Source organism: Bos indicus, chromosome 7 (assembly GCF_029378745.1).
Source record: "Bos indicus isolate NIAB-ARS_2022 breed Sahiwal x Tharparkar chromosome 7, NIAB-ARS_B.indTharparkar_mat_pri_1.0, whole genome shotgun sequence".
NCBI classification, from domain to species: Eukaryota; Metazoa; Chordata; class Mammalia; order Artiodactyla; family Bovidae; genus Bos; species Bos indicus.
In genome coordinates this window covers 101,011,336-101,133,231 of record NC_091766.1, presented here as the reverse complement: position 1 = coordinate 101,133,231, position 121,896 = coordinate 101,011,336, and the positions used below count along the sequence as shown (strand labels likewise).

Genomic DNA, 121,896 nt, shown 5'->3' with positions numbered 1-121,896 from the left:
AGGAAACAATTGCTTAATTAAACGTTAATTAAGGATATAAAGAGTAATAGAATGAGGATAGCTCAGTGAAGAAATTCAGTGGAGAAAAGAGGCTGAAATAAGGATAGCTCAGTGAGGAAATTCAGTGGAGAAAAGAGGCTGAATAATTCAGCCAGAAGGTAAGAGAAAGAACTACACGGGGAGACCAAGTTTCAGTGAACAAGGCCTGCACTTTATTTTTCAAAGTAGTTTTTATACCTTAAATTATGCATAGAGGATAATGGGGGAAGGGGTAGAGTCATGCAGCAAGCCAGGCTTTCTTCCTGCAAACTTATCATATGCAAAAGCTTAGGTGATTTGCATCATCTTCTGGCCTGGAGGCCTGTTAACATTTTAAGACCCTTTCTTCAGAAAACTTATTTTTCTCTAAAGGTGATAAGTCAAGCGCCACCCTCCAAAAGCATTAGATAAAGTTGCATTCCTACAGGGCAAAGGTGCGGTGGGCTATAACAAGAAAAAGAATTAACTCAAGGGTCCCAGGTTACAAACATTAAAGCTACTACTTACACCAATTATATTAATCAATACACTGCCAGGGACACAGCAGGTAAGGGATATGGAAACTTAGCAGCAAACATTGGCCCAGCAAGTGAAAATCCCTTCACCAATACAATTTCTAATCAATCTTTTAACTACTCAAAAGAATCTGTGTTTAGACAGTTTAGAACATCTCCTGCCTCTCACAGTTGGGAGGCTCTGAACAATCACATGTGGCCTGAAAAACCTATTCAGGCAGGCTAGAGGATTTCCAAAGGAGTTTGTAGGTTGAAACACTGTCACACCCAGGAACTATTAACTGGAGCTGTAAGCTAACTCTATTTTCAAAGAGGTAGTGGGGGACAGCCCCCCGTAAAGTCAGAGGTGTAGGTGAAAGCACAAAGCAGAAAGTAGGCAGACTCTGGTTTTGGGTGTAAATGCTCGAGAATTTCCAGGGGGACTCCTGAGGCTTGATCCCCCCTTTGCATGTGCCGAGCCTCCTTCCTCATGACCTTTGTCATGGGCGGAGCTCCTCACGCTGGCTACCGGCAGTGATAGAATTCCAGTTGAGCTATTCCAGATCCTGAAAGATGATGCTGTGGAAAGTGCTGCACTCAATATGCAATACGCAATATGCACTCAATATGCAATATGCCGGCTCCCGGCACTTTTTCATCCCTGAAATCCCTCGAACTCACTATGGAATCTTATAGAATGTCTGATTTTGTCTATCATTGCTGGGCTTCAGTTCAGTTCAGTCGATCATTCTCAAAAACTCGTGGTTTTGCTTTGACATTGTTTAGATGTTAAAGTCTATTTTTTTCTGAAATTTATTTGGTAATAGGTTCAGATGCTTTTAAAACTTTACTTTGTTTTAGATCAATTTCATTAACAGAAATATAACTGCTGTTATATTTATATGTAACTGTAAGGGACCTTGTGAGCACATTTTAATGCAGTGACTAAGACCATAGTCTTTGTCTCTGATAGACCAGTGTTTGAATTCCAGTTTTGTCACTTAATTATGTAAATTTGGGCAAGTTACTTAAGTTCTTTAAGCAACTTTTCTCTTTCCTGCAGAAAGCAAGAATAGTAATTGTATAGAACCATGGGTCTTACTTATCTATTATTGTGTAATACATTAATCTAAAATTTAGTGATTTTAAACGTTTATCACCCAGTTTCTGTGGGTCAGGAATCTGGGAGCAGTTCGCTTGGGTGGGCTTCCCTGGTGGCTCAGATGGTAAAGAATTCCTCTGCAATGTGGGAGACCTGGGTTCAATCCCTGGTTTGGGAAGATGCCCTGGATGGCAACCCCCTCCAGTATTCTTGCCTGGAGAATCCCCATGGACAGAAGAGGCTGGTGGCCTACAGTCCATGAGGTCACAGAGAACCGGACATGACTGAGCGACTAAGTGCACAGCACACAATCCTGGGTTCTATGGCTCAGGGTCTCAGGGGGGTGGTATCAGTGTGTCAGTTGTGACTGCAGTCAACTCATGTCTTACATAGAGAAGAACCTTCTTCCAAACTTAACCATGGTAATTATACTGTTTTTGTTTGTAGGATTCAGCTTCTCAAAGTATGTTGGACCAATGGCCTCAGTGACTCCACCGGCTTTTGACCAGAAGTCCTTTGCCATGTGGACCTCTCCATGTGGCTTATGCCATGAAAGTTGCTTCATCAGAGCAGCAAGCAGGAAGAGCCCAAGAGTAAGTACAAACTAGATGGAAGTCAGGGTCTTCTGTAGCATAGTCTCAGAATTGATAGCTCGTCCCTTAAAAAAAACAAAAAACAAACTAAACTACAACTTGATTCAGATTTCAACAGTTCCTCCACCTGGGGTCCAATTCAGAGTAGTCATGTCTCCTTAGTCTCTTTGTAACCCTTCATCTCTTAGTAACCATTCCTCAGTCTTTCTTTGGGTTTTGTAATCTTGACTTTTTCAGAAGAGCTAGTTATTTTGTAGGATTGCCCCTTAATTTTGAATTGTTGATATTTTCTCATGATTTTGTTGAGGTTTTGTATTATTAGAAGGATAACACAAAAGTGATATCCCTTTCCATTTTATCATAACATGGGTACAAGATGTCAATATATATTGCCAGTATCCATAAGTCTGATGGTTTGGTCAAGGTTGTATGCATCAGGCTTCACTTCAGTGAAGTTACTATTTTTTTTAATATCAACCTGCCACTACCACCAATTTTGACATATTCTGTTTGTTAGAGATAAGTCACTAAGTCTAGCCAGGACACACAAGGAAGGAGATGACATAATGGCATAAGTATCAGGAGGTAAGAGTCGTTGGGAGTCATTTCAGAAATTGCCCACGATACTACTATAGGTAAGTGTCCATCAACAGATGCGTGGGTAAAGAAGACGTGGTATATGTGTGTATGTGTATATACACACAGTGGAATATTATCTACCATTTAAAAGAATGAAATAATGCCATTTGCAGCAATGTAGATGGACCTGCAGATTATCATACTAAGTGAAGTTGGAGAAAGACAAATATCACATAATATGCTTATATGCAGAATCTAAAAAAAAAATGATACAAATAAACTTATTTACAAAACAGAAACACTCACAGACTTGGAGAACAAACTTATGATTACCAGGGGGAAAGGGATGAGGAGAGAAAAATTGGGAATTTGGGATTGATGTGAACACTCTATTATATTTAAAATAAATAACCAACAAGACCCTATTGCATAGCTCAAAGAACTCAGCTGTATTCTGTAATAAATTAAATGGGGAAAGAATTTGAAGAATACATACTTGTATGGGTATAATTGAATTACTTTGCTGTACACCTATAACTAATGCATCATTGGTAATTAACTATAATCCAATATAAAATAAAAATTTTGTTAAATAATAAAAAAGAAAGATAAGGATACAGTGGTCGGTAAAATAAGGTCACAAAAATGCCCATAAAGGACTTAGCACATCCCTGTCAATAATGATCGTTATAATAATTACTTTGTGGCTTTCTTTCAAATTGATTTACTTGACAAAAGTTTATTCAACTCTTATAATGCTAGAACGGGAAATACAAAATTATTTGGTTTAGGATAGCAATGATAATAAAAAGGTAAATAAAATATTTGTGAATTTTGATGAATAATATAAAGAAAGATATCAGAGCAGGTGATTGTGTGTGTGTGTGTGTGTGTGTGTGTGCGCGCGTGTGATGACTGTTTCAATTCAGACAGGGAAAGCCTACTTGATATAATACTTATGCAGAGATTGAACATGGAGAAAATATCAGCTTTATAAGATTCTGGAAAGTAATCTTGTAGGCAGAGAGATTAGCAAGTTCCAGGACAATGAGGCAGAGGAGAGTTTGGCATGTTAAGGATATAGGAGAAACTTAAGAATAAAGTACACTGCGTGTATGTGTGCTAAATCGCTTCAGTTGTGTCTGACTCTTTGTGACCCAATGGACTGTAGCACACCAGGCTCCTTTGATGTGGATTGTCCAGACAAGAATACTGGAGTGGGTTGCCATGTCCTCCTCCGGGGGATTTTCCCGACCTACGGATCAAACCAGCATCTCTTACGTCTCCTGCATTGGCAGGTGGGTTCTTTACCATTAGCACCACCTGGGAAGCCCAAAGTATACTGAGCAAGAGGTAGTGTCATAATGTTGGTGAGGTAGTCAGGGACTAAAGTATATAGGACCTCATAGGCTGTGGGAAGGATGCTATTTTATTCTAAGTATGATGGAAAGGATTGGACTGTTTTATGAAAGATCTTATTTTTTAAATTTTTATTCTAAATTTCTATTTCTACAAATTATAGACAACTTGCAAGAATAGTGTAAGGAAGTTCATATATGAGAGGTGAAGAATACAACAGTGTCAGTTCTCTCTGATGAAATCTATTGTCTTCAAAACATCTAAGACGGTATACTGGCTTTTCCTTTTCTAGGATTCAGAGAAGACAAGATTTCTATATACCAGGCACCATCAGAATAGGTCACTTTTCAAATATTCAGATAGTAAATGCAAAAATATTTGGGGACAACTGAAATTATCTCAAGTGTTTAAATTTGGGAGAGTCATAAAATGACACCTGTTGACCGGTAGGAAATTATATTTCAGATCAGTCTGGTGTCATTGCAGGTATCCTGTGCGCAATTTTATTTTACTGCTTGAATTTCACCTTAGGATTTTTGCCTTAACACTTAACATTTTTTTGGGGGGGGCAAGGAAATAATAGGCACAAGTTTCTGAGCCATGGCCATTTTAAAGGAATGTGTAATTGATCTAGAACTTTGGTCCCAACAATACTTGAATATTTTGACACATATATGATAGTACCTAATTAATATTTGTGCCTACAGTATCTCCATGCTTACACCATACCATACTTACTGATTTTTTACACTTACTTTAGAAAGTACTACATGACATTCATTGAATACATCTTTTATACTCAGGTTCATTGTTTGGGCAAGCATTTGTGGGCATACAATTGAACCTGCTTTACTGTTTCATGACTCATTCCACTCCATGGATGACCTCGAAACTAGGTAGTATTTCATCTGGCTTCTTTCTTGTTTTCTTCTCACCCACATCTCAGAACTGAATCTTTCTTTCTTGGCTAACATGTACCTTGAATGCCTTAGACATAAATAGAATAAACAGTAAACAGTACACCAGAAATCAAGAAGTCTATTGTCTATTCAGTCAAGGAGTGCTAAGAAAGGAAGGTGGTCACAATAAACAAACATCTTAGCTGGTGAGCTCATGAATGGTTCTAGTTAGAATAGAACATTTATTTGCCTGGCCAAGGCCTGGAAGTAAATATAAGGTTGCTAGCTATGGGAATAGGATCACAGGAAAAAAGCGGCAGAGTAGAAAGACAAAATTCTAAGTATGGCTCTGACACGAAATAGATGTTAGATGAAAAATTTTAATTGAGTTTATATTTTTATCAGTATTTTATGAAATGAATGGATGGCTGGAAAGGGGTTCAGTGGTTATCTAACCCAAATCTCTATAGTATGAATGCTAATACATTCCCACAATATCCCTATTAACTAACCAGCTAGCCCCTTCAGTGAAAGAGAATTTTTTACCTACTGAGGCAATCTGTCCCATTTTGTATACCTCTAATTCAATGGGTCAAATTTTTTTTTGTCTCAGGTCCATTTATTCTGTCAGAACTTACTGAATAGAATATCATAAACAGCTTTTTGTTTATATGGGATGCATCTATTGATAGTTATCATGTTACAAATTAAAATGAAGCTTTTAAAGAATTAGTTCATATAAAATAGTGACAATACACCCATTAAATATTAGCATAAATGTTTTTAAATTTTAATAATTATAAGCTAGACACAGGAAGGCAACTACGGCATGATCTCACTTACATGTGGCATTTTTTAAAAAGTTGAATTCATGGAGACAGAGAAAAGAGTGGGACCAGGGACTGGAAGACCTGGAGGAATAGGAGAGAGGTTGGTCAGAGTACAAGCTTTCAGTTATAAGATGAAGAAATTCTGGTGACCTAAGGTACACCACAGTGACTACAGTTAATGCATTGTATACTTGAAATTTGCTAAGAGAATAGATCTAAAGTGTTCTCATACACAACACACACACACACACACACACACACACACTAAGGTAACTATATAAATTGATGGGTATGTTAGCTTGTGAAGAAGGCAATGGCACCCCACTCCAGTACTCTTGCCTGGAGAATCCCAGGGACAGAGGAGCCTGGTGGGCTGCAGTCCATGGGGTTGCTAAGAGTCGGACACGACTGAGCGACTTCACTTTCACTTTTCACTTTGATGCATTGGAGAAGGAAATGGCAACCCACTCCAGTGTTCTTGCCTGGAGAATCCCAGGGACAGGGGACCCTGGTGGGCTACTGTCTGTGGGGTCGCACAGAGTCAGACACGACTGAAGTGACTCAGCAGCAGCAGCAGCATGTTAGCTTGGGGCTTCCTTGGTGGCCCAGATGGTAAAGAATCTGCCTGCAATGCAGGAGACCTGGGTTTGATCCTTGGGTTGGGAAGATCCTCTGGGGAAGGAAATGGCAACCCACTCAAGAACTATTCCTTAGGAAATATCGTGGACAGAGGAGCCCAGCAGGCTACAGTCCATGGGGTTGCAAGATTCGGATACAACTTAGAGACTAAACTACCACCACCACAACTTAAATATATACCACTTTTGTTACTACTATCTCAATAAAGTTTAAAAAATACATTTAAAGCAATGATAGTGAGGAGAATGAAATGGTTTTATCTCTTTTCAAATCTCTTTAATGTCTAGCTTAACAAGGGGTTCTTATGTCTTCTTTTTTGTGATATGTCAAACAGCCTCAAGAAAACTTCACTGTTCCTTTATAATACAATGGGAATCTAAAAGACAAAAAACATCCTAGTATTATTTAAATATAGCTGTGAACTTGCAGACCCCTTGAAAAGCTCTCAGATTTTCCTGGGGTTCCTGGATCACATTTTGAGAATCACTGTTCCAATTACTTATAAAGGATTTTCTTTATTTTGAACTCATGTTTTCCTTCAACATGAAAGGTCCTTTTACTAATCTTAAGAACCATAAAGAATAAACGTGATCTCTGTTTCAAATGGTCCCCTCATTGAAATATTGTATAACAGCTAATTATCCCTGTATCTTTCCTTCAGGATAAACTCTCATACTTTTTTCAACTAATTATCATGTGAAAATTTACAGTTTTTCATTCCATCTTATTTATAACATCATTGGGCCTGCTCCCATTAGTCATTTCTTTCTTTGGTGCATGAATCAGGGTAGTAAACAATATTTCAGGTCAGTCTGAATGATGCAGAGAGAAAATCTTAACCTGGATTTCATACTTCAATTAATGTTTCTTAAAACACACATTTGATCCATATTTTAACTAGCTGATGTTTAGTCAAATGTTTATTTTCCAGTTTTAAGTTTATTTATAGAATTTTTTTAGACCTATGTCATCTTGTTAGATATGGATCATGGTTTTAGTTTGTGAATCTTGATGCTGCTATACAAAGTTTTTATAATATTAATGGCAGATATAATGCAATATGTTCACCGAACTGTTTTATATACTGAGCTCCTTTGGCATTGAAGCATAGGTCTGAGTTTGATCAGTGACATATGGACAGACGTTCCCTATGATCTGTTTCAGTGCTAGCCAGGAACACGCAGTACGGAGGTGTACTCTCTCTCCAACTGACTGACTGCCAGGAAAGACTTCAGAGAGAACGAGAAAGTGGGAGGAACATGGATCCCTGAGTTCTTCATTGGAAGGAGAACATTCAGGAGATCCTCCTAAAGAGGAAAAGTCACACTGAACCTTTCATGAACTAGAAAAAATCTGTTATTTATGAACCAGAAAGAATCTGCTTTAAGTTCATGGAATTATTTGGCAGCCTATCCCAATACATATTCTCAGCTTCTATTAAAATTCTCTATGGTTGACATTTGTCTGTTATTCAAACACTGTTTTGCCAGAGTCATTCAACCAAAAACGGCCCTAATACCTCAACAATACTGAGGAGACTAACAGTACTGTCATTTGCCTCACAGTTATTTATCGAATCCATATAAGATAACTGTTGGTAGATGCTATAGTGAAATTTAGATAAATGATAAGTGACACTGGCCTCAGAGTAAGTTGGGTTGTGTTCCCTTATCTTTGATTTTCTGAAAGGATTTATGTAGAATTGCTTTGCTGTTTAGTTGCTAAGTTGTGTCTGACTCTTGCAACTCCATGGACTGTAGCCCACCAGGCTCCTCTATCCATGGGATTTCCCAGGCAAGAGTACTGGAGTGGGTTGCCATTTCCTCCTCCAGGGGGGTCTTCCTGACCCAGGGATTGAACCTGTGTCTCCTATGTTGCAGGAGGATTCTTTACTGCTGAGCCACCAGGGAAGTCTAGAATTGATACAAGTTCTTCCTTAAATGCTCAGTGGAATTCCTTACAGAAGTCGATGGGTCAAATAGCAAATTCCTATTGGCTACCTGTTTTACATATGGTAATGTATGTTCCATGTTACTCTCAGTGAACTCAAACCAGGGCTTGATAACAACCTAGAGGGATGGGATCAGGAGGAAGGTGGGAGGGATGTTCAAGTGGGAGGGGACATAGGTAAACCTATGGCTGATTCATGTTGATGTTTGGTAGAAACCAATGTAATACTGTAAAGCAATTATCTTTTAATTAAAAAAAAGTCAGTGGGACTGAAGTTTTCTTTGTGGGAAGATTTCTAATTACAAATTCAATTTCTTTAACAGACCTAGACTTGTTCAGATGATCTGTTACCCATTAAGAGTTCTTTTGTAATTTGTCTTATGGACTTCTGTTCATTTCACCCAAACTGTCAAATTTGTAGGCATAGGTTATTTATAACTATATCCTTTTGTACATGTAGAGTCTGTAATGATATCACCTCTCTTGTTCCAGATATTGGTGATTTGTGCCCTTCTGGTCAGTCGGACTAGAAATTTTTCAATTTTGTCTTCTTAAAAAATCGGTTTTAGTCTTGTTAAGTTCTCTATTGTTTTCCTGTTATCTATGCCATTAATTTCCTCTCCAGCCTTTATTATTCCTGTTGTTTTTTATTTGATACTTTACATTTAAATTGTTCTTTATTTTTCAGTTTCTTATGGTAGAACTGAAGTCACTGACTCAAGTCCTTTCTTCTTATAGGCATGTTATAAGCATTGTTTTACTAGCATCCTGCAAATTCGGATGCTTTTTATTTTTTCATTCAGTTATTTTCATTTTGATTTTGTTTTTGACCTGTGGGTTGTTTGAGCTGTGTTATTTGGTTTTCACACATTTGGAGATTTTCTACCTCTCTTTGTTACAGATTTCTGATTTGATTCCATTGTGATGAGAGAACATATTTTGTGTGGCTTGAATCTTTTAAAAATTACTGAGACTTTTTTCATGGCTCAAAGTCTATCTTGATAAACATTCCATGTGCACTTTGAAAGAATATGTATCCTACTGTTATTGGCGAGAAGTTCTATAAATGTTAATTAGATCAAGATTGCTTATAGTGTTGTTTGAATCTGGTATACTCTTGAGTTTTCTATTTGTTGGATTAATCATTGAGAGCATATTAATTATTCTGAGCATGATTGTAGATTTGTGTATTTTTCCTTGCAGTTCTATCAGTTTTAATTTTCATGCATTTTGACACTATTTTAAGTGCATAATTATTTGAGATGAAGTGCTATTGAGGAATTTACCCCTTTATCACTAAGAAATAAATTTATCTCAGATAATATTCTTCTCTGTGAAGTCTATTTGGACTGTTATTCATGTATCCATTCCAGCTTTCTTTTGATTAGTATAAGCATAATATATCATTTTCAATCTTCTACTTTTAGCATTTATATTTAAAGTATGTTACTTGTGGGCAGTATTTAATTGGTGCTTGCGTTTTGTATCAGACCTGATCATCTTTTCCTTTAAATTGTAATCTTTATTTACATTTAGTGTGATTATTAATATCAGTTCAGTTCAGTTCAGTCGCTCAGTCGTGTCCAACTCTTTGCGACCCGATGAATCGCAGCTCGCCAAGCCTCCCTGTCCATCACCAACTCCCAGAGTTCACCCAGACTCACGTCCACTGAGTCAGTGATGCCATCCAGCCATCTCATCCTCTGTCGTCCCCTTCTCCTCCTGCCCCCAATCCCTCCCAGCATCAGAGTCTTTTCCAATGAGTCAACTCTTTGCATGAGGTGGCCAAAGTACTGGAGTTTCAGCTTTAGCATCATTCCTTCCAAAGAAATCCCAGGGCTGATCTCCTTCAGAATGGACTGGTTGGATCTCCTTGATTATAAATATATTTAGGTGTAAATCATCACCTTGTTACTTGTTCTCTTTCTGTCTTATCCATTCTGTCCCCTTTCATCTCTTATTCTGCATTCCTTTAGATTAATTGAATGTATTTCCACTTTATTTTTTTCCCTTGGCTTTTTTATTATTGTTGCTATTTTAGAGGCTGCTCTATGCCTCATGGTGTAAGTCATCATATTAAACCTTTGACATGTTTTCACTTCACATATATGACATTTACAATAGCATACTTCCATTTCTTTTTATCTGGTCTTTGCATTATTGTTGGCATATGTTTTGCCTCTACACAACTATGAATCCCACAATACTTCTTTATTTTTGTTTAAACAATGAACTGTCTTTTAAAGAGACTGACATAATAAAATCACACATATTTCTCCATGGGTCTTAAGCTCCATCTCCTCATTTCTGGTGCTCTTTATGGCTTTGCACAAATCATTATTTTCACTTGTTATCATTTTCCTTTAGCCTGAAGGACTTCTATAACATAGCTGCAGGTGCTCTGGAAGATAAATTATTAATATTTCCTTTTTTAATGTCTGAAAACTTGTTTCACATTCATGTTGCCTTACTGGCCACTGTCCTTCTAATCTGTTAAGATGGTTCTTTTCCTGGACTAGCACCATTTCTTTACACATCTCTCTGGGCTCTGCTAAATACTATAGGGAATCCTCTGCCCATCAACCCAGTCCAGCTTTCCATTTCAGTGTTTTGTCTTGCACATTCTAGCTGTCTTGGACCTTCAGCTTTGTCTTCTCAACTCGAGAGAGTCTGCTGGGTTTTCTATGGATTTCACATCTTGTCCCACCCTACCCACACACACCATCACTTGAAAACTCTCTCAAGGCAGCAAACTGCTCACCTAGTTTGTTTCCCATCTCTTTGAGATTACTCCCCTTCATAATTTGGTATCAGGTGTCTTGAAAACATTTTTTCCCCCTTAGAGTCTTTCTTTTTGTCTTCTTCTTTTGGGTATTTCAAGAAGAGATTAAATCTAGTCTCTGTTACCCCATCCTGCCTAGAAGTGGAAGTCCCTTTACTGACTGTTCTTTTAATGCCAGTTTTTGTACTCCATTTTTCATATTTAAAAAAAAATGTTTTTGTTTCATGACTGCCTCAGAAGTTTTTACTTCTTATAGTTCTTCTGCATTTTTTTTCTTCTTCTGGTCTAGCAAATTTTCATCTCCCCTGATAAGTTGGAGTATGGAGAGGCTTGTACCTTCTCTTTAACTGAAGAGACAGTTAAATTGTGTTAAACTGTCTGTTAAATTGTGTTAAACTGACAGTTAAACTGTCAATCAATTGACAGTTGATTCTGTGTATTTCTTTGGATACTCAAGCAATTCTCTATTTTCATATCTCTTTTGCAGAGTGTACATTTTGTCCTTGCCCTATAGGACCATACTCTAAGAGCTTTTCACAAGTTGTAGAGTGGAAATGTAAGGGTTTTATTTTACCTGTGTCTACTGCCTTGAACTTTGTTTATTAAAGCTCTTAATTTATTTACAAGTAAATTATTATGCTAATAGCATCTTGCTAGCTCCCTTCATCTCACACTAGACGTTTCCTAACTCCCAGTGAATTCTAAAAAGATTATTGTGAAAGAATATATGAAAATTCCTCACTCACCACTGTCACTTTTTCTGTTACTGGCCTATTTCTGCCTCTGAATGCACTGAGATTTTGGGTGTATTGGACCTTAATCTTGATAGAAGCAGGCTGCTAGAACTAAAACCTTCATGTCTCATATAGTTTTATAAATCTAAATTCTAGTAACTTTCATTATCTCCTTTTGTTAAGAAGTGGAGAGTGGTTAAATCGTGGGTGTCATGGGGACTATCAAGAGTGGTAGGATGGCCATTTTTCTATTCAGTAAAGAAGGTATTTTGTAATGATTATGACACTGGTTGTGTAAATCCTATAGAACTGGACATGGAACAACAGATTGGTTCAAAATTGGAAAGAGAGTCAAGGCTGTATATTGTCACCCTGATTATTTAACTTATATGCAGAGTACATCATGAGAAATGCAGGGCTGGATGAAGCACAAGCTGCATTCAAGATTGTTGAGAGAAATATCAATAACCTCAGATATGCAGATGACACCACCCTTATGGCTGAAAGCAAAGAGGAACTAAAGAGCCTCTTGATGAAAGTGAAAGTGGAGAGTGAAAAAGTTGGTTTAAAACTCAACATTCAAAAAACTAAGATCATGGCATCTGGTCCCAGCACTTCATAGATGGGGAAACAATGGAAGCAGTGTCAGACTTTATTTTTTGGGCTCCAAAATCCCTGCAGATGGTGACTGCAGCCATGAAATTAAAAGACGCTTGCTCCTTGGAAGAAAAGCTATGACCCACCTAGACAGCATATTAAAAGGCAGGGACATTACTTTGCTAATGAAGGCCTGTCTAGTAAAAGCTATGGTTTTTCCAGTAGTCATGTATGGATGTGAGAGTTGCACTATAAAGAAAGCTGAGCACCGAAGAATTGATGCTTTTGAACTGTGGTGTTGGAGAAGATTCTTGAGGGTTCCTTGGAGTGCAAGGAGATCAAACCAGTCCATCCTAAAGGAAATCAGTCCTGAATATTCATTGGAAGGTTGATGCGAAAGCTGAAACTCTAATACTTTGGCCACCTGATGTGAAAAACTGACTTATTTGAAAAGACCCTGATGCTGGGAAAGATTGAAGGCAGGAGGAGAAGGGGATGACAGAGGGTGAGATGACTGGATGGCATCACCGACTCAATGGACATGAGTTTGAACAAGCTTCCGGAGTTGGTGATGGACAGGGAGGCCTGGTGTGCTGCAGTCCATGGGGTCACAAAGAGTCCGACACGACTGAGCAACTGAGTTGACTGATAGAATCACAGCATGTTGAAGACTGCTTCCAGGGATCGAAACCAGACCTTGAGTATAAAAACAATGTGTTATAGAAATAATATCATAATTACTAATTTGGTATGGTACAGTCTGAGGTTGTTGATATTTCTCCTGGCAATCTTGATTCCAGTTTATGGTTCATCCAGCCCAACATTTCACATAATGCACTCTGCATAGAAGTTAAATAATACAATATATAAGACAATATACAGCCGTGTTGTACTCCTTTCCTAATTTGGAACTAGTCCATTGTTCCATGTCTGGTTCTAACTGTTACTTCTTGACCAGCATACAGCTTTCTCAGGAGAGAATTAAAGTAGTCTAATAGTCCCATCTCTTTAAGAATTTTCCAGTTTGTTGTGATCCACACAGTCAAAGGCTTTAGAATAGTCAATGAAGCAGAAGTAGATGTTTTTCTGGAATTCCCTTGCTTTCTCCATGATCGGAGTGACTGAACTGAACTGAATGTTGTGATACTTGGCCATAAGTATGCTTTTAAGGAATTCAGTGTTTTGAATGAATTATAATAACAATCACTTATCAATGAAAGGCTTAACTTGATACTATATAGTAAATTTTATGCTAATAGTTCATTTTTCACTCCCTACTGAGTTTACTTTCTTATGAGAATTATTGTATTAAATGTTTACCTTTTTTATTTTAAAAATTATGATCAATCCTGTTTATAGATACTCTCATTGTGATTTATGATTTGTATTACTGAATGAAAAATATAGCTGTCTTCCTTATTAATATAAACATATTTTCCTGTGAAACTGCAATTCAAAGCAGTATTTTACAAATCTAGTCAGCATTAAATTTTTTCTTGGATATAATTTTTAATTATACATTTTGGAGAGAGTTTAAAGTGAAGAATACTAGGAGAATCACTAGTCTTCTTGAATGAGGCAATGAAACAATCTTTTCTGCTTTTGTTTAGTTAATATAAGATCTAGTGGTATAAATCTTTAATGCTGGGAATTTTTCTTAATTTTTTCTGGTGTTGCTTCACTCTGTTTTGTTCTGTCCTTTTAAAAAAGTTTGTTGGAGTATAGTTGATTTACAGTGTTGTGTTAGTTTCTGCTGTAGAGCAAAGTGAATCAGTTTTACATATACATATACCCACTCTTTTCCCATAAGGTCATTACAGAATATTGAGAAGTGTTTTCTGTGCTATACAGTAGGTCCCTACTAGTTACCCATTTTATATAGTAGTATGTATGTGAACGCTAGGATTTTAAGTTATTTAAAAAATATCTGCATCTGACCATCTTTCTCTTCAGGCTTCCTCAGGATCCCTCCAATTTTAACATTCTATAAGTCTTATAATGCTATACTGCCAAAGATTTCACATCCTGTCTGAAAGTGGAAGGGAACTGATGGGAGTATTACAATCAAATGAAGGAATATAAAATACTCTAGATAGGCAGATAAGTACATTTTCACCCTATAAGCATATCTACATAGAACACAAAAATATAATCATTAGAATGCTTTTAAGCATGGGATCAGAGCAAGGGGAGTTGGTGGGATCATCTCGAAAGCTTCTGTCCCTGGTCCAGTTCCCCTGGGTTCACCCAGCTCCTGATATGGAAGATCCGCTACTGCACATGCCAGAAAATGGAACTTGCAGGCAGGGACTTCTGCTCCTATGTACACTGGGGGGCGGTTTCTACTTTAAAATCTAGATGCTGTTCTTTCTCTCATTCTCCACAGTTAAAAAATATAGCAAATAAAATCTGCCAAAAGAATAGCAATTTATTAATTACTTCCTTAAAAATTAAGATGGCATTTTGAATATGCTCACTAGATTTACCCTAGGTTGAACAAAGAATTTTCAAATGACAATTTTCCACACAATTATCAGAGACAAAAATCTATGAAATTGTTTGGTTTTTGCAAACTTCAACCCCCTTCGTTTTAAAATTGCAGCATAAAGGATGTGAGGGAACAGGAAAGTACTTCTTGCATTTTCATGAAGAGCAAGAACTTAAGATGAAGCAATGGTACTTTTGCTAATCTTTCAGCAAAATTCTACTCTTCCTCACAGCAAGAGTGGCAAATTCTCCTTAGCCAGCATGGATTTAAGTGCATGAAGATTATGCTTCTTTGATTTTGATAGTTCGAATTTGTTCATTCAAAGCTGCAAAATAGTCTTAAACTACGAATGTACTTAAATCTCATCAAGCAAACTTTGCTGATTGGTTAAGTTAATTTGTATTTCAGAGATAAAATGGTGACCATATCTATTTATACATTTAAATACCACTTATTTTTGTCAAAAATTCTTTTTCAATGAGTCTAGAATGATTACATATCAATTCTAATTTGAATATTTGCAAAATCTGGGGAATTCAGAGCAGCATTAGTCTTCTAGACCTCATCAATATGAAGTAAATATGAGTTTTGATCTCTCAGAATTGCTATGCAATAATTGTAACCACAAATACAAGCTATAGCCATTACAAGAGAGAAAATGCAGAGGCCAGAGAAGAGATCTGAGAAAATTCATTCAAATCCTTAATAAGTGGTTGACTATTTATTAGTTATATGACTTTGGAAGAGTTGCTAATCCTTTCTGGAGTGTAGTTTCTTTAATATGTAAAATGAAGATGATAGTAGATACTGCTCTTAACTGGACACTGAACAACAGACTGGTTCCAAATAGGAAAAGGAGTATGTCAAGGCTGTATATTGTCATCCTGCTTATTTAACTTATATGCAGAGTACATCATGAGAAACGCTGGGCTGGATGAAGCACAAGCTGGAATCAAGATTGCCGGGAGAAATATCAATAACCTCAGATATGCAGATGACACCACCCTTATGGCAGAAAGTGAAGAGGAACTCAAAAGCCTCTTGATGAAAGTGAAAGTAGAGAGTGAAAAAGTTGGCTTAAAGCTCAACATTCAGAAAATGAAGATCATGGTATCTGGTCCCATCACTTCATGGGAAATAGATGGGGAAACAGTGGAAACAGTGTCAGACTTTATTTTTCTGGGCTCCAAAATCACTGCAGATGGTGACTGCAGCCATGAAATTAAAAGACGCTTACTCCTTGGAAGCAAAGTTATGACCAACCTAGATTGCATATTCAAAAGCAGAGACATTACTTTGCCAACAAAGATCCATCTCGTCAAGGCTATGGTTTTTCCAGTGGTCATGTATGGATGTGAGAGTTGGACTGTGAAGAAAGCTGAGTGCCAAAGAATGGATGCTTTTGAACTGTGGTGTTGGAGAAGACTCTTGAGAGTCCCTTGGGCTGCAAGGAGATCCAACAAGTCCATTCTGAAGGAGATCAGCCCTGGGATTTCTTTGGCGGGAATGATTCTGAAGCTGAAACTCCAGTACTTTGGCTACCTCATGCGAAGAGTTGACTCATTGGAAAAGACTCTGATTCTGGGAGAGATTGGGGGCAGGAGGAGAAGGGGATGACAGAGGATGAGATGGCTGGATGGTATCACCGACTCGATGGATGTGAGTCTGAGTGAACTCCGGGAGTTGGTGATGGACAGGGAGGCCTGGCGTGCTGCGATTCATGGGATCACAAAGAGTCAGACACGACTGAGGGACTGAACTCAAAATGATTGGACATTTAAAAAATCCTAGTTTCTACTTCTACTCTTTCCTTAGGTTTTAGGCCAGGGTAGACTTTTTTTGACTGTGAGAGGATAAAAAACAGAATGTACGTGTGTTTGTGCTCAGTTGCTTCAGTCGTGTTGAACTCTTTGTGACCCCATGGACTGTAGCCCACCAGGCTCCTCTGTCCATGGAATTCCCCAGGCAGGAATATTGGAGTGGGTTGATATGTCCTCCTCCAGGGGATCCTCCTGACCCAGGGGTTGAACATTCGTCTCTTATGTCTCTTGCATTGGCAGGTGGGTTCTTTACCCACTGAGCCACAAATGTGTGTCTGTTCAAAATAAGATAAATGTTTTATATCTCAATCCCTCATCAGTAAAATAGGCTTAGTATATATATAAGTGAGAAAAGTTTTACAAAATAGTACTTACATGTCATTCACTGTGAATTTTCTTCTAAATTCTAGTTTATTTTATTAAGAAGTAATAGTGTTTGACAAACATTCCTCCATGCTACATTAAGTGAGCCTACTGTCTATGGTTACAATAAATAAAACGTCTTGTTTCAGGATGAATGATAATCTTTCCATCACCATACTCTCATCTCTGGATGTAAGGATACACTTGGATAGGACCAGCATGCGCTACCGAATTATAGCTGTTTGAGAGGCATTAGCACATCCCATGGACGGAGGAGCCTGGTGGGCTACAGTCCATGGGGTCACTAGGAGTCGGACACGACTGAGTGACTTCACTTTCACTTTTCACTTTCATGCATTGGAGAAGGAAATGGCAACCCACTCCAGTGTCCTTGCCTGGAGAATCCCAGGGACAGGGGAGCCTGGTGGGCTGCCGTCTATGGGGTTGCACAGCGTTGGACACGACTGAAGCGACTTAGCAGCAGCAGCACTGAATCTAGAAGTAGCTTCTTTGGTAGGCAATTAACCTGAATGAGGATAGGAAGACTTGAAAACTGTCTCTAGAATTGGTTATAAAAAGCATGCACTTTTTATGGTTAGCACGTGCTAACTTTTTTATAACCAATTTGGCAGCACGCGCTACTGAATTACTGCCGTTTGAGAGGCACTAGCACTGAATCTAGAGGTAGCTTCTTGGGCGGGCAATTAGCCTAAATGAGGATAGGAAGACTTGAAAACTGTCTCTAGAATTTGTTATAAAAATTCTCAAACAATATGTCTGAACTACTTTTAGCAAAGTTAATAGAGGTCTCAGATATTACTGGATACTATACTGCTGTCATTGTTGTTCAGTCTCTCAATCATGTCCGACTCTTTGCAACCCCATGGACTATACAGTCTGTGGAATTCTCCAGGTCAGAATACTGGAGTACGTAGCCTTTCCCTTTTCCAGGGGATCTTACGAACCCAGGGATTGAACCCAGATCTCTATTATGGGTGGATTCTTTACCAGCTGAGCCACAGGGGAAGCCCAGAACTTAATAGCATGATTAATTAATATTTAGTGAAGTACTCCAACTTTCGATAAAAGGGCCCTTACAAATGAATAATAGTACTAATGTACTGAAAATGATATCATATAGCAGTGTAGTGGAAAAGACTCATTGGAAAAGATCCTGATGCTGGCAAAGATTGAACAGGGGGTGGTGGCAGAGGAAGGAGAAGTGGGTGGCAGAGGATAAGATGGTTAGATAGCATCACCAACTCAATCGACATGAATCTGAGCCAACTCAGGGAGATAGTGAAGGACAGGGAAGCCTGGCATGCTGCAGTCCATGGGGTCACAGAGGGTCTGACATGACTGAGAGACTGAACAACAATGACAGCAGTATAGTATCCAGTAATATCTGAGACCTCTATTAACTTTGCTAAACGTAGTTCAGACATATTGAGAATTTTTATAACCAACAACTGGGGTTTCCCTGGTAGCTCAGATGGTAAAGAATCCACCTGCAACTCAGGAGACCCCAATTTGATTCCTGTGTCGGGAAGATCCCCTGGAGAAGGAATAGGCTACCCACTCCAGTATTCTTGGGTTTCCCTGGTGGCTCAGACGGTAAAGAATCCGCTTGTCATGGGGGAGACCTGGGTTCCATCCCTGGGTTGGAAAGATCCCCTGGAGGAGGGCATGGCAACCCACTCCAGTATTCTTGCCTGCAGAATCCCCATGGACAGAGAAGCCTGGTGGGCTACAGTCCATGGGGTCTCAAAGACTCAGACACGACTGAGTGACTAAGCACAGCATAGCACAGCATAACCAATAGTCAGATCTGAAGAAGCTGGTTCCTTAACAGTCTGCAGTCTTATGAAGCCTAACAGCTTTGTGTACATAGCCCTGATTATGTAGCAAATAGACAGTATTTGTGGTTTTTTATTATGTTCCTTTTTGGAATAAGCATTTCATTTAGGGAAAGATGAACATTCCAAGATCATAATGTCTTTGTTTAAAATACATTACTTTCAGATGCATTAGTTTACCTTCGGAAGGGGAGAGAGAATGGGTTCTTTGAAAACCTAATCATACCATGATCAAGTCATGCCTCAACTCCAAACCTTCCTGTTTTAATCACAATAAAGCCAAAGTCCTTATAATGGCCTACAGGGTCTGGCCCCTGCCACTTCTCTCCCACCCCACCTGTACCCCTTTACACCCCTGCTGTGGCTTCTAGTGCTCTCCAACCATCTCATTTGAGCCCACTCTACTTCCCCAACATACCAGACTCCCTCCTTTACTTTCTTCAGGTTTTTGCTTAAAAACCTGAGGCCTTTCCTGTCCACCCTATTTAAAACTGCATCAAATTCTCCCCCTTCCCCAAAACACCCTTCCCAGCCTGTCCATAGCATTTTTTCTCCATAGCATTTGTAGAGATGTACTCCATTATTCTTGCCTGGAAAAGTCCATGGACAGAGACTGGTGGGCTAAAGTCCAGAGGATCTCAGAGTTAAACAGGACTGAGCACACCCAGGCACTACATATGTAGGGGTTTCCCAGGTGGGCTCAGTAGTAAAGAACCCACTTGCAGTGCAGGAGACAGGGGCTGCAGGTTCCATCCTTGAGTCAGGAAGATCCTCTGGCCAAGGAAATGGCAACCCACTCCAATATTCTTGTCGAGGAAAATCTTACAGTCCATAGGGTCAATCCCACAGTCCACAGGATGACAGTCACATATGTCTGAGAACACACGCACTGCATATTTATTACTTATTGTCCGTCTTCTATCAGAATGTAAGCACAGTAAGCCTAGGGGTATTTGTCCGTTTTTGCGCACTTTTTCACCACCAGGGCTTAAAACAGTATTTGGAGTCCGGAAAATAAATGTGTTTTGTTGAATGAATGAAAGGATGAATGAATGAATTGTAACTACAATTAGCATAATGGTATTCGGTTGTTCAAGGTGTTATTCTTATTTATTCCACAGATAGAAATTATTTACAGTGCTATCAGCATTGTTCATCTGAAGGTATGCAATGTACAGCAGAAAGAATATTATATATATACATGGCTTTAAAGTTTCCTAATTTGTATTCCTTCACTTTGGGGGAAGTGAAAGCTACAAAAAAGGTGGTTATCATGCCAATTGCTGTAGTGGTGAGGGCTGGTAGGTATTTCCGTTTCTAGGGAGGATGACAGGTACAAAGTCTTTTAGCAGGATGCTCACGGAATCCAAAATACTGTACCTGTGGCGGCTCAGATCCTTGGGAGTCCAGGCCGAAGCCTGATTCGCTAATCGGCAAAGGCAGGCTTCCCGGGTGGCTCAGCGGGTAAAGTGTCTGCCCGCAAAGCAAGAGACCCGGGTTCGATCCCTGGGTCGGGAAGATGCCCTGGAGAATGGAGACCCACTCCCGAAGTCTTGCCTGGAAAATTCCATGGACGGAGAAACCTGGTGGGCTATACAGTCCATGGGGTCGCAAAGAGGGGGACACGACTGAGCGACTGGTTCAAGGGTAGAAGTCCGCTGAAGAGTTTCTGGAATTTTCTCCTGAAGCAGGTGTGTTTCTTGTTGGTTCCCAGTCCCTGGGAAGGGGCGCGGGGGGAACCGGGGGCCCCCTCTCAGGCTCCTGAGGAGGCTGACGGGCCGCGCGACGAGAGAGCCCCTGAGGGGGACGCCGGGGAGGCGGGGACTCGCCCCGCGCGGGCGGCCACAGGCGGGGGAGGCCGAGGGCCGACCGCACCGCCGCGGGGCCGGCGGCCGCCGGCTCGCTGAGGAGGCTCCCGTCGACGACGACGACGAGAGAGCCCCTGAGGCGGACGCCCGGGAGGCGGGGACTCTCTCCGCGCGGGCGGGCGAGGCCGAGGGCCGACCGCACCGCCGCGGGGCCGGACGCCCGCGATCGGCGGCCGCCAGCTCGCGGAGGAGGCTCCGGGTGACGACGCCGGGGAGCCCTTGAGAGGGACGCCCGGGAGCCCTTGAGAGGGACGCCCGGGAGGCGTGGACTCCCTCCGCGCGGGCGGCCACAGGTGGGCGAGGCCGACGGCCGCCAGCTAGCTGAGGAAGCTCCCGGCGACGACGACGGCGGCGGCGGCGGCGGAGACAGAGCCCCTGAGAGGGACGCCGGGGAGGCGGGGACTCGCCCCGCGCGGGGGCGCTGCCACCTGCCCGGAGGAGGAGCCCCAGCGGAACCTTGGTGTATTTTTTATTTATTTTTATTATTATTGTTTTTTTTTTTTTTTTTCGGCTCCGGCAGCCCCGGGGAGTCGGGAGGACGCGCCCGGATCATGAAGAGCTGCAAAGGCATCGAGAACCCGGCTTTCGTCTCCTCCAGCCCAGACACCCCGCGCCGCGTCTGTGCGTCGTCGCCTTCCATCGACATCTCCGTCCTGCCCACCCCGGCCGCGGGCTCGCCGCCGCCGCCCGCGCCTCAGGAGCCCCTGGAGCCGCCTCAGCTCTCGGGGGTTCCCGGCGCCTCTGAGCTCGAGTCGCTGTCTGAGTATGAGGAGGGGCCCTGCGGCTGGGGCAGCTTCCAACCCCGGGCTCTCCAGCGCTGCAACACGCCCGGGGGCTTTCTGTTTCACTACTGCCTCCTGGCCCTCACGCAAGGTGAGGACCGGCGCCGGCTTCGGGAAGGAGGTGGGAGAGCCGGGGGCGTCGAGGGGCGCCGGCGAGGAGGAGGGGGGGCAGGTGCGCCGCCAGCCCCGGGGGTGAGGGGGTCTGCGCGCCTGAGGCGGGTGGTCCCCGGGCTCCGGGCTGGCAAGCGCTCGCACAGACGCCACCCAACCAGGTTCACGCTTCTGCATTTTTAGCTTCTCTTACAGCGAAACATTGAAAACTTGCCAGGCAAGCTCTTTTCTCTTCTAAGTGTTCTACCTCCAGCCTAGCAATTTCCTGCAGAGAAGGTGGAAATGAGGGGAGCCCTCCTTCGGGAACTGGGTGCAAAAAGCATGCATTTTGCTAAAAAACAACAACAACAACAAAAAAACAAACAAAAAAAAACAACTTATTAAAGGGATTTGTCTTTACATCGCTTCTGGAAGAGAGTGGATAAATGTGCACCTGAAGGTAGGGCGGTTCGCCAAGGAGAAACTTTTTGGACATACATAGGATTGGTCATATCTATGCATTCAGGTTTTTGTGAGTGTAATTGGAGAGCATTGGATGTTCTCCTGAGTCTAGGGAATATAAATCTGCAGAGGCTTCAGGCGTTATTAACTGGTAAGTGTAAGTCAAGTCACTCAGTCGTGTCCAACTCTTTCCCATGGACTGTAGTCTACCAGGCTCCTCTGTCCATGGGGTTTTCCAGGCAGTAGTACTGGAGTGCTACTGGAGTGCCATTTCCTTCTCCAGCGGATCTTCCCGACCCAGGGATCGAACCTGGGTCTCCCACATTGTAGACACACGCCTTACCGTCTGAGCCGTCAGGGAAGTCCTGTAAGTGAAGAGAAAGTCACTCGGTCTTTGCGACCCCCACGGACTGAGAAGTCGAAGTCCATGGAATTCTCCATATCAGAATACTGGAGTGGGTAGCCTTTCCCTTCTCCAGGGATCTTCCCAACCCAGAAATTGAACCCAGGTTTCCCGCATTGCTGGCAGATTCTTTACCAGCTGAGCCACAAGGGAACTGTTAAGGCACCTCAAACCCCGTATCTGTTTGTTCACGGATCTCTCTTAGATTCTCTTAGGAGTTACTGATGGAGAAGGCACTGGCAACCCACTCCAGTACTCTTGCCTGGAGAATCCCATGGACAGAGGAGCCTGGTAGGCTGCAGTCCATGTGGTCGCTAAGAGTCGGACACGACTGAGCGACTTCACTTTCACTTTTCACTTTCATGCATTGGAGAAGGAAATGGTAACCCACTCCAGTACTCTTGCCTGGAGAATCCCAGGGACGGTGGAGCCTGGTGGGCTGGCGTCTATGGGGTCGCACAGAGTCGGACACGACTGAAGCCACTTAGCAGCAGCAGCAGCAGGAGTTACTGATAAAAGCCCAGGTTTATACCCTCAGGAAGTTGCAATCTAAGTCTCTATTGGAGGGGTAGGTAGTGAGGCAGAGAGTCAGTGATTCTCACGAAGGAAGGCATGCAGAGAATGAAAGAAATGGAACTTATGCTAGGGCGACATTGAAATGGCACATCTTCAAGGACATGCAATAAGTTAGCTGGAATTTGATAGTATGTAGATTTTTTCTGGGGGGGGGGGAGTCACAGTTTAAAACTTTTGTAAAGGCAATTAAGTACTGATGGAAAGAAATGTAATCGGAAAAAAAAAATGGGTTTGAAATAGCTCTTTTTTAAGATTAACAGAAGACTGAATCGAAATATATTCTACCTGTTCCTATTCCTGCCCCACTGTCTTAAAGCAGCTCAGTGTTGCTTGCACAGGTTAGGTGCTGAGTAAATATTTGTTGATTGCGAAGCAGCTGCAGCTCTTCTCGGAAGGACAGTTTTGTGCTTGAGTTGCTTCCTTTTCCACCTTTCTTGTCCCAACCAAAGTTGGCCCTCTCTCAGCATCTTAACCTTAGTTGTCCAAAATCAGTGATTACCAAGCGTCTTAAGGTCAAATGCAAAGTTCAAAGAAATTAGTTCAGTTGCTCAGCCGTGTCCGACTCTTTCACAAGTAAAAATTTATCTTGTGTTTTAAGACATATTCTGAAACTGCAATATTATTCCAGAATATATCATTTTATGTTTAATATAAAATATTGTTGAAATTCTTAGAGAAATGTGTCAAGTTTAGCCTGGAGTTACCCTATCTAGAAATCTCCAACTTCAGAAGTGTAATCTGAGATGAAAATGATTCCATAAATTCTTATTTCAGCTTAAGTTTGAATGACTGAAAACATTATCATGTTTCTCAATCTTGATTCTTGGGAATACCATTTCCAAGATACAGTATTATAATAGGTGATTGGTGAAAAAAGAGCCAAAGCTTGTCAAATGAATTTACTTAACCCAGCCACTTATCAAAAATAAACAGTATTTCTCTTAGCACTGGCTTTCCTGGTGGCTCAGACTATAAAGTGTCTTCCTGCAGTGTGGGAGACCCAGGTTCTATCCTTGGTCTGGGAAGATCCCCTGGAGAAGGAAATGGCAACCCACTCCAGTACTCTTGCCTGGAAAATTCCATGGACAGAGGAGCCTTGTAGGCTACAGTCCATGGGGTCGTAGAGTCGGACACGACTGAGCGACTTCACTCATTTACTCACTCTCTCTTAGCACTTAATTTCCTAATGTACCTCCTAGCTTCGTGCATTTACAGTGGACATAGTATGTAGCCTTTCATGAGATTTCTTTTTTTAAAAAAGCAAAGTTCTTGGAGTTTATGTAGTGTAGAATTTACTTTGGGATCCTAGGCTTAAAATGCTGTCTTTCCGTAAGAGTCTACAAATTTACTTTCTCAGAAATTTTTTTTTACTGTAAAAACAATAATTCTAATGACTGATTTTTAATCAGTATAGCAAGGGTGTTGGGAAGTTGATTTTAGATGGGAACTTTTCAGATTCTCAGACAACCTTGGTGGTGGTGGTTTAGTCACCAAGTCTTGTTGATTCTTGTGACCCCATTGACTATAGCCTGCCAGGCTCGTCTATCCATGGGATTTTCCAGGCAAGAATACTGGAGTGGATTGCCATTTCCTTCTCCAGGGGATCTTCCTGACCCAGGAATCGAACCCAGGTCTCCTGCCATGCAGGCAGATTCTTTACCAACTAAGCTATCCCCCTTATAAATCTGTCATTCCTAGCTATTTAGAAATTATATCTTAAAACATCAAGAGCTATAAATTGCTGTATAGATTTATTAAATTGATATGAAAGTAAAAATCATGTTAGGACTTTTAAAATTTGTAAGAAGTTTCTTGCAATATATTCCCAGTTACAGTCTTGATAAAGCAAAATTTGAAGAGATTACAGAGATAATATCTTGGATGTACTCTTTATATTAATTAATGATTGAAAACAATTCATGGTAGCCTCTTAAGTAAAAAGAATAATCAGTTTGAAACTTTGTAATTTGATTAGATGGTTTTTTATTTTCACTTTATAGTAATATCTTGGAGAAGGCAATGGCACCCCACTCCAGTACTCTTGCCTGGAAAATCCCATGGATGGAGGAGTCTGGTGGACTGCAGTCCATGGGGTCACTAAGAGTCGGACATGACTGAGACTTCACTTTCACTTTTTAAAAAAAATTTTATTTTATTTTTAAACTTTACATAATTGTATTAGTTTTGCCAAATATCAAAATGAATCCGCCACAGGTATGCATGTGTTCCCCATCCTGAACCCTCCTCCCTCCTCCCTCCCCATACCATCCTTCTGGGTCATCCCAGTGCACTAGCCCCAAGCATCCAGTATCGTGCATCGAACCTGGATTGGCAACTCGTTTCTTACATGATATTTTACATGTTTCAATGCCATTCTCCCAAATCTTTCCACCCTCTCCCTCTCCCACAGAGTCCATAAGACTGTTCTATACATCAGTGTCTCTTTTGCTGTCTCATACACCGGGTTATTGTTACCATCTTTCTAAATTCCATATATATGCGTTAGTATACTGTATTGGTGTTTTTCCTTCTGGCTTACTTCACTCTGTATAATAGGCTCCAGTTTCATCCACCTCATTAGAACTGATTCAAATGTATTCTTTTTAATGGCTGAGTAATTTTTTTACTTTCATGCATTGGAGAAGGAAATGGCAACCCACTCCAGTGTTCTTGCCTGGAGAATCCCAGGGACGGGGGAGCCTGGTGGGCTGCCGTCTATGGGGTTGCACAGAGTCGGACACAACTGAAGTGACTTAGCAGCAGCAGCAACATAGTAATATCTAAACTTCTGTATAATCAGTATCCTAATTAGACATTTTTGTTGTTAGTCAGATTTGAATTTTCAGCTTTTTCTTGTTTATCTTATATTCTTTAATCACAGTTATAATGAGCAGATGAAGTGTAAGTTGTTATTTTCTGTCACGTTGCCTATGATTTAGAATGCTAGTAATTGAAATAGACTTTTTGTTTGTTTGTTTTTGCCCCAGGAACTTTTAAATGATGACTTTAATGACTCTAAGAGTGCTGGAAGAAGGTAGAGGTTTGAGAACTCAATTGCACCTTTCCTAAGACTAAGTCAAGGATTGAGTAATTTGAACAGTTTTAGCTTTTAACCTCTCAATCACCTATATGTTTTGTAGTCTTCCAAGTGAGGCCCATGGGAATATACTATACCTGGAAACTCTCTAATGAATCAGCTTCATGAGACTTTACCAGTCTCTTTTGTATTTAAAGAAACATGGTTAGCTGTAATTCAGTATGTGATAAACATCAACTTTACTTAATGACTGAAAATTTACAAATGTATAATTTAAAAGAGAATTGATTTGTAAAGGAAATATGTTTGGCTTGCTTAGTTTTGAAACGTTGAGATTTTTAAAATTGGACATTTAAAAATATCAATAGAAATGAACAAACTTTAGTAATGTCATGTTAATTATCATACTCTATATGGTAAAGTTGTAATAATGCACATAAATTTACTCTTTTCTCTTTTAGGTATTGTGGTGAATGGCCTAGTAAATATTAGCATTTCCACTATCGAGAAGCGCTATGAACTGCAGAGTTCCCTGACCGGCTTGATATCATCAAGCTATGACATTGCCTTCTGTTTGCTGTCTTTATTTGTATCGTTCATTGGTGAAAGAGGACACAAACCCAGATGGCTTGCGTTTGCATCCTTTATGTTAGGGCTGGGAGCGCTTGTGTTTTCACTGCCCAAATTTTTTAGTGGAAAATACCAATTTGGGTCTCTCTATGAAGGTAAGTTTCTGTTCCCTTCTTGCTTGTTTTAAGAAGTTGTATTGGCTCTGTACTGCACCTCACTTGTATGGTATTTAGGGTAAGGGCTTAGCTGTCTTCCAGTGTTCACTGCTTTGTTACGATGTGATTTGTGTGGAGCAGGAGATTATTGAGACAGATTGTGCATTGTTCATTGCTTCAGTGGATCTCCAAGTTTTTAATCTTCTAATACTCATTCCCCATATTATACACAATCTTCCTTAAAAAAAAACATGACCTTTTTGCTTTGCTGGTGGTGTGGCTTCGCTGGGGCTTTAAGATCTAGTTTTTCCCCTTAGTTCTGTGCTGTGCTTACAGCTCTGCACCCTGGACCTGTTGACTCCTGATTTGAGAATGAGAGGTGAAACTTACAGGAGTAGGGCCTTTTCTGAGTACTGAAACCAGTTTCACTTTTGACTCTGATTTAGAGACGCAGAACTTAGTTACCTAAAGTGTTGCTCTGCTCAGTACATTATTTAAAGGCTCAGAAAAAGGAAGTTTGATTAATTATATTCCTTCTCCTTTTTTCCCCCAAAGTATCTTTTTTTAATGGAAAACCAATTATGGGAGAACCCGAGAAATGTACAAATGAAAGTAGACATTTTTGTCCTTCCTGAGACTTTTAATAGCAAATATTGAAATAAAATCAGAAAGCCACAAAATCAGAAGCTTTCAGAGGTTAGGTAAATGAAAAAAAGGCTTATAGTAAGAAGAAAGGGGAACTGGGGCCTGCTGCATGACAGTCATTATTTTCAAAAAGTTAAGATTTTTATATTTGTATTATATTGAAGATTCATATTAAAGTGTTAACATTTCCCAAGATCTATTTCCCAGTTGTAGACTGACAATAGGACAGTATTTTCAATAACAAAGTATATATATCATACAGTGTGGTTTTAGGGATGTACATACTAAGTAAGCAAACTTCATTTTAGAAGTAAAAATAGAATTTGCAAGTATATGGATCAAGAGAAGATATATTAAAAAGGTGATAAAGCTTGAAATGAATGAGATAAGGTGAATGTGTTATCTATAGAAAGAACAGTTACTGGGTTCTAGTATATTATCTAAGATTCCATAAAATTTTATTAGCTCAACTGCACATACTTTCTCTGGGAGTAGTTTTATAAATAAGACATGCAGGATTTCGTATAGTATCTTTGATATCCTAATGGTAAGGGAAAAGCTGAATTTTTGTCTGTCACAAGAAATACAAAACTGATTCTGTGATAGCAAAAACAGTATTGTATTGATAGCCTTTAGGTGGTGATCTTTGTCCGGATTTTAATCCCTCATTTTTCCAGTTGATCAGATACCCTACTGTTCTTAAAGTATACAGACTTTGTTAAAAAAAAAAAATACAACTTTAACTCTTTGAACTAAAATATAAACACCTGCTCCAAGTGCAAAAGCCTGATCTGTCCTCAGCCATCTTCTTTGCTTCCTCTCTTCCATACACCCGTTGTGTCGCAGCCAGTTTGAATAATTTCTATTCCCCAAAGGGAAATTGCCACAAATTAAGAAGTGTGTGGCCAGAGATGAAGCCAAAAAGGTTCTTGAAACCAGATTATAAACTTTCAGTACATTATTGTATATCATGCAAGTTTTCACCACATTCATGTTGATGTTTTCCATGATTTTAGTTGAAGTAGATTAGGTAGAGGAATTGGAGGAGCTGTAAATTTTTTACTCTAAATTTACTAATAATTTAAATAACAATTTCTCTATGGAAAATAAAAATAAAAATTCAGTTTGCCCTTATTCTGCCATTGGTATGATGAATATTTATTGATATGGACTCTACCTGATGCCGAAATAATAGCAGTGAAACAGTTTCATGCCCTCTGGATTGTATATACTAGTGGGAGGAAATACAAAATAAAGCAACAAACACTATTGAGGTGAGTGTATAAGGGAAGAAATAGTATGAAGTAATAGTGCACACACGGGAAAATACATGGGCAAGGGAAGGCTATTGTGATAAAAACTGGATAATGAGGAGCCAGTCCTGAAAGATGATTTCCAGGCAGGAGAAAAAATGATTGCAGGCTTTGGAGCAGGAGACAGCTTGGTAGATTTTAGGAAGTGTCAATTTTGGCCAGCATTCTCAAAGGTAGGGAGAAAGTAGCTGAGATAAACTTGAGAGGCAGGCAGACCACAGCGTGAGTCATTTGGATTTGTCTTTAAATGCAGTGGGAATTCATGAGAGAGTTTTACACAGGGGATTACATGATCTTATTTATGTTTTTAAATGATCATTTGGCGTCTGTTGTTCTGAGGGACAAGAGTATTTGTGAGAAAATCACCCAGGAGATTTTCACTATAGTTCAGGTGAGCAATAAAGGTGGTTGGGGTGGGATTGGTAACAGTAGAAATTTAGAGGAGTGATTGATTTTCAATCTGCTTTGGAGGAAAAAGAGATGGGTCTTTATAGTGGATTGATTGTGAAGAAAGAATGGATAATGACTCCTTCATATTTGGTTTGGCCAACTAGAGCCATTTACTCTTGTGTGGAAGACTGGGTAGAACAGAATTGGGAGTGCAAATCAAGAATTCAGGTTTGGACTTAAGTATGAACTGCATACTATATATCCAGTGTTGCAATATATCTCTCTAGACATGAATGTTTATGTAAATGTTCAAGTCATTCTTTAGTCTTCATTCCTAGAAATGAAAACACTGGTTAGAAGGGCTTCCTTATTCTAATTTTTGATAGGTAATGTCACACTGACTTTTAGGAAAGAATATACCAGTTACTCTTCCGCAGTCAATATATGAAAAATGCCTGGTTGCTATTTTGAAATTTTTACATTCTTTTTTTCCTGAAACTTTTCCTTAATAGAAATGTCACTGGGCTGTGTTTGGTGTAAGTGGAGGTGTTTACAATGTAACAGATAAAAAACTCAGGGTTGAAATTACATTATATATGTAAAGGAAACTGGACACTTGCAAATAGAAAGAATGTTAGAAGTTGTGAATCCCTTCTTTTACCATGAAGAACCTTAGGACAGGGCTTCCCTTGTGTCTCAGATGGTAAAGAATCCACCTGCAATTCAGAAGACCTGGATTCTATCCCTGGAATGAGAAGATCCCCTGGAGAAGGAAATGGCAACCCACTGGAGTATTCTTGCCTGAAGAATTCCATGGACAGAGGAGCCTGGCGGGCTACAATCCATGGGGTTGCAAAAAGTCAGATACAACTGAGTGACTAACACGCACACACACACACACACACACACACACACACACACACACATACACACCCCCTAGGAAAATAGGTGAAGTGAATTTCTGGTGATTTCATAGGTGGTCAATAACAGCTAAAATTAATACTAGTTTTTATGCTTTGTTTAGGTTTTTAAAATTTTTTATTTATTACTGGTGGTTAATTAAGTATATAAAATAATTACAACATTTTTAAGAAATTATGCCATTTCTTCCCTAAGTTCATATAGCCAGTTTTATTTTAATTTTTATTAAAGTTGATTTGCAATGTTGTGTTAGTTTCTGCTGTACAGCAAGGTGGAGCATGTATGTGTGTGTGTGAGTTTTCAGTGTGTCTGACTCTTTGCGACCCCATGGACTATAGCCCGCCAGGATCCTTTACCCATGGAATTCTCCAAGCAAGAATACTGGAGTGGGTTGCCATTCCCTTCTCTGGGGGTCTTTCTGACCCAGGGATTGAACCCAGGTCTCCTGTCAGCAGATTCTTCACTGTCTGAGCCACCAGAGAATCCCACATTTACATATATCCACTCTTTTTTAGATTCTTTTACCACATAGGTCATTACAGAATATTGAATAGAGTTTCCTGTGCTATACAGTAGGTCCTTATTAGTTACCTATTTTATATATAGCAGTGTGTATATGTCGGTTCCAGTCTCCAAACTTATCCCTTCCCCCTTCTCCCTTGTGAAAGTTGCTCAGTTGTGTCTGACTCTTTGCAACCCCATGAACTATACAGTCCATGGAATTCTCCAGGCCAGAATACTGGAGTGGGTAGCCTTTCCCTTCTCCAGGGGATCTTCCCAACCCAGGGATCTAATCCAGTTCTCCCTCATTGCGGGTGGATTCTTTACCAACTGATTTGTCAGAGAAGCCCCTTGGTAACCATAAGTTTGTTTTCTACATCTGTGACTATTTCTGTTTTGTAAATAGGCTCATCTGTACCATTTTTTTAGATTCCACAAGTAAGTAATATCAAATGATATTTCTTTCTCTGACTTACTTCACTCAGTATGACAGTATCTAGGTCCATCCATGTTGTTGCAAATGGTGTTATTTTGTTCTTTTTTGTGGCTGAGTAATATTCCATTGTACACACGTACCACATCTTTATCCATTCCTCTGTCAATGGACATTTAGGTTGCTTCCATGTCCTTTCTATTGTAAACAGTGTTGCTTTGAACATTGGAGTAGATGTCTATTTTTGAATTATAGTTTTCTCCATAGATACGTCCAGAAGTAGGATTGCTGGATTATATGGTAGTTCTGTTGTTAGTTTCTTAAGGAACCTCCATGTTCTCCATAGTGGCTTTACCAATTTACATTGCCGTGAACAGTGTAGGAGGGTTCCCTTTTCTCCACACCCTCTCCAGTATTTATTGTTTGTAAATTTGTTGATGATGACTATTCTGAACTGCGAGTGGTAATACCTCATTGTAGATTTAATTTGCATCTGTATACTAGTTAGTGTTGTTGACCATCCTTTTGTGTGCTTTTGGGCCATCTGTAACAGATAGCCAGTTTTAATGGTCTGCACTAACTTGTCTGCTCAAGTGAATTAATCCACTTTTGTAAATACAGGATCGTGTAACCACAAATCTGAGTTATTTATCCAACTCTAAGGAGAATGTTGAAAAAAAACTGGAGATTTAAGTGAGAAAAGGAAAACAAATGAATTTGAAAGCTTTTGGAAATAAATTAGAAGGAAATGTATAATCTTCTTAGGTAATTTTAAATAAATAACCTAAAGAGTATACCATTAAGAAATCATATTATTTGAATCATACATGTCATTTTAAGTTAATTTGAAACCAACATTGAGAAAATGAATATATTCCTTTGTATGCTTTTTTTGTTGGTATTGTTTTGAACTTGAGGGAAACCAAACAGCAGTTTGGATGAAATACTCTCTGTAAGAGGAGATTAAAGTAATGTAATATAATTGGTAAGTAGAAGAAAACAAAATATGAAATATGATAAGCATGTATAATTTCCACAGGTGTGAGAATAACACAAAAGGAGGTTAAGAATTAGCAAAAAAGGAAGAAAAGTGTTTGGAAACAGCTTGAATTTTCTATTCTATAAAAAATAAATTTAAGTAGGTTTGGGAAATTATTTTCTTAAAGAAAATTTTAGTGGAGACATAAGGGTTAGAACTGAACTGAACTGAACTGAAGGGTTAGAGGCAATTATCTAACTTTGAATGGAAAAAATAACATTTATCAAAGAGAAGTTTTACTTGTTGTTATTGGACAAACACAAGAAAAAAGGAAGAATTAATTTCAAAAAAAAAGGAAAGACAAACACACAAAAAAGGGAGAATTAATTTTAGGGAAATAAATGCTTCTAAGGGCTGATTTCTTTATATGTTAACCTGAGAATAGAATAATGTCATAAACCATTTTCAAGTAAATCATATTCGCCACTCATTTTTGCTGTATTTTTGGCTTCCCTGGTGGCTCAGACAGTAAAGTGTCTGCCTGCTGTGCACAAGACCTGGGTCAGACCAACAACAGAACATAACATATTTTAATATAGCTTTTAAATATTGTTAAAATGCAATAAATAATCAAAACTTTGCCACATAACATTTTGTCTTCATCCAAACACGTTTCAATTTCCTTTGGATGAGTGTTAATTTAATGCTGGTAAATAAAATAATCTTTTCTTGTCTTTGAGACTTTGTGACAGGAGTCATTTGTAAACACTTAAGAATTATAGAGAACTAATTACTAAATCCAGTAAAGCTGTTTTTCTCTATTGATCAATAGTTGGATACATTTTCTTAAGTTGTATTGTTTTCTTGTTTCTCTTTCATATCCTTTTCTCTAAAAAAAAAAAAATATATATATATATATATAGCTCTCAACACTTCCCATTTGCTTAATCACTAAATTTCTAATGTTTTAGAAATGGTATTTCAGGGAGCATTTTGCATCAAAGGACTTTAGTTGCACAGGCTGACTAACTAAAAATGTTGAATTAGGAAAATGATTAGAGCAGGACTCAAGATTGGACTTAATTTTTAATTACTGTTTTGTTTTTGTCTTGTGTTCTTAAAGCTTTTTTTTTTTTTTTTTTTTTGAATATGGAATTCTTGCCTAGAATGGAAAAGACAGAGGGCCAAAAATCTTAGAGTTTTTCAGTGAAATACAGGACGCTTTAATTTTGCTTGGTCTCTGGGTGTTCCTCCTTCTTTATATTGCTTCTTTCTTATGAAAATCACTTTGATTTTTCTTAGATTTAAATTTTACTATAATGCAATAAAGAGGGCAGGTGGTTTCTTAGGTTAAAATATATAGTAGTGTAATAAAGTGAATTATTTAAAATGATCTTTAAATTTAATATACAACAGTAAAAGAGCTAGAGCTAACTTTAGGGGTATTCAGTGCTGTAGAAGAACCTATCATTGTTTTTAACATCACTGTTTTTACTGTTTCCCAGATTACCTACCTTAATGTAGCCAATTTTGTTGAAATTCACATGACCTAACTTCTGAAATAGAAGAAACTCACAGAGAAAAATAAGTAGGGAGGCATGTGTCAATGAGATAATAGCACAAACTCAATTCTGCTCACAGTTATAGTTTGCAGACATATACACATTTTAAAGTTCATGGTCTTGATAATATGAATTATCCTAGACGGTTGGTACCCTTATTTAATGCCCTGTGGAGATCCTAATTCTAATTCAAGAAGTGAAACTCAGGAATTTATGTTTTTAAAAATTACCCTGGTTATTTTAGAAGTCCATTTTGGGAAATACTTGTCCAGTTTAGAATTTCCTTATTTAGTAGTATCAACTGTGGACATAGAAATAAATGTTTCTTTTCATTTCAGGATTATTGCTTTATATTTTCCTTTAAAACAGGAGTTTCACAAGCATAAGGAAATACTACCTACTTTAATGTAGCCAGTTTTGTTGAAATTCACATGACCTAACTTCTGAAATAGAGGAAACTCACAGAGAAAAATAAGTAGGGAGGCATGTGTCAATGAGATGTTAGCACAAACTCAATTCTGCCCACAGTTATAGTTTGCAGACAGATACAAATTTTAAAGTTCGTGGTCTTGAACAAGAGACAGTAATGTTGCTACATTTACCAAAATATGATCTGCCAAGCCGAGTTTCTGATGGTATCAGGGATATGTTAAGCATGGATTCCTCTAGTTCAATGAGTTTGAGAAAAGATGAATGCTGAAGACGTGCCTTATTGTATCACTGTAAAAGTGAATGCATTGTGTGACTCTTTGGTTAGGGTATATGAAATATATGGTTCTGAACTTATTGACCAAAGAACTCCATGGATATGCTTGTCCCTTTTACCCTGCTTCCACTATTCACTTTACATTTTCTCCTCCAGATTATTGGATTTAGAAACTTCATTATGGCCAGCACCTATAACAGCATATGATGCATAGTAGGTACCTGAGAAATGTTTGTTATCAGACATATAAATGAATGACTGGACCCCTTCAGAAGAGGCATGTTAGGAGTCTGATGCCTTGTCCTTTCACAGAAGGCAGTAAGAGTAGGTTACGGCAGATAAAGGCAGTCTGGGATTCTCTGTTCACATTTTCTGTTAGCTTGGCCTTATGGAACCCAAAATTACTCCATAAAGAATAATTTTCCCTTCTTTTGGCCACTGAGTTGGAAAGAATTATAAGTTATCAGAGTCAAAGATTATTTGCCATAAATGACTTTTATGGGTAAGATTTGGTATCTTAAAAATTTGCAACATGAAAAAGGAAGCTAAAATGAGAAGCATATTCAGAAATAGAAGCGAAATGCATTGATATTAAATTTTTGGCTTTCATCTTAAATTGCTTGCTAAAATATTGATTTCACTATCTACTGTACTTCTAAAGTGATACCAAAATGTCAGATGTTTTTGGATAGACTGTAATAGTGATTACCCTTAGTTATCTTCATGTGTGAAATAAAAGGAAATGTCTGGTAGGGCATTCAAGCGGACCATAGGCATAGTTGTGTCTAACCAGATGTAATGTATGGGAGGTAATGATTAAGCAATGCTTTTTGTAGCTTCCTCAGAATGGTTGGTAAAAATTGTGGTGAGAAAAAAATGAGGAAATTCAATTTTCTTGGTCACTAGTTCTTAAAAATGCACAAATTAACCAGTGTGTTTTACTGTATTTTTTCTTTTATTTTAGTGGTATTAGCACATTACATTGAATGAAAGTATCAGTAGTATAACAGGGATATTAAGGTCAGACAAAACAGTTTAAATTTTTGCTCGAGCACTGGATGATAGAGCTGTGTGATCCTGCACAGGTTTTTTTCAACTATAAATCATGATGGTAGTAGTAACTGCTACTTCATAGGAAATTACACACAGTGCTAAGGCAGTGCCTGGTATTGGTAAGTTCTCATCAAATAATAGTAATGAATAAAAATTCTGTTCATGCTAATTAACAGCTATTTTAATGTAAAAAACTGCCTTTCTTGGTTTGTTTTAGTTATTATCAATGGTAGTTACAATATGGACAACTAAAAATCTTTCAGTCTGATACATATGTTTTTGTAAGTGCCATTTGATATCAGCATATCCAAAAGTCTGGCGAAATTTGATTTGCCGTAGCTAAATTAATTGGGGCTACTCAGTATAACATACTAAAATATTGCCTTTTAAATAGCCAAGGTACCTCTTTCTAAATAGTTTTAAATTTTTCCTAATTTTGAATATGATATGTCCCTTTGGCAGCCAATCAGAAGATAGAAAAATTTTAAAAAAATGATATAAAAGGGGAAAAACTAGAATATATGGAATAAAAGGAAGTAAGTCTGCATGATAACACATCCTAGATAGCACACTATCAGTAGTTCAGCCTTTTAATGTATATACATATTCATATGTGTATTCACAAGTAGTTATGCAGAATTGCACTTTTACATTACATAGTCATTAATACCATAGTCATTGGATCCATCCATAGTCATTGGATGGCTGGATGGTATCACTGACTCGATGGACATGAATTTGAGTAAGCTCCAGGAGTTGGTGATGGACAGGGAAGCCTGGTGTGCTGCAGTCCATGGGGTGGCAAAGAGTCAGACACTACTGAGCAACTGAACTGAACTGAGTCATTAATATATTCTCATACCTTCTTACTAACCTTTATACATATTCATATATCTTTTTATCACATTTTCACATATATATACCAATGCACATTCTAAGGAAACAATATTTTGAACTTATGGGTATCTATTCTTTAACTTAGAATATATGTGGGATATTGTAAATATTAAAAAGACAAAATGAAGAATATTTATGCTTTTATATTGTTTCATTTTATAGATAATCTATTTAACTGACCCTCCTTTGTTGTGATTTTTATTAATGCATTTTATTTTTCTCGTTAGAAAAGTTCTATTGGTCATGGCAGACAGTTTGAGTAAAACTAGACAGTAGAAAGAGGGGAAAAAAATTCATTATTATTCTTTTCTCAAGAGAGCAACTTTGGGATTGTCTTAATATTTTTATTGTGTATGTCTCTTATAGAGTTAGTATAATATTTTTCATAGTTTACAATGTATGAGCATTCTTGTTCTTGTACCATATTCAATTATATATATTAACCATTCTCACAGAGCTAAATAATTACAGTTTAAAACTTTTCCATAATAAAGCATCTCATAACATTTTTATGTTTAAAAATTGTACTATACTTTGGTAGTTATACAGTTCTTAACATTTTGAAATTGACTTTTTTCATTCAGAATAATTCTGTAAAGACTCATCAGGGTTGAGTTTATTAATTACTCTTTCCTTTTTATTGCTAATTAATAAGTTTTTCATGGTATGGATTTACCATGTTTTGTTCAACCATTTATCTGCTAAAGGGCATTTGAGTTGATCTTAGTTTTTTGGCTGTCCCAAGTTAAGTTATAAGCATTTGTATACGGATGAACATACTTTTCATTCTCTGGGATGGACACCTCGGAGTAAATCTGATGCGTCGTATGATAGTTCTCTGCTTAGTTTATTACTGTTTTCCAGAGTGACAGTACCATTGGCAATGTATGAATGATCCAGTTTATCTACGTCCTTGCCAACATTTCTTGCTGTCATTACTTTAAAAGTTTTTTTTTTTAGTATTTATTTTTATTTATTTAGCTGTGCTGGATCTTAGTTGCTGCACATGAGATATTCAATCTTTGTTGTGACATGCAGTAATTTTTAGTTGCAGCATGTGAGCTCTTTAATTGGGGCATGTGGGATCTAGTTCCTGAAAAAAGATGGAAACCAGGCCCCCTGAATTGGGAGCATGGAGTCCTAGCCACTGGACCACTAGGGAATTCCCCCCCAGTATTTTTTATTTTACCCATTTTGATAGGTTGTAGTGAAATCTTGTTCTGCTTGTAATCTGCATTTCCCTAATGGCTAATGATGTTGAGCATCTTTGCTTGTGCTCTTTTGCCATCTGTTTGTCCTTCATGTAATATCTTTTTTATTTTTCGCCCATGTTCTAACTAGATTGTTTTTTTTTTTTTTTACTGTAGAGTTTTGAAAGTTACTTATGTATTTCAAGTACTAGATCTTTGTCACATAGGTAGGTTGCAAATATTCTCATCTTGTCTGTAGCTTATCCTTTTCAACATCGTTAACAGAGATTTTCACAGAGCAAAAAATTTTGATTTGAGTGAAATTCAGTGTCTCTCTTTTTCCTTTTGTTGTCAAGCCTAAGAACTCGTTTCCTAGTCCTTGATCTCAAAGGTTTTCTATTTCTTTTCTTCAAAAAGTTTATCAGTTCAGTTCAGTTCAGTTGCTCAGTTGTGTCTGACTCTGCAACCCCATGGACTGCAGCACGCCAGGCTTCCCTGTACATCGCCAACTCTCGGAGTTCACTCAAACTCATGTCCATTGAGTTGGTGATGCCATCCAACCATCTCATCCTCTGTCATCCCCTTCTCCTCCTGCCTTCAATCTTTCCCAGCATCAGGGTCTTTTCTAAGGAGTCAGTTCTTTGCATCAGGTGGCCAAAGTACTGAAGCTTCATCAGTCCTTCCAATGAATATTCAGGACTTACTTCTTTTAGGATGGACTGGTTGGATCTCCTTGCAGTATAAGGGACTCTCAGGAGTCTTCTCCAACACCACAGTTCTGAAGCATCAGTTCTTTGGTGCTCAGCTGTTTATATAGTCCAGCTCTCACATCCATCCGTGACTACTGGAAAAACCATAGCTTTGACTAGAGGGACCTTTGTCAGCAAAGTAATGTCTGTGGTTTTTAATATGCTGTCTAGGTTGGTCATAATTTTTCTTCTAAGGAGCAACTGTCTTAATTTCATGGCTGCAGTCACCAACTGCAGTGCTTTTGGAGCCCAAGAAAATAGTCTGTCTCTGTTTCCATTGCTTCCCTTTCTATTTGCCATGAAGTAATGGGACCGGATGTCATGATCTTATTTTTTTGAATGTTGAATTTTATTCCACTTTTTTCACCCTCCTCTTTCACTTTCATCAAAAGACTCTTTAGTTCCTCTTTGCTTTCTGCCATTAGGGTGGTATCATCTGCAAATCTGACGTTATTGATACTTCTCCTGGCAGTCTTGATTCCAGCTTGAGCTTCATCCAGCCTGGCATTTCACATGATATACTCTGCATATAAGTTAAATAAACAGGGTGGCAATATACAGCCTTGACATACTCCTTTCCCAATTTGGAGCCAGTCTGTTTATCGTTTTCCATTTTCCATTTAAATCTGTGATACATCTTGAGTTGATATGACTCTTTATATTTGTATTATTTATTTGACTCTTCTTTGTATTTCCAGTTAACATTCTGTTTACATTTTAAAAACAGAAATGTGAAACTAATGTACTTGCCACAATAATCATTACCAGTTTGTTGTTCATTGTTTAGTTGTTCAGACCTGTCTGATTCTTTGCAACCCCATAGACTGCAATGTTGACTGCACGCCAGGAGTCACTGGTTCAGAGAAATCCTGAAATCCCACTGGGAAGCTGTCATGCTTGTTCCTTGAGTAAACTCTCCTCCAGCTTCTTGGGAGGGGCTTTACAATTCATTTTTCTCTGTTGGTCCTGTTTTATAATTATCCCTGGCTATATTTGGATGCTTAAAAGTTGTATTAGCCTGTTTCTTGCCTATAAAAATTAGGGAACTGAGGGTCATTTTAATATTTATTCAGTCACAATCTCTCCTGGAAGAGGCTAATGGTTCATTTAATAGTGTAGATGGTTCAGAAACTAATTGATTCAGGTATTGTTATTGTTTAGTCCCTCAGTCATGTCCAACTCTCTGTGACCCCATGGACTGCAGCACGCCAGGCTTTCCTGTCCTTCACCATCTCCCAGAGCTTTCTCAAACTCATGTCCATTGAGTCGGTGATGCCATCCACCCATCTTGTCCTCTGTCGTCTCCTTCTCCTTCTGCCTTCAATCTTTCCCAGCAACAGGGTCTTTTCCAGTGAGTCAGCTCTTGGATCAGGTGGCCAAAGTATTGGAGCTTCAGCTTCAGCATCAGGCCCTTCAATGATTATTCAGGATTGATTTCCTTCAGGATTGACTGGTTTGATCTCCTTGCAGTCCAGGTGACTCTCAAAAGTCTTCTCCAGCACCACGGTTCAAAAGCATCAATTCTTTGGCCCTCAGCCTTCTTTATGGTCCAACTCACATCCATATATGACTACTGGAAAAATCATAGTTTTGACTATACAGACCTTTGTTGGCAAAATAATGTCTCTGCTTTTTAATATGGTTTCTAGTTTTGTCATGGCTTTTCTTCCAAGGAGCAAGTGTCTTTTAATTTCATGGCTTCAGTCACGATCTGCAGTGATTTTGGAGCCCAAGAAAATCATTTCACATGATTCAGGTTTATGTGCCAATAATCACACTCTAAGTTTTGCATTGTGTCTTGTCTCTTTGGACTTAGTTAAGCTTATCAGAGTAAGGAAGAGTCAAATCCTTTGGCACTTTTCCCTGAGCCTTATTTTCCAATTAAAAGTATTTGCTTGAAGTTCAGGTCATTAAAACAAGTAGGTTTTAAAACAAATGTCATGGGATGTATTTTGCTTGGGGTCACCTTAATCCATTCAGTGCTATTAACAGCAAGTGGGGCCATGGTTTTATCTACTCCACAGTCTATTTTAATTGACCTGTATTGCTCAAAGGCCTTCTGAGTTCTGGAACGTGATAAAGTTCTTGCAGCAGGTATGGACAATGTTTATGACTGTTTATGGCAGACTGTCCAAAGAACACTGTCATAAATATTGTCCATACCCGTTGGCCATACCTGAAGCTGAAGCTCCAAATACTTTGGCCACCTGATGGGAAGAACTGATTCCTTAGAAAAGACCCTGATGCTGAGAAAGATTGAAGGCAGGAGGAGAAGGGGCGACAGAGGATGAGATGATTGGATGGCATCACCGATGCGATGGGCCTGAGTTTAAGTAAGCTTCAGCATTTGGTGATGGGCAGGGAGGCCTGGTGTGTTGCAGTCCATGGGGTCGTAAAGAGTCAGATACGACAGAGTGACTGAACTGAACTGAACTGATGGCAGACTGGGAAGATATAGGAAGCCTCTGGCAAGTCTTCACAGGGAGGACCCCTGGGTTTTTTTTAGTAAGGCTAAGCTTTTTTGCCTACATTATTCTTTTGAAAAGCAACCATTGGTTTGCTCCTCAGTGCTGGTATATTAGACATAAACAGGATTAGGATCACTGTGCAACCTGAACTCCTCATCATAAAGTATGTTACTACTGTGGTGGTGGTGGTTTAGTTGCTCAGACGTGTCTGACTCTGTGACCCTGTGGACTGTAGCCTACCAGGCCCCTGTGTCCAGGGGATTCTCCAGGCAAGAATACTGCAGTGGGTTGCCATTTCCTTCTCCAGGGGATCTTCCAGACCCAGGATTGAACTTGGGTTTCCACCGTTGCAGGCAGATTCTTTACTAGCCTAGCTACAAGGGAACAAATCATAAAATTAGACATGTGAAAGTTGGACATTTTGTTTTTAAATGAAATGGTAGATGAAAATAAATTTGAAAGATGCAAGTAACTATAGGCATATATCTCATGCTACTAGCCTACTTGTTTTTTATTGACTTGCACTTCCCTCTTTTCCAATGGAGAAAGGTTGTTATAGGCAGGAGTTAGCATGGTTTTACTACAAAACCCCAGATGTCCTCATTACAAGGATCTCACAGAGTTCCTGGTGACTGGCTAACAGAGCAGGAAAAGGTGTAGCCTGGCTTACAAAGGGTTTTTGCTGGCATCTACCAAAGCTGAACATTTTGTAGAGAAATCCCACTCAGGCATGTCCCTAAAAGCCAATTGTCTGTGGAAATTCTGTTTTGATAGGAGAGAAGGCCTGAGGTACAGATTTTCATTGATTCACACACAACAGTCTGGGCTTCCCTTGTGGCTCAGACAGTAAAGAATCTTCCTGCAGTGTGGGAGACCCAGGTTTAATCCCTGGGTCAGGAGGATCCCCTGGAGAAGAAAATGGCAACCCACTCCAGTATTTTTGCCTGGAAAATCCCATGGACAGAGGAGTCTGGTGGGCTACAGTCCATGGGGTCACAAAAGAGTTGGACATGACTGAGCAACTAACTCTTCCATGCACAACACTCTAATAGATAAGCTGGCCAGTCAGAAGCTTGAAAACAAAACAAAACAAAAATGAAAGTTGTTAACAAGATAATTTTAATAGTATGCTATGAGTTAATACACATGTATAGTAGACTGCAGCCATGAAGTTAAAAGATGCTTGCTCCTTGGAAGGAAAGCTATGACAAACCTAGACAGCATATTATTAATAAAGATCAGAGACATTACTTTGATGGCAAAGGTATCTTTAGTCAAAGCTATTGTTTTTCCAGTAGTCATGTACAGATGTGAGAGTTGGATCAAATAGAAGGCTGAGTGCCCAAGAATTGATGCTTTCGAACTGTGGGGTTGGAGGAGACTCTTGAGAGTCCCTTGGACAGCAGGGAGTTCAAACCAGTCAGTCCTAAAGGAAATCAATCCTGAATATTCATTGGAAGGACTGATGCTGAATCTGAAGCCTAGAATGTAAAGGTGTTTTTTGCCACTTGTTAACTTGAGGGCATCCTTTGTAGAAGACACTCTCAATCAGGAAGAAAATATGGTCTGTGCAGTGAGTGTCAATCAGTGTTTTTCCCCAGTCACTGTGCTTTTTGTGGAATTGACCCATATTAAAAATGACCACATAGTATAGAAGGAAGCTAAACATGGGTTCAAAATGATTTTTCCCTCCTCATAGACTGGTCTAACTCCTGTATTGCAGATGCATTACCCAATTTACCAACTTCAGGATCTAGTCCTGAGAGCAGTGATTTGGTAACATTCCCTAGGGCAACCAATATACCCCAGGAGAGCCAGAGTATATCTATCCTGGTTGCAGTTTGTCCTCCTAAGACAAATACATATTCTAGACATGAATTTATTTTTACCACTTGTGATGCTTCTAGCAACACTCAATGTTGTTAGAACTTACTCAATTCATTATTATAGCTAACTTCTGAAGAAGTTGCATCACTTCTGATGAAGAAATTCATTTGCAGCAGAATTACAGTAACAGACTTCTGCTCATGAAATTCACTTGTGTGTCTTACTATGTACCCCAACACCCAGAAGTCTCTGACTTGGTAGAATAGTGTCTGTTTTCTTATAACTTGAAGAATAAAATTTCCTTCTCTACAGAACATGGTATATTCATTAAGTGAGGCAGAATGCATTCTGTGTTGCTGGGACCTCCATAGCCAGCATACATAGGGTACTGGACTAGGGAGTGGCAGTGGGTTGGAGCCTTTTAGTTCTGTACCTAAATATCCACTTACAGAATTTGTTTCCAGCCTTAGTCTTCATACTAAATAATCAACAGGTAGAGAAGATGACCACTGAATTTGCAGAAGTGATGGATCCTTGTTAAGAAGGGAAATTGGGTTGTTTTTAATCACTGGCAAGGCAGAGTGTATTTTGGACTGAGGGTTCCTGTTAATATCCCTGTACCCAGTCAGTTCAGTCGCTCTGTTGTGTCCTACTCTTTGCAACCCCATGGAGTGCAGCACGCCAGGCCTCCCTGCCCATCACCAACTCATGGAGCTTACTCAAACTCACGTCCATCGAGTTGGTGATGCCATCCAGCCATCTCATCCTCTGTTGTCCCCTTCTCCTCCCACCTTCAACCTTTCTCAGCATCAGGGTCTTTTCAAATGAGTCAGCTCTTTGCACCAGGTGGCCAAAGTATTGGAGTTTCAGCTTCAACATCAGTCCTTCCAATGAACACCCAGGACTGATCTCCTTTAGGATGGACTGGTTGGATCTCCTTGCAGTCCGAGCGACTCTCAAGAGTCTTCTCCAACACCACAGTTCAAAAGCATCAATTCTTCGGTCTCAGCTTTCTTTATAGTGCAACTCTCATATACCCAATAGTACTTGTTAAAAGAACACCCGTGGAATGTGGCCGACTGTGCACAGAGCCCGCTTGCGGGCTGCCAGACCTTGCTGAGCATAATGTGTGGCCGGCTGGCCGCTGCAGCCCTGCTGAGGGACATGTGCCGCTATCCGCGGTGGTCTCCCCAAAGTGTCTGCTCGCTTAGGGGTCCGGCCCTCCACAGACGGGAGCGAGAGGATGGAGAAACAGCCCTGCATCTTGGACCAGGCATTGCTGCAGTTCCTGTTGTGTCCTCTCTCCAATAAGCCGCTCAATGAAGCATTAATGAATTGATGAATGAAGAGTTAGGAATAGCCTATGCAATTACTGATGGGGTTCCTAATATGATACCATAGGCAACTGGGATGACACATCAGAATAGAAGCAAGAAGAAGTGGAGCAGCATTAGATCATATTTAAAAGCAGCACACACAAGTCAATATGCTAAGTACTATCTACCTTTTAAAAGGTCAGAGTGGTGGGGAAGAAGGTTTCTGTCTCTCTGTGCACTGACTGTCCTTGTTCCTTTTATCTTCAGCAGGACTGTTTTACTTGGGCTGTGTGGAGGAAAACTTGCCATAGGGCTGCGCTGGCACCAGCCTGTGCTTTTACAGTCAGCTGTAGCCGATTACCGTATCTGTTTATGTGTTCTTCCACCTTTGGACTTGGATGGGTATTAACCTCTTCTGGCATAGATAAGGAAACCAGAGCCAAGATGGTATATCCTCATGATATGCCTAAGTGTCTGTCTCTGAAAGCCTGACCACATGGAAATATTGGAAACCCACTTACTGTGCTGGAAAGATGCTTTGCCTTGCGTCTCTTAGGGGTCTAGGACTGTGGGAAGCTTAAGCTGCAGAGGCTTCTTTAATGTACCTTGGTTCTGCCCTTTGGTTTTCTGAAGGTTCTCATTTATACTAGGGGTATCAGAAGAAACATGTCAAAAGAATGTCTTATTGGAAATTAACAGCCCCAGCCATCAACTTGTGACTTACCCCATTTGTAATGAAACGTTACCGATTGGAAATTTTATGTTTATTTTAGATTCAGAGTCTTTGGTAAAGTCAACTGATAAGGATGACCGAAATAGTTCTGAAGTAGCTATGTTGAAATAGTTGTAGAGAAATGCATTTGAACTAATGCGATTTAAAGCTATAAATAAAATGGAAATTTCATGGATGTGCCAAAATTCTGAGTTTGTTAAATCACTTTCACTTCTTTGGCATCAGATGCTTACATTAATTATAATAAAATAATAAATAAAAATATACTGATACTTTTCATTAAAAAAAAAAAGGAGCCCTGTGGCAACCTAATCGAGACAGAACAGCTGAAGACTTATAAAGACTGTAAAATCCCTCATCAACTGAGAGACAGGCAGGTGGTAAGGAAACAGCCTGGATGATAGAAGTGATTACAGAAAGGAGAATTACCAAGCTTGTCAGCTGTCTGATTTATTAGAATAAGCCACATGGACTATATTGTCATGTGGCTTCTAGTTGGATTCAGCCACTGGGAGTTTGCATGTGGGGAAGGAGGGGTTCTCCTGCTTATTTTCCCGGTTGAAAGTTGCTATGTGTCTCTGCCTAAGGCCACATTGCTGCAATTTCAGTAATTGCCCAGTTGCACCCAGTGTTTCTTCCTTTAACTGCCTCTGTAAAAAAAAAATTCACTCGTAAAGCATCCATACAAAAATCTTAAATTTGCTTGTTATCTCTTTTATCTGTGCCCTACTGCAACCTTAACTCATATATAAAAATATACACATATTCTAACGACTCTTAACAACAAATATTTTGATTTAAGCTCATCCTTGCAACTGGCTGTTGTTTTGAAGTGAGATTGTGCTAATGTTGTTGCCATTTAGTCGCTAAGTCACATTGGAATCTTTTGCAATCCCATGGACTGTAGCCTGCCAAGCTTCACTGTAGCCTGCCAAGCTTCTCTGTCCATGGGATTTCCCAGGCAAGCATACTGGAGTGGGTTGCCATTTCCTTCTCCAGGGGATCTTCCCCGCCCAGGGACTGAACCCAGGTCTCCTGCACTGACAGGTGGATTCTTTACTGCTGAGCCACTTGGGAAGCCCAATTGTGCTAATACTTCATACAAAGTGAGAAACTTTTTATTTTCTTCCCTATATTGGAACAGTTTAAATACCATATACCGATTGATTGTTGTTGATGGAGCTTTGATATACATTCTCTAGAGAAACCATTTTGGATAGGTTGATTTTAGAAGTACACTTTTGATTCCTATTTCAATTTATTCCTGAATCATGTGAAAGTGAAAGTCACTCAGTTGTGTCCAACTCTTTGTGACCCCATGGACTATACAGTCCATGGAATTCTCTAGGCCAGAATACTGGAGTGAGTTCCCAACCCAGGGATCAAACCCAGGTCTCCCGCATTGCAGGCGGATTCTTTATCAGCTGAGCCACAATAGGTTCATTCAAATTTTATATCATTTGTAGTCAATATTTTTATTTTAAGAGATTTTAAATTTATTGGTATATACTTATACATATACTTTTCTAATGCTAAAAAAATCTTTTATGCATTTATGGTCATTCCTGTTATATTCATGATATGCAATTCCAGTTTTCTTATCTTTTAATGGGTTAATGGCCTGTTAGGTCCAGAGTTTCTATTGTACTTTAGAGATGATCAGGAGATCAACTTTTAAATCTTATTATTAAAAAGTTTTTGTCTCTTTATCTTACAGTCAGGAGCTCTTATAGAAATGTTTTGAATTCACATCCCAAACTATTCAAGAAACATTAATTTTACTTTATGTCACCATTAACCATGAGATGAAATCTCTTAAATACATAGGATAGGCTCTTAAATCTTAAGAAATTTTGAAGTTAATCTAACCAGACTTTACTTATCTGTAAATGAGGAAAGCAATAGTATCACTTTCATAGGATTTTTCTGGGGATTAGATAAGAAAATGTTTGCCATTGAAGGACCTTGCTTAAGATAAGTACCCAGTGTGTATTATTTTTATTGCTGTTAACATAAATGAGGATAAGATAAAAGTAATGCATGGTAATTAAGAGCCCAGTGAGTCATACAGGCCTAGTCACTGAATAAAGAAAAAATAGTAAATGAAAATCTCCTTAGGGCAACTCAGATGACTAGACTTGAACAATGGGTGTGGTGTCAGGAGAAAAAGCACTTGACACAGTCATTATAGCCAAGGACTATATTATGAATGCTTTTCATGTTTCAGACTTGATGACTAGAAAATGGATGTTATGAACAGATATTGGAATATCAGGTGGGGAAGTTCGGTTTGTGGTGAAGAATTTTGTTTTAGATTTAGAGGTACAAGCTTGGCATTAGAAGTATAACTCTAAATAAATAAAATATAGATTTCTTTTTTTTAGAAAAGTGTAATTCTAGAACATAAAACACTGGAAGTTCAAATTGAGATTTGGAGTCATCCTCACAGTTTCTACATCTGTATGTTCATTTCAAAGGAGATGTGTTGTAAGACAAAAGATGGGAAGCAAAATTTGAGCCTTGGCACTCAGTTCAGTCACTCAGTTGTGTGCAACTCTTTGCGACTCCATGAACTGCAAGACTCCAAGACTCAAGAGTCTTATCCAACACCACAGTTCAAAAGCATCAATTCTTTGGTGCTCAGCTTTCTTTATAGTCCAACTCTCATATCCATACATTACTACTGGAAAAACCATAGCTTTTACTAGACGGACCTTTGTTGGCAAAGTAATGTCTCTGCTTTTCAATAAGCTGTCTAGGTTGGTCATAACTTTTCTTCCAAGGAGCAAGTGTCTTTTAAAATTTCGTGGCTGCAATCACCATCTGCAGTGATTTTGGAGCCCCCCAAAATAATAGAGTCTTGGCACTAGGAATCACTAATGATTACTGATAACACTAATCCTTTCAGAATTATGTCTGTCAATACAAGAGTTAATTTAAAACTTTTAATTACCTAGGGTTGTTTTGTTTTACCTGACACCTTCGTTATACTTCAAACCAAAGTATGTTTTATGGAACACTAGTTCTGTGAGGTGTTAGACATTAATGGAGAAAAAAGCCACTTGAATGTATGACAGATAATGTATAAAACTTTCATATTACTTATAAATGCATGCTTATTAATCTAAGAGGAGAGGTACTATAATACAATATTTCCCACACTGATTTGACCATAGCACCCTTCCATTCATGGAAATTCTCAGAAGCCTAGGATTCCATAAATTATATTTGAGGAAATCTTGCTTTGTATCTCTTTAGGTAATGGCTCAGCTCATTTAATTATAGCTCCCAAAGATCACGGAGAATGTATTGGAGGATCAGAAGACTAGGAATCCAATTATTAGGCTATGTTGCAAAATCTGACTCCTCATAGCATGTGACTTTGATATTCAATTTCTTCATTTGTAGAATGATTGCAGAATGTTGTAAAGATTAGGCTAGAAATGTATGTGAAAGCTTAAATTTTTTTCCTTTGGAATAATACATTATGAGTAAAATAGGATAGATTTCATTGTAGTTAAAGGTGAGTGTTATTTGGCACAAGATGTAATTCAGATTTGTAATTTCAATGTTTCTCTTTTTTTAAAAATGTTCATAATTTGATCTTTGCCTTTTTGGGACTTTCTTCAGTTCAGTTCAGTCGCTCAGTCGTGTCCGACTCTTTGTGACCCCATGAATCGCAGCATGCCAGGCCTCCCTGTCCGTCACCAACTCCCTGAGTTCTTACTCATCCTTATATTTAAGTTATTAATGGCCTTTTTCCACCTGTGTATTCTGAAATCATTTAGAACTGCGTGTGACGCTGGATGTCCAGTATAGTGTTAGTCACTCAGTCATGTCCAACTCTGCAATCCCCTGGTCTGTTGCCCGTCAGGCTTCTCTGTCCATGGAATTCTCCAGGCAAGAATACTGGAGTGGGTTGCCATTCCCTTCTCCAAGGGAGCTTCCCAATCGAGGGATCGAACCCAGGTCTCCCGCATTGCAGGCAGATTCTTTATTAGCTGAGTCACCAAGGAAGCCCCAGATATACAATATAAATGCTCATATTTTCTACCAAGAATATTCTCAAGAGTCCATATGTCTGTGCACTTTGGAGTCTCTTCAAAGTCCAGTTGAAGCTATATCTTAGGATGACTATTGATTTCATGGTTCCCTAGCACCCATTTACGCAGATTGAAACATATAGGTTTAAATGCATATTTTCACATTTTAGGGACATTTTCTTAAACTACATATCTGAGTATTTTCTTCTTTGATGTTAGTTTGTTGTTTTTTTTTCCCCCTCAGATACTTCAGTTATGTGTATATGTAATCTTCCTTGGCCACCTTATATCCTTTGCATTTTCTCTGCCTTTTTCTTTATCTTTCATTTTACTCCCTTTTGTAATGTCTGTATTATGTGTCCATGACTGTGTTTTCTCAACCTGTTCATCCTTGTGGTTTACCTTCCTTTCAACACAGTTCTGGCTATTCCCTTTTACTTTTTTCTTGGAGTTTTACAGTGCAAACTTCATCTCCTCTTTTTCTCACTACTTCTTTTCTGAGTTATTTCATTTCTGCTTTGCCATTACGATGTGCTCACAGTTTTCATCTGCTCCATAAAAATATGTTTTTTAGTCAGTGTCTGAATCTTAATTTGAATGAAAGTATGTTGCAGTTTTTTCTTAACAGCATCTTTGTATGGATGCTGTAATAGTTTTTTGTTTTTTGTTTTTAATCATTTTATCGGTTGAGCTAGGTTCTCGTGGGAGATGAGTGATCAGCTCAGCATCCCAGGTGGGTTAGTTGACAAACAGGCAGAGGCTCTCCAGGTCTTCAGCTCCCACAAATACAGAGCCCTAAATCATCTGTGAGATTCCCTGTGCTGCCTTTCCTCACCCACTTGCTCTATTTTTATGAACCAAAGTAGCCCGAGGATACCCTGCTGCAACCTGACTTATCATGTGTTTCTCCATCAGTTGTTTCAGGAACTCTCGGGAAGCTTGGACTTCAGAGTGTCGCTGCCCACCTCCAGAAAGAGTATTTTTTTCCCCCTCCTCTTACACAAATATGCCGCCAGCTGCCTGCCATTGGGCCTGGGTAAGAAGGGTCCTCCCCTGATCCCTGTGCTTACAGGGATGCATATTACAGATAGTGAAACTCAGAGATAATTTTTTCTTCCCTTTAAAGTTTTGTAAGAAAGATTTTTGAAAGAGTGATAATAAGATAAGTGAACAGAGGTTATACAAGAGGGAGATAGGGATGAGCTACCATCTCCAGGTCAGAAGATGCTGTGTAGACTTGTTCATTCGCTAAGTTATGTCTGACTCTTTGCAACCCCATGAACTGCAGCACACCAGGCTCCCCTGTCCTTCACTATCTCCAGGAGTTTTCTCAGACTCATGTTCATTGAGTCAGTGATGCCATCCAACCATCTCATCCTCTGTCGTCCCCTTCTCCTCCTACCCTCAATCTTTCCCAGCATCAGGGTCTTTTCCAAGGAGTCAGTTCTTTGCATCAGGTGGGCAAAGTATTGGAGCTTCTGCTTCAGCATCAGTCCTTCCAGTGAATATTCAGGGTCTATCTTCTTTAGGATGGACTGGTTTGAACACCTTGCTGTCCAAGGGACTGTGAAGTCTTCTGCACCACAATTCAAAAGCATCAGTTCTTCAGCGCTCAGGCTTCTTTATGGTCCAAATCTCACATCCGTACACGGCTACTGGAAAAACTATAGCTTAGACTTACACATACCTTTGTCGGCACAGTGATGTCTCTGCTTTTTAATACACTGTCTTAGGTTGGTCATAGCTTTCCTTTCAGGGTGCACACATCTTTTAATTTTGTGGCTTTAGTCACTGTCTGCAGTGATTTTGGAGCCCAAGAAAATAAAATCTGCCACTGCTTCCACTTTTTCACTTTCTATTTGCCATGGAGTAATGGGACCAGCGGAGAAGGCAATGGCACCCCACTCCAGTACTCTTGCCTGGAAAATCCCATGGACGGAGGAGCCTGTTAGGCTGCAATCCATGGGGTTGCTAAGAGTTGGACACAACTGAGCGACTTCACTTTGACTTTTCACTTTCATGCATTGGAGAAGGAAATGGCAACCCACTCCAGTGTTCTTGCTTGGAGAATTCCAAAGACGGGGGAGCCTGGTGGGCTGCCGTCTATGGGGTCGCACAGAGTCGGACACGACTGAAGTGACTTAGCATAACATAGCAATGGGACTAAATGCTATGATCTTAATTTTTTGAAATGTTGAGTTTCAAGCCGGCTGTTTCACTCTCCTCTTTGACCCTCAGCAAGAGGCTCTTTAGTTCTTCTTCTGCCATAAGGGTGGTGTCATCTGCACATCTGAGGTTGTTGATGTTTCTCCAGGCAGTCTTGATTTCAGCTTGTGCTTCATCCAGCCCGGTGTTTCTCAGGAAATAATCTACATGTAAGTTAAATAAGCAGAGTGATGGGATATAGCTTTGTCATACTCCTTTCCCAGTTTGGAGCCATCAGTTGTTTCATGTCTGGTTCTAACTGTTGCTTCTTGACCTGCATACAGGTTTCTCAGGAGACAGATAAGATGATCTGGTATTTCCACCTCTTTAAGAATTTTCCACAGTTTGTTTTGATCTACACAGTAAAAGGCTTTAGCATAGTCAATGAAGCAGAAGTATATATATATATATATATATATATATATATATATATATTTAAATTTTCTTGCTTTCTCTGTGATCCAGTGAATGTTGGGAATTTGACTTGGGGATGGTCAAGTTCAAACAAAAGCAGCAGTTCATTCTCCTTCTTCAGGGCAAGGGCTAAGGTGATGGGATGTGGAGCCTTGGGAAAAAAAGTCACTCCCTGGGGAGAAAGAGAGGTTGCTTTTCATCCAAGTCAGCCACCTCAGAGTACAGGTAAATGAAGCAGACGGGGTTCCCCATAAAACTGCTTCTTGGGAGTTTCAGGCACTTCCTGGAAATACTGTCAGAAAAGTGTGGTTGGGGGAATGGATTGCACTCCTTCCCAATGCTCGACAGCAGGATAGGCCAGAGGAAAAGGTGGCCTCTTTACCTTTAACAGGTGTTGAAGGTGAGTGCCCGCCAGGGTGGAGGTGGGGTGGTGGGGTGGAGCAGGCTGGGGCCCTCTGGACAAGGCTGAGGGTTGCTTTGAGCTTTATATTTAAGTTCTGAATATTCTGGATTATGGATTTCCTTTTGCCCTTTGGCCTTTAGTTCCTGCACATGTTGCTGGGCAGAGTTCGGCACCAGTTTGTTCATTAAAGAAAATTTGAGCCTTAAGTTTTTTTTGACAACACGCCTCTTATGTTCTTAAATGACATAGAAGCTCCCTCTTGTGGTGTTTTGTCAAATCACATACATTTAATTTAGCGTTGAAAGTATTTTGTCAGAAACTTTTTGATTTCATATCAGAAGTTGAAATTCAAGGTTCAGATAGTTCCCTCAATTATTAATACCACAGAAGGCATGTAATAGGTAAATCTAGCTATCTTGTAAAGCTGTATTATAACATATGCAATTTAATAAATTGATATTACTTAACATGAATGGTCTTCTTTCAGATCAGATCAGATCAGATCAGTCGCTCAGTCGTGTCCGACTCTTTGCAACCCCATGAATTGCAGCACGCCAGGCCTCCCTGTCCATCACCAACTCCCAGAGTTCAGTGAGACTCACGGCCATCGAGTCAGTGATGCCATCCAGCCATCTCATCCTCTGCCGTCCCCTTCTCCTCTTGCCCCCAATCCCTCCCAGCATCAGAGTCTTTTCCAATGAGTCAACTCTTTGCATGAGGTGGCCAAAGTACTGGAGTTTCAGCTTTAGCATCAGTCCTTCCAAAGAAATCCCAGGACTGATCTCCTTCAGAATGGACTGGTTGGATCTCCTTGCAGTCCAAGGGACTCTCAAGAGTCTTCTCCAACACCACAGTTCAAAGGCATCAATTCTTCAGTGCTCAGCCTTCTTCACAGTCCAACTCTCATATCTATACATGACCACTGGAAAAACCATAGCCTTGACTAGACGGACCTTTGTTGGCAAAGTAATGTCTCTGCTTTTGAATATGCTATCTAGGTTGGTCATAACTTTCCTTCCAAGGAGTAAGCGTCTTTTAATTTCATGGCTGCAGTCACCATCTGCAGTGACTTTGGAGCCCAAAAAAATAAAGTCTGACACTGTTTCCACTGTTTCCCCATCTATTTCCCATGAAGTGATGGGACCGGATGCCATGATCTTCGTTTTCTGAATGTTGAGCTTTAAGCCAACTTTTGCACTCTCCACTTTCACTTTCATCAAGAGGCTTTTTAGTTCCTCTTCACTTTCTGCCATAAAGGTGGTGTCATCTGCATATCTGAGGTTATTGATATTTCTCCCGACAATCTTGATTCCAGCTTGTGCTTCTTCCAGTCCAGCGTTTCTCATGATGTACTCTGCATAGAAGTTAAATAAACAGGGTGACAATATACAGCCTTGACGTACTCCTTTTCCTGTTTGGAACCAGTCTGTTGTTCCATGTCCAGTTCTAACTGTTGCTTCCTGACCTGCATACAAATTTCACAAGAGGCAGATCAAGTGGTCTGGTATTCTCATCTCTTTCAGAATTTTCCACAGTTTATTGTGATCCACACAGTCAAAGGCTTTGGCATCATCAATAAAGCAGAAATAGACGTTTTTCTGGAACTCTCTTGCTTTTTCCATGATCCAGCTGATGTTGGCAATTTGACCTCTGATTCCTCTGCCTTTTCTAAAACTAGCTTGAACATCAGGAAGTTCATGGTTCACATATTGCTGGAGCCTGGCTTGGAGAATTTTGAGCATTACTTTACTAGTGTGTGAGATGAGTGCAATTGTGCAGTAGTCTGAGCATTCTTTGGCATTGCCTTTCTTTGGGATTAGAATGAAAACTGACCTTTTCCAGTCCTGTGGCCAGTGCTGAGTTTTCCAAATTTGCTGGCATATTGAATGCAGCACTTTCACAGCATCATCTTTCAGGATTTGGAATAGCTCAACTGGAATTCCATCACCTCCACTAGCTTTGTTCGTAGTGATGGTTTCTAAGGCCCACTTGACTTAATTCCAGGATGTCTGGCTCTAGGTCAGTGATCACACCATTGTGATTATCTGGATCGTGAAGATCTTTTTTTTACAGTTCTTCTGTGTATTCTTGCCATCTCTTCTTAATATCTTCTGCTTCTGTTAGGTCCATGCCATTTCTGTCCTTGATCGAGCCCATCTTTGCATGAAATGTTCCCTTGGTATCTCTGATTTTCTTGAAGAGATCTCTAGTCTTTCCCATTCTGTTGTTTTCCTCTATTTCTTTGCATTGATCGCTGAAGAAGGCTTTCTTATCTCTTCTTGCTATTCTTTGGAACTCTGCATTCAGATGTTTATATCTTTCCTTTTCTCCTTTGCTTTTCACTTCTCTTCTTTTCACAGCTATTTGTAAGGCCTCCCCAGACAGCCATTTTGCTTTTTTGCATTTCTTTTCCATGGGGATGGTCTTGATCCCTGTCTCCTGTACAATGTCAGTGTATTCTTTAGGGCCCTAAAATCCCAGGGATGGAGGAGCCTGGCAGGGTGCAGTCCATGGGGTCGCTAAGAGTTTGACACGACTGAGTGACTTCACTTTCACTTTTCACTTTCATGCATTGGAGAAGGCAATGCCGACCCACTCCAGTACTCTTGCCTGGAAAATCTAGGGATGGGGGACCCTGGTGGGCTGGCGTCTATGGGGTCGTACAGAGTCAGACGCGACTGAAGTGACTTAGCAGCAGCAGCAGCAGAGTGCATCTCTGAACGAAATACTTATGTTTCACGGTAGGCTGAAATGTATCCTCTAGTAGATTTTTGTTTGTTTGTTTTAAGGAAAGGTTAATTCCATGAAATTTTAAATATGTTAAATATTTGTCTTTTATCTTTGTTTGGATAACAGTTTGGCTCAGCGTAAATTTTCTGAGTCACATTATCTTTCACTGATTTTCTATGTCATTCCTTTACTGCCTTTATGGAATTAATTTTGGTTTAAAGTAGTCTGAGTCCAGCTAAATCCTTTTTTAAAATTTCCCTCTGCCTAAGTGACTATCTTTTTTCCTGACTGTTCAAAGAAGTCTTTCTTCATCATTGAAATCTAGTAGCTTTATAAGGGAATGTCTTGTTGAAAGTTCTACATCAAAATCACTAGGGCTGTTTAACGTCTTTTAAAATTATAGATTAGTCTTTATTTCAGGAAAGCTTCCTACTTGAATATATGTATTTTTTATATTCTGATTGATTCTGCATATGTTTGATTTTCTTTGTCTAGATATCATTTCTGTAATTTTCTCTCTAATCCTTTAAGTCTTGGTTTTTGTTCATTTAATTTTTTTTTTCCTTAAGTGTTTTCTGTCTGTCCTTGTAATTCTCACAATCTCTCTTCTCTCTCTTGCCCATTGCAGTGTGACTTTTATTTCTGTGGTAGTTTTCATTTGTATTTCATGTGTTTCCAGAGCTTTCAGCCTACTTTTTCTCTTTTTAAAATCCCTTATCTCACCACATTTATGAATGAGCTTATTAAATCCCTATTTTCAGCTTTTGATTTTAAGAACCAATTGTTTTCATCACTTAAAGGCTAGCAATATGGTAATTGTTCTGTTATGTATTTGCTTTTCCTTTTGGGTTATGAGGAAATTATTTTGAATGAGGTGAATTATTACCTTGGAGAGCTTTTTGTGTGAAGTTTGTATTAACTTTCTTTTGCTGTATAGCGTATTACACAAATTTACCAACTTGAAAACGCACAAATATATTATCTTACCATCTCCATAGTTCAAGAGTCTGGCACAGCTCTGAGTTCTCTGCCCAGAATCTCCATCTCAGGGTGTCCGCTGGCTGTGCTCTCATTTGAGGCTCTAGACAAGAATTCTTTCGCAAACCTATTAAACTGTCGTGAAGTATCCGTTTCTCAGAATTGTTGAACTACGATCTTCCATTTCCTTGATGATTGTCAATGGGGGTTTCTCTCAGCTTCTAGAAGCTCCTCACCTTTCTTGGCACATGGTCCTCTCCATCTTTAAAACCAGCGAAAGTTCACAGAATCTTTTTGCTAATTTAAATCTTCTGCCCGCCAGAGAAAGCTTCTGCTTTTGTGATTAGATTGTTGAACACAGTCAGTTAATCTCTCAGTTCAGTTCAGTTGTTCAGTCGTGTCTTACTCTTTGTGACCCCATGAATCGCAGCACACCAGGCCTCTCTGTCCATCACCAACTCCCAGAGTTCACTCAAACTCACGTCCATCGAGTCGGTGATGCCATCCAGTCATCTCATCCTCTGTCGTCCCCTTTTCCTCCTGACCCCGATCCCTCCCAGAATCAGAGTCTTTTCCAATGAGTCAACTTTTCACATGAGGTGGCCAAAGTACTGGAGTTTCAGCTTTAGCATCAGTCCTTCCAAAGAAATCCCAGGACTGATCTTTAGAATGGACTGGTTGGATCTCCTTGCAGTCCAAGGGACTCTCAAGAGTCTTCTCCAACAGCACAGTTCAAAAGCATCATTTCTTCAGTGCTCAGCTTTCTTCACAGTCCAACTCTCACATCCATACATGACCACTGGAAAAACTATAGCCTTGACTAGACGGACCTTTGTTGGCAAAGTAATGTCTCTGCTTTTGAATATGCTATCTAGGTTGGTCATAACTTTCCTTCCAAGGAGTAAGCGTCTTTTAATTTCATGGCTGCAGTCACCACCTGTAGTGATTTTGGATCTCTCAGACTAATTCAAAATCAACTTAGTACCTTAAGTTAGTTAATTAGTAAGATGGATTTACTCTGAGATTTCCCTTTGCCACTGTTACATAATCAGAGGTGTGATGTTGTCATAGTCAGGCCCGGGAATTAGGATTGGGAGCGCTGGGCACCGTTTTAGGGCCCTGCCTCACTTCACATGCACTCAGGAGAGGGCCTGCAGCTCTGTTCTGGACAAACGGTAATTGTTTTCTGGCTGAGATGGATGTTCCTCCTGAATAAGTCATGGAGCGTTTCTTTCTTTCCCACACAGAAAGATTGCTGCTTAAATTTAGAATTTTTGTCTGGCTCCTCAGCTTTATGACACATTCTTCCTTATTTTGTTCCACCTTTATGACTTCTCAGTGATGCTAGGTAGACAAGTATTCTTCCTGTAAGATGTTCACATTTATTTCTAAGTGTACTTAGTGTTTTTCTTTCTATACATTTTTTTCCTCTTGTCATCTAACTTATGCATGTGAAGCTTACTTTGTTTTGTATATTCTTTTTATTTTAATTAATTTTGTATCTTACTGCTTTACTAAATTCCCTTATTGTTTTTAGTAGTTTTTCCATTGGTTCTGGAATGAATTCAGTGTCCCAAAAAGAAGTTATAATTTCTGCAAATATGAGTGGCTTTACCTCTTGATTTCCTATTCATAGGCTTCTAGTTCTTTTCTCTTTCCCTCTAGTATAATATGAAAATTTGCAGAGTTAGTGTGTATCCTTGTCTTAGCTCCTGATTTTAGCAGTCTGTATGTGTGTGTATATATACCTGTGTGTGTATACACACTTATATATTTAATTATGTTAAATACCTATTCCTGTTTTATGTTGAATAATATGATTTAGTTGACATTTGTCAATTGTCTATTTAAAATCTACGAAACTGGTCATTTGATTTTTCTAATTAGGTCTAATATGTTAAATTTTAATAGACTTCCTAAAACTAAGATCATGGCATCTGGTCCCATCACTTCATGGAAAATAGATGGGGAACAGTGGAAACAGTGTCAGACTTTATTTTTGGGGGCTCCAAAATCACTGCAGATGGTGATTGCAGCCATGAAATTAAAAGATGCTTACTTCTTGGAAGGAAAGTTATGACCAACCTAGATAGCATATTCAAAAGCAGAGACATTACTTTGCCAACAAAGGTCCGTCTAGTCAAGGCTATGGTTTTTCCAGTGGTCATGTATGGATGTGAGAGTTGGACTGTGAAGAAGGCTAAGCGCCGAAGAAATGATGCTTTTGAACTGTGGTGTTGGAGAAGACTCTTGAGAGTCCCTTGGACTGCAAGGAGATCCAACCAGTCCATTCTAAAGATCAGTCCTGGGATTTCTTTGGAAGGACTGATGCTAAAGCTGAAACTCCAGTACTTTGGTCACCTCATGTGAAAGGTTGACTCATTGGAAAAGACTCTGATTCTGGGAGGGATTGGGGGCAGGAGGAGAAGGAGACAACAGAGGATGAGATGGCTGGATGGCATCAGCGACTCTATGGACATGAGTTTGAGTGAACTCTGGGAGTTGGTGATGGACAGGGAGGCCTGGTGTGCTGCGATTCATGGGGTTGTAAAGAGTAAGACACGACTGAGTGACTGAACTGAACTGAATGTACTTCTTTATAGAGTCATGCTGTATTTTTTATACATGTTATTGGATTTTGTTGCTAATATTTTGTTTATGACTTTTTTGTATTGATATTCACATATGAGATTGGTCTATGGTTTTCTTTGGTATTGTTAATCTTTTTCATGTTATCAATTTGTAGTCAAAGATATTTTGGTAAGTTTTAGTCCTGTTTTATGTATTGGAGTACTTTAAGTAGCATTAGACTTATTATTATTAATATATAAAGTTCTGATAAAATTCATCTCTGAAACTAACTGGGTTGGGAATTAGCCATTTTAGGTGATCGAATTAATTTGCTAGAATTTTTATCTAAGTAGTCTCTTGTGAATTTTAAAAGATTTCTTCTCTTTATAGTTTATTTCCTTCTTTTCATGTATTATTTGTATGTATGTTATTTCTCCTTTTTCATTATGTTAGTAAATATATTTTGCTGGTTATTTCAGATGATTTTTTTGTGTGACTTTTCTTATTTTATATTTTATTAATCAGATGTCTATTCATTTGTTAATTCTTAATTGCTTTTTGTTAGAGATGCTTCTTAATTGCTTGATTTTTTCCGTATTTCTTTTTCCTGGATATTCTTTTGTATGTTATTTTCTCCATTGATATTCTACAATAAACTCATCTAGTGCCAGTAGTGTTAGTGCTAGGGGCAATTCACTGATATTAATATGTGATTTATTTTAACATGTCTCTTATTTTGACTTCTTTCTTTGGGGAGTGTCTTTTTTGTTTGAATGAGATGCTTTGCTATGGTACTACTTTAGTTATAGCCTATAAATTTGGATGTGGGTGTAGATTTACAGAAATATTGTGAAGATAGTATAGTTTGCGTTTATACCATAACCATTTATTCCTGTTATTAAAATCTTGCTTTGTATGCTACATTTCTTATGATTAATGAACTAATATTGATACATCATTTATTAATGTTTCTGCTTGTTAACTGAAGTCCCAACTTTATGTAGATTTAGTCCCTTGGACTGCAAGGAGATCCAACCAGTCCATCCTAAAGGAGATCAGTCCTGGGTGTTCATTGGTAGGACGGATGTTCAAACTCCAATACTTCGGCCACCTGATGTGAAGAGCTGACTCATTTGAAAAGACCCTGATGCTTGGAAAGATTGAGGGCAGGAGGAGAAGGGGATGACAGAGGATGAGATGGTTGGATGGCATCATCAACTCAATGGATATGGGTTTGGGTGGACTCTGGGAGTTGATGATGGACAGGGAGGCCTTGTGTGCTGCGGTTCATGGGGTTGGAAAGAGTCGGACACAACTGAGTAACTGAAATGAACTGAACTGAACTTAGTTCTACCTAGCTTCCTTTTTCTGTTCTATGATCTGATCCAGTATGCCTTTTACATTTAGTTGTCATTATCCCTCTGGCTCCTCTTGGCTTTGATAATTTCCCAGATTTTTCTTTTTCTTTCTTTTCTTTTGATAATCTTAGCAGTTTTGAGGCAGATATTTTGTAAACTGTCCATCAATTAGGATTTGTCTGATGTTTTTCCTGTGATTAGACTAGGCTAATGGGATTTCCAGGGGGAGGACCACGCAGCAAAATGCCATTTTCATCACATCATATCAAGGATATGATATAAGCATCACTTATCACTCTTGATGATAACCTTGATTACTTGGCTCAGGTAGTATTTTTGAGGTTAATTTGCAGTGAAGTTGCTCTTTTCCTACTTTCTATAGTATACAATTTAGAAGAAAGTCACTAAATGTACCCCACATTTCAGAAATGGAGTGTTATGTTCCATCTCTTTGAGGATGGAGTAACTGCATAAATTACTTGGAATTATTCTGTATTAGGATTTGTCTCTCCTTCCACTTTTATTTATTTATTTATTTAAGTAAAATAAAAATTTAAAAATCCACTTCTTTTCAGTGTGGATACATGGATATATATCTTATCCTTTGGTTATAATCCAATGCTACTTTATTTTGTTGTTCAAATTATTCTAGCTTTGTCTACCTGGAGTTTTTCCATTTGGCTCCTTTCCATTTACCTTCATTACTGTAGATGTTTTTTGTTTGTTTTGAGAACTTCCTTATGTCCTGGCACTCTGAGATGCTTCAGGCTCATCCTGTGTATTTCCTGCTCCAGTTCTAGGATTAACTGTTTCTCTCATGGGCCCTGGTTTCTTTATTACAGGATGGGAAATAACTTTATCATTGAGAGTATAGAGATTATATATAGATCCTTTTGCCTTTAGTCTTGAAGACTCCACTCATTTCCACAGTTACTCAGGACCCATCCTTGCAGTGAGGGCGTTTCATGCATTTGTATTAGTTAGATCCTGTTGTCACATTCTGTATTTCCTCCTGACGCCTTTTGGCCTTTTAAATGATTTTACTCTTTGTACTATGATGTTCAAATGCATAGTGCCTTGTATCCACAATCAAGCCAACATATCCAGTAGTTTCACTACCCTAAAAAATCCTGGGGTGCTTCATATATTCAACCTTCCCTCCCCTCTTCCCTTGGCAACTATTGTCATGCTTTTGCTTTTCCAGATTGTCATATGTTTAAAATTATAACGTGTATATCCTTTGTGAACTGGATTCTTGCACTTAGAAATATGCACTTTAAGATTCTTTGCCTTTCTGTGGCTTGAAATGTCACTGTCAATTTTTATCAATTTTAGGAAAAGTAGTAGAAGGAAATATTCAGAAGTAATGCAGAAAGTAATCCAGTATATTGGATACAGTAGTTTTATAAATAACTCATAGACCTTGTTTATTTGGGGAAAATGATAAAATAATATCTGTTACAGAGCCTTAAATGTAGTAATGTAAAATGGTTTGTAGCTGGGCTGAGCTTCTAATACCCACAAGCCTTGGACTGATGAAGTACTTACAAGAGATCTGGGGAGAGGGGCTGCAAAGATCAGTGATAAAACTGATTGTCAAGAAATAAACCACGCATAAGAAATTTAATGAGATCTATTCTTTGATTAATTGACAGAATGCTGTACCCTTGTATTTTCCCACTAAAATATATTACATGTATGAATTAAAAATTAAAGTAGTAAAAATGATAGGATAAAACCTAGCATAAATGAATTTATATATAATCAAGGAGAAAGGAAGACTTTTATAAACTAGATATCAAAATTAAAAGCTCTGAAGTGAATTTGAAAAGTTAGTTCACCGAAAAACATGAAGGTGGCCAAGAGGCATATGGAAAAATGCTTACTTTGCTGATTTTTTCAAATGAAATTTTAAAATTGTGTGTGTCCATATATATTTTATTTATGTGAGGTTGGTAGTGATTCAAGCTTTTTTTATGTAAAGTGTTCCTTCATTGCTAATGGGATTGCATATTTTTATAACTTTTTGATAAGGCAGTTTGACAAATCAAATATAAAGATTTACACATGCTGATCCAGAAATTCCACTTCTGTAACTTGTCCTATAGATAGGCTTGCACAGATATGCCAAAATAAATTTTAAAAATATTCATCATGGCATTAGTTTGACCTAAATGTATGCATAATATGATAACATTAATAATTGTGTTATATTGTTGTTGTCTAGTCACTAAATTGTGTCCAACTCTTTTGCACCCCCATGGACTAGCCTGCCAGACTAATTGTCCATGGGATTTCCCAGGCAAGAATACTGGAATGTGTTGCTATTTCCTTTTCCAGGGGATCTTCTCAACCCAGGGATCAAACCCATGTCTCCTGCTTTGCAGGTGGTGGATTCTTTACCGCTGAACAACATGTGAAGCCATATATGTTATATTATTAGTTATTAAATAGTAGTTGTGGACTTGGTAAATAAATCACAAGACATTTATTCTGTGGAATATTATAACACTGCCAACAAAGAAATTTAACTATAGCTTTGAGTTTTAATATCAAGGATATCTAGGACATAAGAAGTAGAAACTGGAGGTTGTTGAATACAAGAATAGTATGTTTAATATGATCATGTATAAAAATATAAATGGATATGGCTTGTGAATGTCTGAGAAAATGTCTGAAAAATGATCAAAGAAACTGTTGACAGGGGCTATTGCCTCCATCTAAGTGACATGGGAGAGCATAAGGTAGAGGAAAGTAGAGGTATGGGAGAGTTTATTTTCTTTTTTTTGCATTGTTAACATTTTCTCCATTGCCTTTTTTAAAAAAGAAATTTGATTGCAGGATAATTGCTTTACACTACTGTGTTAGTATCTGCTGTACAGCAGCATCAGCCATGGGTATACATATGTCCCCACCTTTTGAACCTCCTTCCCACCTCCTACCCATCCCAACCTTCTGGGTTGTCACAGACCATCAGGTTTTAGCTCCCTGCATCATACAGCAAATTCCCACTGGTTATCTGTCTTATGCATGGTGATGTATATGTTTCAGTGTCACTCTCTCAATTCATCCCTCCCTCTTCTTCCCCCACTGTGTCCACAAGTTTGTTCTCTATGTCTGGGTCTCCATTGCTGCCCTGCAGGTAGACTCATCAGTACCATCTTTTAGATTCCATATATATGCACTGATAAATGATATTTGATTTCTGTTTCTGACTTACTTCACTCTGTGTAATAGGCTCTAGGTTCATGCACCTCATTGGGACTGACTCAAATGGGTTCTTTTTTATGGCTGAGTAATATTCCATTGTATGCATGTACCACATCTTCTTTATCCATTCATCTGTAGATGGATATCTGGGTTGCTTCCATGTCCTAGTTATTGTAAATAGTGCGACAACTATCATTGGGATACATGCATCTCTTTCAGTTATGGTTTTCTCAGAGTGTATGCCCAGTAGTGGGACTCTTGGGTCGTATGGTAGTTCTGTTCCTGGATTTTTAAGGAAATCTCCATACTATGCTCCTTAAAGGCTATATCAATTTACATTCCTACCAACAATGCAAGAGGGTTCTCTTCTCCATACCCTCTCCAGCACTTATTGTTTGTAGATTTTTCTTTTTTGATGATGGCCATTCTGACCCTAGGAGGAGATACCTCACTGTAGTTTTAATTTGAATTTCTCTAATAATGAGAGATTTTCCAGTGGTCATGTATGGATGTGAGACTTGGACTGTGAAGAAAGCTGAGCACCGAAGAATTGATGCTTTTGAACTGTGGTGTTGGAGAAGACTCTTGAGAGTCCCTTGGACTGCAAGGAGATCCAACCAGTCCATTCTAAAGGAGATCAGTCCTGAGTGTTCTTTGGAAGGACTGATGTTGAAGCTGAAACTCCAATACTTTGGCTACCTCATGTGAAGAGTTGACTCATTGGAAAAAGTCTGATGCTGGGAGGGATTGGGGGCAGGAGGAGAAGAGGACAACAGAGGATGAGATGGCTGGATGGCATCAGCAACTCGATGAACATGAGTTTGAGTGAACTCTGGGAGTTGGTGATGGACAGGGAGGCCTGGCGTGCTGCGATTCATGGGGTCACAAAGAGTCGGACACTACTGAGCAACTGAACTGAACTGAACTGAACTGAATAATGAGAGATGTTGACCATCTTTTCATGTTTATCAGCTGTCTGTATTCTTCTTTGGAGAAATGTCTGTTTAGATCTTCTGCCAGTTTTTTGATTGGATTGTTTGTATTTTTGGTATTGAGCTGTATGAGCTGCTTGTATGTTTTGGAGATGGATGCTTTGTCAGTTGTTTCCTTTGCTGTCATTTTCTCCCATTCTGAATTTTGTCTTTTCACCTGGTTTATAGTTTTCTATGCTGTGCAAAAGCTTTTAAGTTTAATTAGGTCCCACTTGTTTATTTTTGTTTTTATTTCCATTATTCTAGGAGATGGGTTATGGAGGATCTTGCTGTGATTTATGTCAAGGAGTATGCTGCCTTTGTTATCCTATAGAAGCTTTATAGTTTCTGGCTTTACATTTAAGTCTTTAATCCACTTTGGTTTATTTTTGTGTATGATATTAGGAGGTGTTATAGTTTCGTCCATTTACATATAGCTGTCCAGTTTTCCCAGCACCACTTATTGAAGAGGCTATCTTTTCTCCATTGTGTAACTTTGTCTCCTTTGTCACATAAGGTGCACATAGGTTTGTGGATTTACCTCTGAGCTTTCTGTCTTGTTCCATTCATCTGCATTTCTGTTTCTGTGCCAGTACCATAGTGTCTTGATGACTATAGTTTTGTAGTTTAGTCTGAAGTCAAGAATGTTGATTCTTCCAGTTCCATTTTCATTTGTCAAGATTACTTTGGCTATTTGATGTCTTTGTGTTTCCATGAAAATTATGAAATTTTTTGTTGTAGTTCTATGAAAAATACCATTGGTAGTTGATAGGAATTGAATTGAATCAGTCAGTTGCTTTGGGTGGTATAGTGATTTTCACAAAAATGATTCTTCCAATACAAGAACATGGTATGTGTGTCCATCTGTTTGTATATCTTTGATTTCTTTCATCAATGTCTTGTACTTTTCTGCATAAAAATCTTTTGTCTCTTTAGATAGGTTTATTCTTAGGTATTTAATGGGACTGTTTCCTTAATTGCGCTTTGATTTTTCATTGTTACTGTGTAGGAATGCAAGGGATTTCTGTGTATCAATTTTATACCTGTGACTTTATTCATTGGGCAGCTCTAGTAATTTTCTGGTGGCATCTTTAGGGTTTTAAATATAGTATCATGTCATATGCAAACAGTGAGAGTTTTACTTCTTTTCCAATCTGGATTCCTTTTATTTCTTTTTCTTCTCTGATTACTGTGGCTAGGACTTCCAAAACTATGTTTAATAATAGTGGTGAGAGTGGGCACCCTTGTCTTATTCCTTGTATTTCCTTGATCTTAGAGGAAATGCTTTCAGTTTTTCTGCACTGAAAATAATGTTTGCTGTGAGTTTGTGGTATATGGCTTTTATAATGTTGAGGTATGATCCCTATGAGAGACTTCCCTGGTGGCTCAGTTTGTAAAGAATCTGCCTGCAATGCAGGAGACCCGAGTTTGATCCCTGGGTCCGAAAGATCCCTTGGAGAAGGTAATGGATATTCACTCCAGTATTCTTGCCTGATGAGTTCCATGGACAGAGAATCCTGGCAGGCTATAGTCCATGGGGTTGCAAAAAGTCAGACACAACTGAGCAACTAAATACACATGCACGTATGATCCTTCTATGTCTACTCTTTGGAGAGTCTTTTATTATAAATGAGTGTTGAATTTGATCCTTCTGTGTCTACTCTTTGGAGAGTTTTTATTATAAATGAGTGTTGAATTTTATTGAAATCTTTCTCTGAATCTATTTAGATGATCATAGGCTTTTGTCTTTTGATTTGTTAATATGGTGTGTTTCATTGATTATTTTGCATATACTGAAGAATCCTTGCATTTATGGAAAAAAGCCCACTTGTTCATGATGTGTTGTTGTCCTTTTAATGTGCTGTTGGATTCTGTTTGCTAGAATTTTGTTGATGATTTTTGTATCTATGTTCATCAGTGTTATTGGGCTGTAATTTTCTTTTTGTGGCATCTTTGGTTTTGGTATCAGGGTGATGGTGGCTTTGTAAACTGAGTTTGGGAGTTGTCCTTCCGCTGCAATTTTATGGAAGAGTTTGAGTGGTATAGGTGTTAGCTCTCCTCTAAACTTTTGGTAGAATTCACCTGTGAAGCCATCTGGCCCTGGGCTTTTTTTGTTGGAAGATTTTTTTATTACAGTTTTGATTTCTATGCTTGTGATTGGTCTGTTCATATTTTCTGTTTCTTCCTAGTTCAGTTTTAGAAGGTTATACTTTTCTAAGAATTTGTCTATTTCTTCGAGATTGTCCATTTTATTGGCATGTAATATAGTTGCTCATAGTAGTCTCTTATAATCCTTTGTATTTCTGCATTGTCTGTTGTAACTTCTTTTTCATTTCTCATTTTATTGATTTGAGTCAGTCTGGATAATGTCAAGTTTGTCAAGTTTGTTTATCTTCTCAAAGAACCAGATTTTGGTTTTATTGATCTTTGCTATAGTCCCATTCGTTTCTTTTTAATTTATTTTTTCTTTGATCTTTATGATTTCTTTTTTTCTACTAACTTTGGTGTTTTTGTTGTTGTTCTTCTTATTCTTTTTCTAGTTGCTTCAGGTGTGAGGTTAGGTTGTTTATTCAATGTTTTTCTTGCTTTTTGAGGTAGGTTTGTATTACTATAAACTTCCCTCTTAGCATTGCTTTTAGCACATCCCATAGGCCTTGAATTGTTGTGTTTTTATTGTAATTTGTTTCTAGGTATATTTTTAATTCTTTTTTTATTTCTTCAGTGATCTCTTGGCTGTTCAGAAGCATATTGTTTAGCCTCCATGTGTTTGTGTTATTTTACAGTTGTTTTTTTCCCCTGTAGTTGATAGCTAATCTTAAAATGTTGTGATCAGAAAAGATGCTTGGAATGATTTCAGTCTTCTACAATTTGCTAAGGCTTGATTTGTGACCCAAGATGTGATCTATCCTGCATAATGTTCCATGTGCACTTGAGAAAAAGAGTGAAATCTACTGTTTCGGGATGAATTGCCCTGTAGATATGAATTAGGTCCAACTGGTCCAATGTATCTTTTAAAGCTTGTGTTTCATTATTAATTTTCTGTCTGGATGACCTGTCTATTGGTGTGAGTAGGGTATTAAAATATCCCACAGTTATTACTGTTGATTTCCCCTTGAATAGTTGTTAGCATTTGCCTTATGTATTGAGGTGCTCCTATATTGGGTGCATTTATAATCATCGTATCTTCTTTTTGGATTGATCCCTTGATCATTATGCAGTGTCCTTCTTTGTCTCTTGTCATGGTCTTTTTTTAAAAGTCTATTTTATCTGATATGAGTATTGCTACTCCTGCTTTCTTTGATTTCTGTTTGCATGGAATGTCTTTTTCTAGTTCCCTCACTTTCAGTTGTATGTGTCCCCAGGTCTCGGGCATATCTCTTGTAGGCAGCATATACAGAAGTCTTGTTTTTGTATGTATTCAGCCAATCTGTGTGTTTTGGTTAAAGCATTTCATCCATTTACATTTAAGGTAATTATTGATATGTATGATACATCGGAGAAGGCAATGGCACCCCAATCCAGTACTCTTGCCTGGAAAATCCCACGGATGGAGGAGCCTGGTAGGCTGCGGTCCATGGAGTCACGAAGAGTCGGATACGACTGAGCGACTTCATTTTCACGTTTCACTTTCATGCACTGGAGAAGGAAATGGCAACCCACTCCAGTGTTTTTGCCTGGAGAATCCCAGGGACGGGGGAGCCTGGTGGGCTGCCGTCTATGGGGTTGCACAGAGTCGGACATGACTGAAGCGACTTAGCGGTAGCAGTAGCATGATACTATTATCATTTATTGTTTTTGGTTTGCTTTTGTAGGCCTTTTCCTTCTCTTGTGTTTTCTGTCTAGAGAAGTCCCTGTAACATTTGTTGTTAAGCTGGTTTGGTGGTACTGATTTCTCTTAACTTATGCTTATCTGTAAAGCTTTTCATTGTGCCTTTGAATGTGAATGAGATCCTTGCTGGATAGAGTGATCTTGGTTGTAGGTTTTTTCCTTTCATTACTTTTAAGTATATCCCATCATTCCCTTCTGATCTGCAGAGTTTCTGTTGAAAGATCAGCTGTTAGTCTTATGGGGATCCCCTTTTATGTTACTTGTTGCTTTTGCCTTGCTGCTTTTAATATTTGTTCTTTGTGTTAGATTGATTAATGTGTGTCTTGGCATGTTTTTCCTTGGGTTTATCCTGTATGAAAATCTCTGAGCCTTCTGGACCTGGGTGGCTATTTCCTTTCTCATTTTAGGGAAGTTTTTGGCTATAATCTCCTCACATATTTTCTCATGCCCTTTCCTTTTGTCTTCTGGGACCCCTATGATTCAAATGTTTTTATGATTAATATTGCCCCCCAGAGGTCTCTGAGACTGTCCTCATTTCTTTTTAGTCCTTGTTCTTTAGTCTGCTCTGCCTCAGTCACTTCCACCATTATATCTTCCAGCTCATTTATCCATTTCTCTGCCTTAGTTACTCTGCTATTGGTTCACTCCAGTGTATTTTTCATCTCAGTTATTGTGTTGTTCATTGCCGATTGTCTATTCTTTAATTCTTCTAGATCCTTATTGATCATTTCTTTCATCTTCTCTATCTGTGCCTACAGTCTATTTATCCATGCCTCCATTTTATTTTCAAGATTGTGGATTATCTTTAGTATTATTACTCTGAATTCTCTTCCAGGTAGACTGCCCTTTTCTTCTTCATTTGTTTTGTCTTTTGGGTTTTTACCATGCTCCTTTATCTGCTACATGTTTCTCTGGCTTTTCATTTTGTTTAATTTGCTATGTTTAGGGTCTCCTTTCTGCAGGCTGGAAGGTCAGGTTCCTCTTATTGTGGAGTCTGCCCCCCGTGGGTGGGGTTGGACCAGTGCCTTGTGAAGGTTTTCTGGTTGGTGGATGGAGTTGGATCTTGTCTCTCTGAAGGGCAGTGCCATGTCCAGCAGTGCTTTTTGATGTGTCTGTGGGTTTGGTATGCTTTGAGCTGCCGTTCTGCTAATGTGCAGGGTTGTGCTCCTGTCTTGTTGAAGGATTGCCATGGAGCATCTGTCCCTGGAGCTTGCTGACCTTAGGGTAGGGTTTGATCTTAGTGTTGAGATGGAGACCTTTGGGAGAGCTCTCATCAATTAATATTCCATGGGGTTGGGAGTTCTCTGGTTGTTCAAAGTCCTGGACTCAGGTCTCCCACCTCAGGGGTTCAAGTCTAACCCTTTACTGTGGCACTAAAACCTCACAAACCACACAGCATAGAAGATAAAAACCCCAAGACTGTTGGTAAAAGCAATACTCAACAGCCCAGAACACTCAGAGAAACACACACCAAAGTCCTCCAATATTTCTAGCAAGTTCTCTAAACCTGTTGTGGGCTGTGTGGGGTCCGCCCAGTCTCAGATCTGGCCTTACTCTGGCTTGTACTTTGTCCCAAAGTCCACAGTCTCTAGAGTCCACAGTCTTAGGCTAATTGTGGGTATTTGATCCGCTGCACCTGTGGCTGCTAAGTCTCTTTTTCTTCTTTGGTCACACAGCCCCTGGTGTTCTGCTTTGGTTTTAGGTCTGCCTCTGCTTGGAGGTGGGCTTCCCAGGTGACTCAGTGGGTAAGAATCCTGCAGTGCAGGAGACACTGGTTTGATCCCTGGGTCGGGAAGATCCCCTGGAGGAAGGCATGGCAACTCACTCCAGTTTTTTGTCTGGGAAATCCCATAGACAGAGGAACCTGGTGGACGGCAGATCACTGGGTTGCAAAGAGTCAGCCACAACTGAAGTGACTGAGGACGCACACACGCACTGCTTGTAGGTTGTCCTCTCATGACTCTTCCCTGCCTAGACACGAGGAGGCAAAGGCTGAGACTTTTTAGGACTCACTTGCTCACTCTGGCTGGGGAGAGGGAGTGGGTATGGCAGCCACAATTGGGATGTGAAAGTGAAAGTGAAGTCGCTCAGTTGTGTCCTATTCTTTGCGACCCCATGGACTGTAGCCTACCAGGCTCCTCTGCCCATGGGATTTTCCAAGCAAGAGTACTGCAGTGGGTTGCCATTTCCTTTTCCAGGGGATCTGCTTGACCCAGAGATTGAACCCAGGTCTTCTGCCTTGCAGGCAGACGCTTTACTGTCTGAGCCACCAGGGAAGTTCTAGGGGCTGCCTGTGGCAGTGGAGACCTGCTGGATGTTCTTACAGCCTGATATGGGTCATGCATACTCAGAGCAATTGGCCCCAGACCGTGGGACCCTGGGAAGAACCAAGCTGCTTAGCCTCTCCGCAGGGTGCAGGCAGCAACCCATGTCTGCTCACAACCTGGTGGTGATCACCACCTCTGGGGTCTGGGCAGCATCAGTGCCGGTTTGTCTGCTGTTTCAGGCACTTTCCCTGGGTTTGGTAGTGGCTTGTTGTTGTCACTCAGTCATGTCTGACTCTTTGAGACCCATGGACTGTGGCACGCCAGGCTTCCCTGTCCTTCACCATCTCCCAGAGTTTGCTCAAACTCATGTCTATTGAGTCAGTGATGCCATCCAACCATCTCATCCTCTGTCATCCCCTTCTCCTCTTGCCTTCAGTCTTTCTCAGCATCAGGGTCTTTTCTGATGAGTCAACTCTTCATATCAGGTGGCCAAAGTGTTGGGGCTTCGGTGTCAGCATCCATCCTTCCTGTGAATATTCAGGGTTGATTTCCTTTAGGATGGACTGGTTTGATCTCCTTGCAGTCCAAGGGACTCTCAAGAGTCTTCTTCAGCACCACAATTTAAAACCATCAGTTCTTCAGTGCTCAGCCTTCTTTATGGTCCAACTCTCACATCTGTACATAACTACTGGAAAAACCATAGCTTTGACTATAAGGACCTTTGTCAGCAAAGCGATGTCTCTGCTTTTTAATAGACTGTCTAGGTTTATTATTAATTTTTTTCCAAGGAGCAAGCATCTTTTAATTTCATGGCTGCATTCACCATCTACAGTAATTTTGGAGCCCAAGAAAATAAAGTTTGTCCATGTTTTCATTTTTTTCACAACTCTTTGCCCTGAAGTGAAGTGATGACACCGGATGCCATAGTCTGGTAGCTTGCATTTCCTGCTGTGGAATTGTAAATTGCAGTCACGTGTAATTCTGCTTGGGGCTCTGACTGGTTTGGTTGGTTTTGGTGGCCGCTGGCAGGCGCTCACTCAGCTCTCACTGTCTGTGAGTGCAGAGTTAGGGTGTCCCAGTGACAAGGACCTCTTGCCCCTCTGAGATGCCCAGTCTTTTCCCTGACTCCCTGCACTGTGTCATCCCAGCTCCCTCAGAGAGTGGAAGCCAACCCAGGTCCTCTCCCTGAGGCCCAACACCCGCACCTGAGCCATGACACCCTGCTCTAACCTCTGCTGCAGGCGGAGACATCCAAGCCGCTTCTTGGTCGTGACGTCCATGTGGTGGATTCCGTCCGTTGTGCCTTCTGAGCGCCCACCACTGTGCTCCCCTCTGTGGTTCTGAAGCTTCCCCTGACCCCACTCGCAAGAGAGTTTCCTAGTATGAGGAAACTTTTCCTCCTTCAGGTCCCTGTCCCGAAATCCTTTGTCTCTTTTATTATCTTTATCTTTTGCCTTGTCTTGTTCTAAGGAGATTGGCTTGCCTTTTTGAAAGCTTGGCTGGTTCTGCCAGCATTCAGAACTTATTCTGTAGGTATTGTTCCACATACTGATGAATTTTTGATGTGTTTGTGGGGAGGAAGGTGATCTCGCCTTTTTATTTCTCAGCCATCTTCTCTCCTAACCCTGTATATTTTTCTTGATGTTCTTCAAGCATGTTGAAAATTTATTTAAACAAGCAAGTTGAAGCTCATTGATTACTTCCTCTGGGAAAAACAAAAAAACACCAAACCCCATAGAATACTCATATAATCAAAATGTCTACCAGATTATTACAACAAAATATTTTCCTAAAGGCAATTTATCTATTATAAAAAAGGAAGTAGGAGAAAACAGTAAAACAATAATGCATATACATGTGTTCAATTTTGCAGTGTATCAAGTAATAAGAGATCGATAGTCTAAGCTACTACTTCCAGGAAAGTAAATATTGAAATCAGGAATTATAATTCAAAGGTTTGACATGGCCAGGGAAATATCACAAATAATGCAGAGTTAGTCCCGTTATAAATACGGATTACCTGCCAAAATATCCGCCAACCTCTTATAGCATGAATATATACAATATTATTGTAGAGAATATTTTAAATACAAAATTTTAAGAATTATTTTTACGCATTGAATTTGCATCTGAAAATTTGATGACTATCAACCAGTTAAAGAATATTCAGAATTGGTGTTTTCGGGGCCCTGCTGCTGCTGCTGCTGTTGCTAAGTCACTTCAGTCATGTCCGACTCTGGCAGCCCACCAGGCTCCACCGTCCCTGGGATTCTCCAGGCAAGAACACTGGAGTGGGTTGCCGTTTCCTTCTCCAGTGCATCAAAGTGAAAAGTGAAAGTGAAATCTCTCAGTCGTGTCCGACTCTTAGCGACCCCATGGACTGCAGCCCACCAGGCTCCTCCGTCCATGGGATTTTCTAGGCAAGAGTACGTCTCATCAATCTGGAAATAATAAACCTTGATCTGACATCAAGAAAATGAAAATAGAATTAGCTGAAGTCATTGTTAAAATACAAATTCCTGGGTGCTACACTAGATTTAAAGTGAGAGGGTTAGGGATATATTTTTAACAAGTCTCTTAGTTCATTAATATAATATGATGAGTTTGTTTGTGTGTGTATGTTAGTCACTCAGTCATATTTGACTCTTTGTGACCCTGTGCACCATAGCCTGTCAGGCTCCTCTGTCCATGGGACTTTCAGGCAAAAATACTGGAGTGGGTAGCCATTCCCTCTCCTCCAGGGGATCTTTCTGACTCAGGAATTGAACTCAGGTCTCCTGCATTGTAAGTGGGTTCTTTACTGTTTGAGCCACCAGGGAAGCCCATGATGAAGTTAGAAAAGATGGATTTATTATGCCTAGCCTTTAAATGTAATATTTTTATAAAAGGTTTTATTTAATCAAACTTCAAGGTAACCATTTTCAGGTATCCAAATTGGAAAGAAAGAGGTAAAATTATCATTTTATGCAGATGATATATTATGATATGTAGAAAACCTTCAAAGAGTCCACACAAAAACTTCCAAAATTGATAAATGAATTCAGCAAGGTAGCAGGATACAAGTTTAACACACAGAAATCTGTTGTATTTCTTTGCACTAACAATGAAATATCAGAAAGGAAAAGTAAAAAGACAATCCCTTTTAAAATTTCATTGCGAAAGTAAAATAAACCTGACAAAGGAAGTAAAAGACTTGTATTTTGAGAACTATAAAACATTGATAAAGAAAACAGAAGATAATTTAAAGAAATGGAAAGATATCCTATGGTCTTGGATTGGAAGAATTAATATTGTTAAAATGGCCATACTACCCAAAGCAATCTATAAATTTAATGCAGATACCTATCAAATTCCCTATTACATTTTTCACAGAACTAGAACAAATAATTCTAAAATTTATATGGAGATAAAAGATCTGGATCTTTATAAAAGATCCAGAGTTTCCAAAGCAGTCTTGACAAAAAAGAACAAAGCTGAAGGTATAACCTTCTCAGATTTCAGACAATATTGCAAAGCTACAGTGGTCAATACAGTGTGGTATTGGCAGAAAAGCAGATGTGGATTAATGGACAGAATGGAGAGCTTGGAAACACACACACATAGGGTTAGTTAATCTTTGACAAAGGAGGCAAGAGTATATAATGGAAAAAAGACAATCTTTTCAGTAGGAGATGTTGGGAAAGCTGAACAGTTGTATGTAAATCAATGAAATTAGAACATTCCCTCACATCTGACACAAAAATAAACTTAGTGGCTTAAGGAGTTAAATATAAGACATGACACTATAAAATTTCTAGAAGACAACATAGATAAGACATTCTTTAACATAAGGTGTAGCAATGTTTTCTTAGGTCAGTCTCCAAGTCAGTCAAAATAAAGGTGAAAATAAACAAATGGTGCCTAATCAAGCATATAAAATTTTACATAGCAAAGAAGACCATAAAGAAGACAAACAGACAACTATAGACCGAGAGAAAATAGTTGCAAATGATGTGAACAACAAGGGCTTAATTTCCAAAATATACCAATAGCTCATACAACTCAATAACAGAAAACAACCCAATCAAAAAATGGGCAGAAGACCTAAATTTCTCCAAAGAAAACATACAAATGTTCAATAGGCACGTGAAATATGCTCAACATCACTGATTATTAGAGAAATACAAGTCAAAACTACAATGAAGTATCCCCTCATACTGGTCAAAATGGCCATGATTAAAAAAAAAAAGAACTACAAGTATCAAATGCTGGAGAGAGTGTGGAGAAGAAGAAACCCTCCTGTACTGCTGGAAGGAATGTAAATTGGTACAGCCAGTGTAAATTGGTGGAGACAGTTTGGAGGTTCTTTAAAAAACTAAATTGATCCAGAGTCTACTCCTGAGCATTTATTCAGAGAAGACTCTAACTTGAAAAGATACTTGCTCCCCAATGTTGATATCTACATTATTTACAATAGCCAAGACAGGGAAGCAACTTAAATGTCTATCAATAGGTGAATAAGATAAAGAGGATGCAGGGTGTGTGTGTATGTGTGTGTGAATATATATATACACACGTACATGCAATGGAATAATATTCAGCCATTAAAAGAAAGAAACAATGGTTAGCTGTAGTAGTAACATGGATGAACCTAGAGAGTATCGCACTAAGTGAAGTAACTCAGAGAAAGACAAATGCCATATGACCATATATTGATTGATAAAATCAATATTGTGGTAAAAAAAAGGTGTATATATATATATATATATATATATATTTAAACTTTATTTTGTGTTGGAGTATAGCCGATTAACAATGCTGTGATAAGTTTCAGTTGAACAGAGAAGGGATTCAGCCATGCATACACATGTAACCATTCTCCCCCAAACTCCTGTCCCATCCAGGCTGCCATGTAACACTGAGCAGAGTTCCCTGTGCTGTATAGTAGGCCCTTTTTGGTTATCCATTTTAAATATAGCAATATTATACATGTCCATCGCGAATGCCCCAACTATACCTTCCCTCAATCCTTCCCTCCAGCAACCATAATTCATTTTCTAAGTCTGTGAGTGTCTTTCTGTTTTGTAAGTAAGTTCATTTGTATTGTTTCTTTTTAGATCCCACATGTGTGGGATGTCATAGGATACTCTTCTCTGTCTGACATCACGCAGTACCACAGTCTCTAGGTCCATCTGTGTTGCCTACAAATGACATTATGTCCTTCTTTTTAATGGCTGAGTAATATGTCATTGCATATATGGACCACATATTTTGATGCTGTCATGTTTTGAAGCTGTAATGTTTCATATGGGCATCCTAGGTGGCTCAGTGGTAAAGGATCCACTTGCCAGTGCAGGAGATGCAGAAGACCCAAGATCTATCCCTGGGTTGGGAAGATCTCCTGGAGGAAGAAATGGCAACCCACTCTAATATTGTTACCTGAAAACTCCCACAGACAGAGGAGCCTGGCAGGCCAGTCCATGGGATTGCAAAGGAGTCAGGCACACCTGAGTGATTGAGCAGGCATCCAATGGTTCATGTATTTTCTTTAATAGTATATGTCTTTTAAATATCTTAATTATATTCTAAGTATTTTTAAGTATAATAAAGTGAAGAAGGAAGGTTACGTTCAGTTCGGTTCAGTCACTCAGTCGTGTCCAACTCTTTGCGACCCCATGAATCGCAGCACGCCAGGCCTCCCAGTCCATCACCATCTCCCGGAGTTCACTCAGATTCATGTCCATCGAGTCAGTGATGCCATCCAGCCATTTCATCCTCTGTTGTCCCCTTCTCCTCCTGCCCCCAATCCCTCCCAGCATCAGAGTCTCTTTAGGCAAATATAACTTATGAAATTTATATTATTAGCTAACATTTTGATAAATTCACCATCTTATTTTATTTTTTCCCTAAAGATACTTGCTTAACAGCAAAGAATAAAGGCAGCTGTAGCACTTCAAGTTCTCCACTTTTCTACTACTTGTATGTCTTTATTTTGGGACAACTGTTCCTGGGAACAGGAGGAACTCCTCTGTATACCCTGGGAACAGCCTTTATTGATGACTCTGTGCCCATCCACAAATCTTCTCTCTATATAGGTAAGTTTGCTGCTAATACTCAGTGTCATTTCATGTTATTGCTTATTTAATTTATAAGTAATGTACAGCATACACTTTTTAAGAAGTTAGTTGTGATTTCATAAGTATTTACACTAGGTAAATGCAATATTACTTTTTTTTGTTTAACTATTTGCTGAAGTACCATGTCCTTCAGTTGAATGTGGTTGATTTTTATCGGCATCCTCCTTTCTCTCCTGTGCTGGGCATTTCAAGCCTTCCTGGAAGTGCCATCCAAGAAGTAGGTCATCTTGATTGCTGGAATGCTTCCCAGGCTAATGTACACAGGTGTGGGGGTAGAGTTCTGCTGTTCTGTGACTTACTTCATCCTACATGGAATTGACTAAAGCAACAAAAGAAACCACACAATGGTACTCAGAAACTTCTGTGGAGTTGTCCATTTCAGATTAATGCTTTTTACATATGACTCAGTATTTTCCCTTTGTGATCTAATTCTTGACAGCACAAGTTTCTCTTAAATTCCATCCCTGGAGTTCCTGGAAGGTAGAGCTGACTAAACCATGCATGGCCTACATCCAAATTAATGTGTAATATATTTACATGTGAGTTTTCACTTTATCGAGGTTTCCCTAGTGGCTCAGGTGGTTAAAGAATCTGCCTGCAGTGCAGGAGACCTGGGTTCAATTCCTGGTCAGGAAGAGCCCCTGGAGAAGGGAATGACTCCTTATTCTCTTACTGGAATGGCTCCAGTATTCTTGCCTGGAGAATTCCAGGGACAAAGGAGCCAGCGGGCTATAGTCCATGGGGTCTCAAAGAGTCAGACACAACTGAGCGACTGACACTTTCACTTTCACTTTATCTGTATACTCACATGTAGGGGACTTTGTCCACTTGGACTGCTCAAAGAGAATACTATAGACTAGTTGGCTTACAAACAATAAAAATTTATTTCTCACAGTCCTGGAGGTTGGCAAGTACAAGATCATGGTGTCCAGAGATTTAGTATCTGGTGAGGGTCCATTTCTTGATTCGTGGGCAGCTGCCTTTTAGCTGTGGCAGAGGGGACAAGTGAGGTCTCTGAGGCCTTCTTTTAAGGGCACTAATCCTGTTCTGAGGGCTTAACTCTTATGACCTAATCCCTTCCCAGAGGCCCCACCTCCAAATGCAACTGCATTGGGAATTGGGTTTCAACATATGAATTTTGGGGCGACATCAACTTTCAATGTTTAAAGAGACCTGTTGCCATAGTCACTGGAAGTCACTTGTGTTCAGTGTAGCCCTGAATCTCTGATACAGAAACCACTACACTTCTACCTGTTCACTTGCTTTGCTTTGGTCTTTGCACAAGATCTGATGCTCTCTCATACATTCTGGCTGATCTGTACAACTCCACTTAACAAATTTAACAGTGCTTTTATTTCAGCTAGCTACCAGTGCTGCTTTTCAGTCTTCCAGTTCACAGATTTTCTCTCTGAGGTCCTCTTCTAATCAGTGCTTCTCATAAAACAATTTCAGTCTTTATATTTTAGTAACACACAAAATACGAAGTTTTTCAAAGATTGTTTAAGAATGGAAGGGTGGGGTGAAGGCCCAAGAGACCATCCCAGATTTTATATTCCCTGGGACTGACAGTGTTCAGGGCTACAGTGTATTACAGCAGAAGGATACAAAGGAGAATCAGCAAAGGGAAAAGGCGCCTAAGGTAAAGTGCATACACAACCATGCACAAGCTTCAAGCACCCACTTGCCCCTAGTGGAGCCACAGAGGCCAAAATTAATTCCTTCAGCCAGGAGTTGTAAGAGCATATATGAAATGTTTTCTGCCAGCTACGTTAATTAGAGATTCAATGCTCAAGGATTTTACTGGGAATTGGCCATATAGGAACCCTCTGACTTGCACGTAAGAAAGTTCGAGACTCTCAGAAGGAATACATGTGTTTGGAAAAACCTCATTGTTTGTACAAACAGTTTCAGCACAATGATCCACCTTTATATGGGAATGGTGGCATCCCTCTGGACACTTAAGATCCCAGATGCAAATCCAGGGTCAACCTCACAAGCACGGTCTTTCTAAAGATTACAGCCACAAAGCCTGCTACTGTAACTCTTTTCAGTACTGTAGGAATTCACTGAATGGTAATTTTTGAGAGTAAAGAAAAAAAAAAAAAAACAAAAGTAATAAAACTGGGAAACTCATTTAATTTGTTTTCAATGTCAGGTAACTGATTCTTTTCATTGGATACTTAGGTTTTGTTGAGTGAAATCCTTTCTTAAGCTTTTTAATGTTTATACATTTCCCCATTTCCAAAATCTTCCCCCATTCTTTCTTTGTTTTACAATAGTATCTGTTACTGATAGGATGCCTCCCTCTATGTGAAACAGTTTTAGGCAGCAAGGCAAAAATGGGGAAAATGAAAACAGTCAAAATTTGGTACCTATTAGAATGATGGGAAAATTGTAGTCACACAGCATGTTTAACCTCACAGCCATCTCCATGCCATTCACTCATTATGTCTTTGTCTTTAAATGCTTTTTGGAGTTTACAATTTTTGTCCTTTAATTAAACTTTTAAGTTCATTAAATCTTATTTTGTGTTAAAATCATATTTTATTTCTCCCCTCTATTAACTTCCTAGGTATATGCTCTTTTATTGTTCATCTACTAATTACCTTATATGCAAACTTGATTTTATGAAATTCTAATGTTAATTGATACTTTTATCACATTCCTGATCATCACATAATCTTAAAACCTTTGAACTTTATTCTTGTCCCAGCATTTAGTCAGTTCTTTCTGTGTCCTGTGATCCCTTCTATATTTAAGCTCCTGAAATAAGTATTATTAATGATTTATTTGGGATTCCTAGGTGGCACCAGTGGTAAAGAACCTGCCTGCCAATGCAGGAGATGTAAGAGATGTGGGTTCGATCCCTGCATTGGGGAGACCCGCTTGAGGAGGACCTGGCACCCTACTCCAGTATTCTTTCCGGGAGCATCCCATGGACAAAGGAGCCTGGCGAGTCATGGCCCATAGGGTCGCAGAGTCAGACACGAACTGAAGCAACTTAGCAACAGCAGCATCAGCAGTGCTTTATTTAAAAATCATTTTCCTTTAACTTGAAGAACAATTTTAAGTCAGTAAGTTAGAAATTATATTAATAATCATAGGAAAGGAGTAGAAGTGAACACAGTAGAATAGTGCTTTTAAAGTACTGAGAGAACATTAATGGGCAGTTAATCTTCTGTTTCCAGTGAAAATACTCATTTTTAGATGGAAAAATAAGAGAATTCAGCACAAGCAGACTGTTCCAATATATTAACTTCAGCTTTATTATCTCTTCTCCTATTCCAGTTACCTGTATGCTAGGCCTTTTTTTTTTTTTTTTTAATGTATTATTTGTCCTTTAATGTCCTTTCTATACTTTCTATCTTTATTTTTTCTTGTGTCTTGATAAATATTTACTGATTTAATAATATATTTTCCAGTTTCATAATAACAAGTTTAGTTCTAAGTAATCTACTGTAGATCCTTTTCATGTTTGTTTTGACAGATGTATTCTATAGTTCTAGAATTTTTTTGAGAATCACTACACATGTCTTTTAATAACTTGCTGCTGCTGCTGTTAAGTCAATTCAGTCGTGTTCGACTCTGTGCGACCCCATAGACAGCAGCCCACCAGGCTCCCCCGTTCCTGGGATTCTCCAGGCAAGAACACTGGAGTGGGTTGCCATTTCCTTAGGCTCCTCCATCCATGGGATTTTCCAGGCAAGAGTACTGGAGTCGGGTGCCATTGCCTTCTCTCTCATATGCCAGAACACTGAAATGCGATGCCCTTTATCTAATTTCAGGGATTGCATTTATTTGAAGCTAAGCTGCACTTATGCTGTGAACCAGTCTACCTCTAACTGATCCTCGCTTTTAGAGTATAACCTCCTTGGGGCCAACTTAAAATGTAGGGCAGGGAAACTTTACAAGATACACTTTGAGCTGCATCATTTGTATCCCTACTTCCTAAAGCCTAGCAAGGGACAGTTTCCCCTTCCAGTGCCTCTTGTAGAATCAACCAGTGTACTCAGGAAAAAAAAAAAAAAATCAGCCTTGATTTTTGTTAAATATCTCTTTTCTTCAGAATCTTAACACAGTGATCCTTCACTATTTTTATCTCTTTGCCTTCAAGTATATATTTAAAAATAATGTTTATAATTTTTAAAAGTTTTTCTTAGTGGGCAATTTGGTTGGAAACACTAGTCTACCTAGTCCATCTACCATTCTTATAAATGTATCTATCTAAACCCAATTGGATTTAATTTATAAAAAAGATCTATCACTAAAGATAATTTGGGAATCATCAATTTCCAACATTTTAAATCATGTATTTCTATCCATAGAAGTTTTGTGAACATGAATCTTACATATACTTAAAATTTTCTACTAACACATTTTTTACATTTAAAAATATATATTAGTCACTAAGTCGTGCCGAACTCTTTTGGTGACCCAATGGACTGTAGCCTCCCAGGCTCCCCTATTCATGGGATTTCCTGGGCAAGAACACTGGAGTGGGTTGCCATTTCCTTCTCCAGGGGATCTTTCCTACACAGGGACTGAACCCACATCTCCTGCATTGGCACATGGATTCTTTACCACTGAGCCACCAGGAGAGCCCATAGATAAATAAAAGTCTTATATGTTTTCAGATCATCTTGCATGACCTCTACTTTGGAGCCTTAATCTAGTACATAAATCATTTTTGCCACTGATGTCTGCTTCACTTTGTGTTTGGTATATTCCTTTCCTTTCATGTATAGGAATGAGAATTTCAGTAGTTAATAATCATTTCAGAAGGTGGTGCCATATGAGGATATAATTTTTTGTATGAACAATTTTTTAATAAAAAGTAAAAAGTTGTGTATGGCAAAATTTTAAATATCAGTTAAAATGGGAGATTCACTAAGAGCAAGAGTTTACTGGTATACTTTTAAGAAGCAGACTAATGACCAAATCCAGGTTTTAAATCAGCTGCCATAGTCCAAAATAAAGAATGCTTTTGGAATGTGTACAGCAGGCTACAGTCCATAGGGCCGCAAAGAGTCAGACACGACTGAAGCAACTTAGCATGCATGTATGCACAGAAGATAAAAGGCTTCTCATTTCACATTGCTTTCTTCCATGAGCATTGTAGACAATAATTACCATCACTGTTCACAGAGGGTAATGGTAGATGGAGACTACCCCTGCTGTGAGTTCACATAATAGAGCTTTCCATATATTTATAATTATTGGATTTGTTGCAGTCATTATTGTAGTCTAAAAAATTTTATATAGATTCATGTATTTGAAGCTCCTTGACAGTGATACCACTCAAATGGCGTTTTTTTAGTTAAATGTGTAATTTTGATATAATTTGAATCATTTTGTTTTTCTATAGTAAAATATTTGTCTTTCTTAACTTGTCAGACATTGAAAGCAAAATTGCACCGACGATCATGTTCAGTGTCTTTGCTTTTTTCTAGGAATTGGCTATGCCGTGTCAATTCTAGGCCCTGCTGTTGGCTATGTGCTGGGAGGACAGTTGCTGACCCTGTACATTGATGTTGATTTGAAACACAGGCAAGGCGATATCTATGTTTCTTTTATTTAGATTTATATTATTATTTTAATCATGTTAGTACCACAGACAGAGCATTCTTATAGTATTTCTTCAGACTATCATGAGGGATTTTTCTGGAAAAAAAACTGAATACACACAATTTTTATGTAGTATTTTGGCTGTGTTGCTTCATGAATTAATGCCACATCATCACTTGGTAAGTGATGACTAAGTGATGATAAATAAGGATGACTAATAGTTAGCTGGTCTTATTTTTCAAAATATACAACCAAGATGCTATGCATTGTTCAAAACTAATAGTTAAAATTAGTTGTGCTTTCAGTAGATGTTGCTGTGGGTAGATAGCCTGAAAGAGTCTTAATAGTTTATGGTTCTCAGACAAAGTGCTGTAGTAGCTCTGATAATAGCATAGAGATAACAGTTGTTCAGCTTTAACAATTGTGACAGTGGAGGATAAGAATAGATAATGTTTATTTATCCCATACTATGTTTCAGACAATATAGGTATTTTTGTGTATATAAGATATGTATAATATAGGTTTTGTGTATATAAAAATATATATATATATAAAACTTTGTTTTACATGCCATTTTATTTAATCCTCTTACTTATCTTATAAGGTAGTTGATATACAGAACTGGGTAAGTGGCCAAGGCATGAAATGAAGTAGGTCTTTTTGACTCTGAAACCCCCTTCTTACCCACTGAGTTACCTTCTCCTTTTCTTGAATAGAGAAATTAGTAACCTTTGATGAGGGCATGTTATCTCATTTTACTGTAACTACACAGTCCTTTGCGTGACTGTGAACAATGAATAAGGAAATATAGTCACAGCATATGATCTGTTCTTTAGCTATTAGTCCCAGGTTAATCTTTTAGAGACTGTAGCTTAATAAAAACATTCAGAGGTTGTACTATGTAACGATACAGTTGTATGCAGTCCTAGGTTAATCTTTTAGAGACTATCTAAAAGGTTTGGAGAGGAAGTCCTGGAGTAGAGAGCTGGGCTTTCATTTTGGTGGGGTGAAATGAGTTATCGGAATAGTGTGTTTTAGGGGAAAGCCTGTTGATATAAAAATGTGACAACCATTTTAAGAAACTGTTAATGTATATCACTTTAAGCAGAATTTTTACATTCAAATGAATGCCACAATTGAAGCACAGTATATTGGCTTTTAACAAAAATTGGTGATTTGCTGTGAGATGTATTTAGTGTTCTGTACTATATTATCTATATCTATATTATAATATCTACATATTATAATATTTAAAGAAGAAAAAGTTAACCAAGATTGAAGAATGTTCAGAAATTCAATGTATGCCTTCAAATAGTTAACATACTTACATTTACTATTAAATAGCTAAAACTTTTATGTTGTATTTGTCATGTGAAATACTTGTAGGCCATTTATGCCTGCTATCCATTGGGATTCTTCAAAATGGTTCCACTTGAAATTTTGAATAATATAGTTTCTTTGTATATGCATTTGAATTATAAATTATGTAGTTATCAGGGCTGAGTTCTAATTAACAAGAGAGAATTGACGTCTGCCTCTTGTTTTTCTGTCACACAGCATTGATATCACTGAGGATGACCCTCGATGGCTGGGGGCATGGTGGATTGGATTTCTTATATCTTGGCTGCTTGCTTGGTCTTTGATAATACCTTTTTCTTGCTTTCCAAAACATTTACCAGGTAAAAATATCTTCTTTAAAATCAGAGAGTTTTATTCCAATGCTAGGCCAAGTGGTGCTTCCTAAATGATTAATAAGAACCCTGGGAATTAGTAAGAACTCTGGGAAATTCAATGTTGTTTTTTTTTTTCACATAGAATGTCAGTTGTCTGCTTATGCAAACTTTTGAATATGCCTCTATTTTAGGAGATATTGGGTAACAATCTTAATATTCATGGCTTTTGTTGTTTTTTCATTAATATCTAGTAAAACTGTACATATTCACCTTTTTATTAAATACTTGCTAAATTTGTAACTTATGTGTTATAGGAATCTTGTTTTATGTTTATGTAAGATATAATATCTTTTAAACTGTTAGTTTGTATTTAGTTAGTAACTTCAGGACCCAATCTGCGTTAAATTATTGATGTTAGTTATTGGTTAAGGATAATACAAATACTTTTTTTTTTTCAGTTGTCACCAAAGTTATGCTGTAGTATACTTATTTCCCACCAAATTTCAATACTAAAAATTTGTACAAAAAACAAAAGATTAATGGAAAAAATATCCATTCCTTTCTCTGTGAGATTTTACTTCTTTATAATTGTGTGGTTCATAAACATATCTATAGAAGTATTTTTCTCTAGGCTGAAGACATTTCATTGTTTCTACTGTTATATGTACAAGAATAGATGATTAACTTTTGGAAACAGGCAAAAGAAAAGTAGGAAGAGTAGCAGTTGATGGACTCATTGATTTTTTTCTACCCTGGGCCATTCAGCTTCTGTTTCCACATAGTGACTTTTCTCAACTTTATTCACAGTACTGTTATTAAAAATTAAAGGACATGATAATAGTAAATATTATTTCACCTAGAAACTGTGTTAGAATTAGAGTAAAAGAAAAAAGCTTTTAACTCACTTTGTTTAATGTGTAAATGATGAGACAGAATCATTTGAAAGCAAGAAGATAGAGTGAGTATATTCACTACTTTTTTAGGTACAGCAAAAATTCAAGAAGGAAAAGTTTCCCAAACTCATCAGAGTGCTTCCTTACAAGCTACAGATGGTAATTTTGGACAAAGTTTTAAAGATTTTCCAGCTGCTCTAAAGGTACAGTGTGTACACACACACACACTCATACACACACACGTACTCCACACACAAATACATATGTATATATATATCAGTATCAGTATCAGTTCAGTCACTCAGTCATGTCCGACTCTCTGTGACCCCATGAACCGCAGCACTCCAGGCCTCCCTGTCCATCACCAACTCCTGGAGTTTACCCAAACCCATGTCCATTGAGTCGGTGATGTCATCCAACCATCTCATCCTCTGTTGTCCTCTTCTCCTCCTGCCTTCAATCTTTCCCAGCATCAGGGTCTTTTCAAATGAGTCAGCTCTTCACATCTGGTGGCCAAAGTATTGGAGTTTCAGCTTTAACATCAGTCCTACCAATGAACACCCAGGACCGATCTTCTTTAGGATGGACTGGTTCGATCTCCTTGCAGTCCAAGGGACTCTCAAGAGTCTTCTCCAACAACACAGTTCAAAAGCATCAATTCTACGGCACTCAGCTTTCATTATAGTCCAAGTCTCACATCCATATATGACTACTGGAAAAACCATAGCCTTGACAAGACGGACCTTTGTTGGCAAAGTAATGTCTCTGCTTTTGAATATGCTGTCTAGATTGGTCATAACTTTCCTTCCAAGGAGTAAGCGTCTTTTAATTTCATGGCTGCAATCACCATCTGCAGTGATTTTGGAGTCCAGACAAATAAAGTCAGCCACTGTTTCCACTGTTTCCCCATCTATTTCCCATGAAGTGATGGGACTGCATGCCATGATCTTAGTTTTCTGAATGTTGAGCTTTAAGCCAACTTTTTCACTCTCCTCTTTCACTTTTATCAAGAGGCTCTTTAGTTCTTCTTCACTTTCTGCCATAAAGGTGGTGTCATCTGCATATCTGAGGTTATTGATAAAAATGTAAAACAAATGTTAATAAACAGTATACCCATACACACAAGTATTATCACAAAGCATTCTTGCTTGCTTATTTACTGTAGTTCTAGCTCTTATACAGCCTTCTCCAGATTTAATTGTATTGTGCTTTGAGTAAATGAAAAGTATTCCTCAGTAGAATGGTTGGAAGAACATGAGTTATCTTATTGGCAATATCAATATTCAGTAGTTACTCCTTAGCATGTAGTCCATTATCCCATATATCATATGTAATGGGTGGATCAATTACCAATGAATTGTAACTGTTCTTGAGAATGCCAAACCAGTATTTTTTCCTTTGTGGAAAAAGTGGCAGTTAGAGGTTACTTCTTTTGAATTTGAGGTTAAAGAAACAATAGTGTTATATGGTCTATTTTATTAAACTTGGCAGAGTATTCTGTTTAGCATCATAAAAGTTTTGTACATAAGGGAGTTTATAATTTTACCTTTTCAAGATTTGAAGTTATTTACTTTTCATTATTTTTTTTTCTCCTCAAATGAAAGCCTTAAAATATTTTTACTTCATTCATCCTACCTGTTAACTCTCCTTCCTCCCCTCCCATATAGGCACATTCTTGTGTTTTGCTGTGATTGTTTATAATTTTAAATTCCAACAACTGTTATTTTCTTTTATAGTAGTTTTGTTTTATTTCATATGTTTCTATTTAAATTTATTTTTATTAATTCTCACATGTATTACCTCAAGACTCATTACTCACCAATGCTTTTTTTAATCCTTATGTTCTCATGCTTGAATATCTCAATTCTGATTCAAATCTCTATAGATACAGCATTTTATCACTGTTTTCTCAGATAGGATGCCATCTAAGTATCCTTGAATATCAGAATGATATTTCTAACTGTATGAATACTTTTAGATCATACTTCTTTAATTTTCATTGTATGTTGATAGTGTTTGGCTTCTTTCGAGTTAAATATGATGGAGTTGAGAAGTTTCAAGTTTATGTGATACTTAATTATCCTTTCCATCTGCCAATTTGTGAATTTCTCTTTGATTTCAGGAACTTTACTAGGTCCTATGAGTCTATCATTTTTCATTAATGCTTACTAGGAATCCATTACCTTTTTCAATCTGAAAGCTTAAATATTTTCTAGTTACTATTCTAAAAAACTATTGCATTTCTTCATTCAGGTGCTTTTTCCCTTTTGTCATTCTTGTTATTTTTGTGTTGCATCATCTGGCTCTGACTTCTGAATCTTTTATCCTGCCTTATTGTGCCTCCTCTGTGTGTGTGTGCTGCTTAGTTATGGATTTTTTTTTTTTGCATTGAATGTTCCAGAACTATACTTTGTAGTTTTTCACTTTATAGTTACATATGGTGAAATAAGTGAATCTCTCTACTCTCCTCCGGTAGATTAATAGATTCTGAGAACACCAGCAATATAGACCCTTGTTTAAAATTGCTTAACTCTATACCCAACTATGGAGAAGGCAATGGCAACCCACTCCAGTACTCTTGCCTGGAAAATCCCATGGGTGGAGGAGCCTGGTAGGCTGAAGTCCATGGGGTTGCGAAGAGTCAGAGACGACTGAGCGACTTCACTTTCACTTTTCACTTTCATGCATTGGAGAAGGAAATGGCAACCCACTCCAGTGTTCTTACCTGGAGAATTCCAGGGATGGGGGAGCCTGGTAGGCTGCCGTCTATGGGGTCGCACAGAGTCGGACACGACTGAAGCGATAAGGAAATACCCAACTAAGGTTCTTAACTACTAATTGCTTCACTTGTGGAGCGAAACTACAAGTATGATACTTAGGAACCACTCTCATCTCTGCTCACAGTCAATTATTCATTTATTGACTATAGGAATTCAGAACACAATAAAAAAATTGAGTAAGACGTAGATTTATTATGTGGAGATTTATAGTAAGACTGGGGAAGGGAACTTTCCAAACCAGCTTTCACCTCCTTTCCCTGGTCCCTTGCTTGTGATCAGGGCACATTCACCCTACTGATTAATTATGTGTCAATTTTCTAGGTGCTCTATGTATAAATTTTATCAACATTTATATACAAGGCTATCAATAATCAATATTTGTATTTTTGTGCTAAAGGAAATGCTGAAATTTTAGAAATAATTGTATTTATTTAAAATGTGCTATTTCATCAGGGAACTTACCATTCTAGTGCTACATTTTGCAGTATAATCATAGTTATTCATTTGGTGAACTGTATTTTTTCTTTAGAATTTGATGAGGAATACTGTCTTTATGTGTTTAGTTCTATCAACTTGTTCAGAAGCCTTAATTACTACTGGATTTGCTACCTTTTTACCTAAATTTATAGAAAATCAGTTTGGATTGTCTTCTAGCTCTGCAGCTACTCTTGCAGGTAAAACATTTTCTTTTGTTGTAACTTTAATAATTTTATTTTACCACATTAGATGTGTATTAAATTTTACGTGTGTAAAATTTTGGATGCTGCTGCTGCTTAGTCGCTTCAGTCGTGTCTGACTCTGTGCGACCCTGTGGACTGTAGGCCTCCAGACTCCTCTGTTCAAGGAATTCTCCAGGCAAGAAGACTGGAGTGGGTTGCCATGTCTTCTCCAGAGAATCTTCCCAGCACAGGGATTGAACCCTGGTCTCCTGCATTGCAGGCAGATTCTTTACCACTGAGCCACCAGGGAAGCAAAATTTTGGATAGCCACTTGTTGAAGTTTATACTGACTTTGATATGTTTCCGATTTTCTGATATGAGACAATTTGTTGTATGAATTTGAGAGCTACAGAGGCTATATACATATTAATCTTAATATTCAAAGCATTAATTTTATTAACTTCTCATTTTAATATGACTACTATTATTTCTAAATGACATGAATGCTTCATATGTTAGAACCAGAGTAGTACTTGTTTTTGATGTTTTCCAATTTTTGGTATGAGGGAAGTAGAAGGTACCATTTTCTATTGGGTTAAAATGGTATAAATTTTATTAAAATTATATAAAAATCGACTGAGTGACTAACACACACATATAAAAATTATAGTTTTAAAATAGTATAATTTTTGGTATAAATTACTGAGTATACTTGTATGTTTTCTCACTGTCTGTATCTTTTTTCTCATTAGGGACTGTTTTAATTCCTGGAGCTGCTCTTGGTCAGATTTTAGGTGGTGTTCTTGTTTCAAAATTCAAAATGACGTGTAAAAACATAATGAAGTTTGCTTTGCTCACATCTGTAATTTCACTTGTACTGACTTTTGTGTTTGCTTATGCCAACTGTGAAAATGAGCCATTTGCGGGTGTGTCTGAATCATATAATGGGTAAATATATTTCATTGCTTTTTGATATCAATATCAGAGTAATAAACCGTGTGTGTATTTCCAAGTGTATGCTTTCTTAAAGAAAATGATGAGTAATTGGCTTAAAAAAAATTGGAAGGCTGCTTTTCCTATGTAAGAATATGTAGTTTTTCTATTTAGTTTCAGTAATTGATATCATATTAAAAGTTGGATATTTTCAGGAAGAACTTAAGGAACAACTGTTCTGTACTGAGTACTATGCTCAGGGATACAAAGATCAATATTACAGAATCTTTGTCCATAGTGGATTCAACATCCTAGGGAGAATTTCATGTTATATGTTCCTGTTGATTTAAATTTTGAAACACCTTATGATGAAATTCTTTCATTAGGTAGATTTAACATAGAGCAGGAGAGAAATTAAAATGAAGCTAGAACTAGGTGATGGTAATCATTGTTGTATTTACTTTAGAAGTTTGTTTTAAAGAAATAAGTTCTCGTTTTTCTGACCTATAAACATGTTTCTGCCTTTAACTGGTTTGACTATTTTATCTTTCTTTGCCTGGTTTATTCTGCTTTGAAATTGTAATCCACAAGTAGAGGATCAGGGCATTGTTCAGCAGAGTGTTTTATAGCCCACAGTACTGCTTTAATTGTTTGAATATATGTGTTTGAGACTGTTGAAGGGGATGGTGCACCAGGTCAGGAACTCTATAATTCTGTATTAATATAGATTCAGATAACATAAATATAGAGAAAAATTTGTCAGTAACATTTATCATGATTTGTAGCTAATGTTTATGTCTGTCATTCTATTAATGAAAAATGGCGAATCTTCTAAAGCAGTGTTTGGTTCAGCTTTATTACCATTATTCAGCATTTATTGACTGCTTCCTCTGGTAGACTTTTACAGCAAAATTCCTACTCTAAAGGATTTTCCTGGGTAGCTGCATAGATTGGGAGACAGAACAGTGAATGAAAAGTGTGTTAGGTGTTGAGCAATATAAAGGGCTATGGAATTCAGAAGAGAGCTTTTCAGTTTCTTTAATTTAGATTTAGGTAGGGCTTCATGGCACAATAGAGAAATAGGGCTAATATATCCTCTTAAATATACAAAAAGTTTGAGAGAGAAAGATTTGGAGAGAGGGAATGCAGAGGAATATGTTAAGCCAAAGCATACATTCTAGAAAGTGAAGGCTCGGTTCAGGTACTGGTTTGAATGGGACTTAAGTCATGTGTCTGGACATAGGAGGGGAATACCTGGAAAGGTTGAAAGGTAGATAGAGGGTAAGTTGTACAGATGTGATTGACACCCATAAACTTCACCCAGATGTGCTCCAAGAAACCACAGTTTTTCGTATGTTCCTTTTAGAAGTACAGAAACTTACTACTCTATCACCTTGGCAAATGATGTGGATGTGAGTCCATCTGGTGTTTTCTACCTTAAACAAGAGTCACTACCCAATGAGTTATCCTTAGCTTACTCAGAAGGGAGGGCAAGTGAGGTGGTATCAGTTTGAGGTGTCTGTGGGTACTGGTCATGGAGAGAGATCAAGATCTGGGACATAGAGATCGTGCTTAATTACATACACATTCTTAGTGATGAAAAGACTAAAAGTGAGTATACACATACACGTGTGTGTGTGTGTGTGTGTATGTGTGCTCAGTCACGTCTGACTTTTTGTGACAGCAGGGATAGTAGCCCACCAGGCTCCTCTGTCCATGGAATTTTCCAGGCAAGAGTACTGGAGTGGGTTGTCATTTCCTACTCCAGGAGATCTTCCCAACCCAGGGATAGAACCCATGTCTCTTGCATCTCCTGCATTGGCAGGTGGGTTCTTTACCACTGAGCCACCTGGAAAAACCCATACACACATACACACATACATATAGAGATAAAGCCAAGCCACAACAGAGGTGTGACAGCGTCAGATCATTTTTCTCTGTGGCCCTACATTCTTAATTTACCTCTGTACCCTGCATATTAAAATGTCCATATCATGGACAGCTTAGTTATAATAACCTTATGCAAGAAACTCACTCGTAAGAAAAAGTATATGGATAGAACAGACTTGGAAGCTTAAGAAATACCTCCTTAGTGAGTGGGAGAAAGAGAGGTTGTCAAGATGCAGGATTTCTAGTAGAGTGATGCCAAGAATCTTTGCCCGTTGCTGTGTAACCATAGATGATTAAAAAGCTTTTATAACTCTGAATTAATGAATTAGGCTTATTGTTAGGTTCATTCAAAGTCCTATATAACAGTATATCCAAAGCTTAAGATCAGTAATACTGATCATTTCAGGGGATATTTGTAATATTCATAATATTTGAAATAAATGTGTTTTTAAATGTTTGATATGAGCACTACACTGGGCTTCCCAGGAGATGCAGTGATAAAGAATCTGCCTGCCAATGCAGGAGACACAGGAGATGCAGGTTTGATCCCTGGGTCAGGAAGATCCCCTGGAGGAGGAAGGGGCAACCCACTGTAGTTTTCTTGCCTGGAAAATTCCATGGACAGAGTTCTTGGGATCTCAAAGAGTCAGACACGACTAAGTACACACACACATGAGTACAACACTAAATTCAGTTGAAAGGAGATTGTCAAAGGATATTTCCAGAACTCTAGTAGGTATTAAAATTTGCCATTGTCCTATATCACTTGGTAATCTATCTGTAAGATCTTTGGGTCTGTTTTGGTAATCAGTGTTGGTTATGGTGATTTGCATTTTACTTTATACTTAGTAAGCACACACAATATTTTTTCCTTCTAGGGCCTAAAGCTGTGATTTCATTGCTTATCTGAAACAGCACCTTAAAGAAGCATATCCATCAAGGAGTTGCAGTAGATTTAGGGAAATCTTTGCTTTTTGTAGAAGCATATTTATAGAATAATATTTTGGATTCAAATAAAACATTAATGATTAAATTCAGCTATTTGTGATTAAACATGTTTCTTATATCTACATATGTATATGTATAAACACACAGTTATGTGTATTTTTGTGTATATTAAATATAATATTAAAGTTTTAATATTCAGGTTTTTAAAAGTATTCAATTTTTTAAAATAAAATATTTTACATATTTTAAAATTTTTTAAAAATTCATAAACTTAACAAACATTGGCTGTTTTCCTGATAATAGTTCCCCCTTTACTTCATGAAATAAAACTTTACAAATATATAGGCTACAGTGACTAATCCTTGATAATAAGGAATATATTCTACATTTCTTTGTTTCTGTGGTAGTTTACATGACTGTCTTAAACTTTGATGTTCTTAGTAATCATTTATCAATAATATGGGAATTATAAGAATATTTTAATTTAAAAGTTACTGTGCAGAGACTATTTCTAGAGTTGCAGGGATAGTTTTTCTGTTACCTTATTTCTACATATATATTATAAACTAGATGAGAGCAGAGACTGTAATGCTTGATTTCATGAATGGAATCATGCTTGATAAAGAAATTTAGCAGCAGCTGGTAGAATAGATTTGAAGGAGAGGCTCCAAGCAGGAGATGAATTACTTAAAATTAACTCTTTGATCACCCTTTCCTTCAAATTCCCCACTGGTTATCTTCCTGTTTATATCCTTCTCTTTAATCTGTTTCCTGTATGAACTTCTTGTTTTCCACCTACTCTTTAAGTGTCACCTTTTTGCAATATAGCAGTTACTATCTTCTAATAGTTAGATAAATCACTCATTTATGTCCTTCATCCCCAGTACAAGAAACATTGCTTCATGGTTGCAGGAAATTTTATTCCACCCTGACTTCCATTCTTTTTCCTTCCTTCCTTTCTCTCTTTCTCTATCTTTATTTCTGTCTCTTTATTTATTTTGGATCTATATCCACTAAAGCACATAATTGGAGCTCATTATGTATTCATGAAATACATGAACTCCCAGGACCTCTCTGTACTCTTCCCACTCTTTACATGGTTGATCTTATCATTCTCATAGTTTCAGCTACATCCATATGCAGATGGATATTAAGATACCTGGCTCCAGACCAAATTTCTTCACCGAATTTGGGACTCTTAATCTCAATATGCATTTATAAAACCACACCCATCGTCTCTTCCCTAAAACTAGCTCTTTTCTGCCAAAATGCCGGGTTAGACACTAGGAGTCATTCTTAACTCTTCCATTCGGTTCCTATCTCCAGTCAGCCAAACACCGAATATTACTGATTCTACATCCAAAATATTTTTCAAATCTGTTTTCTTTCATCAGTATTCTATTTCTCTACTACACATTGTCATAACTTATTGCCTGGGGTATTGTAACTGGAAACTTTGTATAACTCCTAGGGTTATTTCTTTAAAAATGTACTTTTAACAATGTCATTTCTCAGTCTAAAATACTTGATTACCTTTTCAAAATAAGTTAAAGCCCTTTGTTTTCAACAAGGCTCATGAGGCACTCAATAATCTGATCCATGACTATTTTTCAACTAGATTTCCTATTACTCTCTGCCTTAGACGTCATTCATATTTCTCCATATAGAATGTAGAATGTAGAATGCTATTTCCCGTCCTTGTATTTTTTATCAGCTTCTCTGAAGTGCCTTTCGCCTTCCCCATTTACCCAGCTAACTGACTCATTGTTTACGACTCGAGTAGCAGCCCTTCAACCCTCTTACCTAAACTGTGGCTTGTTTTAAGCATCACTCCTCAGTGCAGGTATCTAAAATGCATGTTGTTGATACCTGTAACCACAGTCTATAACCATATTATTGTATACATTTGGTCCATCTCTGCTCCTGGACTGTGAAATCTTTGAGGATGACAACCACCTTTTCAGCGCTGTGGTCCCAATTCCTAGGATAGTGGCTTGCACTTGCTCAATATATATTGATTGAGTGAATAAATAGATGAGGGATTGGAGAAATACCTTTGTCTATGCATGTGTGCTCAGTCATCTCCAACTCTTAGCAACCCTGCAGATTGTAGCCCACCAGGCTCCTCTGTCCGTGGAATTTTCCAGGCAAGAATACCGGATTGGGTTGCCACTTCCTTCTCCAGGGGATCTTCCTGACCCAGGGATCAAACCTGCAGTTTCTTGTGTCTCCTGCATTGCAGACGGCGTCTTTACCACTGCACCACATGGGAAGCTCATCTTTGCCAAGGGTAACCCTTTATACTTTAAAAGAGGTTGCCTCCTATTAAGAGGCGGGATGGAGTAACAGTGAACCTGGGAACCAGGGATATTAAATGGCAGAGAAGGTTAAGTGAATTAATTTCTCTAGGCCTCAGTTTTCCCATTGATAAAATGAGTATGCTCAATATTATAACTGTATTCATCCTTCCAGGTTCAACATTTTACCCGTTCCCTAGGGAAATACCCTGCAGAAGGAAATGGCAACCCACTCCAGTATTCTTGCCTGGAAAATCCCATGGACAGAGCAGTGTGGCAGGCTACCATCTATGGGGTCACGAAGAGTCGGACACGTCCGAGTGACTTCATTGTCTTTCATGTTAGGGAAATAGGGTAGTGTCTGGAAACATTTTGGTTGTCATAGCTATGGGGATGCTACTGACATCCAGTGGGTAGAGGTTAGGGATGCTGTTGAATGTCTTAAAATCCCCAGAACCAGCCCTCCCCAACCCCCACCAAAAAAAAAAAAAAAATTATCTGGTACCAAATGAGAAACTGCTTTGCTTACTCTGCCTATGTTTTTTAAAACGTTGACAGACATTCTATTATATAGCTGTCGTTTCTACTGCCCATCTCTTCCACAAGAAGTTAAGCTCTATGTGAAAAGGCAGACATTTTGTTTGTTTGCTAATTAAATAAGCATTAAGTGAATGAATAAATGACTGAATGGCAAAATACAGCAATGCTTGCTTCTGATTTGTTCATTAAAAGTTATAACGTAGATAATTTATCCATCTTTTATTTCATGCTGACAGGACAGGAGAACTGGGAAACTTGACGGCTCCTTGTAATGCCCACTGTAACTGCCTGCGATCGTATTATTATCCCGTGTGTGGAGGAAATGGAGTCCAGTATTTTTCTCCCTGCTATGCAGGTTGTACACAATCTGTTTCCAAAATACATCCAAAGGTAACTTGTGTTTGCTCCTTTACTACTGTACGAGGCAGTATGTTTATGTATTTCTGGATGCCCTTCTATCTTCCTCCAGTGGAGTTATGCTATGACCAGTCTCTTCTCGCTGGCCTACCGCCTCCATTCAGAAGCCAGGCATAAAGTTTCAGTTGAGTGAAATGAGTCAGCTCTAGAGCTCTGCTGTACAGCATTGTACCTACAGTCAATAATAATGCATTATACACTTAAAATTCATTGTTGTTCTTGCTTTAATTTTTTAAAAAGGCCCCAACCTCTCCCATTTTTTATGCCTCAGATTCAATTACTGTCATGGCAGTTCTTCACATATATCTTTAAACATCACTTCCGAAATATTATTTACCTTTTTACATTTAAAAATTTTTTTTCAACTATACTGTATGTCCCTTGAAGTCAGGAAACTTCTCTTATTCTTACTAAGTACATTGTATATAATAAAAACTGAATAAATATTTGTTTTTAATTGATAAACAATGGACACATTAAAAAATATACAAATCACTAACCCATTCTCAAGTGCAAAGTTACTTTTGGTAGTGGATTAGAATGCATATTAGCTTACCTGAATATTATTTATTTTAAATTCAATTAAATCATTAAAAAAAATCCCATAGAATTTTGTTGTACTACATCTACAATCTAAAAATTCTATCTTCATTAAATTTAAAAGCCTTGAGAAAAATAATATTCACATTACTAGTAGTACATAATAGGTTATGTTATATGTTAACAGATAATGTGATAACTTTGAAAAGATCTGAGGGAAATATATGATATAAAAGACTACAATGAATAAGATACATAAGAATTATATGACAAAACAGCACAATCTTGGTTATTTGAAATATGGATTAGTGATATGGCATTTTTTTTTCCTATATGAAGATAAGTTTAAGATCACAAAATTACTTCATATTTCTTTTAGAACTAACATGGATATCTGTGTGTGTGTGGTTATACATATTTATATGTTCATATATACACACACAAATATGTCTGTGCATATGTGTACCTATCTAATGATTTTGTGTGTGATAAATACATTGAACATTTATCTCAGCAGAGATGTAGGATTTCATTTTTCTGCTGGGGGTAAACCAGAATGTGGGAAAGAGTATACATTTTTTTCATATTATCTAGCTTCAATTCAGTTCAGTTCAGTTGCTCAGTCGTGTCCGACTGCAACCCCATGAACTGCAGCACGACAGGTTTCCCTGTCCATCACCAACTCCTGGAGCTTACTAGATTTAAAAATAGTTTAAATTTTGCTTATTAGATTTAAAAATAGTGGTATAAGAATATTGAAAATATGGCAGAAAAAAATGTGATAAATCATAGCAGGTTTAATAGACTTCATTGACATGTGCAGTTTTAATCCTTGGAATAAAACCAATTAATTAGATCACTACCATAAAGTTCCTATAAAAACTTAGGAAAGACATCAGGAAGATTTTTAAAGCCCCAGAACTGAGGTTTACCATACCTTCAAATCTGTGGACATTTGGGGAGGCTTTAGTTTCAAAACAGGTTGAAAAAATTAGGTATTTGTGTCAGTTATAAGGAATCAAATTCCACAAGTGAGCATGGTGCATATCACAGGTTCAGAACTATCTAGAAGGTAAACTGTTTCTTTGAGAAGCAGATAAGTAGGTAGCTTTTTCCTGTATATTAAAATAATCAAAAAAATATCAGTAAGTGCTACTAATTAACTTCAATTAGAAGATTATGATAAGGAATTAAATTGTTGGAAGGGTTTTATCCACATATCAAAATGTATAGACACAAATAACATCCTGCACAAGGAAACCAAAATAAATGAATAAATAAATAAGTAAATAAATAAAAAATTCTAATACCCAGAGCACACCTGAAATGGTATTGGTCATTTTGACATGGTTAATTCAATATTTGTATTTGTCACCATATATTATCATTACCGTTTTAAACAGTAAAATTGTCTTCTAGGGATTGTTTTAGAAAAGCAAGTTAGTTTGACTTCCAAATTTTCTATTTGTCCTGGTTTTTTTTTTATGCCCAGCTAATCCATGTAACAACTCATTTTTTCACTGGATTTTTTAAATGAAATATTTTAGATAGGCAAAAATGCATTAATAATAATGTAATAAAGAACTGTACACATTTGTTCACAGAAATAGAATATATTTCATACCAGTGGTCTAAACGACAGAAACAGATGCTAACTAACAGCTATCTATATTATAGGCAACTGTATATTTTTTTATGTAAGGGAGTTGTAAAATTTCATTAGGATAGAAAATACTGCTTTCAGTTTTTCTTCTTAATATTTCTAAAGGCTCCATTATTTCATTATTTGATGTATCTGGTTGCTGAGTCCATAACAGTCATTTTAGGAATGTCACCTCCACATCTGGGTTTCCTGAATCAGTCCCAGTGGTTTCTGGCCTTCGGGGCAATGAAAGCACTGATTCACCTTGACTTCTCTAGCTCTGCTCCAACTTTACTGTGGCCTTAAACATAGACAAAGATTTGTAGTGAGGATAAAGTTGAGATGTAAAAAGCCTTTGCAAAATGATTATGCCTCACTTTTCATACACCTGAATTATTTTCCTACAAAAGTAATACTTGTGATTTTTTTTTAATTTTTAATTTTATTTTATTTTTAAACTTTACATAATTGTATTAGTTTTGTCAAATATCAAAATGAATCCGCCACAGGTATACATGTGTTCCCCATCCTGAACCCTCCTCCCTCCTCCCTCCCCATACCATCCCTCTGGGTCGTCCCAGTGCACTAGCCCCAATCATCCGGTATCGTGTATCCAACCTGGACTGGCGACTCGTTTCATACATGATATTTTACATGTTTCAATGCCATTCTCCCAAATCTTCCCACCCTCTCCCTCTACCACAGAGTCCATAAGACTGTTCTATACATCAGTGTCTCTTTTGCTGTCTCGTATACAGGGTTATTGTTACCATGTTTCAAAATTCCATATATATGTGTTAGTATACTGTATTGGTGTTTTTCTTTCTGGCTTACTTCACTCTGTATAATAGGCTCCAGTTTCATCCACCTCATTAAAACTGATTCAAATGTATTCTTTTTAATGGCTGAGTAATACTCCATTGTGTATATGCACCATAGTTTTCTTATCCATTCATCTGCTGATGGACATCTTGGTTGCTTCCATGTCCTGGCTATTATAAACAGTGCTGCGATGAACATGGGGGTACACGTGTCTCTTTCCCTTCTGGTTTCCTCAGTGTGTATGCCCAGCAGTGGGATTGCTGGATCATAAGGCAGTTCTATTTCCAGTTTTTTAAGGAATCTCCACACTGTTCTCCATAGTGGCTGTACTAGTTTGCATTCCCACCATTTTTACTTTCCAACATATCATGCTATTATAGTATACATGTATATATACATGTATATGTGTATACATATATTAAATAGTTAATTTTTATATGTAAAATAACCTTTAGGATAATGTAATAACTTCTGTTTTTTGTTTATGGTAAATATGTCATCTTAAGATGGATACAGTTTCCTTTTTTAGAAAATTAAAGTAAAAAGTTCAGTTGAAAGCAGTATTTTTTTCCCCCAAACTCTTGTATTATTTAATTTTACTGTGGCAAACACTTAAGATGTTCTTTCAAGCTAGCATAGATAGTGAGATTGTCACAATGCATGCTTTTCTTTGTATCATAATAATGGAAAAGAAGAAAACTAGCAGGAAAACTGTTTGAGCAATTGAATAGTTCTATTGAAAGCAGTCTAGAGTGTGTGTGTGTGTGTGCACTCCACTGTGTCTGACTCTTTGTGACCCCTTGGACTGTAACCAACCAGGCTCCTCTGTCCATGGGATTCTCCAGGGAAAGATACTGGAGTGGGTTGCCATTCTCTCTCCAGAGGATCTTCCTGACCCAGGGATTGAATCTGGGTCTCCAGCATTGCAGGCAGATTCTTTACCATCTGAGCCACCAGGGAAGCCCCCTAGATCATCTAATAGTTATATTCTTGTCAATTTGTCTTATAAGACATGAATCAGTAACAGGTTACAAGTTAAAATCATAGACACATAAGTCAAATACAGAGTATTCTACTTTGTAAATATGGCCCTTTGTTTTCAGTTGCTTAATTTCTTAAGGGTTATCATTGTTTGTTGTGTTTGAATTAAGATTGTGTAAGAGTGTTTGCCATGTCTAGAAATCACTTAATTTGCAATGATAAAATATGTTTTCAAGATAAGCACTTTCCATATGTTTATGTCTAATATTTCTAGGTATATTATAACTGTTCATGTATTGAAGGGGAAATTCATATAACACCTACTCCATCAAGTGTTAGTCTTGAAGCTCAAGCTGGAAAGTGTTCAAGTCAATGTAAAAACTTGCCCCCATTCCTTGGCGTTTTCTTTGCTGCAATTGTTTTTACCTTCATGGCTGGTACTCCTATAACTGTGTCCATCCTAAGGTATGTGTTACATTGTGAAATTTGCTATCCCTAAGGCAACATGTTGAATGAAAAAGAAAATGGACTCAGGGATGCATTTGGGGTTTATATTGACTGTTGGTTCCATTACTAATTCAGCGCTCACTAGATCATTAGTTCTATGGCATTGGAAGAGCTACCTCATTGAACCTGAGATGTTTGAGGCTTTAATGAGATCATGGTTGTGAAAGTGTCTTAACATTACCTACTTGACATCTGTTCAATGCTATTTTCTCTGCTCCTGTAATGAGGCTTCAGTTGTAAGCTGTGGTTATGATCAGTTGTATTTGAGTATGATGGAAATGGCAGTGCATTCCACATGTCAGAATCAGACTGATGGGCATTCTGCCTTATACAGTAGGTGCTGTTATAGTAAACCTTCCCATAAACAGTAAAAACGCTGCCTGTCACCGGGCTCTTCACAGTGTTTCATAGTTTCATTGCCTCTTCCTTCTTGTGTGTGTGTGTGTGTGTGTGTGTTAGTCATTCAGTTGTGTCCTACTCTTTTATTTTAATTAATTTATTTTTGTAATTAAAGGATAATTGCTTTACAGAATTTTGTTGTTTTCTGTTGAACATCAACATGAATCAGCCATAGGTGTACATATCCCCTCCGTCTTGAACCTCCTCTTTGCAACCCCACGATCTATAGCCCCCCAGGCTCCTCTGTTCATGGGATTTTCCAGGCAAGAGTACTGGAGTGTGTTGCCTTTCCCTTCTCCAGGGGATCTTCCCAACCCAGGGACTGAACCCAGGTCTCCTGCATTGGGACATGGATTCTTTATCATCTGAGCTATAAAATATTTCCTATTTGCCCTTTTATAAGCTCATCAGCCTTTCTTTTATATTTCCTAACAAACTAGTTTTTTTCCCTCTTCAGTCTTTGTTTCTTGATACTCAGTCACTACCTTTCCACATACTTTTTGACAAGTGGAAACTTTAGAGATTTTGTCTAAAAACATGAAGTAGTCTGTTAATATTACACCTATTTTATCTACATCACCATATACCTACATATTTGTTTTTTAAAGACTGATCTCCTTTATCTCCTGTCTAACTCTCTTGTGTGCCAACATCATGTCTCATCCATCTTTGAGAGTTATTACTGAAAAGACTTATTGTGGAATCAAATCGAATATCAGAAACTGTTTTACACTGACTCTAATTTGTAATTTTAACTCACAGGTGTAATTTCTGTCTCAATGCTAGTAAGAGAGTAAGAATTATTTGCTTGCAACTTAAGTCATGTAACTTGTAACATACAGAATAATCAAATAGTCAAGAAGAAATAGTCTGGTTAATGAATGTCCTTAGTCTGGTTAATGAATGTCCTTTCTCCTTTATGTTTGGTGTTATTCCTACATATTCTGTGTATTTGTTAAAACTCATTTGACTCTCTTTGGTATTATTTGCACTATTTTAGTTTAGATAAAATTTTTCTTCTCTTACAATTCCAGAAAGGTTGAACTGTATATAAGCTGTTATAAATAATTGTTTACTTCCTATGTATAATGTTTGCTTTAATCTAGAAATGTTGAGCTCATATAAAAATGAATTTTCTCAAAGAGTAAATATACTATACAACTATTTTTTGTCTCCTATGCATTAAATATCTCCAGGTGTGTTAATCAAAGGCAGCGATCTCTAGCATTGGGAATACAGTGTACATTGCTTCGATTATTAGGTATGTCATCTTTCTAAGTGCATTGGTAACTGCTGACTATTTTTATTCCTTACTGTTAATTGATTTATTTACTTACAATATGTGCCAATAAAACAATTAGTTTATTTGTAGTGGGCAACTACATAATTGTCTTTGAAGAAAACTATCTTCCACTATTCAAGATGTAGTATTTATATATCACATAAAAAGATATAGACTTTACTTTTTACCTGATTGATTCCCTGTTGTTTCCAATTCTGTTGCAAATATAATGCTAAAGAGTATATTTATTTAAAATATGACATATGATCACCAGCACATTTCTAACACAGCACAGTAAAAGACAAATTTTTTGTTTATTCACATAAAACCTACTACCAACCTAAATTATGATAAAATCTTATTTATTGCCATTGTAATTCCTTTTTCTCCCTGTATTTAACTCCATTTGGGACATAATCTTCTTGCATTAGCAGTGAAAAATAATGAGTTTGTATGTTTCAATAAAAACTGTACTGTAAATATTGTGTCTAGTTAAAAATTGATGAAAGAAATAACTTAAGCCCCCCAAAATGTAAGATTCAAGATATAGGAAGAATAATAAGACAGAAACATAATTATTTGTGTGTATAATTTTACATATAATATTATACACTGCCGGGAGCCAACGAGAGGCACTCCACTCATGGCAAAGGTCATGAGGAAGGAGGCTCGGCATACGCAAAGGTGGGATCGAGCCTCAGGAGTCCCCCTGGATATTCTCGAGCATCTACCCCCAAAATACCAGAGTCTGCCTACTTTACTGCTTTGTGCTCTCACCTCTGACTTTACAGGGGGCTGTCCCCCACCACCATCTCACTCTCTCTGATAAAGAGTTAACTTACAGCTCCAGTTAATAAGTTCCTGGGCATTAGGAGTGTTTAAATCCAAACCCCTCAGATAGTTCTCTAACTCGCCTGACAAGTTTGCCCGGACTCCTACAGCTATGCATACGATTGTTTACAATCTCCCAGCCTTGAGAGGCATGGGAAGCTTAAGATATTCAAATAGCTTAGAGCCTCTCAGAGAGATAGAAACTGTCAGAATAAAACTAGTAAAAGATTTCATTGATGAGCCAATGCTTGCTGCCAAGTTTCCACATCCCCCGTACTGTATCCTTGAATGTGTATTAATTAATATAGTTGGTGTGTAGAAAAAATAAGTAGTGGCCTTGGTGTTGGCAACTTTAGACCCTTAAAGTAATAAATTCTTTCCTTTGTTGTAAACCCACTGCACCTCTGCCCTATAGGAATGCAACTTTATCTAACACCTTCGGAGGATGGCGCCAAACCTTAAAATAATTACTCTTAGAGAAAATAAGTCTTATGGTTGACAAACCTTTGTCAAGAGTCATAAAATGTTAATAGGCCTTCTGGCCAGAAGATGATGTAAATCACCTAAACCATTTGTATAAGATAAGTTTGCAGAAAAGAAACTCTGGTTTTCAATAAGGATCAAAGACTGCTGATTTTGTATGATTTCACATCCCCTATTATCCTCTATGTGTAACTTAGGGTATAAAAGCCCCTGTTGAAAATAAAGCTACGGGCCTTGCTCACCAAAGCTTGTTCTCCCCATGTCATTCTTTTTCTCAATTTCTGTCTGAAGTTTCCATCTGGAGCGTGGAGGTCCTCTGCAACCATTTATTTGCCTGGGCTCCTAAGACCCATTCGAGAAGGTGTCTAAGGTGGGGCACCTTCCGCTATTCGAGAGGCTATGCGGCCTCCGTGGTCATAGCTAACCTGGTGTCACAGGTTATATTGATTTTCCGCGTAAACCAAGCTACTCAGCCTCTTTTCTCCACTGAATTTTCCTACTGAGCTATCCTCATGCTATTACTCTTTATATCTCCAATTAATATTTAAATAAATCGCCGACGCCGTCTCTCCTTCGAATACCCTGGATACACATAATGTTACAATTGTTTATAAAAATGAAAACCAAAAGCAGGGAACATTAGAGATCCCCTAGACCAATTTTCCCCTTTTTTAGATGAATAAATTAAGGACCTGAGAGATCCAGGGATTTGCCCATAGTTGTACAATTAATGGTGAACTCAACATGTTAGTGTGAATATGTTTGTGCATGTACACTCCCATGCACATACATGTCAGTGTATGTATGTATATACAGTGTATATATATATATATATGTATACTCACACAACCATATTACTTTACATGAACATGTACACATATACATACACATAATACATATGCTGAAGTTTAGGAGACTTATTCCATGCATCAGATATTTATTTTGATTTTTTTAAAATATAATAGGTAATTTCAAAGACATTTATTAGAAAAGCAATGAACAAAAATATTTCTTTAAATATTAACCCATTAACATTTATTAATGTTTTATTTATTTAATAGCAAATAATATATTATTATTTATTTATTATATATCATTTATTATTTATTAATTAATAAATAAAGTAATATTTATTAATGTATTAATATAAAATAGATTAATAAGATGTTTATTAAAATAAATTTTGAATTGACCTGAAATATATAATAATTATCTATAATTATTTTAGAATGTTTTATCTGTGTTTCTTTATATTCCTATCACGTGCACATGAACTGATTCATTTGTAGGATAGACAGATTAATACCTGTTTCCCATTTATGTAGAAAATATATGTAAAAAACCCTGTTACTGTAAACTATAACCTTCACTCATGTATTTTACATGTGATTTATTTTAGGCACCATACCTGGACCTATTATATTTGGCAGCACAATAGACAGCACATGTATTCTCTGGGATATTAACGAATGTGGAAATAAAGGAGCTTGCTGGATTTATAATAACGTCAGGATGGCCTATATGCTAGTGGCCATAAGTAAGTGGTGACTTCTTGATAACTTTGCAGTAAATGGATTATGACAAGAGAAAAGATATCTTATTGTTTCTTACTTAGGTTTTGACATGTTTTGGTCCATGCAGTTGGACTGTCCTTTAGTCTTGAAGCAGAGAACAGTTATCAAAGCATGTTTTAAAAGGCCATGTCTAGAGTCTGTGAGGCACAGTCCAAGATAGAAGGGAGTAACATTTTAGCTGTCCTTGCATCACATATTATATAATTTTCTTTTACCAATTTTTCTCAAATTTTTTTGGAAAGTATAACAAAAAGCTAAAAGAGAATTCTGAGAAACTGGAATGACTGTCATCTAAGCACTTGGGCTTTGGAGAGCACATAGAGCCTAGGTCAGGATGTATTCTTGGCTCTAAGGTACTTTCTAAGAGATCTTTTTATGATATAACAGGTTAGCTGTGATGTTTAACCCATTTTGCCTTCAGTAGATAAAATTAGAAAATTTAAAAACAACCTAAGAAATTGTGCTTAGTTGCTCAGTTGTGTCCGACTCTTTGTGACCCTGTGGACTGTAGCCCACCAGGCTCTTCTGTCCATGGGGATTCTCAGGGCAAGAATACTGGAGGGGGTTGCCATGCCCTCCTCAAGGGGATTTCCCAACACAGGGATTGAACCCAGGTCTCCTGCATTCTAGGCAGATTCTTTACTGTCTGAGCCACCAGGGAAGCCCATGAATACTGCAGTGGGTAGCCTGTCCATTCTCCAGGGGAACTTCCCAGCCCAGGAATTGAACGAGGGTCTCCTGCATTGCAGGTGGATTCTTTACCAACTGAGCTATCAGGGAAGCCCCTTATTTCTCCTACATGTGTTTAAATTCAGAATATGCTGTCTGAATTTATAATGACAGAATAATAAATTATCCACTGAAGAAATAAATACATAAATCTAGGAAAACAATGAGATGATAAATATTGACTAAAATCGGCAAAATTAATCTTCCCATCACTTTTACCTGTTAAGAAACATTTTTTATTCAGTGTATTTTTATGCTTAAAAAATTATTTAAGTGGTTATGTTTATACTTTTTGACCAAAAATGTAGATAATTAATTTTTCTTTTACCTGCTGCTACTGCTGCTAAGTCACTTCAGTCATGTCTGAGTCTCTGCGACCCCATAGACAGCAGCCCACCAGGCTCCCCTGTCCCTGGGATTCTCCAGGCAAGAACACTGGAGTGGGTTGCCATTTCCTTCTCCAATGCATGAAAGGAAAAGTGAAAGTGAAGTCGCTCAGTCATGTCCGACCCTTAGCGACCCCATGGACTGCAGCCTACCAGGCTCCTCCGTCCATGGGATTTTCAAGGCAAGAGTACTGGAGTGGGGTGCCTTCTACTCAGTGATAAATATGAGAATTCCTCCACCAGAAACATATGTACCTTTAAGTATTCCAAAAATATTATAATAATAGTACCTATAATTAGTATAAATCTAGAAATGCTTAGCTCAATGAGTATTTCTGTTTCTCAAATGCCCAGTTTGAGTAAAATATTAACGATTAATACAAATTAGTTACTGCAAAAACTACAATGTGAGGTCATTTAATATATTTAGGTAGCACTTAGATGCTTGTACTCTGACCAGAAATAGTTTCTTTAAAGAGAAAGAGCCTCTTTTTAATTTTTAAAACTTTGGTAAGAAAGGTGATATTCTTTCAAAAAACTCTCAGAGTTCTTTGAAAATAAATTGAAGCCTGTGATGTGAATCTAAATGTTTCATATTTTTAGTTGATGCTTAAAGGTAAATTTTAAGTATTGAATATTATATATTACCAAAGAGACTTTCTCCTAAGAACTCTGAAGCTTTTTTTATTTTTAGAATTACTTTTCATCATGGACACAAAAATGTTGCAACTGATTATTCAGGTTCAATGATGATGTAAGCTATCAGTATCTTTCCTTGGTTAAGAATGTACATGCTGTGTATGCTATGCTATGCTGAGTCCCTTCAGTCATGTCCGACTCTTTGCAACCCTGTGAACTGTAGCCCACCAGGTTCCTCTGTCCATGGATTCTCCAGGCAAGAATAGTGGAGTGGATTGCCATGCCCTTCTCCAGAAGAATGTACAATCATAGCCAAAAATAGAATAGTTATTGTATATTTTCGTTGTTTAGAAAAAAGAATACTCATTCATTGATTTGTAGATGATGTTCTATTGAAAACTATCACCTTTCTTACTAAAGTTTTAAAAATTAAAAACATAAAACTAATTGCCTGTATACTCCTTTTTTTAACGCGAAAGTGAAAGTTTCTTTATGTAGTGAGATTCTATTCATGAAGAATTTTCAATGAGGATCAATTTTTGTAATAATTAAAGCCTAAAATCCATGATTAATTATTGTTTTTCTACTTAGGTGTTATTTGTAAAATTATCACTGTTTTCTTCAATGGACTTGCAGTCTTTTTGTATAAACCACCACCATCAGTCACAGATGTGGCATTTCAAAATCAGAATGCAGTTTTGACTGCGGTTTCATTAGAATGTGATCTCAACAAAGCAGGGAATGACGGATGAAACAGCAAAAGAGAAGATTGAAAATCGGCCTGCATTTGTAAGAATTCATGTTATCACTGCAGCATTAACTATCCAATATGGGCAATCATATTTTAGAAACTGGTTTTTTATAATTAAATGTTTTTCTTTTATATGTATGAACTCTGAATTTGTTTTTGTTTTAATATAAGAAACAGACCTGTGCCTTCAAAGCCCATCAAAAGCGTCAGAACACACACACACACACACACACACACAGATGAAATCCCCAGCTAATAAACAATACTAGAAAGAAAAAGCCAATGTTTGCTTAACAGTTTACATTTTAAAACCAAAGTGATGTTTCTATCCCTCTTACAACTTGTTTTATTTTAATTATCATTGTCAGTAGTTTGGCCTTTTTAAGAAAATTCATGGTGTAAAAATTTAAATATATCTAGTCTAAGTTCTAAGTTTCAAGAACTATTATTGAAAGAACATGAATTTAAAACCATTTAAATAATATTATTTGTTTTTACATTTATATGTACTAGTCTGTCCTTGATTTATTATAGACAGTTACTGAACTGTTAGAGTGTGGGTTACTTATCTTTTTTGTGTCCCAGTACATAGTGCATTCAGAAATATTGGCATTCTATACACATATCTTCACTTTAACTCAAGAATTCCAGGAAGTGATTTGTTGATATTGCTGATTTTTAACATTTTTATTATTCTGTGATAGTATTATTCAGTTCCATGTCTTCCAGAGGAAGGTGCCAGCTTCAGTAAAGTGCCAATTAGATAGGAAAAGATTTCTTTTTTTTAAAAAAATGGCTTATGTCCATTTTATTGATTTTCTTTAAAAAGCTTTCTTCATGAACTATGATCAGTGTTTATATACTCAGTAGCTCAACTTTTCTCGTTTGAAAAACAGATCACCTAGTACATTACTTAGCACATAAGCAGTGCTTTGCTTATAGTAGGCATGTATTATTGTTTGGTTAAAACAAACTGTACTTTTAACTAATCTGTGTATTTAAAGATTAAGTATTTCACATATATAGCATTATAATTCCATTTTTTCAGCTCAGACTTCAGCCAACTTTGTGTACTCAGAATTGTGGAGGAAATACATCAGTAAACATCAATAGAAATAACTTCTACCTGGTCAAGAACTTTACTGATTAAGAAAATTATTGAAGTTCATACCCATTTGAAATTTCATAAAATAAGGTTACTGGTTTGATAAGACTCATTATCAGCTTTTTCCTAGGTTAGCTGTTTACAATCAGTGTTTTATTGAGTAACAAAATGGGTAAAGGCCTGATAGGAGACCAGGATCAGAAGCACTAGTAATTCACAGAATTTTGAAGAGTTATATTTTGTGGTAATTGGTGGCCAGAGGCGATTCAAGAATTGAGTAGCATTTATAGATTGAGATGCAAGGAGTGAATTTGAAGTGAGGCAAGCAAGCACACGTGAATATCAGGGAATTGGAGGAGCAGTGGGTCACTCATCAGAGAGACAGATCTACTTAAACTAGGAACACGTAAGCGCCAAAGGCTGAAGCCAGAATGGGTGGTCAAAAACCCACGTGCTTGAGAAACAGGAAATGCGTAACAACCAAAGAGACAGTTCACAGTAGACAGGGGAACAGACACATGATACTCCCAATTCAGAAGCAGTCTCCCTCCTACCCAGCCACACACACACATTTTAGATTATTTTTTTAGTTTGGCTGTGTGGGTTTTCATTGCTGCTCAGGCTTTTCCCTAGCTGCTGGGGGCAGGGACCACTCTCCAGCGGCAGTGCTCAGGCAGGGACCACTCTCCAGCGGCAGTACTCAGGCTTCTTGTTGGGGTGGCTTCTCTTCCTGCAGAGCATGGCCACCTGGATGCACTTAAGTACTGCAGATCCAGGATCTAGAGCAGAGGCTCAACAGTTGTGGTAGGCGGGCTTAGTTGCTCCGTGGCATGTAGGGTCTTCCCGGACCAGGGATTGAACCCATGTCACCTGCATTGGGAGGCAGGTTCTTTATAATGAGTCACCAGGGAAGCACCACTCAGACACATTTTAAGTGTTTCTTAGAGGTAAGTCTAAAGGGAGATTTTAGGCTTTTTATATCCTATGTGTGGGGCTTCCACAGTGGCTGAGTGGTAAAGAATCTGCCTGCCAACGCAGGAGACTTGGGTTCAATCCCTGGATTGAGCAGATCCCCTGGAAAAGGAAATGGCAGCCCACTCCAATATGCTTTCCTGGAAAATCCCATGGACAGAGGAGCCTGGTGGGCTACAGTCCAGGGTGTCACAAAAGAGTCGGGCGCTACTTAGCGACTAAACAGCAGCAATCCTATATGTGGAAGCTGGGAGTTGATTGGAAACATTTTGTAGATGTAAAATAATGGCAAATCCTCAAAAACTCATTTATAGAGTGGAAACAAAAACTATAAAATGTATTAGTCTAAAGCCACTTGAGAGAAAAGAAAAAAATCACTCTACTCATAGAAATAGTTGAATGAATAAGTCACTAAATGATTGGCATTCACAATGATTTTTAGTTATAAAGGGTTTCATTGTGTTCAGCATACTCAATTTTATTAGACGATAAACATTTTACAAAATTTGTAATGAAAATGATTAAAGTGAAAATAATTTTGGCACTTCTGAAAGAAGTCAGACTCATTTATAACATACATATTTACAAAGAATACCTCCTCTTACGCTAGGGCAATATAGACACTACTATAATTTTTAAACATTATTTTTTTGAAGTTACCTAGATTATATGAATTAGTATAATGCTACTTTTAGAACATAATTTTTTATAATATGTATTTTTCACAATTTATAATGATTTTTAAATTTGTAATTTGGTGATTTTTTTTTGTACATAATTGAAGGTATGTCAAAATTTAACATTTGAATTTTCTTAATTGTAGGAAATACAAATGTAAAACCTTTATATATGGAAGGAATTGTACAATTGTTTAGCTGTATAAATTGGAGGAAAATGCAAATAAAATTTTAGCTCTATTTTTTCAATTTTTATTATAAATAATTATGTGAAAACTATATATTTTAAAATATCAATATGTTTGTACTTGTTTAAGTGTTTAATCTTATTAAAGTCACAGATTTAAAAATATGATTTATCTCTGTTTATGTATACGCACACATCTGTTGGTTGGGAGAGGGAAAATCTGACCTGTTGAACTTGCGAATGTAATTCACTGCAATGATTTCTGCTGTCTCAGTGGATGTATTTAATTCAGTATAAGCCATTCATTATGAAATATATACTAAGATTCTTTCACACAAAAGTTTCCATGTAAGGCAGATGAATATATAGGATTGATATAATAAGGATTTGTGTTAACAGATGGTTTGTTTTGAAGTATCTGACACCAAAAGTAATGTGTCTTCAAAAGGCTATACATTTAATTCATCATGGATTATCAAAATACTCAGTACAATATCTTTAAAGAAATCACATTGGTCATTAATTTGAGATGTAATGATGTTTTCCCTTCACTTTAACACATTCAGGTTCCTTTAGCATTTTGTACTCCAGACAATAACATTAACATGTTAAATGTGTTGTTTTTCAGTCACTCAGTCATGTCTGACTCAGTCATGTCATGACTGCAGCATGCCAGAGTTTCCTGTCCTTCATTATCTCCCAGAGTCCACCCAAACCCATGTTCACTGAGTTGGGGATGCCACGCAAACATCTCATCCTCTGTCGTCCCCTTCTCCTTTTGCCTTCAATCTTTCCCAGCATCAGGGTCTTTCGCAATGAATGAGGCAGCTCTTTGCATCAGGTGGCCAAAGTACTGGAACTTCATGTAAGTGATCTAAAATAACTAAGCAATCAGAATCAGATCTGGTGAAGTGGATCAAAACATTTTAGTAGTTCCCTGGTGGTCTAGTGGCTAGGATTTGGCACTTTCACCACCGTGGCCCGGGTTCAATTCCCGGTCAGGGAAGGTTGGTTACTTTTTCTGTGGCGGATTCATTTTGATATTTGGCAAAACTAATACAATTTGTAAAGTTTAAAAAAAAAAAAAAAAAAAAACATTTTAGTATTTTAGCATGATTGCCGGAGAAGGCAATGGCACCCACTCCAGTACTCTTGCCTGGAAAATCCCATGGACGGAGGAGCCTGGTAGGCTGCAGTCCGTGGGGTCGCTGAGGGTCGGACACGACTGAGCGACTTCACTTTCACTTTTCACTTTCATGCATTGGAGAAGGAAATGGCAACCCACTCCAGCGTTCTTGCCTGGGAGAATCCCAGGGACGGCGGAGCCTGGTGGGCTGCCGTCTATGGCGCCACACAGAGTTGGACACGACTGAAGCGACTTAGCAGCAGCAGCAGCATGATTGTAAGTGTATCAGTGGTATACCTCTGTGACCAGGTGACTGACTGGGAGCGGTTGCCATTGCTGTTCATGTGGCAAGAGCATGTCTGCCCCATATCACTGACCCAGGAAAAGATCCAAGGACAAAATGTACAGTACAATTTCCACTAAACGAGCGTCACTTTTACACCATCCGAAGGTTCGAAAAAACTATGTTGAACCATCCTAAGTTTGAGACTGTCTGTAGTGAGGAATTTAACCTACTCTGCTTCATTTCAGTTCAGTTCAGTTCAGTCGCTCAGTTGTGTCTGACTCTTTGCGACCCCATGAACTGCAGCACACCAGGCCTCCCTGTCCATCACCAACTCCTGGAGTTCACTCAAACCCATGTCCGTTGAGTCGGTGATGCCATCCAGCCATCTCATCCTCTGTCGTCCCCTTCTCCTTCCACCTTCAGTCTTTACCAGCATCAGGGTCTTTTCCAATGAGTTAGCTCTTCACATCAGGTGGCCAAAGTATTGGAGTTTCAGCTTCAACATCAGTCCTTCCAAAGAACACCCAGGACTGATCTCCTTTAGAATGGACTGGTTGGATTTCCTTGCAGTCCAAGGGACTTTCAAGAGTCTTCGCCAACACCACAGTTCAAAAACATCAATTCTTCAGTGCTCAGCTTTCTTTATAGTCCAGCTCTCACATCCATACATGACTATTGGAAAAACCATAGCTTTGACTAGACAGACTTTTGTTGGCAAAGTAATATCTCTGCTTTTTAATATGCTGTCTAGGTTAGTCATAACTTTCCTTCCAAGGAATAAGCATCTTTTAATTTCATGGCTGCGATCCATGTGATTTTGGAGCCCCCAAAAATAAAGTCAGCCACTGTTTCCCCACCAATTTGCCATGAAGTGATAGGACTGGATGCCATGATCTTAGTTTACTGAATGTTGAGCTTTAAGCCAACTTTTTCAGTCTCCTCTTTCACTTTTATCAAGAGGCTTCTTAGTTCCTCTTCACTTTCTGCCATAAGGGTGCTGTCATCTACATATCTGAGGTTATTGATATTTCTCCCGGCAATCCTGATTCCAGCTTGTGCTTCTTCCAGCCCAGCATTTCTCATGATGTACTCTGTATGTAAGTTAAATAAGCAGAAGCTTGTCCAAGATAAGGAAAAATGGAATCACTGATTCAAACGTGTCTGAATGTTTTTCCCCTTCTCTCTCTTTTCCTTGTTTAATATATATCCCTCTTTTGCCTTGGTTAGGTTAAATAAGTCTATTGTTAGCTTTCTGTCTCTGTAAGTGGTATGATGATGATTATCATGGACCTTTGACAAGGAGTTTCAAGGCCTGAAAATTAGCAGCAGCAAAACCTATTGGATAACACTACCCATGAAAACACTTTTTAAAAAAATAGCAGAGATCAGATAATTCTAGTGAAAATGAGGCTGCTCTTGCTTGAAAATATCAGTTATTATTATCTCGAGTATGTGCTGGACATACATATGGTTTATACTCACTACAGTTCTGCTGTTTCACATGTGAGACAGCTAACACCGAGGGAAATTAAGTTTTCAAGGCTGAAAAGCTAATAAGTGGTCAGAGCTAGAACTTGAATTAAGTTTGGCTCCAAAATTTTTATGAAGTTTCTGTTGGTAAGCAAATTTCAGGCACACAGACATGAAAATAATTTGGTCTCCCTGGTGGCTAAGCCGGTAAAGAATTCACCTGCAGTGCGGGCGACCCCGGTTGCACTCCTGGGTTGGGAAGATCCCCTGGAGAAGTGATAGACTGCCCACTCCAGTATTGGGCTTCACTGGTGGCTCAGCGGGTAAAGAATGTGGGAGACAGGTTTGATCCCTGTGTTGGGAATATCCCTTGGGAAGATCCCCTGGAGAAGGGAACTGCTACCAACTCCAGTATTCTGGCCTGGAAAATTCCACGGACCGTATAGTCCATGGGGTTGGTAAGAGTCGGACTGGACTGGATGAGTCTCACTTCACTTTCCAGAGAAAGTGTTTAACTTAAACCCTTTCATATCCTTTCCAGGCTTGCGATTTGTGTTTTGACCACCAGGTGGTAGTGTTGACCTGGCTACTGCAGTAAAAGTGCTTTGCTGTTTGAATTTTTTTTTGTTTTTTTTTTTTAAATTTCTGACTGTGGTGTCTTCCTTGCTGCAGGGGACTTTCTTCAGTTGCAGAGCATGGGTTCTAGGGTGCTGGGCAACTGAACAGTTACTTAGTTGCTCTGCAGCCTGTGGGATCTTCCTGGACCAGTGACTGAACCCGTGCCCCCTGTGCTGGCAGGCACATTCTTAACTACTGGCCCAGCAGGGAAGTCCTGAACCTTTCCTTCAGTTCTGTTCAGTCGCTTAGTTTTGTTCAACTCTGTGAACCCTTGGATTGCAGCACGCTAGACTTCCCTGTCCTTCACCATCTCCCAGAGTTTGCTCCTACATGTCCATTGAGTCAGTGATGCCATCCAACCATCTCATCCTCTGTCGTCCCCCTCTCCTCCTGGCTTCAATCTTTCCCAGCATCGGGGTCTTTTCAAATGAATCAGCTCTTTGCATCAAGGGGCCAAAGTATGGGAGTTTCAGCTTGAGCATCAGTCCTTCCAATGAATATTCAGGACTGATTTCCTTTAGGATGGACTGATTGGATCTCCTTGCAGTCCAAGGGACTCGAAATAGTCTTTTCCAACACCACAGTTCAAATCTTTTCTTAATGGAGGAGTATTTCTGACTTTTTGATAAAAATTACATTTACAGTTTTTCATTTCCTATCTTTTAATAATTTTTACATAATTATTTTCTCATTACATATCATTGGAAAGGTTTCCAGTTAGAAAAGAAACTAATAACTAACAAGAATTATTTGGTGAATGCAACAGAATAGTTTTCATTGTGTTGATTTTACTTGCTTAGAAATAGGATGTCACATATTTCTAATTTCATAAGTTTTCTATCCAAGTTCTGACCAAGAGTGAATTTTTCATATTATTCTATATTTTATTTTAAAATGCCAACTAGCTACCTGAATTATCTTTCATAAAAAGAATTTGATCATTTAAAAACAGAAGAAACACCCCCCAAAAAAAAATTTCAAAATTTTGTTCAAGTTGTCTTTTCATTGGTCAGCATGCATTCCGTACATACTAAAATTAACATTTTTTTTACTTTTTGCTGACATTTCATTCAATCAGTGTTGATAAGACCTCTTCAACATTAAATGAAAAAGAGAGCAAATCTGATATGAGAACATAAAATGATCTCATACTTTATATTTCCTATTAAACCTAATTCAAATCCCTTATGATTATACAGTGCAAGTGAGAAATAGATTTAAGGGACTAGATCTGATAGAGTGCCTGATCAACTATGGACGGAGGTTCGTGACATTGTACAGGAGACAGGGATTAAGACCATCCCCATGGAAAAGAAATGCAAAAAGCTAAATGGCTGTCTGGGGAGGCCTTACAAATAGCTGTGAAAAGAAGAGAAGCAAAAAGCAGAGAAAAGGAAAGATATAAGAATCTGAATGCAGAGTTCCAAAGAAAGCCTTCCTCAGAGAACAATGCAAAGAAATAGAGGAAAACAACAGAATGGGAAAGACTAGAGATCTCTTCAAGAAAATTAGAGATACCAAGGGAACAATTCATGCAAAGATGGGCTCAATAAAGAACAGAAATAGTATGGACCTAACAGAAGCAGAAGATATTAAGAATAGGTGGCAAGAACACACAGAAGAACTGTACAAAAAAGCTCTTCACAACCTAGATAATCATGATGGTGTGATCACTCACCTAGAGGTAGACATCCTGGAATATGAAGTCAAGTGGGCTTTAGGAAGCATCACTACAAACAAAGCTAGTGGAGGTGATGGAATTCCAGTTGACCTCTTTCAAATCCTGAAATACGATGCTGTGAAAATGCTGCACTCAATATGCCAGCAAATTTGGAAAACTCAGCAGTGGCCACAGGACTGGAAAAGGTCAGTTTTCATTCCAATCCCAAAGAAAGGCAATGCCAAAGAATGCTCAAACCACTGCACAATTGCACTCATCTCAGACATTAGTAAAGTAGTACTCAAAATTCTCCAAGCCAGGCTTCAGCAATACATGAACTGTAAACTTCCTGATGTTCAAGCTGGTTCTAGAAAAGGCAGAGGAATCAGAGGTCAAATTGCCAACATCCACTGGATTGTGGAAAAAGCAAGAGAGTTCCAGAAAAACATCTATTTGTGCTTTATTGACTATGCCAAAGCCTTTGACTGTGTGGATCACAATAAACTGTAGAAAATTCTGAAAGAGATGGGAATACCAGACCACCTGACCTGCCTCTTGAGAAATCTATATGCAGGTCAGGAAGCAAGTTAGAACTGGACATGGAACAACAGACTGGTTCCAAATAGGAAAAGGACTATGTCAAGGTGGTATATTGTCACCCTGCTTATTTAACTTATATGCAGAGTACATCATGAGAAACGCTGGACTGGAAGAAGCACAAGCTGGAATCAAGATTGCCAGGAGAAATATCAATAACCTCAGATATGCAGATGACACCACCCTTATGGCAGAAAGTGAAGAGGAACTCAAAAGCCTCTTGATGAAAGTGAAAGAGGAGAGTGAAAAAGTTGGCTTAAAGCTCAACATTCAGAAAACTAAGATCATGGCATCTTGTCCCATCACTTCATGGGAAATAGATGGGGAAACAGTGAAAACAGTGTCAGACTTTATTTTTTTGGGCTCCAAAATCACTGCAGATGGTGATTGCAGCTATGAAATTAAAAGACGCTTCCTCCTTGGAAGGAAAGTTATGACCAACCTAGATAGTATATTGAAAAGCAGATGGACCTTTATCAACAAAGGTCCATCTAGTCAAGGCTATGGTTTTTCCTGTGGTCATGTATGGATGTGAGAGTTGGACTATAAAGAAAGCTGAGTGCCGTAGAATTGATGCTTTTGAACTGTGGTGTTGGAGAAGACTCTTGAGAGTCCCTTGGACTGCAGGGAGATCCAACCAGTCCATTCTGAAGGAGATCAGTCCTGTGTGTTCTTTGGAAGGAATGATGCTAAAGCTGAAAATCCAGTACTTTGGCCATCTCATACGAAGAGTTGACTCATTGGAAAAAACTCTGATGCTGGGAGGGATTGGGGGCAGGAGGAAAAGGGGACGACAGAGGATGAGATGGCTGAATGGCATCACTGACTCAATGGACTTGGGTTTGAGTGAACTCTGGGAGTTGGTGATGGACAGGGAGGTCTGGTGTTCTGTGGTTCATGGGGTTGCAAAGAGTTGGACACAACTGAGCAACTGAACTGAAGTGAACTGAAAAGCAGATTTCAGTTGTTTTTATGATTCTCAAATCCTTTTTGGCTAGCCGAGAAATGCATTATGTTATATGTCGTTTTCTTACAAAACTGCCTCTCTCAAGGTTTTATTTTCAAGCCAGTAGAGGTTTTATTATGCAGTTTTGTGACTAAAGTTACTCTCCTCAAAAGGTTGGAATCTAATTGGCAAAATAAAGTAAGTGTGTTAAGGGTTAACATTAAAGCAATTAAAGATTTGAACACAAAGTCAAAATATTCACCTTTCAGAAACATTTATTGACAATGCTTGGAACTCCTGAGACAGGCCCTTCTGTCTGTATTTAATCTTTAGGGGCTTGTGGACTTTTGTAAATTGAACTGTTTAATCAATAATATTAAAATACAGTTCAATTTTACTACCAGGAGTTTTGTGGGGCGGGGGAGTTCGGTGTCAGGCATAGCATTGATAACATGGGAATATAGCCCGTCCCTCACATCCCCCAGTCCCCAGCCGGAGCTTATGGTTGGTACATGTCTGTAAGTGCAATGCAGTGTTCAAACTGTTACCAGAACACACAATGGGAGTGACACAGTAGCTGATGCAGGGGAGTGACAGCTGTATCAGTGATTTGGAAGGTGGCGGATTGATGTCATGTCGCAAAGCGATGCCAGTCGCAAACGGACTGCAGCGCTCTGTGCCCCGGCTGGTTCAGTTAGAGCTGTCTCCATAGCGGAGCAGACGCTTGGAAGCCCTGATTATCCAGCCCGATCTCATTTTCCACAGGTGATAGTACTTTATTCTTATCAGAGAAGACAGAGACTATTTAATAGGACTGTTCTCAGCTTCTATTTGCATCGCTTTATGCCCTGTTTACAAATTAACGTTTATCTTCTTTCATTCCATTTCAGTGGAAAAGAGGTCCTTTTTAGAAGTTACCTATCTACTAACCTATCACTTCATTCCATTCTGAAACTGCTTGATCTTCTTTCTCAGGACATTCCTCAATTATTTCTCTCTCTTCTGTGGAATATATTAATTTTTCTCTGTTTCATTTCATTTTTTCATTTAAAGAGTTCTGTGTTTCTCCTTCTATAGGACATTATCTGTCTCCCTCATGCTTTCCAATGCCCAAGTCCAGCCCTGATGAGTCTTTAGAGTTTTAGTGGACACCTCCCTTGGGCTAAATCACAGGCATTGGAAACTTAATTTTTCAGCAGCTCATTTCACCATCTTCCCTGTCCTGCTGGCTTTTCTTAACTGTCTGGTTTTCTCTTTTTTAATTAATGACTGGATGCAGCTGAGCCCCAAACAACTCCTGCCTTTGCATTCTAAACCCCTCAGCATCTATTCTAAATCCATAAACAATTCCCATCTCTACCATTGATTATGAACACACCACTATTGCATATAATGACTAGAATTTCAAGGAAATAAACATATAAATATCAATAACCTCAGATATGCAGATGGTATCACCTTCATGGCAGAAACTGAGGAAGAACTGAAGAGCCTCTTGATGAAAGTGAAAGAGGAAAGTGAAAAAGTTGCTTTAAAACTCAACATTCAGAAAACTAAGATCATGGCATCTGGTCCCATTACTTCATGGCAAATAGATGGGGAAACAATGGAAACAGTGAGAGACATTTTTGGGCTCCAAAATCACTGCAGGTGGTGACTGCAGCCATGAAATTAAAAGACGCTTGCTCCTTGGAAGAAAAGCTATGACCAACCTAGACAGCATATTAAAAAGCAGATACATTGCTGACAAAGCTGTGTATGTCACAGCTTATGACTATGTCTAGTCAAAGCTATGGTTTTTCCAGTAGTCATGCATGGATGTGAGAGTTGGACCATAAAGAAAGCTGAGCACCAACACTGAGAACACTCCTGAGAGTCCCTTGGACTGCAAGGAGATCCAACCAGTCCATCCTAAAGGAAATCAGTCCTGAATATTCATTGAAAGGACTGACACTGAAGCTGAAACTCCAATACTTGGCCACCTGATGTGAAGGACTGACTCATGTGAAAAGACCCTGATGCTGGGAAAGATTGAAGGCGGGAGGAGAAGGGGACGACAGAGGATGAGACGGTTGGATGGCATCACCAACACAATGGACATGGGTTTGAGTAAGCTCCGGGAGTTGGTGATGGACAGGGGGGCCTGGCGTGCTGTAGTCCATGGGGTTGCAAAGAGTCGGACACGACTGAGTGACCGAACTGAACTGAAACATACAAATATATAATAAACTTAGAAACAGTTTTAAATTTCTTCAATAAATATGTGTTGGATCGTACTATGTGAAAGCAGAATAAACAAAATGCCATGTCTACATCTAGAGTAAATTTTATTTCTTCATAATATATGTTATTGTGAAGAGACAATAGAATTTTAAACCACCAAGAATGGTTAAATACTAAATTTAGCTTCTTAATTTTATTCTCAAACATTTCTTTTTAGGAATATATGATAATTTCATAATCTGAAATATGAATTACTTTGCTGATATAGATTATCAATGGAAACAGTTATTCTCTTGAATTCTCTTTTCCAACTCTACAATACCCAGCTGATTGGCCAGAGATAGGGAAAAAAAATGAAACAAAATTGAGAATTTCAAATATATTTTAAAATAACTTTAAAAGGTGGAATTCTCCAGGCCAGAATACTGGAGTAGGTAGCTGTGCCCTTCTCCAGGGGATCTTCCCAACCCAGGGATCAAGCCAGGTCTCCCGCATTGCAGGCGGATTCTTTACCAGCGGAGTCATCAAGGAGTGGTATTAGGGTATCAAAGCAAAAATCGCTCTAGCAAAGTTAAACCAGAAGGAAGACTTTATTCAAGGTTGCAGCAATAGGGGAGAGACGCCAAACTCAGTATGAACTCAGCTCTGCATAAAGAAAAGGTGGTTCGTAAGAGGTGGGGTGGGAGGAGATTGTAGGCCATCTGTGTTTGTCAACTGGCTTTAACCCAAGGAAAAGTACTTTCTAGTCTTTTCGTGAGTGAGATACTTTTACTACTCAGAGCAAGGAACCCACTGAAGTTAGGCTCCAATCCTTACACAGAAATGGGTGAAGGAGGGATGAATAATACCATATTTTATCATTCCATTTCAGTGGGAAAGAGATCCTTTCTAACAGTTATCTACCAACCTCATCTCTTCAACTCATTATGAATAGAATCTTCCTTGATAGCACATTTTAAGGGGAAATCTCTCAAGTCGTTGAGAAAGAAAATGCTAGGTTGTAAAATAGGCAAAAAGACTAAAAAAAGAAAGAAAATGTTTACATCTCAAATAAACAGAGAAAGAATTTACAGTGACCAATTTTCTAAAAGTAAATGTTCTAAGGTAGGGCCTAGAATTAGGAAGAAGCTTAATTTTTAAGATCAGTCAAGCTGAGGGATATGTTGAAGCTGTCCTAGTCAAAAGGAGGCACATTCTTTTTTTTTTTTTTTTTTTTTACTTTATTTCGATCTTTCTTAACCCTGTCTGAGCACAATTTTATATAGGATGTTTTTATGGTTGCTTGTGCCAACTACAGATTGGTACTTGCCATCTTCGGGCACTTGCTCTCTACCTCTACAAGGATTATATCATGTGCCCTGCAGCTGGTGACCTCCAACGCCCCCTGAAAGGAGTGCAGAGTGGAGAGCAGAAACGCAGCCTCCTGTTCAGGGTTGGGGTGGGGGCGGGGGGGGGGGGGAACCCGCAGGACAGGTCTTCAGGTAGTTAGGTATTCTCAGGAGCTGATTTTATAAGCCCAATTCTTGAATCTCCTCAGATCTAGAAAAGCACTGAAGTCCTCCATGGTGACAACTGTTTCTTGTGATGAGCAGAGGCCTCATAAGACCAGCAGACACCTTCTAAAAAATAAATGTGCTTGACTGCATGTTCTCCCACCTTCACCAAAGTCGCATAGGAACTGACCTTCCCCCGCTACCTCTTTGGAGTAGTTTCTCAGAGTTGTTTGAGGTGCTGTCTTCTGGGCTGTAGTCTTCAGTCAGTTCAGTTCAGTCCAGTCGCTCAGTCGTGTCCGACTCTTTGCGACTCCATGGGCTGAAGCATGCCGGGCCTCCCTGTCCATCACCAACTCCTGGAGTTCACTCAAACTCATCTCCATTGAGTTGGTGATGCCATCCAGCCATCTCATCCTCTGTTGTCCCCTTCTCCTCCTGCCTTCAATCTTTCCTAGCATCAGGGTCTTTTCATTTTGCCCCAAATAAAACTTTACTCCCAGCTCTCACATTGTACCTTTCTTTTTTAAATTCAACACTTGATATTTTATTTTGAATTTAGGGACTCTGTGATATAGTAATAACCTTTCATAAATTCTAGTCTAATTTAACCTTTTGTTTTTTTAATTAAATGATACATCTGTCAATGGATTTGTGTTTTTACTCAAAGAGTTGTGGAGCAATTAGTTCCTCAAAACTGTATAATATCCTCAGCAAACATTGATCCTATTCTGACTCTTTAAAATTCTAATATGAGAAGACTACATATAAAAGACTGCTGTGAACAGAGCAGGCAGAGATAACACAGGCTCAGACACACTAAAGCTAATTACTTACAGAAAATGGTTTGAATGTGGGCCAATAAGAGATTGGGGAGTAAGCATATTAAAGCCACTATAATAGAAGACATGAAATGAGACAAAAGAAATGAGGGATGGAAATGTAATGCATGGAAGGAAAGCCATACAGGAGATTAAGAAAATTACATTGCTATTGTGTTTCATTCCAGTTGAAATGAATGACCTGCTTTGGCAATGGTTCGTGAATCCAGTATTTATAGGGGAACACAAGACACATGGGTGGTATACAGGTTAGCTTTTTTTTTTTTTTGCCTGTGTTTCTTTGATTTTTCTGTTCTCTTTAATGCTTAAGATAATTAATTACATTGCAGATATACAATTCTGTAAATGTGAAGCCTCAAAGAATAGAGACACTGTGAGCTGAAGACAGGACTTGCCCAATGTCATGTCCTCTTTCTTTATTAATCAAAACACTGCTGGATGTGCACATCAATAGCTATTTAAGTAAGGAGATCAGTCCTGAGTGTTCAGTGGAAGGACTGATGCTGAAGCTGAAACTCCAATATTTTGGCCACCTGATGCGAAAAGCTGACTCATTGGAAAAGACCTTGATGCTGGGAAAGATTGAGGGCAGGAGGAGAAGGGGATGACAGAGGATGAGCTGGTTGGATGGCATCACTGACTCATGGACATGAGTTTGGGTGGACTCCGGGAGGCCTGGTGGTTTATGGGGTCGCAAAGAGTTGGACACGACTGAGCAACTGAACTGAACTGAAGTAATGAAATGATGGGTTGTCAGAGCAGGGTTGTTTTCTCAATTTTCAATGAATTGTCAGGCCCAGGAAGTTAGGCCCTCTGTTGGGTAGATGTCTGAGTTTTGGTAGAAAATAACTTTTTTTTTTTATTAATTCATTCCCATGCACATATAAATGTGAATAATATGCTTTACTCCAGTACTTTGGCCACCTCAGGCGAAGAGTTGACTCATTGGAAGACTCTGATGCTGGGAGGGATTGGGGGCAGGAGGAGAAGGGGATGACAGAAGATGAGATGGCTGGATGGCATCACTGACTCGATGGACGTGAGTCTGAGTGAACTCCAGGAGTTGGTGATGGACAGGGAGGCCTGGCGTGCTGCGATTCATGGGGTCGCAAAAAGTCGGACACGACTGAGCGACTGATCTGATCTGATCTGATTCTTATGAAAAGATACGGTGGCACTTCCCTGGTGGTTCAGTGGTTAGGACTCTACTCTTCCACAGCATGTAGCATGGGTTTGATCCCTGGTTCAAATCATACAGGATCATAAGATCCTATATGCTGTGGGTGCAGAGTGTCCCCCCCCCCCCAGAAAAGAGGATATATATATATATATATTCACACGCACAAAAAGATAAAAAGATAGCAGTGGACCTGGTCATTAGGGAGGGGAAACAAAACTTAAATGTGGTGTCCTAAACAAAAAGACCAGTTCAATTTAGTTCAGTTCAGTCGCTCAGTCGTGTCTTGCTCTTTGTGACCCCATGGACGGCAGCACACCAGGCCTCCCTGTCCATCACCAACTCCTGGAGTTCACTCAGACTCACGTCCATCGAGTCAGTGATGCCATCCAGCCATCTCATCCTCTGTTGTCCCCTTCTCCTCCTGCCTTCAGTCTTTCCCAACTGCGGGGAGCGAGCTCTGCCCATGGCAAAGGTCATGAGGAAGGAGGCTCGGCATATGCAAAGGCAGGAT

The 121,896-nt window shown here is 38.4% G+C and overlaps 2 protein-coding genes across 3 annotated transcripts; one reads left to right on the top strand and one right to left on the bottom strand.

The window, feature by feature from the left end:
• Positions 1 to 20,765: 20,765 nt before the first annotated feature.
• LOC139184005 (uncharacterized) lies at positions 20,766 to 21,545 on the bottom strand. The gene is made up of 2 exons (XM_070792305.1): positions 21,511 to 21,545; positions 20,766 to 21,420 (listed from the first exon to the last, which is right to left on the bottom strand). Exons 1-2 carry the CDS (start codon positions 21,543 to 21,545, stop codon positions 20,766 to 20,768), a joined length of 690 nt encoding a protein of 229 aa, XP_070648406.1.
• Positions 21,153 to 109,112, top strand: SLCO4C1 (solute carrier organic anion transporter family member 4C1). 2 transcript variants are annotated; one of them, XM_070794068.1, is made up of 14 exons: positions 21,153 to 21,285; positions 21,513 to 21,865; positions 26,804 to 27,067; positions 75,621 to 75,803; positions 81,296 to 81,392; positions 82,968 to 83,089; positions 84,067 to 84,179; positions 87,286 to 87,430; positions 88,168 to 88,363; positions 94,260 to 94,413; positions 98,700 to 98,890; positions 100,528 to 100,592; positions 103,327 to 103,464; positions 105,847 to 109,112. In XM_070794068.1, the coding sequence occupies exons 2-14, from the start codon at positions 21,544 to 21,546 to the stop codon at positions 106,005 to 106,007; spliced, it is 2,151 nt and encodes a 716-aa protein (XP_070650169.1). In that variant the 5' UTR covers positions 21,153 to 21,285; positions 21,513 to 21,543; the 3' UTR covers positions 106,008 to 109,112. The 2 variants fall into 2 exon arrangements, with proteins under 2 accessions (XP_070650169.1, XP_019821026.2); XM_019965467.2 differs by lacking the exon at positions 21,153 to 21,285 and having other exon boundaries at positions 21,393 to 21,865.
• The last annotated feature ends 12,784 nt before the right edge of the window (positions 109,113 to 121,896 follow it).

Bases quoted from the DNA above. Each gene is read 5' to 3' on its own strand.
- SLCO4C1 (XM_070794068.1), top strand. From the start codon at position 21,544: ATGAAGAGCTGCAAAGGCATCGAGAACCCGGCTTTCGTCTCCTCCAGC. The intron at 21,866-26,803 runs GTGAGGACCGGC...TTTCTCTTTTAG, and splicing joins CCTCCTGGCCCTCACGCAAG to GTATTGTGGTGAATGGCCTA. The intron at 88,364-94,259 runs GTAAATATATTT...TCATGCTGACAG, and splicing joins GTGTCTGAATCATATAATGG to GACAGGAGAACTGGGAAACT.
- LOC139184005 (XM_070792305.1), bottom strand. From the start codon at position 21,545: ATGATCCGGGCGCGTCCTCCCGACTCCCCGGGGCT. The intron at 21,421-21,510 runs GCCGGAGCCGAA...TCCTCCGGGCAG, and splicing joins CCTCCCGACTCCCCGGGGCT to GTGGCAGCGCCCCCGCGCGG.